This window comes from Tursiops truncatus, chromosome 20, assembly GCF_011762595.2.
Source record: "Tursiops truncatus isolate mTurTru1 chromosome 20, mTurTru1.mat.Y, whole genome shotgun sequence".
NCBI classification, from domain to species: domain Eukaryota; kingdom Metazoa; phylum Chordata; class Mammalia; order Artiodactyla; family Delphinidae; genus Tursiops; species Tursiops truncatus.
Genome location: NC_047053.1, coordinates 38,658,938 through 38,794,426, shown reverse-complemented (window position 1 = coordinate 38,794,426; position 135,489 = coordinate 38,658,938). Strand labels below are relative to the sequence as shown.

Sequence of the window (135,489 nt, the reverse complement as noted above, 5' to 3'; positions counted from 1 at the left end):
CAAGTCCCTGAAACACACCTCCTGGATATGACACGTACAGTTGTGTCCACCTGTGTGAGACACAAGCATGAACATATCTTTTTTTTTTTCCCCCTTTGGCCGTGCCACACAGCATGCAGAATCTTAGTTCCCCAACCAGGGACCCAGGCCCCAGCAATGAAAGCGCAGAGTCCTAACCACTGGACCACCAGGGTATTCCCAGGAACATGTCTTTTAACAGCAGTGTTAGAGTGGGTTCCTCTGTAACTTTGGGTCACTTCCTAGATAAACAACCCAGACATGCGCGTGCAGATCCTCAAAGATTACGTCAGACAGCACTTCCCTGCCACACCCCTGCTTGACTACGCCCTGGAAGTAGAGAAGATTACCACCTCGAAGGTAAAAAAGAAAATGTCCCTAATGCCCGAATCAGAGTTTTGGCTGAATTTCTCGGGGAAAATGAGAGCCAGGTTACATCTTGACTGTGCAGCTAAAATTGAACCTGGTTTTCTGGAAACTTTTGTTTCTGTTGTTTAACTAAGTTGAACAGGCGTACTAAGTGTCAACGAGGGGTTGGGTCCTTTGCTAGACATTGGGAATTAAGTAAGACACTGTCTCTCCTAATCAACTGGGATGTTTTGGCGGGAGCCTTTTAAATGGTGGTCAGGAATTCGTAGTAATAGTTGTCATGGTAATAGTGGAACATTACGAGGAACAAAAATGAGTAATAATGATAAATACTTGGAATTTTTTTGCCTTCCCAGAAACCAAACCTTATCCTGAATGTAGACGGTTTAATTGGAGTTGCATTTGTAGACATGCTCAGAAACTGTGGGTCCTTCACTCGGTGAGCTTGCAGCTATATTCTTCTTCCTAATGCCTACTGATTTTTCTTGTTTCCTCCCAACTCTAAAAGCAATGCATGCTCATTAGAGAGGATTTAGGAAATATGGAGAGGTATGAAGAAGAAAAACAGTGCCTCTACACCTACCATCCAGAACATCCCTTTTTTCTACTTTGAGTTCAAAGAGAGCTAGCTTCTCATTCCTGGGCAGAAATTGTCCTTTCTTTGGGGAGGAGGGCAGTCATGTGAGCCACTGTAAAACTACAAGTGGATTGTGTGTTGCAGGGAGGAAGCTGATGAATATATTGACATTGGAGCCCTCAATGGCATCTTTGTGCTGGGGAGGAGTATGGGCTTCATTGGTGAGTTGGCAGTAAGAGTTCTGTGTGTTTGTTTTTGTGTTTTTTGTTTGTGTTTCTGTTTTTGTTTGTTTTACCCCATGGTTCAGGTATACCACTTAACCTATGTGGCCAGTTTCTGGGAGAGAGATGACACATTGTCTTAATCATTGTTCCTAATCCTTCCTTTCTTAAACTTCTGCCTTATCTTTATCTTTGTTCCTTTGTTCTTGGAAATGAGTTTGATTGCTAGCCCAGGAAAACAGAATGAAGTCCAATAGTTCCCTTTTACCAAGGCTGGCATCTGCCTGGGGGATGGATCGGGATGTCCTTCCCCATTTGTTTTGTATTAGTTAAGATTTCCCTTCCTTATCTCCTCCCCCTCACCAAAATTTTAAAAACTCACCAACTCTTAACAAAAAGATGCGTTTGCTTCATGTTAGGACACTATCTTGATCAGAAGAGGCTGAAGCAGGGGCTGTATCGTCACCCATGGGATGATATCTCATACGTTCTTCCGGAGCACATGAGCATGTAATGGAGCCAGGAACCCTGCCACAGTAAAGTGAAGACGAGAACGCCTCCCCCCACCCCCGGGAAATAGCCACAGACCGCTGGCACTGGAGCTTGCTTAAAGGGTGGGCCTGGAATGTAAACAGCCACCAGTGTACAGGCACCGAAGACCAACACCCACAGGCTAACACTGTTCAGTCTACACAAAGAAGCTTAATATTTTTTTTATAAGCATAGAAATAAGAACCCAGCCAATACTTGTAACATTTGCTTTGCTACCCGCTGTATTTATTATATGGAAGCATCTAAGCACTGTCAGGATAGTGTTTTTCCTCATTGTAGGGTGTTACAATGTTGCTTTCGTTTTTCCATTAGTTAAAAAAATGTTTTCCCCTTGAAGGAAGGGAATGACACTTTTAAGACCTCAAGATACTCTCCACTTAAAGGACCCCTAATATGTTGTTTTTCCTTTTCGCCCTCCTCATATAACCTGAAGAGCATTGTATTAATCTGATTTTTTTTTTTTAGGATCTTTTCGTATGTTGTGTGTTAAGAGTTTGTTTGGTATCCCCCTGAAATGTTCCATGTTGCAGACCAATGTCAGGGGGACATTGGATCCATTGCATCCTTAGCCATTGTTACAGAATATGTGGAGCAGTAATTTAAAATGTAAAGTCATAACATACATGTGTTTAAAATGGAAGCGCCAAGCAAAAAGCTGTGAAATGTCTTGTGTCTTGACATTCTCTGTATTTATGCAACTGACTTGTCTGTTATCGACTTGTCCTCAGTTTGCATCTGTAATCCACAAAGATTCTGGGCAGCTGCCACCTCAGTCTCTCCTCTGTATTATCATAGTTTGGTTTAAATAAACTATATAGTAACAATGAAAACATACTGCTGTCTCATGTCATCCATTTCCTTTCATCTGCATTCCTTTGAAGTGTACTTTCTAATAGTTTTACTACATGTAGTTTTAAAAATGTTCGTCCATCTCTTAAAAAAAAAAAGAATCAAAATACTCTCTTCAAAAAACCCCCACTATCTTCTCCCGTGAATCTGTACCTTCCATTTCTCAGTGAATGGGAACCAAAGCTTTACTTAGATACTCAAGCCAAAAGCCTGCCTTCACTTCTCTGGTTGCCAAGTCCTGTCGATTTACCCCTCCGATCTACACATATCTGGTCTGATAACTTAGTGCCCTTAGTTCCACTTTTGTCCCCTTACGGTCCATTCTCCACACAGCCACCAGCGACATTTTAAAACAGGTATCTGATTGAGCCACTCCCTTGCTTAAAGCCCCAAAGTGGCTTTTATTTATCTTTTTAACAAGTATGTATGGAACAGTAACTGTGGACCAAGCACTATGTAAAACACCTGACAAGCATCTCATTTAATCCTCACAGCGGTCTTCCAATCTAGATAGTATCCCATTTTTTAGAAAGATAAATTAGTTCAGAGATAATAAGTAACTTGCTCACCCGCATCCACTTAACTGGGGCTCAGTCTCGAGTCTTTTTTTTCTTTTTCAATTTTTACTCCAAGGCCATTCTAAACTTTTAAATAAAAATCCAGTGTTGCCACCCAAGACAACACTGGGTGAGGGTCTAAGGGGCCTTTTGTTTTACAAAACGATCACGAAGAGCACGCTGCTCTCTAAGGGGATGGAAACAGCCATCCTCCCAAGGGCGTGTGGATGGGCGGCCCCCGGGGAGACTGTCATAACTGGGGAGCATTACGTTTGCACCTTACCTGAGGGGTACGCGTTAGGGCGGGGGGGGCGCATGCGCAGACCCAGCGGCGGCCGGCTCCGCCCCGCGCCCACTATTTATTCCCAGAATCCCTCTGTGTCGCACCAGGACTGCCGGATCCTTCGGGGACTGCGGGGTCGGGGGCGGCGGCGTCAAGATGGCGGCGGCGGCGGTGGCGGCAGCAGCAGCGGCGGCTGCGGCTGCATCTCTGCAGGTGCTAGAGATGGAGAGCATGGAGACGGCCGCCGCCGGCTCGGCAGGGCTGGCCGCCGAAGTCAGAGGCAGCGGCACGGTGGACTTCGGGCCTGGGCCTGGCTTGTCTGCAATGGAAGCGAGCGGGGGCGACCCGGGCCCGGAGGCCGAGGATTTCGAGTGCAGCTCTCACTGCTCGGAGCTGTCATGGAGGCAGAACGAGCAGCGGCGCCAGGGCCTCTTCTGCGACATTACCTTGTGCTTCGGCGGTGCGGGAGGCCGCGAGTTCCGGGCCCATCGCTCGGTGCTGGCCGCCGCCACCGAGTACTTCACGCCCCTGCTCTCGGGCCAGTTCTCCGAGTCCCGCTCGGGCCGGGTGGAGATGCGCAAGTGGAGCTCCGAGCCCGGGCCCGAACCCGACACGGTGGAAGCTGTTATCGAGTACATGTACACCGGGCGCATCCGCGTCAGCACGGGCAGTGTGCACGAGGTGCTGGAGTTGGCCGACAGGTAGGTGGCGAAGGCGGGATGTGCAGGGCGGGGGTGGGGATGCTCGCCGACCGAGGGCCGCATCCCGGGAGGGCGCAGGAGAAGGCGGGGAGGACAGTGTCCAGGGTGGGCTCGAGTGAGCCCTGACGAAGTGCATTCGTTTGATACTTATTGAGCGCCTGCTGTGTGCTGTGGGGCCGCCCCTGCGCTGGGTGCTGAGGTTGCAACCTGCCATCCGGCGAGGGCACCCTGTCAGACTCCAGGTGAAGGGACAAAGGCAATGAAGAAGAAGGTCCGCATGTAATAAGTACTGTGTTGACATTTAAAAAGGATGAAAGGGGGCTTCCCTGGTGGCGCAGTGGTTGAGAGTCCGCCTGCCGATGCAGGGGACACGGGTTCGTGCCCCGGTCTGGGAAGATCCCACATGCCGCGGAGCGGCTGGGCCCATGAGCCATGGCCGCTGAGCCTGCGCGTCCGGAGCCTGTGCCCCGCAACGGGAGAGGCCACAACAGTGAGAGGCCCGCGTACCGCAAAAAAAATAAATAAAAATAAAATAAAAAGGATGAAAGGATAGTGATTGCGTAGAGGAAAGACCTTTCTGAGGAGGTGACATTTAAACAGACCTTTAAACGGCAACGGAGTACTGGCCATGCAAACATGGGGAATGACCATTTCTGGCAGATAGCGCAAAGGCCCTCGGGCGGGATCTCACTTGGCTTAGAGAAGAAGTAAAAAAGGAAAACTCAGTGATCTAGTGGGTGAAGGGGAGAAGGGTGTGTGAAATGCGTTGGGGAAAGGAGTTTGGATTTTACTGGGTGATGGGAAGCTGGCTAAAGAAATGATCTGATTTAAATATTTTTAAAGATGATTCTGCTGCTGGGGAAGATGGATTGTAGGGGGCCCAGATGGATGTTCCAGAGACTAGGTAGGAGGCAGGTGAATGCAGTTTGGAGGTGGGGCGGAGTCTTTGGGGGCGGTATTATGTTACACATTCGTTATTTGAACAAATACCTATTGAGTACCTATTATGCATCAGTTCAGACACTGAGTTCTGAGCTGCTGGGAATTCAGCAGTGAACAAAACAGACGAAAGTCCCTTTCCACATTGCACTTACATTGGTAGATGGACAATACATAAAACAGCACGTTAGGTGATTGCTAGAGCTGTTTTGAAAAATGAAGGATGGTGGGGCATATAGAAAGTGCTGGTGTAAAGGAGCTGTTTTTAAAATTGGATGGATAGAGGAATCCTTGTGAAGAAGACATTTTGCAAAGAACCGAAGGAAGTGAGGTTAAGGGTGTTTCAGGTTGGGGACACAGGTGCTTGTCCTGAGATGGTGCTTGTCTGGGTGTTAGAGAATAGCAGGAGGCCAGTGTGGCTGAATCAAAGGGATGCAGGGTGAGAGGAGTAGGAGAGGCCTGAAGGTGGTAATGGGGATGGATCCGGATCCCACAGGGCCTTGTCAGCCTGTGGAAGGACTTGGGCTCTTACTCTGAATGACGTGGGAAGGTTTGGGCTAGAGGAATGATGCACTCTGATTTGGAGAATGCTGTTGTGTTGAGAAAAAGGATGAGGTGGTGGGGAAGGGGCTGCAAGGGCAGAAGCAGAGAGACTAGTTTAGGAGGTTGTGGCAATGGTGGTGGAGGTTTGGATTGAGGAGGGAGAAGGAAGAGTGAAGAGAAATGCTTTGATTCTAGACATATTTTGAAGGCAGAGGAGATGCATTTGCTGATGGATTTGATGTGGGGGTTAGGGAAAAGCCTGCTAATTTTTTGACCCACTGGAAAGATGGAGTTCGTTCATTATTTATTAAGATGTGAAAGACTGCAGGAAAGTGTTTGGGAGGAAAATCAGGAGTTTGGTTTTTGGTCCAGGAAATGTCTAGTAGGCAGTCGTATAGAAGAGCACTGGGAGCTACAGATTGGAAGGAAATTAGCACATAGGTGGTAATTAAAGCCTCCAGACTGGATGAAATTACTTAGGAAGAGAGTCTAGATAGAAAAGAGAAACAGCGGGACTGAGCCCTGGGGTTCTCCAGAATGGTAAAGAGGAACCAGCAGAGGAGACTGATCCCATGGAAGCCTAAAGTGTGTCCAAGGAGGGAGTAGCCAATCATGTCAGCTCTGTCAACTGTAAGTGATCATTGGATTTGGTGATAATAGAGGTCCCTGATGGCACTGACAAGAGCCATTTAAGTCTGACTGTCAAGAGGATCAGAAAAATGATACACATGGACATGTGTGGAGAGGAGTCCAGGAAGGTCTTCGCCCCCACCCCCAAGACAGGAGATAGTGGAGCGTGTTTGTGTGCTGATGGAAAATGAATCTGTGGAAGAGGAGAAATTGATGTTATAGGACCAAAGTCCTTGAAACCAAGAAGGGGATGGAATCCATATTAAAAGTGGAGAAGTTGGACTGGGAAGGCAGAGTATAGGGTACAGCTGTTAGGCAGACAGATTGGATAGTGGGAGAGAATTCCCCGGCAGTCCAGTGGTTAGGACTAGGTGCTCTCACTGCCGGGGCCCGGGTTCAATCCCCGGTCGGGGAACTAAGATCCCACAAGCTGCGAGGTGTGACCAAAAAACAAAAAAAGGTAGTGGGAAAATGAAGTTTTTGCCTGACTGCTTCTGTTTTCTCAAAGCACGAGACTGGGTCATCTATTTGAGGGTGGGGTTGGGTGGGTGGATGTAGGTCTGAGAGAAGAGAGGGAGGTTTGTTGAATGCAGATGGATAGAGAAGGGTCATTGCACTCATTCAAGCCACGTTTGCTTCTGTCATGTGAGCTTGTGTTCTTTCAGTTTTACTGCTGCTTTACTGGAGAATTGGGGTGAGGAGAGGAGAGAACACCCCAGGCAGTTGACTTAACACTTTAACTTCTCTCCATATGTCAGTTGCTGAGCAGCTGCCTTGTGTTTGGTACTAAGCGCCCTGTAACCATCACATCCAACCTCACCCATCAGCTCTGAGGCAGGATTCCTTTACTACCTCCCCACCTCCCCCCATATACTCTTTCTGTTGATCACACCTACCTTGCAGGCACCTACAGCCTGAAGGGATAATAGGAAGTGCCCAGCATGATGCCTGTCACATGGCGCGTGCCCAGTATACAGTAGCCATTGTTTTCATAGAGCGGTGTTTCCAAATACCTGTCCAAGGGGATACGTGTCGGCTTACCTGGAGTGCCTGCCGAAAATCAGAAGTAGGGGGCGGGGCAGCCCAGGAGTGAGTGACCCTGGCACCGACATGTGTGAGAGCCACTAGAGCTCTTACCACTCAACCTTGTCTCTGTTTTATGTCTGAGATGGTGTGTTCTCTGGAGAGGGTGAAGGGAGCCTGTCTTGAGATTCATCTTCATATCGCAGTCAGTTATTAAGCACAATAATCACAATAGCAAATGGTTACTGCAGTGAGAGAGGCCTGGACTGATGAAGTGATTCCTTTTTTTTTTCCTTTTTTGGCCGTGCCAAGCGGCCTGTGGGATCTTGGTTCCCCATCCAGGGGTGGAACCCGCGCCCCCTGCAGTGGAAGCACGGAGTCTTAACCACTGGACCCCAGGGAAGTCCCGATGAAGTCGTTCTTACATTATTTAATGTTCTCAGTTCTGGGGACTTACTCTTCAGCAGTGGTCTCAAAGTGGCCACCCCTGGCGCTGAATTCTGCCAGATTAACTTATGTGAGCAAACAACATCTAGTCAGCTACATGCCAAACTACTTTCTTTACTTTTGTAACGTGGACCATCCTACACGTTTTCTGTTGTTGTTTTATTTCCTGGCTTCTTCAGATGTTTTCGTTTGCCTTGCCTCACCTGCTTTAATGAGAACCCAGCTCAGGACAAAACCCCTGAGCACCACCCCTGCCCCCACCCCTGGGCTACTCAAGGAGAAAGCTCTGGTGAAGAGAGGATTAAAACCTCTGACACAAAGCCTGCACCGCCATTCCCTCTGAGAGCTGACCAGACAGCCTCCCAGGAGTCACAGTTCCTGTACCATGTAGCTGATGCTAAAGAAATTCTCTTCACTGAGACCCAGCCTCACCTAAGAAGAGGCTGGTTGCTGGCAAAGGACTAGGGCAGGATGGCAGAGACAACCTTGGATAGGGATTTGCCTTTGCCAAGGGCAAGTTAAAGTGGAAATAAAGTATGGGACTGTTGCACGTTATTGAAGGATACGTTCTGAAACACCTTACATAATCAAAAATTCTGTGTGTGTGTGTATTATACATACTTTGTGTAATATATAGTACATATAAACTATCTAATGGAAATAATTTAAAATATATAAAGATGATTTTTATATATGCTTTTAAACCTACTTTTCAGCACAATCTTTTTTAATTTGGGAGGATATGCTTTTTCAGGTGTTGTGCATGAAGTGAGATGAAGCTTACATTTCAGTTTATAATTCAGATGCTCTCAAAAGTACAGCCACATAAAATATGCACATTGGAAAATTCTTTCTCTTTTTCTTGATTTTAGGTTCCTATTAATTCGTTTAAAAGAATTTTGTGGAGAATTTCTCAAGAAAAAACTTCATCTGTCTAATTGTGTGGCCATTCATAGTTTAGCTCACATGTATACTCTAAGCCAACTTGCTCTGAAAGCTGCGGATATGATACGGAGAAACTTCCACAAAGTAATTCAGGATGAGGAATTTTATACTTTACCTTTCCACCTCATTCGAGACTGGCTGTCAGACTTGGAGATTACAGTTGATTCTGAAGAGGTTCTATTTGAAACCGTTTTGAAATGGGTTCAGAGAAATGCTGAAGAGAGAGAGAGATACTTTGAAGAACTTTTTAAATTGCTCAGATTGTCCCAGATGAAACCTACTTACCTTACTCGTCATGTCAAACCAGAGAGGCTGGTGGCCAATAATGAAGTTTGTGTCAAGTTAGTGGCCGACGCAGTGGAGAGGCATGCTCTTAGAGCCGAGAATATACAGTCTGGCACGTTCCAGCATCCTGCGTCTCATGTCTCATTATTACCTCGCTATGGGCAAAACATGGACGTGATCATGGTTATTGGAGGCGTGTCAGAAGGAGGGGACTATTTAAGTGAATGTGTGGGATATTTTGTCGATGAGGACAGATGGGTAAACCTACCCCATATTCATAATCACCTTGATGGACATGCTGTTGCAGTAACAGAATCCTACGTGTATGTTGCTGGGTCGATGGAACCAGGGTTTGCTAAAACTGTGGAAAGGTATAACCCAAACTTGAATACCTGGGAACACGTTTGTAGTCTGATGACAAGGAAGCATTCTTTTGGACTAACAGAAGTCAAAGGGAAGCTATACAGCATTGGAGGACATGGCAACTTCAGTCCTGGTTTTAAAGATGTGACTGTTTATAATCCCGAGCTTGATAAATGGCACAACTTGGAATCAGCACCAAAGATTCTTCGAGACGTTAAAGCACTAGCCATTGAAGACCGGTTTGTGTACATCGCTGCCCGCACTCCTGTGGACCGCGACACTGAAGACGGATTAAAGGCTGTCATCACTTGTTACGATACGGAGACTCGACAGTGGCAAGATGTGGAATCTTTGCCACTTATTGACAATTACTGCTCTTTCCAAATGTCTGTGGTCAATTCAAACTTTTATCAGACAGCCTCATGCTGTCCCAAGAGTTATTCTTTAGAAAATGAAGAAGCAGTAAGAAAAATTGCCAGCCAAGTTTCCGATGAGATCCTTGAAAGCTTACCTCCAGAAGTCCTAAGCATCGAAGGAGCGGCCATTTGCTATTACAAAGATGACGTTTTCATTATTGGAGGCTGGAAAAACAGTGACGATATTGACAAACAGTATCGGAAAGAAGCTTACCGATATTGTGCCGAGAGAAAGAGGTGGATGCTTCTTCCTCCCATGCCACAGCCTCGTTGTAGAGCCACTGCCTGCCATGTGAGAATCCCATACCGGTACTTGCATGGCACTCAGAGATATCCTATGCCTCAAAACTTAATGTGGCAGAAGGACCGGATCAGACAGATGCAAGAAATACATCGACACGCCCTAAACATGCGACGAGTGCCAAGCTCTCAGATAGAATGCTAGGTTCTCTGATATGTGCAGCTCAAAACCGTTATACCTGTTCATGAGGCTGAAGATACCCAGACTGTTACTTGAAAAAGTATGTCAATAACTTATTTTCTACATGAACTGATTATCGCCCCATATAAAGGAGATATAGTCAAAAACTGAAGAATGGGAAGATCAATTCAATACATGGTAATTTTTGTTAGTTTGCAGTCTTTATCCATCTTTGGTTTGCGTGTGTATTAGCTGAATAAGATCTTACTAAAGATAAGTGGAAAAACCAGGTGTAGTTACTTGACTGTTTGTCTGCCAGCAAGTTTTAACTCCTTTGTCTTAGGGTCTTATGTTTTGAACATGCTTTAAGCACCAGTTATATTTGCACATTTACTTTGATAATCTTTTTCATTTTTTTCCCGAATGGTTGGTTTTGACAAGATCAGAATTTATGCATTGAGCCGTCATCTACAGGAGGTATGTGCAATAGTGAGATTGAAATTTGAAGGGAAAAGCACAGTATTTCAGCAAGGTGATTTCAGAATGTTTGCATTGATACTTTTTTATATTTGTTTATCTACAAATGCTGTCTTGTTTATTTCTAGAAGAGATGATTGATAAGAACTTTGTGATTGGCTCATGCATTTTTTGAGTATTTTTCATTTCTTTAGCAACTGTGTTATAAACTTCAAGTCATCGCTCTGAGACAGTGGTAGTTGGCAAGAGTACTGATCTTTAGCTGACTGATTGAATATAGAGGAAGTCATATCTGTGAAATTTATTTCTCTAAGAAGAAAAGTATTATTAGTCTAGAGTAAGAAATCAAAGGCACCGAAAAATTTAAAAACACTTTTTTCGGGAGTTGCAGGCTTATTTGAAGACAAATTAATGAGTGTAAATAATGCCCATGACAATCGACACAATGCCTTCAATTTTAACTTTTGCTCTGACGCATATTGTATGGAATCCTTACCACTCCTTTCTAAAAGAAACTTTCTTCAAAATGGGAAGGAAGTAACAATTTAGAGAAATGTTGCTAAAGAGAAGCCTTATTATTTCTCAGCCTGGGTTATTACAATGTTTTATCCAGTTGCCCTAGACTTTCATTGGAACTTTGCCTGAGCCTAGAATACTACATTTGGGCGCATAATTATGGCTCTTAAAAATTTATCACTTTGGTTATCTTTTATTTATTTTTATGCATTCTTCTGATATTCTTATCTGCGCCCAGGCTTTATGCAAATTAGCACTTAGGTTGACTTTTAGCACTCAGTTAACGTAAGGGACTCCTGCTCTAACGGTTTGAAGTGTGGGTCCAGTATACTTTTCTTGTTTCTTTCAGAATGTCTCTACCTTCTTAGACATTCTGGAATACCATTCTAGAAGGTGAATTCCAAGTACAGTGATTTTTTTTTTCCCTAGGCCATTATAGTTAATCTTATTAGTTGGATCAAACATCAAAAGGAAAAAAAGCACAACCAGGAATTTTGGCTCTCAGTGTGCTGTGAGACTATTAATGTTTAGCCCTTGGACGCTATACTAAGAACTTAACTGAAATTTCTGAATTGGTATCCCTGCCTAGGACAAAGTTTTTCAATAATGTGTTGGAAATCTGCTTTAAAACCATTTAATTTAGGCCGGGGTAGGGATGGGAGACTGCAAGTCTATTTCTTTCTTTTTTTTTTTTTTTTGCATTACGCGGGCCTCTCACTGTTGTGGCCTCCCCCACTGCAGAGCACAGACTCCAGACGCGCAGGCCCAGCGGCCATGGCTCACGGGCACAGCCGCTCCGCGGCATGTGGGACCTTCCCGGACCAGGGCACGAACCCGTGTCCCCTGCATCGGCAGGCGGACTCTCAACCACTGCGCCACCAGGGAAGCCCTGCAAGTCTATTTCTATATGAGGATATATTATCCTACCCCACCTCTACTGTTTTCTTAATTTCCATTTATTTGTAGTTATTTTAATAAAAGCTATTTGGATTCTGAGAAGTGCTAAGTAGTTGTGAGAGGTCTATGCAAGTAAGACAGGAAAGCTCATTGAATGAAGTTCTCATTTCTCTCTGATAGACTGTGCTAGCAAACTGCCTTTTCTTGGTGCTGTTGAAATAATTTAGTAGCTCACTAAGGTGCCAGTTTCTCTCCAGAAGGGTGTAAGGTTTTTGATTGCCTTTTTTTTTTTGTCTCAGAGTTGTCTTCTGAGACAGTCATTACCAAGTTATTTGTAGGGTTATCTTTTTTTCACATGATGTGGCGGAAGTCATAACTCATAAGATTTAGGTAGAATCTGGTTTTGAAAACGTGATTGAAACTGTTGTTTTTTAACTCGGCAGGCAGCCGAGGCCATGGCTGGAAAGAGAGGGTAAGTCCTTCCTTCCTTGCATGACGATGTGTGCAGGGTTCCTGACTACTGAATTCCTAATTTTCATATTTGAATTCACATGTGTGATTTCACATCAGTAACTTGTGTTTCTGAAATATCCTAACTAACTTGTTAATAAGGAAAGAAACCAGATTTGCTTAAATCTGTTCAAGGCTGACATTCTGAAATTCTAAACTGGAAGTAACTTCCTGCAGTATTTGGAAAGGTTCTGATTATGATGACCAGCCTAAAGTGGCTCTTTGGGAAAGAAATTTCCTTTTTGATGAAACCTTAAAGATTGTGTTTGATAACTTAAGAAGTTAAAAATGCAGCTTTAAAAAGACAGCTTAATATGTATTCAAGCAAACCTTTTTTGCTTTTGTTTTTGTTTTGTAGAAGGAAAAGAGAGGAATTGATTATACCAAAAAGTAATGACTATATGAGTGAGGCTGCTTGTATCTTAGAATGGATATCCTTTAACTATACCTACCCCACCACGGTTTAAAAAAAAAAAAATCAGTGTATATATTGAGAATGTCAGTCATGAGCTTAGTGTTTAAGTAATACATCTCACTTGCAGTTGTTTGCATGATTAGTCTTGTGTATCTTGATACCCAACTTTGCTTTTGCTGTGCCAATTCAAAACTACTTTGCTAAAAAAAAAAAAACCCTCAAAATTCATTGACATCAGTTTTGTCTTGATTACTTGATTTTGTATTGTATTTCTGGGACCAAAAAAATTTTGAAATCTTTTTTTATGTAGGACAGAAGTGTGAAGAGATAGAAAGATAGTGTTTATGGCAGATTTCTGTTCTTCTGTACATTAAACTCCTCAGGCTGCTGGTAAGGCAGTTTCTAGGGCACACTTTTTTTCCTCTTTATGTTTCTTGCTAGTGTAGACGTGGTATGTGTAAATACTTCATTCTCTGCTTCATAATTCTAATATGAACACTATACTATTGGTAGACACGTAAGCTGAATTGTATATTTTAGTTACTTGGCCTAATCGAGCATAACCAAAGGGAGGTTTTTTTGTACTTGCCTCAAACTAAGTGTATCGGCCACATTTCACGTCTTTTCCAAATACGTAGAATTGTGAAGCAAGTTCTCTGCCTACACTAGAAACATAGGGTGTGTATAGGTTGTCATTTAAGTGTAGAATATTTGGAGAAACAATTCAGTCTCTCCTTTTTTAAACTGTTAAACATTCTGTCACAGTTCATCACTCCAGTTTGTTACTTTCTTGAGAATAGTCCATTTTTGTTTTTGTTATAATGCTTACTATTATAATATGTTTTGGTCATTGGAAACAAAACAGCTCATAGTCGTGATGTAATACAATAACAATAACAGAATCGTCATTTTGCTTCGAGGAATTTAATTAGATAGCAAATAACCACTCTTTGTTGATTACCTTTGTAGAGCTTTTGTCTTACTCTCCATGACCATTACTGGAAATGTCTGACAGTGAAGCACATACAGTAGAGCACTTGTTAACTTAATCCTCCTGCATAATGCACTCCTGAAAAGTAGTGCTTGCTACATGGTTGAAGATCTTATGATCCATGTGCTGGGGCTCTTTGAGTTATTTGTAAAATAAATATTTAGTTCCAGTTGATATAGTGAGTTTTCTGGGCTGACAGTATCAAGCCCCTATCTACTGCAAGTATAATCTTGACTGCCCCCCCCTTAAGTCAGAGGAGATATAGAATTTAGGACACTTTGAGACATTACATTGTAAAATAGCTTGTTTTATGTTCCTAAAGCTATCTTGTTCTGTGTTATAGCTACTAATCATCTCAATGTAAGTTTTAAATAAATGTATTTCTTTAGAGCTGATTTGCACTGTGATTTTTCCTTTTTAACTCTGCACCATTGAATATAATTGCTTTCTTCCTCCCCTCTTATTCCCTTCAGTCATGCAACCCTTGGCTCCCTTAAGTTGAACATTTTCCAATACTCTTACAAGTTTAAACACTGCATTTATTTAAAAGAAAATTCTTATTGCTTGCTTAGACTTTTTATTAGCTAAGTGAAGAGGCTCATACAGGTAGGGTACTTGTCGAGGCGGAATGCCTTACTTCATCGCGCAGTGCTAATCCTGTGAAGTTGCCTCGTCTAGCTGCGTATTCCTCAACGTTGGCCAGCCCTGGTACCACACAGCAGCTCAGAGCACTGCGGTATATGCTCATGTCATGAGCATCATACCACTCTTCGGTCTTTTCATCATAGCACTCAACATTAAAGGTGGTGGTAAAGCCATTAAAACCACCCACCACAAACAAGAGGTCGTCTACCACCCCAATACCAAAATTGCTACGAGGAGTAAACATAGTGGGGATGGTGCGCCAGATATTAGCCACTGGGCTGTAGACTTCTGCACTCCTAAGTCGATTAGCTCCATCAAAGCCGCCTACCTGTGGACAGCAGAGGAAACACAGCTGGCTGTTAACCATCGCTTCTGTTTGCTGAGGATGCCCTCTTTGGGGGTGGCAGGGGGGACCAGTGATTTCATACCTCCCTCTTCCACTATCTTCCATGGAAAGAAGCTTTCAGATTCTTCCCAGTGGTAGTGTAAACCTCTTTGCTAATAGGAAATGTAGGGCTATAATTTTTGTTGTACAAAAGGAACTCACCGCATATACGTGTTCTCCATAAGCAGTTACGCCTATTCCACTCCTCCTGCTTCTCATGGGTGCTATGACTGTCCACTGATTACTCTCAGCGTTGTACACTTCTGCCGTTGACAGGCATTCATTTCCGTTAAACCCGCCACATATGTAGACCTGTGTGAAGAGAGTTCCAAGATTATTAAAACTGGGGAGTAGAAAGAAAGGGTGTGTATATGGTGGTGGCTGGGGCAGGGGACACTTCTGATGCCAGTCTTCAGTCTGAGTTTCTTTTTTCCACATGTGCACGCATTGCTTTTTAATAAGTAAAATCAGAAAAGATAGTCATTTGATGAAGGAGTTAGCATTGCAAAGTGAACACTGCCACTTCTGTTTTCCATGCATTATTTCCAGGCCTGTTTGCTGTCACATCTCCTAACCCCCCCTTCCCCTGGGGTCTTACCTTTCCATGGAGTGTTGTGGCACTCGCGTCACTCCTCTGTTCATGCATGGGGGCAATGAGTGTCCATTGGTTGGTCTCTGGCTCATAACGTTCAGCAGTGTTGAGACGCACGTAGCCATCAAATCCTCCCATGGCATAAATAAAATTACCGAGGACTGTCACGCTGACATAGCAACGCTTGGAGTGCATCGGGGATACCTGGTGCCACGTTTTCTTGACTGGGTTAAAACGCTTGACACTATTGAAATAGTCTATACTATCGAACCCCCCAATGATATAAACATAGCCTTTCAAATAAGCTGTCCCGTGGTAGGCACGAGGACTCTCTTCCTCACAAGTGACATTCAGCCATCTGTCTGCCCGAGCATCATATGCCTCAATGGTATTGGTGGGGCTCCCACCACTCCAGCCACCAATTGCAAATAGGATGGCGTAGGGCAGGCGGGGCCTGGTGAGTGGGTTGGTGAAGTCAGAATTAGAAGATCCGTTCATGTTTAGGTCATACATGGCCTTCAGTGCATTAATGATGACTGGCTTGCATTCCTCGCTGTCTTTGATATAGTCATTCATCTTAACATTGGTCATGAAGTATTCAGCATGCATTAGACCCAGGCGAACCTAAGAAGGAAATAGAGAAAGTCATTCAGACTAGGTGTGGTGTCTGGAAAACCCATGTCCTTAAGCCCGCAGTTTTACAGTCTTCTCCGAATGCAGTAGGATCATGTTTTGTTTTGTTTTTGTAATTTACAGCTCACAGTTTAAATATTTGTGTTTTGGAGGTGGTATACATTGGATGCTGAGAATGAGCGAGATAGAAGCCACCTCAAGTGGTCACAGAGCTAGTCCATTCCTTGGCCCCTGGACAGGACTATTAGACCAGAAAAAGCTGTGGTCATTATTCAGTAATTGGATATCTATGTCTCTATATGTAAAATAACATGAATTAGCACCAAATGGCTACAATTGAGTGCAATGCTCATGATCTGGTTTCTTGTCCAACTCCTGTTTTGGTTGGGGAAACTCACAGAAGGAAAGGGGTGAGAGGAAGACCCTTTAGAATTCTTTTGAAGGCCTGCCCTCTCCTTCCCCCACTACCAGGGAGAATCTTGGTCAAAGAGAATATAACTGGAGCAGAAGGAACTAGCAATGTCAAGGGCAAAGAAAATTGCAAAATTCCAGAGAATAGCAGGGGATGCCTTCTGTAGAGGTACATATATAAGTATATGTAAGTATAACTACAGCCTTGGAATCTGTCAAACATCTGAGTATGGCTCTTGGGACAATCCCTCTGGGATAAATGAATCAAAAGTGAGCAATTAAGGGAATTCTCTGGCAGTCCAGTGGTTAGGACTCTGAGCTTCCACTGCAGGGGCATGGGTTCGATCCCTGGTTGTGGAATTAAGATCCCACAAACCATGTGGCCCAGGCAAAAAAAAAAAAAAAAAGCAATTAAGCATCCCACAAAAGAATAACTAAACGACCTTGGGAAGCAAGACTGAAATATGCTGCTTTCTATTTTGGGGGTCATAAGAAGTCCATTTTACAATGGCCTCAAATACAGCATCTTCTTGTTTGACGTTGAGTTCATCTTTCTCAATGATATCCTTAAGTTCAGTGACTGAGAGCTCTAAAAACTCTTCTGAGACTTTCACCATCTCCTCAAAGTTGTGCAGTATGAACGTGTAGGTCTTCCGCCTCAGCTCAGGGCAGTAGATGTAGTCTGTGAACTTGCAGATGCCGATACAATTATCCAAACACAGCTCCGACTCGAGGAACTCACAGCAAGCCCTGACAATACCCATGATGTTAAATTGGTCTGCAGCAACCAGCAGGTTCTCCATGTTGTCTGGTGTGATGGGGACAGTCCGGGTGTACGCATATTCGATAATTAGCTTCATCATGTTGGGGGTAATGCCAGGGATGTTGTATACCTTCTTTTCAATGTTGTTCCAGCCACTTGTAAACAAAGCTCTGGAAGAAAGAAAGAAACTAGCAGTCACTGAAATACTTCTCTCTAGTTTGCCATGTTCCCTCCCCCCGCCACCTTCTCTTGTTGTGGGACATTTGGACATTTTCCAAATAGTGTGCACAATAAGTAAATTGGAAAGAAATTGGCGTGAGGAAGCGGGGGGAGGAGGGTAGCTTTTATACAGTGGTCAAGAGAACCTTTCCAAGAACTTTGACTTTGGTCACTTTTATTCCTATCTTCATGATAAGTAGGCTTTTTCCCATTTTGTGGATGGAGAAACTGGTATCTGCAGCTGGGAGTAAGACCGAGGTCTTTTTCTGTCTCAGCCCATTGCCCACCAAATTCTATCTTAATTAAGGAAATTAAACTTGAGCAAATACACTTTTAAAACAAGTATTATTGGGCTTCCCTGGTGGCTCAGTGGTTGAGAGTCCGCCTGCCGACTGGGGGGACACGGGTTCGTGCCCCGGTCTGGGAAGATCCCACCTGCCGCCGAGCGGCTGGGCCCGTGAGCCATGGCCGCTGAGCCTGCGCGTCCGGAGCCTGTGCTCTGCAACGGGAGAGGCCGCAACAGTGAGAGGCCCACGTACCGCAAAAAAAACACAAAAAAAACCAAGTATTATTCAATCAACACATATCCAGAATCTGATCGCTTCTCACCTCTCTCATTGCTACCTTCTTGGTGTGAGCCACCACCAGCTCTTGCCTAGATTATTGGAAGTAAACCTCCCAACTGATCTCTCTGCTTCTGCTTTTGACACCTCCAGAGTTTATAGTCTTATCCCAGACACCAGCATGCTCCTTATGAGTTGATGCTCCTCTTCCGCTCAGAACCTTCCACTGACTTCCCTTGTTACTCAGAGTAAAATACAAAGTCCTTACCAGGGACTACAAGAGACCTCTGAGATCTGGACCATGAATACCTCTCTAACCATATTTCCTCTCACCTTCCTCCTCACCTTGCTGCGGCCCTGCTGGCCTTGCTTTCCTTGAATACACCAGAGATGCTTCCATCTGTGCACTTTGCTTCGTACTCTGCCTGGAAGGCTCCCCCCAGATCTCCGTTATTTCCCAAGACCGCAGCCCCTTGAAGTCTTTGCTCGAATGTCACTTTGTCAGCAAAGTGATAATCCTATTTAAAATTACCACTGACCCCTCTCTATCTTCCTTTTTTTCCCTAGCACTTATGACGTAATACGTATTTTATTTATTAAATGCCTGTTCCCCCTACTGGAAGGTAAACTTTACGAGAACAGGAATGTTTATACATTGTTTTATTTCCAGTACCTGTCACAAAATGGGCACTCCATAAATAATTATTGAATGAGTAAAATGACTACTATTCCACAACAACTTATTGGGTCCCTACTATGTAGCTAGGTACTTCTCTAGGTGTTGCAGAGGACAGAAGTCCCTGCTCTAATATATTTTTCCTTCCTTTTTCTAGGAAGTTTAAAGGAATGTGGGCTCAGAGATCAAATTCTCTAGAGAAGAGGTCTGAAAACCTACAGCCTCTTGGCCAAATTCAGGCCAACTCTCGTTTTTGTACTGCACGTGAGCTAAGAATATTTTTTACATTTTTAAATGGGGAAAAATTTTTTTCTTTTGTTTTGGGGGGAAAATATTTTGTGACACCTGGAAGTTAAATGCAAATTTCGGTATTCATAAATAATTTTATTGGAACAGAGCCATGCCCTTTCATTTAGTATTGTCTGTGGCTGCTTTCCTACTAAAGGCAGAGTGGAGTTGTGACAGAGACTGTATGGCCTGCAAAGCTTAAAATAGTCACTATTTGGTCTTTTTGTATACCCGGCTCTAGGTCTAGATGAATGAGAATTTTTAGCAATGGGTGGCACGCACTTATCATATCTTCATTGGAACCGAGTACTCACATATTTTCAGCTCATGAACAAAATAGGTCTTTTACTTCCTGGGTTACAATAGTTTTGGCTCAAACTCCTTTTTTCTTCTGAAAAATATTTCCTTGGTTCTTTCCCCTCATCCCCCTTCCCACCCTCTCAGTCCTTGTTAATTTGTCACCCTGTTTGAGATAGTCTCAGATAGGGGCTTAAGGGGTGGCTGGAGTGGCACTGTCATCTAGGTTTAAGTAGGAAACCCACTACAGGTGTCCAACCTTCCCAAACGTTGGTTTGGGTGAAAATCAAAGAAAAAATGCATCTGGCCCACCAATAGTTGGTTGAAATCTAGTTGAAAATGAGACAGAAGAGGCTCTGGCCCTAGCTGTGCCTCTTCAGAAGACAAAGGAGCCAGTCTACAGGAGCCCAGGGCTTTGACAGTGTCCCTAAACTTAAGATAATGGGGTGGGAAATATGAAATGAACCAAAATGTCTCAGAATGAGCCCCATTCCCCCTTTTGGCTTAGTCCAGCAACCCTGTTGTACCTAAAGTAGGAACTGCAGCTACAGAGGATGTTCTTGTGGGCATTGAACTCAAAACCATTGACCTTGATGACCACGTCGCAGAGCTTGCCCTCTAGCCTAAGCTCGTTGAAGATCTCACAGGTCATCGCACTCATCTTCCTCTCCATGTGAGGCTGGTGGAAACCTGTGGAGGCCGCCGTGCTCTCCATCTCCATGGCACCCTGGGACAAGGGGAGCCAGGCTGCTCTCCTAGGGTGTCGGGGAGGATGGTCGGGGCCCTTTAGCCAGCTGTCACTCCTTCTTCCTACTACACCTTTCACATTGGGCCCAGCAGGCAGCCCAAGTTCCAGAATCCTGGGCCCGCTGTGACATCACTCTCAGGATTGTGATGTCAGGTTCTGGAACTCTCTCCTGTCCCTGTCCTCATTCCTCCCCCCCCCCCCGCCCCCATGGCATCACTCAGGCTGAAGACCACCCCACATCTTCTGCAACCAACCAGAAGCAGGACGTGACCACTAACACCACGTAAGACTTTTGATTCACTCTAGCTCCTGCTGCCCGCTTCCGGTGCTCAGTTTGGCGTCTCTGTGGCAACCATCTACCTTCTTCCGCAGCTTGGCCCTTGGCTCCTGAGACACTGAGTTCAAGGAAACCGAGTCAGAGGAGGCAGAAGGGAGAAGTAAAGCTGATGGGTTTTCATTCTGGCCCAGATGTCCAGGGCCCTCCTGCCCTCTGGACTGAGTCACTCATCTTCTGTGATGAGGAGCGAGGCCCGTGAAGGAAGCACCTTCTGGATCTTCAACAGAACTCACTTATGGCTCCTTCACACCCCCTCCCATCTGCGCCCTTTTGCTCATGCAAACCTTAAGCCTGGAAACGTCCATTCCGGTTAGGGTTTTTGTTCTAAAAAGAGTGGCACCCACCCACGTAACCCCAGCCTCTTGGGACACTCCCCGTCCACCCCCCACCCCCCGCCCCGGACCCGTTCCCCGTCCCCGCACCTCACCCCCACCCCGCCCCGCGGAAGCGACGCCTGCGCAGTGAGGCCGCGGGGCGGTCGTTGTGCCCACGCCGCCAACAGGCCGGCGAGCGCCATGGCGGAGGAGGTGAGGCGGGAGGAGGAGACCGGCGTGGGGCGGGCCCCGAAACCCCGGGCGCTCCGAGACCCCCACCGGGCCGCCTGGGCCTCGCCGCGCCACTGCGGCCCGTAGGCGCCCAGGCCCGGCCGGAGCCCCCGCTCGTCCCCCGCGCCCCCGGCCCGGCCTCGCCGGCCTCCCCTTGAGCGCAACGCGGTGCCGGGGTCAGCGGTTCTCTCGGGTCTCGGGACAGGTGAGCACCCTGATGAAGGCCACGGTTCTGATGCGGCAGCCCGGGCGGGTGCAGGAGATCGTGGGCGCCCTCCGCAAGGGCGGGGGAGACCGCTTACAGGTACCGCGGGGGGGGGGGGCTGGGGATGTGGCCTGCCCAGTGCGCCTTCCCGCTTTGCTGCGGACACCAGCAAGCATGCCTTCAGCCCCTAGAAATGGCCAGCTGCCCGAGGGCAAGCCTGTTTTGCCTTGGGGAGAGCCCACCTGCCCAGCAACCTAGATTTCAAATTTCTCAGGTCGTGCTGTAGACAGAACGCACCCCACACCAGGCCTCCGGGTCTTGTCCTCACTAGCCGAGGTTGGTGGGCTCCCCAAGAAGACGCAGATGTGTAGATGGGCCAAAAGGTGGGGGCATCTTACGAAGGACCAGGGCATTGAGATGGGTGCTATTGAAAGAGTGGAAGGGGTCCTGATTCTGCAGTCCCCACCCCCATCCTCAGAGAGGCTGGGTCTTCTCTGGGTTAGCACAGGTATTAACTAGGATTAGTTCTTCCTTCGGCGCTTCCTGACTCCCCCAGGGCTTTGCCCGCAGACCGGCACTGAGCTGTTTGGACTTCCATAATCATCCTCCCTGGCTGGCACAGGGCCACCCTGGAAGGAGCCTGTCTAGGCTTCATCTCTCTTTTGCATTTTAGGTCATTTCTGATTTTGACATGACCTTGAGCAGGTTTGCATATAATGGAAAGCGATGCCCTTCTTCTTACAGTAAGTCACATACTAGCTTGCTTTATTGGGCTTGACAGGACGATGGCTTATAAGGGGCAAGTAAAAGGAGTTCCGTGTTTTTGCAGATATTCTGGATAACAGCAAGATCATCAGTGAGGAGTGCCGGAAAGAGGTGGGTTACTCCCTTCTTTGCTCAGAAATGGCTATCATATACGACTTCCAGTGGTTCTTGGTTAGGACCAAAGATTCCAGGGTTAAGACCTCAGAAGATTAATTTTTTAAAAAATTGTTGTTATGCTCAGGTGGACCTAGTCTTAATACACTGAAACAGCTTTTCCTTATTGGCCAAGACACGGGATGATAGATGGTTGGAATATGCTTACTCCTATCTGTAGAACTTAATAGGAGACTTCGATGTTTGCTGTTTAACCCTCCCACAACTCCGAGAGGTGGATAGAATCATTACTGTCTCCATTTAGCAGATGGGAAAACAGGCTTGGAGAGGTTTGAGCAACGTACCCGAGGTCATACAGCAAGATGCAGAGCTTGGTTTTCCCATAGATCTGATTCTGTTCCCGAACTCTTTCCTCTATATTATGCTCTTTCCTTGATAGTATAAATTTTCTTGGTAAGGCAGCAGGTACCAAGAAAGACTTCTGAATTAACATCTGTGTATGAAACTCCCGTTTCCATAAGATGCATACAGATACTGTAAAGCGATCCCTGTAGCCTTGGAGTTCATTTTACTTTGCTACGCGTTCTTCCCATCAGTGTCCTCTTTGCCAGAGCAGAGCTGTGCTAGCCCCTCGTTTCTCTGCAGGTTGCTGAGCTCTTTCTGCTAAAGAGCTATATCATTTAGTTCCACTTGATTATGAAGTTCACCAAATTGGTTACTAAGTGGTCTGTTGGTCTGCCATATTGGTCAGATCTTCTAATACTCTGTCATGATTACTGGTTATTAAGATGGACAGTGAATTATAGATAGCTCTTGTGTTTCTACACCTGTCTCTCTGGTGATGCCACTTGTAGCTTAAGGTAGATTCTGGCTCCACCACTGATTACCTTTGGCAGGTCACTTTTTTTGGTTCCTCACATCCCCGATCATAGCAGCTTCCAGAGAGCTACGTCCACAAATAAGACAATAGGTTTGGATGCCCTCTCTGGGATAAAGAAGCTAGAGAACATTAAGATTTGTGGCGTTGATGGGTTCCTGAAGAAATTAACAAAGCAAAATTTATGTAAGAAATCTTTTTTCTTTTTAAAAATTTATATTCTGGGGGTTTCCCTGGTGACGCAGTGGTTCAGAATCTGCCTGCCAATGCAGGGGACACGGGTTCGAGCCCTGGTCTGGGAGGATCCCACATGCCGCGGAGCAGCTAGGCCCGTGCGCCACAACTACTGAGCCTGCGTGTCTGGAGCCTGTGCTCCACAAGAGAGGCCACGATAGTGAGAGGCCCGTGCACTGCGATGAAGAGTGGCCCCCGCTTGCTGCAACTAGAGAAAGCCCTTGCACAGAAACGCAGACCCAACACAGCCAAAAATAAAATAAATAAATTTTTTAAAAAAAGAAATTTATATTCTGTTGAATTCTGTTATACTTTCAGAAAAATGTTCTCACACTCAAGGAAACATTGAGAATCTTAACACATTTTAGGAGCCTTCCGTCTCTGTCACTCTTTGTATTTAACCCTCTTTTGGACTGATGGTCAGGGACTCCATTTGATCTCATAATATTCCGACACCATGCACGTATTAAAATTAAAATTTTTTACTCAGTCAATTCTCATTTTTATTGGGCACTGTTACTGACTGAGCCCATGTGACACATGATCCCTGAAGCAGCCTCCCTAGATTGTGGAAGGTCCTGGCATGTGGAAGGTGACCTTAGCCAGAGGAGGTGCACAGAGATGCTCCCCGTGAGGTTGTCCACCTGACGTTGGCAGTGCGATGGAGTTATCCCCTAACATGCTGTGTCCCAAGCTCCAGTCTTCTAGTTCACTTGAATGATTTTTGCCAGATCTGTGTAAATTACCCTGCCTTTAAAGATCTGAATGCAGTTAACTTGCAAAAGAAAGGAGCAATCTTTATGAAAGCATGAGTGTGCTATTCTAGTTTTCTTTTTTCCGACATACATTAAAATGAATCCCAAACCACTAAAATGAAAAGTGTTTTTATCCATGTACGCCCCCCCCAAAAGTTATCTTGCCTACCACCTGAGAAAATGTACCACATTTTGGGAAATACAGCGTTAAATCAGTTCTTACTGATTAAGCGGGAGTGCAGAGGGATGGCCGACTCTGCAGCTCCAGTCACTCCCTTACCTGGAGTTGCATCTTCTAGGTGACTTTTTTCTCATGCTGGACTGTAGGACTCTGCTGGGGAAAACTTGATGTGGACTAAACGGCTTTTCTCTTCATTTCGATGTCACAGCTCAAAGCGCTCTTCCACCACTATTACCCAATTGAGATTGACCCACACCGGACCATCAAAGAGAAGTTACCTGACATGGTGGAATGGTAAGTGATGGTGGTGGTGAAACGCCCCTGGCCCTCACGATGCTTGGTCTGGACGGGGGCGTATTTTTCCTGAGCTTTGGTCAGATGCAGGCTCCTTTACATTACTGAATGCTTAACTGAAGGCCACAAGCGCAGCTGCTAGAACAAATTGTCCAGATAAAGCCAGGCTACGTGTGGCTACTGCTAGAGTAGAGGGCTCACCAAGTATCCTTGGAATGAGTTAGAAGCCCCTTAGTTTGGGGCAATAAGTGCTTTGGGGCAATAACCCTCCTAAGGAAACCAGTATCACTGGGCAAAGCCCCAGTTCTCCATAGAGTGGGGTCACAGAGGAAGGGATTCAGAAGAGCTTTGACATCAGCAGCAACTTGCCCAGCTCTTGTGTTGCTGCTGTGTTGCTGTCTCACCCTCTTCCTTTAGGGACAAGCAGGGTCCTTCAGGAAATGGCTCTGGGGGAAAGGATGAGGCCTCCGCTGTCAGTACTTCCAGAGGAGACTCGGCCCTGAGGTGGGAAAGGTCACTTTACTTAGTGGTGTGAATTTGGGGTTTCGTGGGGTGTCTGTTTCCAGGTGGACCAAAGCGCATGAGCTCCTGTGCCAGCAGAAGGTTCAGAAGTTTCAGATAGCCCAGGCGGTGAGAGAGTCCAACGCAATGCTTAGGTGAGCTGCCTGCCCTGGAAAATGTTTCTGCCAGACTGTTTGCGATGGGTTTGCTCACGAAAGAGAGGCTGGGAAGAATCAAAGAGGAGTCGGTTGCTGGGAGAGTCAGAAGCGATCTAGCACCATGAGTAGATGACGTGGAGAAGGTCTTGCTTGTCCTCTCTGGACACAGCCAGAGAATTTTCTATCCTTGGGTGTGTCCCAGGATGCAGTCTGCTGGTAGTGGATGTGGTGTGAATATGACCAGGGCTCCATCTCCTAGAACAAACAGCGTCTAGCTCATTCTTCCCAATGATAAACAGACTTTTGGGGTCCCCACAGCGACTGGCGTTCTTTATCCAGACATGGGAGTTGGCTGACCTAGGGCCCTTGATCTTCCGTGGCCTTCACAGTGCAGCTGTCTGCTGGAGCGTTCTTTACTGGAGGAGGGATGAGGGCACGTAGAGGAAGGAGTCCACACGGGTGCCTTCCCTCAAGGATTGTGTGTCCTGATTGGGGAGAGAGGCTAGCTCGTGGAAAGCCAGGAGAGTAGACACGTGCAAACCCAGTAAGTGCCTGGGTGGGTTGGAGGTGTTCCCCAGTGAAGCTGCCTCAGGATAGCTGCCTGGTTGTATTTTGCTCAGGCAAGATAATACAGAAACAAACAAACAAACAAACAAACAAAAAATGTGGTTGTATGGTGTATATGAAGTTCAGGGGCAGGGAGAGCAAATCAATGGTGATGTGAAGTCAAAATGGGGGCGATGGCATCGACTGGGAAGGAACATGAGGGAATCTTGACCTGATTAGTAAGTACATGTGTGTGAACATGTGTAAATATTAACTGAGCTGAACACTTAAGATTAGTGCACTTTAATAACTTACTGTATGTATTTTATACCACAATTTAAAATGTTTTTTAAAAATGTTAAAGATGTAACCCAAATAGAAAATAAAGAACAGTCGCAGAGGCAGTGCCATTTCAGAACCGCTCATGTCACTTCAGGGATGGATACAAGACGTTCTTCAACACCCTCTCCCAGAACAGCGTTCCCCTTTTCATCTTCTCCGCGGGCGTTGGGGATATCCTGGAAGAAATCATGCGGCAGAGGAAAGTGTTCCACCCGAACATCCACATCGTCTCTAACTACATGGAGTTTGATGAAGATGTGAGCTGGGGCTGGAAGAGGGGTGGGGACCGCCAGCCAGGGTGCTTCACCCTAAATGTTAACCCTGATGGGGGAGGGGGGAGGGAAGGCATGCCAGCTTCTTTGCCCTCGGCAGTTATTTATTTATTAGTGCCAGCTAAAGACAGTCGCTTTTGAAGGACCCACTCTTGGGTGTTTGGCTGACAGTCGACTCTGCCAGGGACGACTGAGTTCAGGGCTCGGCCAGGCCCCGTGTCACTGTCATGGCTCGTGTGCCATCCTAGGTACTCAAGGGCTGGGACTTGGACTTGTTTTTCTTGAGCCAGAGGTGGGCTGCTCTGACTCACCCGTGTTCTGACTTCTTCCCCTTAAAACCAAGGCTGGAATTTTCATCCCTTTGACCTGTGGTTAGGGTGTGGCCCACAGCTGAGGTTAGCGCACATGTAGCCAGGCAGCGCTTGTATCACGGGCTTCACGCTTTCACCAGAGTAGGCGATCAACAATATTTGATGGTTCCTGTTAATTTAAACCAGGGGTTGTAAACTTTTTCTGTAAATGACCAGGTAGTAAGTATCTCGGGCTTTGCGGGCAATATGATCTCTGTCACAGCTACTCTGTCACACAAAAAAGCACCCGTAGACAAGATGTAAACAAATGGACCTGGCTGTGTTCCAGCAAATCAATTTCCAAAAACAGGCCAAATCTAGTCCACGGGCCCTAGCTTGCTGACCCCTAGTTGGATCACAATGAAGTTCTGGCATTATCTGTGCCTTTCAGGATTCCCTTTCCTCTGTGGCAGAGACAGTGGAACACTGGTCCCGAATGGGTCCTTGTAGTCCTTCTGTCTGTCTCTTGCCTTGATTATTTAGGGCTTCCTAAAGGGATTCAAGGGCCAGCTCATACACACCTACAACAAGAACAGCTCCGTGTGTGAGAACTCTGGTTACTTCGAGCAGCTTCAGGGCAAAACCAACATCCTCCTGCTGGGAGACTCCATGGGGGACCTCACCATGGCTGATGGGGTTCCTGGCGTGGAGAACATTCTCAAGATTGGCTTCCTAAATGACAAGGTAGGTAGGAGACCCGGGTTCTTCATGGCCGGCTTCTCCTTCATTCCTGTTAACGAGTGCTTATTGAACACCTTCTGTGGGCCGGACCCTGTGTGAAGTACGAGAGGCACAGAGGTCAGACACAAGCCATAGTCTCATAGGAAACAGAAGAAATACCCAGTGGTTACAGCTGTGCACGAAGCACACGGCGTGACCCAGAGGTCAGAGCACGTCATCAGCCCACACGTACCGGGTGCCGCGCACGTTAACCCAGTTCATCTGTGCAGTCATACTCTGAGGTAGTGACTGTTATACCCAGTTTACAAATGAGGAAACTGAGGCAAGGGGGTTCAGTAACTTGCCCAAGGTGACATAGTTTAGAAAGTGGTTGGGCTGATTACCAGTCCTCCTAAATCATACCAGTAAGGCATGATTGAGATGGGAGATGTTGGTATTCAGGATGTGGGTTTATAATTTAGAGAAGGAAAGCATAGGAACAGACCAGAGGTTGACAGGGGTGAAAACATGAGGTCACAGAGGGGCACAGTGTGGCATCAGGCTAGAAGGGCTCCAGTTCTCACCCTCAGCCGGCAGGTGCTGAAGCCTCATGAAGATTCGATCCAGATAGATTAGAGGTAACGTCTGATAGTTTTTGTTTCTAATCGTTGTGATGGTCCTTTTGGCACTGACCCAAGGGTTAATTGTGGCAGCCTGCATCCATGGCCATCTGTGTCTCCAAAGGGCAGGTCCCGGTAACCTTGAACTCCTCCTGGGGAGTCGCAGCTTGAATGCCCTCTTCCCCAGCCCCAGGTGGGCAACAGCGGGCAACGCGGAGGGCAGGGCACTGGAGGACTCTCGGTCTCTGCTCCCCCGGCAGGTGGAGGAGCAGCGGGAGCGCTACATGGACTCGTATGACATCGTGCTGGAGAAGGATGAGACGCTGGACGTGGTCAACGGGCTGCTGCAGCACATCCTGCAGCAGAGGGACTGGACAGAGATGCAGGGCTCTTGAGGGCGGGCCGGGGTCAGGCCCCGCGGGCTGTGATGCGGACGGGCTTCACCGGAAGGCTACTCTGCACTGAGCACTGCTCCTGCCTGTGCTGCAGAGAAGAGTCCGGGGGGCCGGGAGCTGCTGGCCCACGCCCCTCCCTCCCCCTTTCCCTGGCTTCGTGGTTTGTGTTCTGCAGAGCCTTGAGGGAGCCCTGCCAGCCCGGAGGGCAGCAAAAGCCATTCCAGATGAACTGTGGACCTACACAATGTTAGCACTTTAGGAATCATTTGGTCCAGGGAATCTTTTTTCCAGTATTTTTTAACATGGGAAGCTGCTCTTCAAACAAATCTAATATGTGAAACAGATCAAAATAAAAAAAGGAAAACACAGAGCTGTTCCGATTGGGGTGGGGGTGGGGCAGAGCCTGTACCTCCTGGTTCTGGAGGCGCAGGAACCTCCGAGAAGCTGCTAGAGCTCCACGGAACACAGTTTGAAAACCCCTGGATTAGCCCAGGAGACTCTGAGCACAGCGAGCACAGCCTAGTGTGTCCGTGGGCATCACGGTGGGCAGGCAGGGTCGGAAGGGTGTGTTTCTGACCTGGAATGGTTTGACTTGATTCTCATGCAGCCGTTAAACGTGAAATTCAGCTGGGATCAGCTGAGTTTGGCCGGCCCTGTATGCAGAGCCCCCTCTTTATGGGTCCCTAAAGTGATGCATATGAGTGTGGATTTTCACTGGGGCCCTTGGCTCCTGTCCTTCCTCCTCCTCCACGGCCGCTAAAGTGCACGACTTAAGGGTGGTTGAGTCGGGACCTGAAGGGAGCCGGTTCCCTCATCCGCCTGCCTGGTGGCTGGTCAGTTGTGTTTGTCTGCAGCTCAGCAGAGAAAGTGATGGGAGTGCTGACTGAGGGCCAGCCGTGTGCACCCAGGTGCTGCAGGTGCCGTTTCATCCTCACAGGGGTCCTGCATGAGGTACGGGTCCACTTAGAAAGGACCAGTCCTTTCTAACACTGGGGTTGCAGTGTTTCCGACAGAGCCAGCCTTCTCTTCTGCATCACGCTGCCTCCACACGGACTTAGTTCAGGCTGTCCTGTTAGGCTTGGGGGAGGGTGGTCATCATCTGAGGCCGTCACCTCTGTCGACCCCGAGGTGCTTTCTGTGCTTTGGGACCAGGGAGTATCAGTCGCTGGCGACCGTGGGGAGCAGCTCCGTCTCTCGGGGGATCTTGGGCAAGAGCTCGGTGCTTGTGGGGGCAGTTTGGGGTGTGAATCCAGTCATTTTCTCTCCCAAGCATCCCCCCCACCCCACCCCCTTGGATGGCTTGGGTCACCTCTGTCGCACTGGCCAGAGTCCAGCCAGGCAGGTGAGGGCAGATGGCCTGATGAGTGGCTGAAGCAACTCCTTCCTCAGGACACCAGAGGTTTGAACTCCATTACCTTTCTCTCTGGCAGGAGGGAGAAGCACCAGGCAGGTGGTAACAGCTGGCGGCCAGGAGCAGGGAGAGGTGGGAACGTCGCCATATTAGAAACGGTCTGTGTGAAAGGGGAATCTGACCTGTGTGGTTTAATTTAACCCCTGAGCTTTGCATGCTGTGTTTGAGTTCAGGGAACTTGTTTTTCCATTCAGCTGGGACCCTTAGGAGATCAGGATCATGTCTCCAGGCCTCCCCTGCAGGCCCCTCTCTGTGGACACGTACCCCCCAGCCTCCCTCCATGGTGAGGGCCCCAGCTGGGCCTCAGGGAGGCAGGAGGCTGAGACCTAGGGACACAGGGTCTTGAGCTGAAGGGCCATGGAGATGGCCTGCCTTGCTCCCCTTCCTCCCAACACTTGGGTCTAAGCTTCCCGCCACCAATCAAGAAAGACTGCATCCCGAGGACTTTGGTTTCGGACGTGTTTTATTTGGCACAAAGGAGAAGGGGGTCTGACACCAGTTTAGCCTTTTGAGTGTGCAGAGTTCTGCCCACCCCCCCCCCACCCCTCAATAATGAGCCCCTTTTCCACATTTATCTCAGCCCCGAACCAAGGATTTCATAGCCCTAAGATCCATCCAAGTAGGTTTCCTCATACCACCCCCCTTCATTTTTCTCTTGTTCTTTGGTCCCTAGAGAAGGCAGCCGCCTTTAGGGATAAAAGGAGACACAAAGCCCAGCCCTGAAGTGCAGCACCCCAGGGGCTCTTCAGCCACCACTGGTCGGCAGCGAGGGGGCGTGGGACAGGTGAAGGGAACCGGACAGGTAAGGTAGGGCTGCCCCCCCGGAACCGTCCCCTTCCCTAGGAACCAGCCAGAGCCAAGGGAGGAAAGCTGGGGGTTCATGTTCCTGGGGAGCTGCCAGGACAGAGGAATGGGGACCGTGGGTGGGGGCGGGGGTGTGCGGGTTGAGGATGGTGAGGAAAAGTACAGGTAAAGGGGAAGTTTGGGGAGAGAAGGAAATGATGAGCTTGGCCTTCCTCAGTGTCTGGTGACACAGAGGGGAGGTCTGAGCAAGGGGCCAGCAATGACCCCAGCCAACCCCCAAACTCCACCAATCCCCAGATTGGCTTTGTAATTCCAAAACTTTTAAGGAAGGGGTTTGGGGCTGGGAGAGAAAAACCAAATAGAGATCTGTGCTGTGGATTTTACTCTCGGGCAGTGGGAAAACCAGAGTTGTCCCCTCTGACCACTTTCTAGAAACTTCCAGACCTCATGCCAGCAGGGAGGGTGACTGTTGGGAAGTCGGCCCCACTGCCCGCTGTCCCCCTAGACGACCTTTGCAGTTGGGCCCAGGCCCCGGCCCTTCAGAGCTCCTCGTGGACCCGCTCCTGGTCTTCGTCCGACTTCAGCTTGAGCTCCTCAGCGGTGATGTTCCCATCCTGGTTGCGATCCTGGTTCTGGAACATGTCTCCTATGGTTTTCTCAGGGTCCTGGCCAGGCAGGAGGCGTCCCTTGCCCTCACTGACTTGAGCCTTGATGAAGGTGGAGAACTGCAGCGAGGAGAGCCAAGGGGAGGGGAGAGAGCGTCCTGCCTGAGCAGCTGTGCTCATCTTGGGACGGGTCCCCAGGTGGAGGCCTTCCAGCGAGGACTGAGGAGAGGAGCTGGTTGGTGCTGCGTCCTGAGGGGGGCGGGGGCGGAGGGCGTGCCCAGGGCCGGGCAGCCACGGGGCGATGGGCTGCATGTGCCAGAGGTGAAGGCGGGAGGAGGGGCTTAAGGCACACTGACCCGCAGAAGGGCAGCAAGACGGGTGCAGACAGGATGGTGGACACACACCGTGTTCTCGTTAGATGCCACCGTGCAAGGTGGCTCCTGCGAGGTGACAGCGTGGGCGGGATTACTAGGGGTGAACTCCTCACCCACCTCCTCCGGGGGCACCTCGCCATCCTTGTTGAGGTCCATGTCTTCAAACAGGTTGGCAGGAGGGTCTTCGTGCCACACAAACAGGTAGCCTGTGGGCAGCCCATCCTCCCGGGACACCAGCTCCACCTCAAACAGGAGCACAGCACTTCCAGGAACCCCCCGGGCTGGAGGGAGGGGAGGAGTAGAGAGAGGGAAGGGTCTGGGCCCGGCTTCACTGCCTGCCCAGTGCGCTCCCAGCCTACAGGCCTCAGCTCCTGCCTTGGCGGCTGGAGAGTGGGGCATGGAATGGGAAGCATTGGGAAGGCCTCACTCACTCCTGCCCGCAGCCATCCAGGCTCCAGGGGGCGGGGGCAGAGGGGAGGAGGAAAGCCATCAGGCCGGTCTCTGCTCACCTCCGCTCTCTCCATGGGCCAGGTGCGGAGGGACCACCAGCTGCCGCCTCTCTCCCACACACATGCCCTGCAGGCCTGTGTCCAGACCTTCGATCACCTTGTGGGCGCCCAGAGTCGCCTCCTGAGGGGCCCCGTAGTCGTGGCTGGGGGGAGAGCAGATTCCCAGGTCAGTGCTCATCCTGGTCCCTGGCAGGCCCAGGGCAGGGTGCGGGGACCCAGCAGTGCAGAGATAGGATCAATCCCCTTATCTCGTAACTGCCCTGCAGTGTGGCCGGGGGCTCATCTCTCCCTGCTCATTTCCCTCCACTGAGTGGAACTAGCAGCTCCCCTACTGCTTACTTCACCCTCCCTCTGCCTGTGGACTTAAGAATTTCAGCTTAGATGGGAACTTAGGGAGGAAGGGTCAGGGGTGCTGCTAGGCCCACCCGCCTGCCCAGCCCTGGCCCTGCCCCGGACCCACGAGGAGAAGAGCTTGGTGCCGTCCAGCAGAGAGCAGTTGTAGTGGTAGCGAACGAAGTCCCCAAGCCTGGCCGTCTCGTTACAGGCCTCCAGGGGCCGGGACAGTGTCTTGATTTCCACTGGATCTGCAGGGTTGTGGAAGTCGATGATGTGGACGTCGAAGATCAGCACAGCAGAGCCAGGGATCTTGTCTCCTGGGGCCAGAATGGGGGCGTGGATCAGCTGGAGTCTAGGAGGGGCTGCTCTAGGTCTCCATGGAGGCCCCAGACCTTCCCCATCCTGGGGTTTTAAACAAGGATGGGATGGGATGTTTGTCTACATAGTCAACTCTTGTAATGTACTCTGTGGTGGTGAGGAGGCAGGGGAGGGGAGGGGCACGCCAGCTGGAAAGCCTTTTCCATATGTATCTTGCAACCTCCCAATAACTCACCCTGCTGATCGATGTGATTAGGTCCATTTTACAGGTGAGCAAACAAAGGCTTCCAGCAAAGCTGGGACTCAAATCCAGGTCTCTTTGCTTCCCAGGGCTATGCTGTTTCTGTTCTTCCATAACCACCCTCCCTCCCCAAGCTCAGGAGTCTGCTGCCTTTCTCCAGTGTGGAAGGGGAGAAGTGGGGGACTGCCCCCTGGAGAAAAGGATGGAGTCCTTGTGGCAGGAGTTGGGTGGGGGACCAGTTTTTTCGATGAGAGGGGCAGAGCAATGGCTGGAATCCGCCCCCTTTGCCCCTGCCCATCAGGGGGAAGGTCAGGAGGAACTGCGGTGTTGGCTTGGGGAACAGGGAGCATGCCTACCAGTCCCGTTCTCCCCATAGGCAAGGTGGGGGGGGATGGTGATTCTCCGGCGCTCCCCCATGCACGAGCCCTGCAGCCCCCGGTCCATCCCTGGGATGACATAGCCCTGCCCCACATAGGTATTGTAGGTGCGGTTTCGGGAGTAGCTGCAATACATACAAGGCAGGGAGGCGGGCAAGAGAGTCACAGCGGCCCCGCCCTTCCTGCAGCACAGAGCCGCCCCCAGCCCCCACCGTCGTCCTCAGGACCCCCCGGACCTGGAGTCAAAGAGGGTACCATCCATCAGGGAGCCGTTGTAGTGGTAACGCATGAAGTCCCCAGCCACGGCTCTCCGGACGCAGCCAGGTGGCAGCTCCAGTGTCTCCAGCTGAACCGCGTCCTTTGGGTTGTGGACGTCAATCAGTAGGACTTGGAAGACCAGCGAGGCCTGCGGGGGGATCACAGTCCCTGGGGAAGGGATAGGCTTGAACCATACACGTGGAGAGCAAAGCAGGGCTCTTCCACTCAGGAAGGCCTATGTGAGCACCGTGCAAAGGTGCTAACCCTGCTTTCCAGAGCCTTTGACGCCCATCAGCAGCCCCGGTTCTGCCCCTGTGAGGCCTGAGCTGAGCTCTCCCCAGGGCCACCACCAGCCCGTATGAGGCTTTGTGTGAATCGGAATAAAGCACCTTTTGTTTTTTGGCTGTGCTTCGAGGCTTCCGGAATCCCAGTTCCCCAACCAGGGATTGAACCCGGACCCCAGCAGTGATAGTGCCGAGTCCTAACCACCCAAGCACCCCTTCTTAGTGAGGTGACCACCAAGGGCTAGATTGCATCACTACTTGCCTCCCTGGCTGGGTGTCCTTGTGCAGTACTCAACCTGAACAACTATATGTGGCAGCCCAAGTCCCTGCTTGCCCTCACCATAGCCTTTCTCGCCATAGGCCAGGAATGGAGGGATGACGATCTTCCTTCTCTCTCCAGGACACATGCCCAGCAGCCCCTGGTCCATGCCCTTGATCAGCCAGCCAGAGCCCACGTAGGTGTCGTAAGTGCCACCTCTACTGTAGCTGCAGAGGATGAGGTAGGGGTGAGGCTGCTGTTGGTGGGAGAGGCAGGAAGGCCCCCGACTCTCCGCTGCGTGCCACAGTCCCTGGCGCCCCAGGGCTCCTTCCAGCCCTTACCTGGTGTCGAAGGCAGTGCCATCCAGCAGCGTGCCGTTGTAGTGGTAGCGGACAAAGTCGCTGTCCTGGACCATGCGGGGGCAGTGGGGCGGGCGCAGCAAGGTGCTCACCTGCACAGTGTCCGCCTTGTTCCACACATCCAGCAGGACCACATCAAAGTAGAGGGTGGCATCCGGGGGAATAAGCCCCGCTGCGTTTGGTGCAGCCCCCAGAGTGGGGGGTGGAGTGGAGGTCTGAGCATCCTGCTTGGCCTCCCACTCCACCATCCTTAGTTCCCCTTCTCCCAGGTCAAGCTAGGATCCTACCCAGGGCCCTATTATTGCCCTTCCTCCCGCCCCAGGGGCAAGAGACGGAAAAGTCTAGTCCCAGACCTGCCGCGCTATTCATTCTGCGGCGCATGCGGCGTGACCTTGGAAAGCCGCTCTCCCTCTCTGAGCTTCAGTTTTCCGGCCCTGAGCCCTTGCTTCTGCCTCCTGGTCTCCTCCCCCGCCCATGCCTGGGCCCCGGCTCTCCTCACCCACGCCGATGCTGCCATAGCCGAGGTGCGGAGGCACGATGAGGCGTCGCCGCTCATTGACGCACATGCCCATGAGGCCTCGGTCCATGCCGGTGATGAGGCGTCCCACGCCCACCACGATGGCCACCAGGGCGTGGCGGTCATAGCTGGGGAGGGAGGGGACAGGTGGGATACAGTGGCCTCTGCCCATGGTCACATACATGCACAGGTGCACAAGTGCGCGCGCACGCGCGCGCGCACACACACACCCTATCCCCCTCCCTACACAAAGGTGCAGGTCCACAGGCTCCTCAACTCTTCAAGCCTCCCTCCTAGATGCGCGTGACTCCCGCCTTAATAGGATGGGCTGTTATGAAAGGAAGTCCTCCAGGAGGCCAGGGGCTTTTATCTACCCTGGGGTGGGGGGATGGTGCCAGCAGTCCCATCTGCTGCTGCTATCTGCTGACAGAAAAGGAGTGGGAAGTGCAGACCCAGGGCGGGGTGGGGGTGTGTGTGTGGGGGGAGACCAGTTATCCAGCACTTAAATGATAAGGCCGAAGAAATGCTTGGCATTTTGCATTCATTATCTTTTTAAAAATATTTATTTATTTGGCTGTGCCGCATCTTTAGCTGTGGCACTTGGGATCTTCGTTGCGGCATGCGGGATCTTTTAGTTGCGGCATGTGGGCTCTTAGTTGTGGCATGCGGAATCTAGTTCCCTGACCAGGGATCGAACCCGGGCCCCCTGCATTGGGAGCGCGGAGCCTTAACCGTTGGACCACCAGGGAAGTCCCTGCATGCATTATCTTATTTAATTCTCTCCCTGTGAGGTGGGCATTATTATTATTATTATTATTTGCCGCACCATGCAGCTTGTGAGATCTTAGTTCCCCCACCAGGGATCAAAGCCGGGCCAAGCCGGGCCACAGCAGTGAAAGCGCCGAGTCCTAACCACTGGACCACCAGGGAATTCCCGAAACGGGCATTATTGATTTCATTTTTCTTACGAGAAAAATTGAGACTTGAGAGACCAAATGATTTGCCCAAGGTCACACAGCTAATGTTTGGTCTGTTGAACTCCAAAGCCCACGTTTGGGCCACTGCACCATCAATTCACAGAAGAAAGAAGGGAAAAGCAGAGCTGGCTGGAGATAGGGATTGGTTTTCAATTTTGAAAAAGGCTACTCTAAAATCGCCATGGCTTTTACTTGATTTAGTTAGGTTTAAGTTTTAAGAAGTTAAGGAAAGATGGGAGATTATTATTTTGATGGAAGGTGTCATGGGTTGTGAAAGTTTTCCAAGCTCAGCACTGCTTGGATGCAACCTGGGTCCAAGAGTCCCTATCAGAATCCCCGATAGGGAGGCCATTCTCCAACTCCCAACCCCCCCTCCACTCCTGGGTGGCCACAGGCTCACAGCTGTACTCCTGTCTACTGCCTATGCCTCATTTTGCCCACCGAGCTGGTTGTACGGCCTGCTTCCTCCACAGTGCCGTTGTGAGAGCCCAAGCATGGCAAGAAGCTTCTACCAGTTAAACACTACCAAAGTTCTCCCCAGAGTCAAGGCTAATCAATGGGTACTGAACCCGCTTGCAGACCGTAAGGTAGTGTGTGAAGTTCAGGTTCATTCATCGTCTTGAGTCCTAACATCAGCCTTAGGAAGGAGGGATGCAGTTTTCCAGACTGTTTTTTAATCTCCTTGTTTTCAGATGAGGAAAGTAAAGCTGAAAGAGGCAAAACTCCTCGTCCATGATCGCAGCCTGGGTTTGAGTCCAGGGTCTTGGTCTCAGGAGTTCGTGTTCTTACCCAATAAACTGCTCGCCTCCAAAGCCACTAATCTCTATAGGCCGAGTTGTGTGTGCGACCTGGACCCAAGGTTTAACTGAGGCTGGCCTGGCGTACGGCCCTGCCCCCACCGAGAAAAATGGACTTGCCAGAGCAGACGGAAAGCCTGGACACAGACCAGAAACCCATCTCTCAAACCCCAAGGCTGGCAAGATGGGCGACAGCACTGACCTGGTCGAGCTAAGATGGAGGGAGATGAGGGTGCGGGATCACGGGGAGAGGGAGGCATGAAAACCCTCGGAGGAGTCCAGGGTGGCATGTGTGACCGTGTGACATGTAGGCAGACAGGGTCCTTACACCAAGCTATGCCCTGCACTCCCTGATCCATCCTGCTGTCTTAGAGTGCCCACCTGCTTTACCCCACTGGCTGCTAAACCCCCTCCCCCTCCCCCCAAAACTCTACTTACTTCTTCTTCTCTAAACACAAAGGCACTGAAACCTGTGGCTGGAACCAGAAAGGGAGTCAGGGTGGATGGAAAGGTAGAGGGTGCTGTGCTGAGACCACCGGAGGATTCACATGCAGCAGGGACCATGCCCTTCCCCCCAACTCTGTGGACCAGAAAACCCCCTCTATGTCTTTAAATAGAGCACTGGTAAGTAAATAGAGCAGTTCACCGTGATTCTCAAGCACTCTGAGAGACAGAGAGAGTTTGTGTGAAAGAAACAAGGGTCTTCTGAGAGGCGAAGGTTTGAAATTGAGGGCAGGGATGTCTGGGGAGATGGACGTCTAGGAGTCCCCCCACCCAGGGTGCTGTGTTTGAGGTTAGGGGATCACGGTGTGAGTAGGGAGCATGCAGACACAGCTTAAAAGCAGCAACGGGGGAACCCCAGGACTGAGAGAGCTTGGTCCCGGGCTCCGGGAAGGGAAATGGTGAGTCTGGGGGCACCCAAGCCGTTACCTCGAGTCAAACTTCTTGCCGTCCTCGAAAGTACCGTTGTAGTGGTAGCGCACAAAGTCCCCCATCTGCACTTCCCGGGGACAGGCCCTGGGGATGTGGTACCTCTCGATAACCACATCTTCAAGGGGGCTCCCGGCCGGGCTGGCGCGGCCCAGCCCCCTCCCCACGGCCTGCAGCAGTAGCAGCAGCAGCGACTGCAGCAGGGGGAGCCGGAGGACGGTGTGGCTGGGGCGCCCCGCGCGGAACATGGTGCCTGGAGCTGGGACGGCCGGCAGTGAGGGCGAGCGAGAGAGCCGCCGCCGCCGCCAGACTCCTTCGCCCCCCTCCTCCCAGAGCTGGCTCCCCCTCTTCCTGTCCTCCATCCTCACCCCCGCCCTGGCTGGTCCACGTGGAATGGGGGCTGGGGAGGCTGAGCTGGCGGGGTGGGAGTGGGGGGAAGGGGTGTGGAATTGGAGGAGGAGGGCCAGGCTGATAGCTTTAGAGTACGAGGAAAGCACCACAAAGCCCTCCAGATTTCCCCCCACCCGTACCCTGGGGCTGAGAGACCTGGGAGGGATAGGGAAGTTCCGGAAAGTTGGGAAAGTCGGAGCGGACTTAAAAAAAAAAGTTCAGTCTTTTTTCTGGAGCCCCCCGGGTCCTAAAGCCGGACTGAAGCATCCCTTGTTTCTTTGGCTGGCAACCCCAAATCTAGGTCTCTCCAGGTGGCTGGTGAGGCTCCGGAATCGGAGGGGTATCTCAGTGCTCCCTCCCACCCCTTCTGCCCCAGGGACGGCCTCTCCAGGGACGGGCTGCTTTGTCCTGCAAAAGCTGGACTGCCAGAGGACTTTCTGACGTGGGGATGGAGATCGAGTGGGAGGTGGTGAGAGTGGAGGACGTGCAGGGTAAAACCGGGGGTGTGCCTCCCCGTCGCGGGCTGGGGGGACACTTGGAGGAACGTCTTCGGGGCTGGGAGTGGGGAGTGAGCAGAAGGACCGCTCTGATGGAAGAGCAGATTCCAGGGCTTGGGTAAAGTAGAGTGAGGTGGCACTTCCCTCAGTTTCTCTATATTAAGGTCTGGGGGTGGGGGGACTGTCTTTGTGTGGGAGGGGCTTTCTGGGCTCCGCATCCCTGCGGGAATTGTTCCTCCACCCTCTCACCATCTGCCAAGGGGAGGACCCCCAAGGGCAGGAGATCGGAGACGCAGGATAGTGTTGGCTTTCTTAAAAGAGTGGAGACACAGCCCTCGGGCCCTCGGGGGGTCTGACTCAAGCCACGACCCCGCCTCGCTGCCCCCGGTACCAGGCGCTAAGACCCAGCGGCCGCGCCGGCCAGTCCCGGGCCCCTGAGCCCGCCAGCCTGCCCGGCAGCTGGGCCGGGACGCCAGCTCGCGGAGGGAAGAGACAGCGGCGCGGAGGGGGCTATGGGTCGGGCGGCGTGGGGGCTGCTGTGGCTGCTGCTGGGCAGCGCCGGGGCGCAGTACGAGAAGTACAGCTTCCGGGGCTTCCCGCCCGAGGACCTGATGCCCCTGGCCGCGGCCTACGGGCACGCGCTGGAGCAGTACGAGGGCGAGAGCTGGCGCGAGAGCGCTCGCTACCTCGAGGCCGCGCTGCGGCTGCACCGGCTGCTGCGGGACAGCGAGGCCTTCTGCCACGCCAACTGCAGCGGCCCCGCGCCGCCCGCCGCCGCGCCCCCCGGGCCTGCGACCCCCGGCCCCGACGGCGGCCGCGGCGACGAGTGGGCCCGCGAGCTGCGGCTCTTCGGCCACGTCCTGGAGCGCGCCGCCTGCTTGCGGCGCTGCAAGCGTTCGTTGCCCGCCTTCCAGGTGCCCTACCCGCCGCGCCAGCTGCTGCGCGACTTCCAGAGCCGCCTGCCCTACCAGTACCTGCACTACGCGCAGTTCAAGGTGTGCGTCCAGCCGGCGGCGCCTCCTAGTCGGGTCGGGGGGAGCGCGGCTCCTCGCGTGTGCTTGGGGCTGCGGGCTCTGGCCCTGCTGACCGGCCCTGTCCCCACGCCGCAGGCGAACCGGCTGGAGAAAGCGGTGGCCGCGGCCTACACCTTCCTTCAGAGGAACCCGAAGCACGAGCTCACCGCCAAGTATCTCAACTACTATCGCGGGCTGCTGGACGCCGCCGACGAGCCCCTCACGGACTTGGAGGCCCAGCCCTATGAGGTGGGGTGCCAGGGTAGGGCCAGCCCTGACGCAATTCCCTGAGTCCCCCATAGGGCCCGTGGGGGAGGGGAGGTGTGGGGGTCCCCTTGACCCCTGTGCCGCGTCCCCTCCCCCTAGGCCGTGTTCCTCCGGGCTGTGAAGCTCTACAACAGCGGAGATTTCCGTAGCAGCACCGAGGACATGGAGCGGGCCCTGGCCGAGTACATGGCCGTCTTTGCCCGGTGTCTGGCTGGCTGCGAGGGGGCCCACGAGCAGGTGGACTTCAAGGACTTCTATCCAGCCATAGCAGGTATCCACCCCGGTGGGCATCCCTTTCATCGCAGGGCCCTGCTTCCCAGAACTTCTAGGCACCTTAACACAAATGTTCCTTTCATACACATTTATCGAGCGCCTACTAAATGCCTGGGAGGCGGACAGGCATAAGGCGTTATCCCTACCCTCAGACCCTTCAGTCGGCATTGGCTGAGAGGGACCAACAACACCTGCCACTGGGTGCAGAGGGCTGCAGTAGGGAGTGTCCAAGGTGCTGGGCATCGGTGCAGAGAGGAGGTGACATCCCAAAAGGGTCTGGGGAGGTTGGGTTCATGGGCCTTCCAGGCAGAGGGCAACGCAGGTGCAAGGTTGCTGAGGTGGGAAACGACCCAGCAGGTGTGTGCAGAAAGCAGTTTGTGGCCAGAAATCACACCTAGTCTGGGGATCCCTAAGGGCAGAGTCCCTCAGCAGGGGCAGAAGGGACTGTCCTGAGCTTCTCTCTTTGGGCTTCAGTCCCACCTGCAGGCCTCACCTGCCAACCTCCCAGTGTGCCCTGGCTTCCTCTGGCTTTGGGGCGGTGGGTGAGCTGTGGGGGTGATAAGTCAGCCCAGGCCACTGTAGGCTTCCGCCGCATCCCTTGTCCCTCGACTGTCTCGTGGGATCAGCAGGCAGAGCTGGGACTGGAAGCCATCGGCCGTCCTCCCCATCAGCGGGATGGAGCGCTTCAGTACACCAGCTCCTCACCGCTGCCACCCCCACCCCCAGATCTCTTTGCAGAATCCCTGCAGTGCAAGGTGGACTGTGAGGCCAACTTGACCCCCAACGTGGGCGGCTTCTTCGTGGAGAAGTTCGTGGCCACCATGTATCACTACCTGCAGTTTGCCTACTACAAGTGTGAGCGTCCTGGGGGGCTTGGGGTGGGGGAGAGCACTGCGCTGGGAATGAAGCCGAGCCAGAATTGAGGACCCTTGGTGATGGGAGGGAAGGCTGGCGGTGGTGAGGCAGGTGAGAAGCTTGTGGCGGGGAACAGAGAGCAGCCTCAGGGGAGAATGCCAGGGCCTCTTGGGTAAATGACTGGATAGTCAACAACTGCACAGCACTTGATAGTTTACAAAGCCCTGCCACATCTGTTTATCTCACTTGATCCCCTTACAAGCAACCGGTAGCTGGCGTTACTGGACCCATTTTTCAGATGAGGAAGCCGAGGCTCACAGAGGGTCAGGGGCCATTAGTTAACATGGCTAATAAAAAGTAGCACCAGCACTTAAGGCCGTCCTCACTTACGGGGGATTCTGGCATCAGCCGGGGCTAAGATGGTCAATCTCCAGGGTTTCTGCAATGCAGAGATGCCAAGATTCAGACAGGCTGGAGCTGGAGAGGAGGAGCTGAAGACCAAGGGCCAGGAGACCCTTTGTGTTCTAGTTGGCAAACAGGTCGAGGGCTGGGCCACCGGCTTCTGATTCCCCAGTGCCATCATTCTCCAGCTGTGTGAGCTCAAGCAGTTTACCTGACCTCTCTGTGCCTCAGATTTCTTATCTGTAAAATGGGGATGACAGTAACAGTGAGGTTTAAATGAGTTACATGGGGCATAAGGTAAGTGCCCAATACATTCTAGCTTGTATTATTACTGGGTGGGATGAGGCGCCCAACAGGTATTCTGGGAGGCAGCTGGGGAGCCAGGGGCACTGGACTAGATTGGGAGATAGGGGTGGGTTAGTTGAGGGTTATCCCTGAAGGTGGGGAAGTGCCAGGGCCACTACTCACTCCTGTCCTGCCTGCAGTGAACGACGTGCACCAGGCCGCCCGCAGTGCCGCCAGCTACATGCTCTTTGACCACGAAGACAATGTCATGCAGCAAAACCTGGTGTATTATCGCTTCCACAGGGCCCGCTGGGGCCTGGAGGAGGAGGACTTCCAGCCCAGGGAGGTGGGCATCGCCGAGGCATTCTCAGGATATACGATTTGATTAAAAAAACAAAAACAAAAAACAAAAAAACATGGCTTCTTCCAAAGGCAGGGTGAGAAATAAAAAGAAAGAATTTGGGTTGTAGTTGGAGTCCTAGGTTCAAACCCACCAGCTGTGTGGTCCTGGGAACACTACTGGCCTTTTCTGAATCTATTGCCTCACCTGCAAAATGGGGGTGGAACAGCCTACGTCTCCAGCACAGTGCCTGGCATGTGGGAGGTAAAAAATATCTGTGCCTGCCTGCTCCCTTCCCCACTCTCACCATGCTCACTGCTGGCCTTTGCCCTCCTTCCCCAGGGACCCCATAACCTGGACCAACTGAGGAACCCCTTGGAATTCTAGGGCAAGACTGGCAAATATGGGGCACGTGGTGCCACTCCCCGCTTCCTTGTCAGTGGCAGACTTTGCAAATCGATTTAGGCACTCTTTCTCACTGAGCCCTCAGAATCCTTCTTAACCCGGCGCTTCAAGCAGCTGTGATTTTTCGACCAGCATGTGAACTGATACCTGTTCCCTGCTCCTCGAGCTGTGAAAGGGCCAGAGGGCCCAGATCCTAGGAGCTCTGGCCCCTCCACCATCTGGCAGCAGGGCCTGGCTCACCTCACTTTTCTTCCCTCCTCCCAGGAGGCCATGCTCTACCACAACCAGACAGCTGAGCTTCGGGAGCTGCTGGAGTTTGCGCACATGTACCTGCAGTCAGATGACGAGGTAAGTGGCCCCTTGCCCTCCTGGCTTGGGTGGCGACGGACACCCCTTGATCCTCTTCCTGGGGCCGCTGTGCCGAATCTCAGCCTCAGCTCGTGGCAGTCAGCCATTGTGAAGCAGAGGGATTTCACCTGTCCCTTGTTTACACCTGCCCTCCTCTCCCCACTCCGTGTCCTCACACCCCCGTTCTCTACATGTCTGAATCTCGCTTCTCCTGGGCCCAGCTCTGGTGGCGCCTCTTCCAGAAGCCCTTGCTGTACGTCCTGGCTCTGTCTTCTGGGCTTGCAGTGCCTACTCTGACCGTCTGTGCCTCCCTGGACCGGAGTTACTTACAGCCCTGTCTGTCTCACCCCGCCCTTTTCTCCAGCCAGTCTCCTAGAGGACTGGGCTCCAGGACAGGGACCAGGTTATTCCCAGCTCTCCCATAGCACCTGGCACAGAGCTGGCCCTCAGAAACTGGGCTTGAATGAACCAGTGAGTGAATGAATGAACACAGGACGCCAGGAAGGAAGGACCACGGTGTGTTATTACGTTGATTCTAAATGAGGGTTTGAGAGCCTGAATTCTCTGAGGTGTGGCCGCCCAGTGCTTATTTATCTATCCCCTCCATTGTTCATGCACCCATGCCCCCCCTCATCAAACAGGGGGCCAGGTCTGCACAGTGAGCCCCCAGGCTTTGGTGCTTACCAGACTTGGCTCCACCATTTCCCAGGCAAGTGTTAGGTAACCCTCTAACTTCCAGTTCTTCATCCATGGAATGGAGAGAATAATGGCCATCTTACACTGCTGTGGTGGGAATTCAATGAGATCTAGGATGTGAATCACTTAGTGTAGAGCTGGCGCATAGTAGGTTCTCAGGGGGTGGTAGCCATTTTGATCACTGTTATTTGTCGCTTGCTGTTTGCCAGACACCGTGCTTGGGGCTGTGGTAAATTGATGAAAGGCACAGTCCCTCGCCCAATCAGATCACCGTTCAGTGCAGTGGGAGAAGTCAGCACGGGGTGCTGGACGAGGCCTCCAGACCCAGCCAGGGTCATCAGCAAGGGCCGCATCCTGGAGCTGATGCCTGGTGTTGGAGGGATAAACAAAAGCTATCTAAGCACAGGGGAGTAAAGGTGTTCCTGGCCGGGAAGCAGCATGAGCAGACAGTATTCGTGGACTAGCAGTGTTGCCTGGGTATTTACGCTTAAAAGGTGGGCTGTGGAGAGGAAGAAGGTTACACCAACCCTGAAGCTCTGCTGGTGGAGCCCCATGCATCAGTTCATTGAGGGGGCAGTTTGGGAAGAGGACTTAGGGAGAAACCCTCTAGTTATTCCTGTGTGAGGTCTTGAGTGTGACTGGGAAGGAGGGGTTTGGGACCAAGATGGGATGGGAGGGCCCCTTGGCCAGGAAGGGAGCCGATCCGGGTTTGTGCCTGCTATGACCTGGTTTATCCTCCCATCCTGGCGCTGCTCTAGATGGAGCTGAAGGAGACAGAACCGCCCGTGGAGCCTGAGGAGCCCCCGTCTGATGCCGAGTTTGAAGGGGAGGGCGACTACGAGGAAAGCATCTATGCCGACTGGTGGCAGGAGCCAGATGCCAAGGGCGACGAGGCTGAGGCCGGTCAGCGACTTGTGTCCCGGTGGAGGGGCGGGGATGCAGCCTGGGCTAGACGTTAGGGACAGGAGGATCCAAGCACTGGCCTGCAGAGGCTGTGGGGTAGCTGTGCTGGGTGCTGGCACCCCTCTTCTGGGGGCTTCCGGCCTGTTAGCAGCCCCTGTCCCACCTGGTAGAGGGGTGGGGGTGACATCCTTCCTGGAGGAGGGACCAGCTGAGACCTGTTCCTGGGGACCCTCACTCCTGCCTGCACCACCTCCCCGAGGACAGCACCCAGAAACCTGTTGGGGATGGGAAGCTAACCCCAATGCTCTCTCCTTTCATTTTTCAGAGCCGGAGCCTGAACTAGCATAAGAAGAGGGCCCCCGGCACCCCTCAAGAGCTTTGGGAATCCCGGGCCCAGTGGTACCACCCCCACCAGCCTGGGCAGCAACAACAACTATTTATTAAACATGTAAATGGACATAGCTGACCAGGCCCCATCCTGTCCCAACTGTGAGCACTGCTCCCCAGACCCCTCTTGCCTCCTCTCTGGGTCTCTGGACCACCGTATGATGGTGCTGCAGCGGCTGCCGGCCTGTCCTCCTCCCAGTGTCCTCCCCACCCGGTGGGGCAGTCTCCTGGAGGAGAAGATGCTAGCTCTTCCTAGTCGGGGTCTCAAGCTGAATTGCAGACACAGCAGAGGGGCAGCTGGCATCCCGAAGAGCACTGGACCAGGAGTCCAGCGGTTCCTGGCACATTGGCCATCAGTGCTCAATAAACATTTCTTGTTGAATGAATCACAGCATTGGGGTCCCGACTCCCCTGGGCAAGTCCTTCCCTCCTTCCCTCTGCACCCATCTCCCCTCATCAGTAAATGTGGAGACAGGTGAGGGGCCACAGTTTGGCCTCTGTGGATGGACCCTGGGTGTTTGCAACCACGAGGAGCATCAGCCTGCCATTGCAATCTGCCACTAGGGGGCGTGAGGATGCAGTTCTGCCTGAGTCCTGGCAAGATGGGGGTTTCAGATTTCTAAGGTGGTATGTCCTGTATTTTCCTAGTTCAGCATCGCTTCCCTCAGGGAATGTGGGGGGGGGGGGGCAAGGACACTTACTTCCGGTTTTTGCTTTCCAAGCGTTTACTGAGAGCAAGCATGCCCTGCGCTGCCCTCTCTGCCCACTCTCCCATTCATTCCACGGCAGGGAACAGACCCTCTTAGTGGCCAGAGGAACCCTAGGGATACGGCTTGATAACATGAGACTTTGTGGTGGCAGTGGGACTGCCAGACCATCTTGCCCAATCTTGCATTGGCTCTGGGGGGGCAGAGAATTTGGAGGTGGTTACCACCCAGCCTGTGATTTCCCCCCCACTTCATGATCCCGAGCAGGGAAGTAGGGGCAAAAGGGGTCTCTCTGCGGAGGGACACCGGGCTAGGGCCAGCCAGGTGACAGTTCTGGCCCACTGCCCACATTTCTGTTCTCCCAGCGGTAGGGTGGTGGAGGACCTTTCTCCTCTTACTGGAAGGTGGAGCGGAAGCTGGTAAGCCCAGTTCTCACCGTCCACACCCCTGCCCAGATGTGCCAGCTGACGTGGCCTGAGCCCTGCCCATCACTGTGTCCAGGAGGACTCCCTGCCTCACCCCATGCCCTTCTCCTGGGCCTTTGGCGAAGATGAAGAAAGGAAGGACAGAGGCGGAGTGTGGAGCACGGGCGGGGTCAAAGCTGGGGGCGCCGGTGACCTCACTGCTCCCTCCCTCCCGTAGGTGGGTCTGCAGTGGCAGCGTCTCCAAAGAGCTCCCAGGTACCAGGGCGGCCTTGCCCCACCCCACCCCTCTCAAGCTGCTGTGCTGTCAGCTTCCACTGAGGCCCCGCCCCCTGTTTCTGGGAGGGGCTGCCCTCCGGAGGGTGGGGAGTGGGGACGCGCTCCAGCATGCCTGCGTGAGTAGGAGCTCTGGAATCTGGACCGCTGGGTTTGAGTCTGAAAGCGCCTGTGTGCGGGAGCGAGAAGGCCTGTGTGCTTGTGTGTTGGTGTGGATGTGAGCGAGTGCCTGCGTGCACGTGTCTGAGAATGTCCGTGGCAGCGTCGTGGGCGACAGTGCGGGTTTGCGCATGCGTCCCTGAGGGTGCGCGCATTCGTGACCCTAACCCTAGAATATGTGATTGTACTCAACGCTTATGTATTGGGCACCTACGAGCCGGGTACGTCGCAGGTGCTGGGCATACAATAGTGGGCAAAGCAAGCCAAGCACCCCCTGCCTTCCTGGAGCTTGCATTCCAGCGGGGAGACAGGCAATAAACAATAAATGTTACAATGAATGAGTTATCTGGCTATGTTAACATAAGTGCGTTGGAAAAATAGAGCAGGGTGAGAGGATCGGGAGAACAGGGCGGGAATGGGGGTACGGTTTAAGAAGTGTGTTAGGGCTTCCCTGGTGGCGCAGTGGTTGAGAGTCCGCCTGCCGATGCAGGGGACACGGGTTCGTGCCCCAGTCCGGGAAGATCCCACATGCCGCGGAGCGGCTGGGCCCCTGGGGCCTGTGCTCCGCAACGGGAGAGACCACAATAGTGAGAGGCCCGCGTACCAAAAAAATTTTTAAAAAGTGTGTTAAAAAAAAAAAGAAGTGTGTTGATGTGTGTGTCCAAGTGTGCATCTGAGGGTGAGGGTGTGTGTGTGTATGTGTGCGCGTGCGGGCGTGTGTCCTGGGAACAGAAGGCCGCCCCTCTCTAGGTACTCACCCCGGCGTTACCTCCCCTTCCAGTGGGCCTTACTCAGCTTCTCCATCCCTGGCAGCCACCAGCCACCAGCCACTCCCACCTCTCTCTGATGTCAGTGTCTCCCCATTGCCCGGCCAGCTCCCCAGACCGGTGAGATCGAGTTCTAGTGAGTCCCAGCGAGTCCCAGCGAGTCCCAGCGTGGGCCCTCTGGGGCCCTCCAGCCCATTCTCCCAAGCCCACCCAGCCCAGACGCCTTCACCTCCTCCACGTCTCTGTCTCACTCGGTCCTCTCCTTACCCCGCTCCCAACTACCCACCCAGCATCTCAGCAGCCCTAGCATCTGTAGCAAAATGGCTAGAAGGTTAGAGACAGCCAAAAGGGCGCTGGGGATGATGACCTCACACAATAGAGCCAGACTCAGATGTCTCAGAGGTGTCCTGGATCCAGAAAGGCCCCGTCCCAAGCAAAGCATCGCTGCTACAATGTATTGAATACCTACTGTGTGCCGGGCACTTGGCAGGTTCTTTACAGCCTTCAAAACAGTCTTCCGGTTCCTGGACTTCCCTGGCGGTCCAGTGGTTAACACTCCTTGCTTCCACTGCAGGGGGCAAGGGTTCGATCCCTGGTCCGGGAACTAAGGTCCCGCATGCCACGCGGCCAAAACAAACAAAAAACAGTCTTGCAACATAGATATCAATTCCCTTCTGCCACAGGTGAGGCTGAGGAATGAGAGCAACCTGTCCAAGGTTCCTCAAGGTGGGGGGTGCCTGAGCTGGGTTTGAAACATTTCTCCCTAAATCCATGATACTCAGAGAAGGGAGAGAGCAGAGAACACCGTGGTCTCCTCTCTCTGGTCCCCGGAGCTGGCTTTGTCCCTTTAGGCTGTCAGCTGGGGCTGGGGAGAGGAAGGTGAGGACCAGATGTGGAGACAAAGCCCACATATTGCCACAGCTCACCGAGGGAGGCAGAGAATTCCAGAAGGGAGAGAGGGAAGGAGGAAGGGTAGAGAGGAAGGGAGGAAAGCAGGAAGGGGAGGAAGGGCAGGCAGTCAAGCCTCACTCTCAGGCCTGATTCCATAGCCCAGTCCCACTTCCCGCTGTTGGCTCCCTGGGATTGGACCAGATGTTAGAGGGCCTGGGGACAGACTCGCTGGGGTCATTTAGACCAGCCTTGTCTTGAATCCTGAGAGGTGATGGCCAATGGAGGCAGGGGAGGGAGGGTCCTATGGGATTCCCCCAAATTCTTGTAAATTCCAGAGGAAGAAATTCCCTGCCTAGGTTTGAGAACTAGTTCTTGAAGTCTCACCCTAGTGTTCTCCTCCTCAGGGAGAGTACGGTCTCCTGTGTCAGAAAGCTGTGTCCAGTTGGCACTGGGGCCAACCTCATAAGCTTACTGGGGGAGTCCTGACCCGCTCCTGTGTCAGAAAGCTGTGTCCAGTTGGCACTGGGGCCAACCTCATAAGCTTACTGGGGGAGTCCTGGCAGCCGCAGGGCCCAAGCCCTCTGCAGCTTCCCCACTCAGGGGCCTTCATCCAGCCCTCCTCTTGCAGCTTCTCTCCAAGGATGGCTCCAGCAGATGGCCCCAAATTCATGGATGGGGAAACTGAGGCCCAGAGAGACTAGATTGGGCTCCCAGGGCTGCATGATAAAACTCCAAGATGACTTGGGGATTATATGGGAGTATGCTGAGTGCTGGGGCTGCCCACTGGAGCCAGCCCCAGCCCACACTGGGGACACATCACCCCATAATCACCACCTGCCTGGGGGCCAGCTGGCGCCGGGGTGCCTGAATAGCATCTCTTCTGACCCCCAAAAAGCCCTTGCGGTGGGAGCACCTTTCATGCCCATAACTCAGGTGGAGAAACTGAGGTAAAAGGCTTGTTTACCCCCCTCCCCCGCCCCATATACTTGATCCTCTGAATCTGTGGAAGAACGCACTAAGGTATGTCCCTTGGTAAAGAAGAGGCCAAAAAAAAAAAAAAAAAAAAAGAAGAGGCCAAGAGAACTTGACATTTTCTATTTGGGGTCATCTTTTCAGCTTTCCTTTAACGAGAAGAGTGCTGTGTTATGTTCCTGGAGCAAAGTAAGTGGTGGCCATTTGAGATTCTTTTCTTTTGAGCATTTCGCTAAATCCTGGTGGCTTTCCTGGAGGAGGAGGCTAGAAAGGAGTGAGGTTCAGACAGTCTAACTGGGGAGTCTGGCCTCTTTCCCTGGCCCTGGGTGGGTGTGGGAAGCAGGGGGTCTTTCTGGAGGTTTCACAGCCATGAAGGAGATAACATAAATTTTTTGTTATCTCCAAGTGAGGTTATGCACACAGTTACAGAGACACAGGAATGAAGTCAGAAAATGCTTGTCATGTAACTTTAACCTTTAGCATAATTATTTTGATAACCGTTTTTTTTTTGGTAATACCTTGATATCCTCAAAAATGGAAATGTCCCTGGCCTTGGAGCTCCTCCCCGGCCCCCAGCACATACTTCGGATGGAGCTGGCTTCACAGCCGGGTCCAGGCTTCACCCGCCCCCACTCTCCCTGCCCCTCCCCCTCACTACTTCCAGGTTCTCTGCTGGGGCCATAAATTATCCATGAGCTGTAAGTTGGCTGCTTCTTCAACTGCAGGCTGAAGTGCTGATGAAATATTCAAGGATCTCAACTCTCAAATTCCCTGGTGGCCGCAGGATGGGACTAGGGAAGCTGGGATTAATGTACAAGGCTAGGGGCCTCCAAACCTTGGCCCTAGTTCCCACCGAGGTGGAGTCCAGGTCAGGGAGACCGGGAAGGCCAGTGCGCGGGAGGAGGTGGGGGAAGGGTCTCTTTGCATAATCGATGGCAGTGGGTCTGTGTAGGGCCCTCGCCGGCTTAGAGGGTTTAGAGGAAGTGAGGGAAGGTACTTATTTAGTCCCTGAGGAGGGCCTGCCGGCCCCTGGCTGCCCCACCCCTCCCCCAGCCTTGGCTCTCTAATCCGGAGGTTTGCCTGAAGTCACACCTCCAGCTGACTTCTCCCAAGGTTGGTTCTCATCTGCCCCCCTCCCCCCAACTGCCAGGAGTTTGCTTGTGTGACCTTGGGGAAGTTCCTCTCCTAGCTCCAAATTCAGTGTCCCCAAATATACAAGGAAGGGGCCTCTTATTAATGAGTACTCCTCCCTCTTCCCAAGGATTCTCAACAGGTGGGAGAGAAACTCCTGCCGTGTGTGCGTGTGAGCGCGCGCGCTGACACGCACGCACGCACGCATGCGGGCCGGGGAGGGGTGGCCTCTCGGTGGGAAGGGTGCCTGTCGGGGCAGGCGTCGCCCCTGGCTTGTTGGGGGAGGGAGGGGCAGGCAGGCAGGCTGGCAAGGCGGGTGGGGCCCCAGCTGTGTCAGCCTGTGAGTGGAGTCGCCCAGGCCAGGAACTGGAAGCGGGGTGACTCAAGCGGCAAGGCCTCGTCCCTTCCCTTCCCCCAACCCACTCAGGACGGGGAGAGACCCAGGGAGACCCAGCTCCAGAATAGAATCCTGATGCTTGGGGCCCTGCCTTTTGGGCTCCTGAAATCGTACTTTGGGACGGTTGAGGTGGGTGAGGGGGGAGGAGGGGGCCGCTCGGAGGTGGACATTCTCTGGACAGGTCCTGACCCTCCTCCAGCCTTTCCGTCCACCACCACTGGCCCCTGGTATCTCGCCCTGGCCCGTGCTATTTCTGGCCCATCCTATCTCTGTTTTCTTGTCTCCCTGTTTTCCCTTTGACATTCCATCCCCGCCCACACACCTCGCCTCGCTGGGAAGTGTGGCTGGAGCTACCTCTGCTATTGAGAGCCCTCCCCAGGCCGGCTGGGCACACACCCACCGGGCCAGGCCGTGGGCAGCCTCTGGCCTCGAGGTTCCTCCCCTTGGACAAACGGGAGCAAAAATGGCAGGAGCACACCCACGCTCACCTCTGGGGCCTTGCACCGTCCTGCCCTATTCCCACTCCTGGCGATGCTTGGGCCCACTCCAGCCAGAGCATTTGGGAGACCCTTCTGTAGCCAGTGTCCTCTCCCCAGGCCTGAAGGGGTCACCCTGAGCAAGTCCCCTCACCCAAACGCCAGGGGCAGTGGACAGGGGCAGCGGTGCAAACGGAGTTGCACAGACATAGATCTACCTACATAAGTTACAAGTCAAGCTAACTGTTCAAAGGTACACCTTATTACTAACAAGGACCTACCGTATAGCACAGGGAACTCTACTAATTTTGTGATAACCTAGATGAGAAAAGAATCTGAAGAAGAATGAATATATGTATATGTATAACTGAATCACATTACTATACGCCTGAACCTAACACAACATTGTGAATCGACTATAATCCAAAAAAAAGAAAAAATGGATACGTGAAAATGCTTAGAGAAAATGCTGGAAATATACACAACAAAGTATGAACAGCGATTATTTAACTATGATGGGAACATAGCTGATTCTTTTTCATTTTTTATACTTAACATGTTTTGTAATAAGGAAGAGAAGAATAAATGCTCTTTTGTTCCAAAAAAAAAAAAAAAATACACCTTGCCAAGTATACCTCCACCGTGACCTGAAAGCCAGGCTGCAATTCGGACTTCTGACTCCTTCTCAGAACATGGAAGCCTGCAGAAAACTTCTCCCTGACCCCCAGCCCCGGGCCATCTCCCCTCCCCTTCGCAGCCCTGGCTTCCCCCACACCACAAACGGCCTCCAGCATGTGGGTGCAGGGAACGCAGCTTGCATGTCCCCGCTGTGTGCATCCCTTTCCCGTAACTGCCCCTTGTAGCCCCTTGGCCTACTGTGCTCACACCATGCACGGTGCTGCTATCTGAACAGGAGAAAGAGCCTGAGTAAGAGACCCACAGGCCCTAGAAGCAGGGTCAGAGCTGGGCACGTGCCCGTAGTGTGATCTCCAAGGGCCAAGGCATCAATCTGTGTACGTTCATCCCCTTGGCTCTGTGTGGAGGGACGCGACCGCAGAAGGACCAGAGCAGGGGCCTAGGTGTACGGATGGCTCTGCCCCTTTGCCTGGGACTTTGCCACTCGGGAATGACTTCCACTTATCCGTGCTCCTTTCCCGCTGCTGTAACGCCAGGGGAGAGCTGCTGGGTGGTGGCAAGGGACCGTCATCAGCCTGAAGTTTAGCATCCTGTCTGTTTACCTGGTCTTCCTTTATGGAGGCGGCCATCCCTGAGGCCAGGCAGAAGAGGAGGGAAGAAGGCCGTGTGTATTTGAGTGTACTGGGGAGAGAGTGCTGACTCAGCTGGGGTTTGTGTGTATGAATCTGTGCCTGTGAGTGTATATCCCTGAGGTGTGAGCATGGAAGGGTGTGTGTGCGTGTGTAACGTGTGCAGATCTAAATGTCTACTTGCTTCTGTCTGGGGAAGGGGCCTCCACAGAGAAAGGACTGATTGTGAACAGATAACAGAGACTCATGCCCCTCCTTATATGGCCCAGAGGCCTCGTGGAGGTTGAGAAGAAGGGAGAGGAGCTGAGGAGGGTGGCCGGGCTGCCTCGGTCGCCTTTCTCCAGGGAAACGCCTCCCATCCTCCACCGGCTCCCCTCATCAGACGGGCCCCTCTTTGCCAGTAACTCCTGTCTCTGGGGGGACTTGGGAGGGGCCACTTGATGCCCTTTCCTCCTCTCCTCTGAGGCCCCACAAATCTGCAAGGTTGAATTAACTATATGTGTTCTTGGTGGCCCAAAGACTCCGCTTCCACTGAGCTCTGGGCAAGAGAAATTAGTTTAAACTGCAGGGATATGAATGAGGGCTAGACACCAGAAGGAATTTACCAGTGTTAGAATAAGGAGACAAGGGTATTCATATAAGGGAGGCTGGAGAATCTCCTTTCCTGGAGGTTTGTCAAACAGAGAAGTCCCTGCCTTTAAAGGCTTGGAGGCAGGGGACTGGGTAAGATGGTCTTGTGGCCTTTCCTTCAAGTTCAAGCTACAGAGGAGACTGTGGCCACAGGGACTCTCATCCCTATCCCTAGGCACCTCCTTGCCCCATGAGACCAAATCCCCTATACAGACAGCTGATTCTAGTAAACCTCATTTTCTGATTCTTTTCTGTATCCTACAGATGAATCCTCAGTGCCTAGGAGGCAACAGTAGGTGCTTAATAAATGTGCAGAAACTCCCTTGATGTGGGAGATGCAGCTCTTAGCCCAGTCTTTCCTGCTGCTGTGGTGATGCCTCCACCCAGTCTCAGGCTGAGTTTTGGGGCCAGCTTGTTGCAGCATGTTCTAGGCTGACATGCAGGGAGAATTCTGGGGACACACGCACAAACACACAGGCTTTATTCTGAAGCCTTATTTCTGTCTCTCCACCCCACCCAGGCTTCTCCACCCCTTTGCAGTCAAACAACCTACTGAAGTCAGGAGAAAGGAAGGGGTTAAGCCAGGCTTAGGTCTGGACGTGTGTGTGTCTGTGTGTCGCCTTGTGTGGGTGCGTGAAGTGGGCAGGGGAAGATGGGAGGTGGGAGAGGAATGAAGGGAAACGCTGGAGGGGGCAGCAGCCTAGGATTGGGAGCTCTTTTCCTCCCAAGCTGGGGGCTGGCTGCTGCATGGCGCGGCAGGGTGGCAAGCAGGTGGATGGGGCACAGGGAAGGTAGGGAGAAAGAAGTTGGGGAGTAGGGGAAACAAAGAGCAGGGCAGTGGCCAGGGCATGTGGATGGTAACTGGCTGGGGATGTTGATGTCTCCCTGGCCCCTTCCAGGAAGACTTGGATGGCGCAAGCCTCAGAAGTGAGACTGTTTTGCCATCATTCCTTTCTCTGGTGGAGAAAGTGGTCAAGGATGGACATGCCTCCATCCAGCCCATCCTGAGGGCTAGCTTTGGGGATGTAAAGGTTTTTTGAGCGGGGTACCCTTTCCTGAACAATCACCCCTCCAACACCGACACACGTGGAGTGGCTAAGATGACCTGTTTACACTTGGTCCTCTGGAAGCCCTTTGAGGGTTGGGGTCATTTTGATTTTCCCTGTCACCAGGGTCTAACCCAGTGTCTAGTATACAGTTGGTGCTCAATACTTGTGTGTTTTTTTAAAAAATAAATTTATTTATTTATTTTTGGCTGTGTTGGGTCTTCGTTGCTGCTCACGGGCTTTCTCTAGTTGCAGCGAGCGGGGTCTACGCTTCATTGTGGTGCGCAGGCTACTCATTTCGGTGGCTTCTTTTGTTGTGGAGCACGGGCTCTAGGAGTGAGGGCTTCAGTAGTTGCGGCACGCAGGCTCAGCAGCTGTGGCTCATGGGCTCTAGAGCGCAGGCTCAGTAGTTGTGGTTCATGGGCTTAGTTGCTCCGCAGCATGTGGGTTTCTCCAGACCAGGGCTCAAACCCGTGTCCCCTGCATTGGCAGGCGGATTCTTAACCACTGCGCCACCAGGGAAGCCCAATACTTGTGTTAATAAATGAATGTCTGTAAGACCCTTGGCACACTGTACAGCAGGCTTTCACTTCATCAACCACAGAAAGACCCTTGTCTTCTCAACCCGCCTACTGGGAAGTTCTTTTTTTTTTTTTTGCGGTACGCGGGCGTCTCACTGTTGTGGCCTCTCCCGCTGCGGAGCACAGGCTCCGGACGCGCAGGCTCAGCGGCCATGGCTCACGGACCCAGCCGCTCTGCGGCATGTGGGATTTTCCCGGACCGGGGCAGGAACCCTTGTCCCCTGCATCGGCAGGCGGACTCTCAACCACTGCGCCACCAGGGAAGCCCTCTTTTTTTTAAAAAAATTTATTTATTTTACTTATTTATTTTTGGCTGTGTTGGGTCTTCGTTGCCGCACGTGGGCTTTCTCTAGTTGTGGCGAGTGGGAGCTACTCTTCGTTGTGGTGCGCGGGCTTCTCATTGCGGTGGCTTCCCTTGTTGCGGAGCATGGACTCTAGGCATGTGGGCTTCATTTGTGGCTCGCGGGCTCTAGAGCGCAGGCTCAGTAGTTGTGGTGCACGGGCTTAGTTGCTCCGTGGCACGTGGGATCCTCCAGACCAGGGCTCGAACCCGTGTCCCCTGCATTGGCAGGCGGATTCTTAACCACTGCGCCACCAGAGAAGCCCTGGGAAGTTCTTTCTGATAACTAACCCAGACTTCCACTACTGAGGGGCCTGCTGCCCCATTTCTTTTATGCCAGTGTTGATGTCCTTTAGATCTGCTGCCTGACTTTTTCCAAACCCACCAATACTTTCTCTTTGACACACATCGTGGCTCTTCTGCCTCTCCCCAGAATATTCATTTTTGCCTTTTCCCCAGCCCCTCCCCACTGCTTTGACATTTTATGTCTATGCTATTATTCCACCAGGAGAGCATGTGGTTTGGTGGACCTTGAAGTTAGAAAAGGGGTCTAGTTTAGGATGTGCCATTTTCTAGTTTTGTCATCTCTCTGAAGCAGTTTCCTCATCTTTGAAATGAGGACCATTTTGTTGCCCTAACAATTTTTCAGAATTGTCATGAGAATTTTTTTTTTAAAAACCCATCATTAAAAAAAAAAAAAACCCATCATTAATTTAACTTTAAGTTTTAGCAGTTGTCCAAGTGACTTCACAAAACTTCCTTCACCCCCATGAGAGAGATGTAGCTCATAAACCCATTTTACAGGTGTGGAGAAACAGGGTGAAAGACAAGTAATTTGCCTAAGATCACACAGCTACTAAGTAGCAGAACCCGAATCCAGGACTTCTAATTGTAAAGCTCATGAGCACTCCATCTTTTGGGAAAAAAAATCCCAGCCCAGAAAAAAAAGCCTATGAAATGCTATACTAATACGTTATTACCACTTTGAGGCAAGGGTGAATAAGCCCAAAGAAGCATCATGCCTGACGCTGAGTTGGCTGGCCAGTGAAGTCATCTGTCCTTTCCCATGGCCCCTCCGGACTCACCTGTTGGACAGGTAGGGGGAAGGGGAGAGTAATCATTCTTACCTGCTCGGGGGTAGGGTGGGACAAGACACACCCCATCCCTTCCATTGGTTCTTTCCTTAGTCTTACTGACAGTTCCTTGCCCAATCAGGAGGAAGTAACCCTCAATCTGCCAATAGGTGAGGAGTTAGGATGGAACCTCAAGTTGGAAAACGTCTCTAGGGCCGAGTGGCAGTCCCTGGGGCCAATGGCCAGCGGATAAACAGAGGCGGCGGTGAAAGGGGACTGGGCGCGAGGCTCCGCCTCTCCATAGGACAGTCAGGCCAGGCAGCCAGTAAGCCCACATCAGCGGGTGGGCGTCTCCCTCAGGGGCGGAGCTTCGAGGGGGCGAGAGGCGTGGCTTGGCTGTCAGGTCCTTTCGCCTTTTGTTCGGTTACTGAGTTGCTGCCTTGGCCAGAGTCCGGAGCAGCCACCGCCCGAGTGCGCTAAGCTCAGTTCGCAGCCCGCGCCGGCTCCCATCCCGGCCCGACCCCTACCCAGCCCGGCCAGGCTCCAAACGCAGGTGCGGACGATCGGGGCAGGTATCGCTGAGGCGAGGGAAGCGGGGCGAGCGGACGAGAGGCCGATCCCCGCCGTCCCCGGGCAGGTGAGGGCGGGAGCCAGGGAGAGCCACCCTGCACGGGCGGCAGGGGGCGCGCTGGGGTCCTGGGCGCGGTGACTAAGTGGGCGCGAGGTTCGCGCGGAGCGCGACTGGGGGCTCCGAGAGCCGGTGTCTGAGAAAGGTGGGGAGGGATCAGGGCAGGTGCCTCCGGGTCGCGCCTCCCCCGGGACCCGCGGAGCTCGCTGGGCGCCGCGTCCCTGACTCTGGCCCTGCTTCCTGCGGGGGAGACTTTAACCTGCTCGGCCTGCGTCCCAGCGCTCACTCTGTAATCAGGAATTTACTGTTTGCGAAACTTGCTGCCGCTGGTCTCTTTGGGGCCACCGTCACCCCACCCCACGCGTTATCCTCGCTTTCCCTCCCTCTCTACTCCCCCAGGCCTGGGTGGGGCCCTATTGTCTACGCCCGGCTTGCCCAACTGTGAGGGCTGAGCGCACATTTTCCTAGAGACGCGGGCCCCACCTGCCGAGCAGGTGAGCACACAGAGTCCGGAGGCCCTGCCCTCCAGCTCTGCGAGCCTGGTCGGGACTGTACCTGCGGCGCCTCTCTCCGCTCTGTTCGGGTGGGTGCCGGGCTCTGGCTCCGCCAGCGGAGGCGGGATGGGATGGCAGGGGGATTGGTGCTGGGCCCGGCTCCGCGCCCAGCCGGTGTCTGGCACCCGAGGCTCCAGATAGGGGTCTGGGCGGAGGGGTCGTGCACGGGTGGAGAATTCACCGGCCCAGTTTCCAGTAGCTGCGGCTTCCAGAGTGTTGATATGGGAACAGGACTACCCTTCCTTTCTACCCTCTTCTTGGCGGAAAAATCACGCCGAACAAACTTTCCAGGAAGGAGTATTCACGGCGGCTTTCTCTGGGGGTTTTCCTGCCTCCTTGCCCGGGGCTTCCCGCAGGCTTTAGGGGTCCTTCTCGGAGCAAAGCTCCCTCCCCCAGCCGGCCAGGCTGAACCTGGGCAGTGCCTGCGCTGTGACCCCGTCCTCCCAGCCCCCACCTCCATCCTGTTTGCTGGGCCCCTTGGGGCCTGAGGGGGGGCCGGGGTGGGGGGCCGGGCCAAAGGGGAAGCAGCTTCTTCCTTGTCTTCCTGTCTCCGGGGACCACCACACCCCCTCGCAGGAGGTCTGCCCTACAGGCTCTCCCGAGCTCTGCCCCCCTCCCCAGGAATGGGGGTGGGGCCGGGCCGGGCCAAACTGACTGAGGGTGGGGGGAGCGATTGTTCTGGTGTTTTCTTCCCCTCTATCCCATCCCCCACGTTATTTAGCTGGCTGGGGATTGAGTCCGAAGAGCGCGGAGCAATGGGGCTGGATTTCCATTTGATTTCTGGGTTTTGAAGGTGCATTCCTTCTGGAGGCTTTTGAAGTCCTTTTCCCACCCACCCCCTTTCCGGAGAGACTTCGATGGGGAAGGTGGGACTGGAGGAAGGCTTCAGTGGGGAAGGTTTCAGGCAGAGCTGCGTTAGCTGCTGCCCTCCCTACTCCCCCCCAGCAATTTCCTGAGAGTCCCTTCCCTGGCCTCCTTGGGGAACAGAAAGGGGGGATGTAACAGCCAGGTTCTCCATTCCTGAGATGAAGGGAAGACTGGGGGGATCAGGGTTGCTTGCCCTGACTCACTTGGGAAGACCCTTACCACCCTACAACTCCACCGTGGGGGGTAGATGGGAGAGTGAGGGCGGAGGTCAGACCCACCCCATGGAGTGCCCTGGGTCAGGGGGAGTCCCATACCTCTTCTGCTCCAGTGGGTGTCACAAGGGCAAGGAGTTTGGGCAAAATAACCTGTTTTCCCTCTTCTCTGTGCCAAAGTGGAGGAGGGGAAGGCATTGTTAATTACACTGGTTAAATGATTAGGTTAGCTAATCTGTTTCCTGGCTTCCATGAAAAGATAATACTGAGGAAGTATTGTTAGGAGGTGCAAACTGGCTACTTACTGGACTGGAGGGAGAGGGGAAAAAAAGGTAGGATCCAAGTGGTCATTTCTTGCTAGATCAAGCCTCAGCTTGGGTGACATGAGCCCTCTCCATGCCTCCACCCGGTCCCACCCCACCCCAGTTACAACCCCATTTCCTCTGGAATCTCTGTTTGGGCTGCCAGAGATGAGGCTTTGAGAGTGCATTGCATGGGAAGGAAGGGGTACTGACTGGGCAGGTACAGGTGACGGGGGTCTCTCCCTGGCCTGGGAGGGCTTGTGGAAAAGAGCCACCTTAGAATGAGATGGGGCAGTTGACTTCTCTACAGAAGGGCTATTATTTGGACAGATGTTATAGTGGGGCAGTTCTGAGCATAGGGATTTAGGCTTGGACTGAGCTAGGTTTGATTCCCAGCTCTGTCGCTCGTTACCTGCGTGGCCTTGGTCAAGTCACTTCACCTCTCTGAGCTTCAGTGACCTCCTGGGCAAAATGGAAATAATAGTACCAACTACCGAATAAGTACTTGATAAATGGTCACTTAAAAGGTAAGGGGCTACTTATAGATTCCAAGCACTGTCATTAACTGTTCTCACTTAATCTTTATGACCATCCCTCTAGGCAAGTATCATTACCCCATTCTACAGGTGAGGAAGGGGAGTTAAGTAACTTGCCCAAGGTTGCACAGTGAGACCCAAGCAGGGCCAAGGCTGGCATTTGGGTCCTTTGGTGCCAAGCCCAGGGCCCATCTTGCTGTATCACCCCACCATGGCTCTGGGAAGAATTTTTCTGCCATCCCTTTTTTGAGAGTCTCTGCTTAGGAGTTTGGGGAGAAGAGAATTCCAAAGGCTCCAGGGTGGTGTGTGTGGTTGGTGAAGGCGGGGGCAGGTTTGCCAGGTAGGGGTGACTCACGTCCCAGCCTCCTGCCCTCTGAAACCCCTGACCCTCCCGTGGGTTGGTTTTTGGTTCCCGGTGGAGGGGGCTGTCTCCCCAAGGCCAGGGGCTGTGGCGGATATGTGGAGGAGGTTTCGGCAGGGAGAGGAGGGCAGGGGTCAAAGCTGCTGCCGCCTCCTGGCTTGAGCTGGGCCGAGCCATGGACTGTTCTGGACTTCTCCCTGTATAGGAAGTGGGAGTTGTATGCTTTGCTGGGGGCTGGAGCTGGGCCAGGATAAAGGGGGGCCTGTCCCCTGGGGAGTGGAGAGAAACGAGAGTCAGATTTAGGACCGGACCAGTGTCCTGCTGGACTCTACCAGTCAGCACTGCCAGGCTGGTCTAGGGCGGGGAGCTGGCTGTCCTCTGGAGCTGGGAGCCCTGGGGGCTGGGAGTAGGTTTTCTGCTGCTGAGGAGGCCTTTCTGGTGATTGGGGTGGGGTCAGCAGGGCCTGGGTCCTGGAGGGAGGGGCTGGTGTCACTGTCCTCAGACCTGCTGGCACGTCTACCTACTGGGCACCTGACACCGGAACGGGCCTGGGAAATGGGGCCTCTATCTGTGTCAGTACAGCCTGGGTACTGAGCCTATCGACACGGGGCTTCCAGATCCCTTGAGGTCAGGAGGGGACCCTAGGCATGGGGAGTTAGTGATCCTGGAGAAGAGAAGGCTGAGGGGACTTGATGTGACAAAGAAAGAAAGAGAATGAACTTAGTCCCGGGTGATTGCTGTGAAAAGGGTGACAGGCTTGCAGTTTTCCAACAGCCCTGAGGACACAAGAGCGATTGGGACTCTTATGGAAGGAATGGAGGCTAGACAGGAGGAAGGACTTCCTGCCTGTTAGAGATGAGATCTTGAGTTGATGAGTAAGAGGGAGATCCTGGTGGAGGCTCAGGGTTGACTCTTCTCGGAAGAGGAGGAAGCAGGGTCCCATCCGTGTGAGCTGGGGGAGAGCCAGGCTGCCCCAGGAGAGAGGGCAGGTAGGAATCACTACCCTTTGGGGCGAGTCTGAGGTCTGTTGGGGTCCCTGGGGAAACTCTTAGTCTTGTGTCTTTTGGGAGGAGAGACCTGGCCATGTGAGAGGCAGGTGGCCGTGAGCCGCTGGCCCAGTGACCCCTATGAAGAGAAGCAGCAGTGTGACTGGGGCAGGTCATCAGGGTTTGTGTCTCTGCAAGCGACACCTTGAGGCCTGCCTCCTGGGACGTGGTTGAATCTGGGGGAGGTCTGGGGGGCGTGGACTGTCCTGATTTCCAGCAGCTTCCTTGGCTAGGCTGAAGAGAAAGCTCACCGACCACTCCCCCTTTGCTCAGCCTCCTGGCCCCTCAGGCTTTGGGGGCCCTCAGGGCAGGAAGCTCAGCTTTCTAAGACCTGCAGAGTGTGGGTTACAGGTCGACTGTCTTTCCTCCCTGTGGGGACAGAGGATTCTTGTCTCTGGTGAGTGGCAGGGACAGGGGAGAATTGGGACGGGGCTGGGCAATCAATACACTGCTTATTTTGGGGTGAGCGGAGGTTGCACTCACTACACAACTCCCGCTCCCACTTGATTGAAAAAGTAATATCTGATCATTTTATAAAACAGTTGGAAAGTTTAGGAAAGTTTCCAAGAGAAGAAAAAAAGTCACCCGTAATCCTGTTGAGGCATCTAACCATGAACATTTCCTTCCCTTCTCTTTTCTTAGCATCCTCCTATTATCTCAGCCTCGCTCTCGGATGATCTTATGCTCTGTAGACAATAACAAATTTTAACCAAATCTTTATTCGAACCCTAGTTTTCTCCAGCAAATGCTGAACAGGGAAGTAAGAGTTGGGTCTTCCCTGCTTTTCCAGGAGAGGGCTAGGCAGCGATCCTTGCAGAATGAAACCCTGGGGAATCACACCCTGAGGAGTGGACATGAGCTGGGGACGGGCTCCCCAAGCCCCCCGGGTGGCGGTGGTCAGGTGGGGACAGCAGGCACTTGGGTATTGAGATACGTCACCGACCCAAGTGAGTCCTTAGCTGTTGTTTCCTGAGGCTGGTAAAGTGTTTTTCCATTCCCAGGAGTCCCGGTTTAGGGTCATCTGCCGGTTTGGGATTTTTGCCCACCCAGGGTCCCCAGCAGGGAATGGCGCTCCAGCTGGAGCCCTCTCCAGGGGGGCCCGGAGGTTCCCAGGGTCCAGCCACCTGGCTAGGCATTTCCCTCTCGTCCAAGTCCCCTTCATTTTCCCACCCTGGTTTGTTTGCTTTGGGCAGGAGCCCAGAAGGAAGAAAATAAACAGCAGCTGGGTCGGCCTGACCTGAACCTCCACCGGCAGCCAGTGCTGGGCCACAGCTCAGGCTGTCCTCCAGCCTGGAAGTGAGGGGTTTCCTCCGGAAGCTCAGGATGGGCTTCTGTATCTTCTCCCGTCCCCAGGACCCTGGCCACACATGGTACCCGCTTCAGTCCCTGCCCGTTTGGAATGACCAGTCTGATGGCGGAGACCACAGTCTCTGCCAGGGAACATCTAGTGTGCGGGTGGTGGACATTTCTCCTGGAGCCACCCGTCTGAGGGGAGAGGCCTAGATGGGAAGCCCCAGCCTGATGGGGGAGACAGGGCTCTCAAGGGATGCAGTCCTGTCTGTCTCTGTACTTTTGTAGAGTCTGTTTCCGTCTGTGCTTGGGACCGCTCGCCAGATCTCTTCTGGAGCCAGAGACAGAGTGGGGAAGGGTGGTGGCTGGCGACACTGTGGAGCCCAGCCTCTCCCCTGGGGCTGCTATGTGGGGAATGTCCAGGCCTGACTGGCCTGCAGGCCCCCAGCTGCAGAAGGCGGCACGTGTGACCGGGGAGAGGGGCAGCGCCATGTCTCCACCTGGCCTCCCCTCCCAGGACCTGGACATAACTCATCCTCCCTGGCCACACCTCCCCCGACCCCAGGGACTCTGGCCCAGGGCCGGGAGGCAGCTCCCCTCCTAGCCTTCATCTGAGGGGTCAGGGAAAGGAAGCCTGGGTCTTGCCCTGAGTACTGGGTCCCACAAAGCAGGCTGGCTACCGGCTACCTTGCCAGGCCCATCTCTGCTGTCTTCCTCCTCTGCCATGTCTGTGCTTCCCTAGTAGAAGGACGCTTGCCTGGGCCTTTCCTACCAACAGAGGCCTTGCACAGTCATGTGCAAGGCTTCGGGAAGTTGCGTGATTTGCCCAAGGGCATGCGGCCAGTGAGCGCGGGGGGGGGGGGGGGGGGGGGCTGGATGGAGCCTTCCCCTGACCCCCATGCCCTCCCGCCCTGCCCATGGCCCCCTTCGTCTGTCATTTTCTGAGCCCGTGATCCGTGTCTGCACAGGGTGCTGGCCTCTGGCCCAAGGAACTTCTGGGGGGCCCTGACTGCTCTGATGCAGTGTTTCTGAGCCGGGTCCCAGCTCACCTCTCAGGCAGCCCATTTCCTGTCCTGGTCTCCCCGTGTCTTATTGACACTTGGCGTCCTGCAGCCCGGCCCAGCCCGTCACTGCGGCAGGTACTGGCAGGGCGAAGAAGCCTGATGCAGCTCTGGTGGGGGTTCCTTTTATTTCTCTTTAATTTTTTTTTGGCCGTGACGCATGGCATGCAGGACCTTCGTTCCCCGACCAGGGATCGAACCCGTGCCCCCTGCAGTGGAAGCACGGAGTCCTAACCACTGGACTGCCTGGGAATTCCTGGGAGTTCTTTTTAATGTCAGAGCTGGGCCACACTCTGCCAGGACAGTCTTCGATTTAGGGTGCTTGCTGCCAGCCCCCTGGGTCGGCCACGCGGAGGAGGAAGCAGGAGCGACAGGCAGGGCAGGCCCCAAAGCAGTCCCCTTGCTTGCAGACTCCTGGCCAGTGTGGACCAGTGGGGGAAGGGTCTTTCGCACACCCTCTTCAGGGCCCCTGTCTTCTCTCTTCCTGTCCCTTGCCAGGTCCCCCACCCCACCCAGTGATCTCTGAGCTGGCTTCTTCCTCCTGCAATAGAGACTGCTTGCTAAACAAAGTGCGCCCATTCAACTCAGGGCCCCGCCCTGTGTCTGGCTCTGCCCGGCTCCCGCCAGGGTGCAGGGGCAGGGCCCGCGTCTGTCTCGCCTCCTTCCACCCTGGCTCTGTCCAGGGGCATTGTGGCGGGTGTCACTCCAGGTCCAGGGCGGAGAGGGACAAGACCAAACCGGGTGCGGCCTCCTCCACCCTGGGAGCTGCAAAAACAGCACTTTTGTTTCTTGTGAAAGAATTCCCCTGGGGCTTCCCTGGTGGCGCAGTGGTTAAGAATCTGCCTGCTAGTGCAGGGGACACAGGTTCGAGCCCTGGTCCGGGAAGATCCCACACGCCACGGAGCAACTAAGCCTATGTGCCACAACTACTGAAGCCTGTGTGCCTAGAGCCCGTGCTCTGCAACAAAGAGTAGCCCCCGCTGGCCGCAACTAGAGAAAGCCCGTGTGCGTCAACGAAGACCCAACACAGCCAAAAATAAATAAATAAATATATTAAAAAAGAAAAAAAGAATTCCCCTGGTTCTCCTGGGGAGTAGGTGGGGAGAAAGGTGGGGCTGCTTGACAGCCCTGCCTGAGGTCTGACTTATATCTTTCCTGTGGCGGGAGTGGCTTCCCACCAGCATCCTTTCTTCAAGAAGAGTTCTGGTGCATGTCCTTTCTGGACTGCTTTCCACCTCTGACCCTGCCCACCCTCAGCCTTTTCTGGTCTGTCATGGGAATTCTGACTCTTTATTCCTAGAATCTTAGATATCAACTTTCCTCTGAGATCACCTGGGCTACCCTTTCTGAAGATGAAGCACAGAGAGGGAAAGCTGTTGCCCAAGGACACACAGCAAGTTTGCAGCAGAGGTGGGACTAGAACCTGGGACTCCTGATTGCCAAGCAGCAGGTGCTCGGCTCCACCTGTGCCCCTCCTGCCCCCTGCCCCTCACTCTCTTCTGCAGCAGGGTGTCTGGCATTCTCTCCTTGGTGGGCTGGAGGCTGGTTGGCAGTGAGGCAGATCTGGATTTGAGCAGAGCGCCACTGTTTTTCAGCCTGGAGCTTGTTTCCTCACCTAGAAACTGGGAATAATAAAATGCCGGCCAGGGTTGCTTCTAGGGAAGCATGAGATTCATTTGCTAGTTAAGGCTTTCCCCCCACCCCCGCCTCCCCTCCGCCATGGATCCTGTGACCTCTGAGGGCTCTGTCTCGCCCTGGGCAGCTGTCCAGCCCTCAACTTCTTTTGGCTCCAGGCCTGGGCTGGCGGGGGTTGGTGAGGGGCCTGCTGAGGAAATGCCCCTCCTATGGCCAGCCTTGACCTCGGTGGTCCCTTTGGATATGGGGCTGGTGAGGGGATTGTCCCTGAGGTTCCGGCCAAGGCCTGTATCCCTCTTACTTGGCTCAGAAGCATCAGGGTAGGCGGCGGTCTCTACTGGGGAGCAGCTTTTTCTGGCTCGGGTTGCGTGTTTTTACTGATAGGGCTGGAGATGTCCAGTTTGTCCTAAGCGAATCTGACTGAGGCTCGGCGTCCAGATGTCGGCTCAGCCCTCTGCCCGGCAAAGTGGCCTTTTACAGGGTTAATGCAACTGTATTTACTGATGCAGTTTCATCTTCCTTCTCCAGTGCTTGGATGTCCAAGGCCTCCTGCCTGAATTTTCTCCCTGGGGCTTCTGCGACAGGCTTTCTCCTCCCAAACTCTCCTGTATTCTCTGTGTCCAGGGAAGGCAGGAGTGCCGGGCAGTGTGTGGTTAGGGTGGGGGCGGGGGGGAAGGGCTTCCCCTGAAATAGCCACACTGGGCCGGTGCCTGGAAAGCAGCTGGGCACGTCTGGAGGCACCGAGCCCGCTTCTGTTTATCAGCCTGAAACTCTGAGTCACTCGGGGTGATGGGAGGAGAGGAAGGAGTCCGCGGGGAGCTGGTCTGGCTCCTGCCTCTGCCGGTTCCAGGTGTGCTCACAAGCAGACGGGGAGCTGGGGTCGCCATAAAAGGCAGGGTGACATGAAGGATCTTTGTCATCCTCCTGGAGGGTGGCACTGGGGCCATCCCAGAAGACATATCCTTGGTGATCTTTGTTCCTGGGGTGGGACCAGGCTCACCAGCCACTCCAGCCTCGTCCTTAACTGGTCTCCCAACACAATGGGACAGTGGGTTTGAGGTGCTGGGTACTGCTGCCCAGCCTCACGGGTGGACCAGCCTGGGGTCTACTTGCCATCTGAGGCCACACTGGGTGTGCACAGGCCACAGACTCGGGTGTCACTCACACCTGGGCCTGGCTCTGTCATTTCTCTGCTATGCCTCCTTACTGGGTGGAGCCTCAGTTTCCCCATCTGTAAATGCGGGAGCAGAGCATGTGCTTCGAAACCCACTTGTGAGGATGGTGACCTTTTAAAATTTATTTATTTTATTTGTTTTTTAAATTTTTGGCTATGTTGGGTCTTCGTTGCTGTGCGCAGGCTTTCTCTAGTTACGGTGAGGGGGGGCTACTCTTTGTTGTGGTGCGCGGGCTTCTCATTGCAGTGGCTTCTCTTGTTGTGGAGCACGGGCCCTAGGTGCGCGGGCTTCAGTAGTTGAGGCACGCGGGCTCAGTAGCTGTGGCTTGGGGGCTCTAGAGCGCAGGCTCAGTAGTTGTGGCGCATGGCCCTTGTTGCTCCGCGGCATGTGGGATCTTCCTGGACCAGGGCTCGAACCCGTGGTCCCTGCATGGGCAGGCGGATTCTTAACCACTGCGCCACCAGGGAAGCCTTCTTGAAGGACACCAGGAAGGCCCTCACTGGGGCACAGCCTCCCTTGCCCGTCCTCCCAGCTGCTGGACTCTGGAGGTCAGCACCGAGACGGGAGCTGGACAGACCAAGTGGGAGTCACCACCTCCCTGGTAGAGTCAGGCCCAGCTATTCATGAGCCTCAAGTGGCCCCAAGTCTCTGAATAGTAGTCTGCCCCACCCTGAGGGAGAAGCAATACTGATATCTGGCCATGGTCACCAACATTGAACACCTACTGTGTGCCAGGCACCAGGCTGGGTCCTTTACGAATCTGGTCCTCACAACAGCCTACGAGGGAAGTGGTGCTACCCCATTTTACAAATGAGGACTGAGGTTCAGCAGAGCAGTGAGTTGCCCAGTAGTATGTGGCTGAGATTTGAACTGGTTGGTGGGATTCAGAATTCTGGGAAAGGCTTCTAGAAGCTGGAGTGCTGGAGAGATGGGGTCCTTAGGGCCTGAGCCTCTGGGGTCACTCGTGATCCTGCCCCATCTGCAGGAAAGTGAGATCTTGGAGTCTGAGGCTTCCCAGAGAAACCTGTCTGGCTGCTTCCCTGCCCCACCCGGTTTCCTGCCCAGTGCCTGGGGTGTAGCTGCCTCACCTCTACAGTGCTTCCCAGGGGGCCCCAGTGGATGGGGGTGGGTCTGCGGGACCCTAGAAGCTGTTGAAGGTCCTGAATGCCTTCTCCTGTTCTGGGGGTTTGGGGCTGGGACAGCAAGGTGAGTGAGCTGAGGGCTGGGTTGGGGCATCTGGCCCTTTATACCCCTCCCGCCATTGGGTTCATCCCACCCTGGGCTGGAGGTCAGAGATGCAAGCCCAGGACTCACAGACAGGTGTCCCATCCTGGCAGTCCCCCCCTGGGCTTGGTCTCTCCTGTCTCCCACCCTCCTCCACAGCCTGCTGACGGTCTTGCAGCTGTGGTGTGGGTTAGGGGTGATGGGCAGGGCCTGGGGAGAGGCTGAAGGTGGGGACTGGGCCTGTTGATGGGATGCCTCACTGCGGCCAGCTAATTTCCTGCCCCTCCTTTGTGTCCCCAGCAGCCACCATGGACGTGATGAACCTGATCGAACAACCCATCAAGGTGACGGAGTGGCAACAGACGTACACCTACGACTCGGGCATCCACTCGGGGGTCAATACCTGCGTGCCCTCGGTCAGCAGCAAAGGCGTCACGGAGGATGACGAGGCCTGTGAGCGCCAGTACATGCTGAAGAAGACCACCACCTACACCCAGGCGGTGCCCCAGAGCCAAGGTCAGGATCCCTGGGGACTCTTCCATGGGAATATTCCAGCCGAAAGCCAGGCTGGGCACTGGAGGGAGGTCAGGGTCAGAGGAGGCAGACTTCAGGGGACTCCCGGTCTGAGGAGGGAGGCACAGCTACGGCTGTTTTTTTTTTTTTTTAATATATAAATTTATTTATCTATTTATTTTTGGCTGCACTGGGTCTTCGTTGCTGCGCACGGGCTTTCTCTAGTTGCGGTGCATGGGCTTCTCATTGTGGTGGCTTCTCTAGTTGCGGAGCACGGGCTCTAGGTGTGCAGGCTTCAGTAGTTGTGGCACGTGGGCTCAGTAGTTGTGGCACACGGGCTTAGTTGCTCCGACGCATGTGGGATCTTCCCAGACTAAGGCTTGAACCCATGTTCCCTGCACCGGCTGGTGGATTCTCAACCACTGCGCCACCAGGGAAGCCCCACAGCTCCTGTTCTTAGACTTACCAGTCTGAGGAAGGAGGCACAGCGACTTCAGAGAGCCCCCATCTGGGAGGGAGGCAGATTCCTCTTCCATGAACCTCTGGTACGGAGCGGAAGCGTAGACCCTGCCCACCAGTCTGAAGGAAGAGGCACAGTCTTTGCCTTCCGTGAAATTACAGTGTGATGAGGAGGCATCACTGCTGCCTTCAGGGAATTCAGGGACTGTGGGGAAGACACAGTCCTCTTGCTCCAGGAGCCTCAAATATGCCGGGAAGGCAGAGCCTTCCCCACCAGCCCAGGGTGCCCTGCCTGTCTGGGGGAGAGGAGTATCCAGTCCTGTCTGTAGTCCACAGATACCTCCAGGGCCCTGAGTGTTGCAGCCCGGAGAGCTATGGGAGCTGGGGAGGGTGCTGGGTAGGCTTTGGCAGCCTGGGCCACGGCAGAGCTCAGCCTCTGCACCCTGGGGAGCTCCTCCCACACGGCAGGCAGAGGCCTCTCAGCCTGGCAGGGCCAGGCATTGTGTTGGTAGCTGAGGTACAGCATCCGGACGGGAAAGTCACGTGGATGGTCTCTCCTTCCCGACTGGTTGGAGGGTGGAACCTCTGCCTCCCTCTCTTCGGGGCTTTGGGACACTTGCCAGGGCAGGGCTGCCTGCCAGGGCAGGGCTGCCTGGGAAGCCGGGGCACCTGTTTGTGGGACTCCCAGACCCGCCAGGGGGTGGAGCCTGGACTCTGAGCTGAGAGCCCCCCTCTTGCTTGCTGAAACCCACAGTCTGGACTTTCCCTCTGATCTGCTGTATTCTACTGGGTGGCCCTCTGGGCCTCTATTTGCCTGCCCGTATAATGGGAGAGTTGTCTCCTTTGGGGAGGATGAGGGTATAATTAGAACCGTGAAATTTCAGGGTTGAAAATAGACCGAGGTTGTCTCATCCTACCTCTACCTGGTGGTTAAGGGAGGGGCATAGAGTCGGGGTTGGATTCTGGAGTCAGGCTGTCTGAGTTCAGATCCCAGCTTGGGTTCTTATAACCTCTCTGTGTCTCAGTTTTCCCATCTATAAAGCGGAGATAATAATAGTCCTTACGTTCTAGGATTGTTGTAAGATTAGATGAGAAAAGTATAAGGAAAGCACTTAATTCACTGCTAAGCACATAATAAGTACAGGCACACCTCGTTTTATTGCACTTCACTTTATTACACTTCGCAGATACTGCGTTTTTTACAAATTGAAGTTTTGTGGTAACTCTGCATGGAGCAAGTCAGTCGGTGTCATTTCTGCAACAGCGTTTGCTCACTTCATGTCTCTGTGTCACATTTTAGTAATTCTTGCAATATTTCAAACATTTTCATGACTATTTTATTTGTCATAGTGATGTATGATCAGTGATCTTTGATATTACTATGACTTGCTGAAGACGCAGATGACGGTTAGCATTTTTGGGCAGTATTTTAAAATTGAGATATGTACATTTTTTAGACATAATGCTATTGCACACTTAATACACTACATACAGTGTAAACATAACTTTTATATGCACTGGGAAACCAAAAAATTCATGACTCACTTTATTGCAATATTCACTTCATTGCAGTGGTCTGGAAATGAAACCGCAGTATCTCCAAGGTGTGCCTGTACTCAAAAGATGTTAGCTATTCCTTTTAATAATAATAATCTCTGAACTTTTTTTTAGCAATATGTGCCAGGCACATGCATCCTTTCTTTTTTTTAATTAATTAATTAATTTATTTTTGGCTGTGTTGGGTCTTCGTTTCTGTGCGAGGACTTCCTCTAGTTGCAGCGAGCGGGGGCCACTCTTCATCACGGTTCACGGACCTCTCACTGTTGCGGAGCACAAGCTCCAGACACGCAGGGTCAGTAGTTGTGGCCCACAGGCCCAGCCGCTCCGTGGCATGTGGGATCCTCCCGGACCGGGGCACGAACCCGTGTCCCCTGTCTCGGCAGGCGGACTCTCAACCACTGTGCCACCAGGGAAGCACCTCGTCATCCTTTCTTTTAAGAGCAATTCACAACTTTTTTTTTAAAGATTTATTTATTATTTATTTTATTTGTTTTTAGCTGCGTCGGGTCTTAGCTGCGGCGCGTGGGCTCTCCATTGTGGTGCACAGCCTTCTCTCTAGTTGTGGCATGTGGATTTTCTGTTTTCTAGTTGTGGTGCGCAGGCTCCAGGACGTGTGGGCATTGTAGTGGCACGTGGGTTCCAGAGCGCGAGGGCTCTGTGGTTTGTGGCACGTGGGCTCTAGTTGTGGCACGTGAGCTTCGTTGCCCCGCGGCATGTGAGATCTTAGTTCCCTGACCAGGGATCAAACCCGCATCCCCTGCATTGTAAGGAGGATTCTTTACCACTGGACCACCAGGGAGGTCCCAATTCACAACTATTATCTCATTTAATTCTTGTAAGAATTCCCTGCGACGGACAGGACAGGTGGTGCCCCATTTTACAGATGATGTAACTGAGGCGATGATGCCCTCCTCAAGGTCACTGGTTAAAGGTAGAACTATGAGTGGTGGTCTGGGAGGCGGTCCAGAGGACGCAGATGGGATGCCTGCTCCCCAGTGTCCCCCTGCCCGCATCCTGCAGCTCAGTCCCTGCCTGTTGGCCCCCAGGTGACCTGGATTACCAGATGTCCACGACAGGCAGAGCCCAGCGGGTGCGGGAGGCCATATGTCCTGGTGTGACAAGAGAGGACAGCTGCCTGCTGGCCACCCAGGTGGAAGGACAGACCACCAACCTGCAGCGGCTGGCCGAGCCATCCCAGCTCCTGAAGTCGGCCATCGTGCATCTCATCAACTACCAGGACGACGCTGAGCTGGCCACCCGGGCCCTTCCTGAGCTCACCAAGCTGCTCAACGATGAGGACCCGGTCTGTGAGGGGTCTGGCTGGGGTGGAGGCGGGGCAGGGAAGGGAGAGGTCAGGTGTCTGCAGGAGAGGGCCCTACCTGGGGTGGAGGGAGGTCATTGACCCAAAGCCCCATCAGTGGGAAGAGTCTGACCCGGGTCTGTCTGAGCTTTGTGGAGGGGTCTCCTGGCCCTTCCTTCTCACAGTGGCAACCAGCCTGGCCCATCTGCTCAGATCCTCCTATCCTCCCCCTCCCCCCAGGTGGTGGTGACCAAGGCGGCCATGATCGTGAACCAGCTGTCCAAGAAGGAGGCATCTCGGCGGGCGCTGATGGGCTCGCCCCAGCTGGTAGCAGCCGTCGTGCGCGCCATGCAGAACACCAGCGACCTGGACACAGCCCGCTGTACCACCAGCATCCTTCACAACCTCTCCCACCACCGCGAGGGGCTGCTTGCCATCTTCAAGTCGGGTGGCATCCCTGCCCTGGTCCGCATGCTCAGGTACCGACCCCTACCCACCGCGGGAGCCTGGGGCTTCCCCTCCCTTGGACTCCCCAACCTGCCCACGTCCCTGGGCTTCCATACATTTACTGAGCACCTACTATGTGCCAGGTGCAGAATCACATCCAGTCTTGGTGCTCAGCTGCTCACAGCATAGCAGGGGAGACAGGCATGTAACTCGCAGGTTAGTTATCAGGATACAGTATAGATGAGAGCAAAGGTGTGTCCAAGATTGGTCAGCGGAGCTCCAAGAAGCTGTTCACTCTAATGGCAGGGGGTTGACGGATGAGTGGAGTTTGGCTGGTGTAGATGAAGGGAAGAGTATTACAGGCAGAGGGAACAGCATGTGCGAAGTCCTTTGCCACCTTTACCTTTCCCAGCCTTGCAGTGTTGATTGGCCTTTTTCCTTACATCATATTAGGCTGCGAGTTACCTAACGGTGGAGATACTGATCTTATTCCCCTGAGTCCCTTGCAGGGCCTCTCTAGTATGAGGCCTTCCACATGGCAGTTACTCAGTAGGGACAGGTGTCAAGGGGACCAACCGTACGTTTAGCACCCAGCCGGGAGCACAAAGCAGGAGGAGTCCTGGTCCCAGTGGAGAGAGGAGAGGTGCTGTGTGCTTTGTGCATAAAAATGGGGCTGGGGGGGGGGGCTTCCCTGGTGGCGCAGTGGTTGAGAGTCCGCCTGCCAATGCAGGGCACATGGGTTCGTGCCCCAGTCCGGGAAGACCCCACATGCCGCGGAGCGGCTGGGCCCGTGAGCCATGGCCGCTGAGCCTGCGCGTCCGGAGCCTGTGCTCCGCAGCGGGAGAGGCCACAACAGTGAGAGGCCCGCGTACCGCAAAAAAAAAAAAAAAAAAAAAAAAAAAATGGGGCTGGGGGACTCCCCTGGCGGTCCAGTGGTTAAGACTCCGCGCTTCCACTGCAGGGGGCGTGGGTTTGATCCCTGGTCAGGGAACTAAGATCCTGCATGCCGCACGGTGTGGCCCAAAAAAAAAAAGTGGGGCTGGACTCAAGGGACACCATTGGGGTGTCAGTACTGAGAGGTGGCCCACATTCACCTGGGACCTGACTCACGTGACCCCCCTGCCCCTCTCCCAGCTCCCCCGTGGAGTCGGTCCTTTTCTACGCCATCACCACGCTGCACAACCTGCTGCTGTACCAGGAGGGCGCCAAGATGGCGGTGCGCCTGGCAGACGGGCTGCAGAAGATGGTGCCTCTGCTCAACAAGAACAACCCCAAGTTCCTGGCCATCACCACCGACTGCCTGCAGCTCCTGGCCTACGGCAACCAGGAGAGCAAGGTGGGCCGCACCCCACCCCCAACCAAGACCTGCAGCCCCCGTGGCATCACCCTCCGTCCAACGGCAGCTTCAGGACACTGCCTTCTTACCCTATTTAGGTTAAATATATATGTATATACAGATGTACATGTTTCACCATATTACTGGATAGTTTGAGGACAAGGGAAAGAAAAAATTCATTATCCTCATACAACCATGTGCTTCTCCAGTGCTTTCCTGTGGGCATATTTGTACACAGTTGTACTTATAGCAATTTACAACTTTGCATCTGTTTTCTGCATGATATTAAATTTTTTTTTTTTGGCTAGACTGTCCGCAAAACCACCCTCTATAACAGCAAATAGCATTTCACTTAAGTGGAGGCCCCAGACTTTATTCTGAGGGAGGGCATCTAGGTTGCTCCCGATTTTCCACCTTGATGAACGAACGATGCTGTAATGAACATATTCAAGTACACAGCCTTTCCCAGAGGGTAGGAAAAGTTTTTCATCAGTGTGGCTGAGGATTTTTAATATCTCTAAGCTTTTACTCAGAGTTCCAGGTACTTTCCAAAAGGATTGCATTATTTGCAATGCCATCAGTGGCAATGTACGTTAGTAATTTCACCTCATCCTTTCCATCATTGTGTATTACCTTTTTTTGTAACTTTTTGGCTTATTTAATAGTCACAAAAGCTGTTCAGGTTTTAGATGAAGCACAGTAGTAACAGCTCTGTCACCCCCCTTCCTTCTTTGTTCCCTGTCCTAGTCCCTATCTGTCTCACACGCATTTTCCCCCTCCCTCCACAGCTCATCATCCTGGCCAATGGAGGGCCCCAGGCTCTCGTGCACATCATGCGGAACTACAGTTACGAGAAGCTGCTCTGGACCACCAGCCGTGTGCTCAAGGTGCTGTCCGTGTGTCCCAGCAATAAGCCCGCTATCGTGGAGGCTGGTGAGTACTGTGGCCGGGCAGGCGGGGGTAGGGGCTCTGACCAGTGACCAGGCTCAGTCAGCGGTGCTCCCCTGTGGCTGAGGTGCCCCTGTCTCCCACCCCAGGTGGGATGCAGGCCCTGGGCAAACACCTGACGAGCAACAGCCCCCGCCTCGTGCAGAACTGCCTCTGGACCCTGCGCAACCTCTCGGACGTGGCCACCAAGCAGGTGAGGGAGGTCGTGGAGCCTGGGTCTGCCTCTTCAGCCACCTCGTCCTTCCATCTTACCATGTCCAACCTCCTGTCTGGGAGTCTGACCTTAGGAGCTGGGGAAGGGCTGAGACCTCTGTATCTTGCTCCACCGTGGCTGGGGATGGAAGTGCCCTGTAACCCCTCATCCCTTTAGGCTCAAGGCTCTAATCCCTGTTAGGGATTCAGAAAGGGGACTAGATGAAGGAGGCTGATGTTTCTTGGCTGGGGTTCAGGTGGTATCAGAGGGACAGTTCTGACCTAGACCCTGGGCGGGGGGGAGCAGTAGTGTGCAGGAGACGGCTTGGGGGTCGCCGGTGCCTAAAAACAGCTTAAGGAAAAATGCAGTTTCAGGACAAGTCTTCTGGTCCCTCTTCCAACCTGACTGTCACTGCTAAGAATTGCATCGATCGGCTGCTTGTTGAGCACCTGCCACGTGCTGGGCTCCACTAGGCACCGGGGACATTGGCTCCTTTACCCCTTTCAGTACTGGGAGGTAGAGTGTGGGGCCTAGATGAAGAAACAGAGGCTCAGGTGGTCCAGATACACAGTGGAATATTACTTAGCCATTAAAAAGAATGAAATAATGCCATTGGCAGCAACACAAATGGACCTGGAGATTATCATACCAAGTGAAGTAAGTCATTCAGAGAAAGACAAATATCACACGATGTCGCTTATATGCGGAAGCTAAAAAAAAAATGATACAAATGAACTTACTTATAAAACAGAAGCAGACTCACAGACATAAAGAACAAATTTATGGTTACCGGGGGGAAGGGACAAACTGGGAATTTGGTATTAACATGTACACACTGCTATATTTAAAATAGATAATCAACAGGGCCTACTGTATAGCACAGGGAACTCTACTCAGTATTCTGTAATAACCTAAATGGGAAAAGAATCTGAAAAAGAATAGATACATGTATATGTATAACTGACTTTGCTGTACACCTGAAACTAACACAACACTGTAAATCAACTATACTCCAATATAAAATAAAAAATTTAAAGAAAAAGAAAGTTTTCACAGAAAAATAGAAAAAAAAAAAAGAAACAGAGGCTCAGGGAGTTAAGGAACGGCCCTTGGTCACAGCTAGCAGACAGCAGAGCTGGGATTTGAACTCAGGACTGTCTGTCCCCAGATCCTGGGCTCTTCCTGTTCCATCACAGGGCCCACATGGCTCCCCTTGGGAGAATGAGGCTCCTGGGTTAGGGGTGTTTCCTGAAAGCAGATTTGGCCTGGGGACCACAGAATGGGCAGCAGCTAAGGCCCAGAGAGGGGAGAAGCGTGTAAAAGTGGGTCAGCTGGGCCATGGAAGCATGGACCTCCTCAACAATTTCTTTCTGGCCTAGGGGCCTCCCTCGGCCTGAGTAGAGCTCTGTTGGGTCTGAGGACAGGAGCGGGTGGAAGGAAAGAGCGTGGAGCTTACAGACAGGCCTGAGTTCAGATCCGGCTCACTAGCTGTGGGTCTGTGGGCAAGGCCCTCAACCTCTCTGGACCTCAGCTGCCCCGTGACTACCTTCTCACAGGTTTTGGCAGAATCACGGGGATGAACACACACAGGCAGGGCCCATCGAGTATGAGCTGAGTGGGCTGGAGACCTCCGTAGGCCATCTGTTCTCCCGGGTACACTTGGGAAGACCCTGTGTTTGGGAATCTCCCTCACTCTGCCTCCCCCGACCCCAGGAGGGCCTGGAGAGTGTGCTGAAGATTCTGGTGAACCAGCTGAGCGTGGACGACGTCAATGTCCTCACCTGTGCCACGGGCACTCTGTCCAACCTGACCTGCAACAACAGCAAGAACAAGACGCTGGTGACGCAGAACAGCGGCGTGGAGGCGCTCATCCACGCCATCCTGTGTGCCGGTGACAAGGATGACATCACAGAGCCCGCCATCTGTGCCCTGCGCCACCTCACCAGCCGCCACCCCGAGGCCGAGATGGCTCAGAACTCCGTGCGCCTCAACTACGGCATCCCGGCCATCGTCAAGCTGCTCAACCAGCCCAACCAGTGGCCGCTGGTCAAGGTACCGCCCCCTGCACGGTGGGGTCCAGCGAGGGGAGGAGCTCTGAAGACCAGATTAGGCGCTGTATGGGTTCAGGCAAAGCTGCGGTAACAAAGAAGCCTGAAATACAGTGGCTCCGATAAGACAAAAGTTTACTCCTCTCTCATGTTCCGGTTTAGACCTCCACAGTGGCTCTGCTCCTGAGACCCAGACTCCTTCTATCTCGTAGCTCAACCATCTCCTAGAATAGAGCTTCAAAGTTTAATATGCACAGGAACGCCCTGGGCAGTCTCATTCAACTGCAGGCTCTGATTCGGTGGGCCTGGGGTGGGCCTGAGAGTCTGCATTTCTAACAAGCCCCCAGGTGATATTGGTGGTCCATGGAGCACATTCCTCATGCCAGAGGGTCTGGTCATGAGGGTGGGCTGTCCTCACACGAACAGTTGGACTATATCATCCCCATAGGTGCCTTTTAGCCCTGGAGAAGTAGGGAGGGCTAGCAGCGACCAGAAAGCAGGACACATCACTTCAGCCCATACTCTGCAACTTGGTCATTTGGCCACATCTGGATGCAAGGATGTTAGCACTGTGTTATGTGTCCTGCTCAAACTCAGGAGGGTTGCGAAAAAGATAAAGGGTAGAGAGGATTCTGGGGACACTGGGTGTCTGCTACTGGGAGCCAGGGTGGAGCCTTCTTCTCGGGGGGCCGCCTGGGTAGAGGAGAGATGTGTATCTGTTCCCTGTCACAGGCAGGGGAGGTGAGGGTGAGCCAGGGCAGAGCTACCGGTGTGTGTGACATCTGGTGCCAGAGAGGAGGGAAGCCGCCGTAGACTGGGGTCTTGTCAAAGGGCGCAGCAGCCAGCTGGCAGGGGCTCCTGTTGCCTACATTTTCAACAATAGAACAGTCCAGATAAGAATGACTCTTAAGTGATTATATATATCGTATTTTAAAGAAAGGGCAGCACGCGGTCCCTCCCCTCCTCGGTCTTGGTCTGCAGCACAAGCTCGAGGTGGGTGGAGGGTTTGCACCCTGACCCAGCAGCTAAGTTGACAAGTGACCTTGGCAGGTCATCCACCCTGTCCTCATCTCCCCCGTGATTTTCATCCCTGCCCTCCTGGTTTCTTGTTTTGAGGATCAAATAAGATGATAAATTGCTCCCCAAGGAGCCCTGGGAGGCCAGAATGGCTCCTGGGAGTTGGAGGACCCTGGGGCAGAGACCTCTTCCCAGAGCCGCCTGCTGGGGGTTGATTACAGTGTGAGCGTCACCAAAGCAGGAGGCTTCGGGGTCACCCCTAGTGAGAACCCCCTCTCCCTGATAATCAGGGTTTGGGAACTATCAGAAAAGCAAGACTATGTTGTCTGTGAGTGGGAGGTAAGAGAGAGGGGACAGGGGGCAGTGTCAGGGCCTGGGGGCTGATGGAATATTCTGGAATGGGGTATCATTTTAGCAGGGGCTCTAAGAGTTAGACATGAGGACCCACAGATTGTATGGAATAAGGGGCATGGGCTGGGGGTGATCTCATTCTCTGGAGATCTTCCAGCATGTCTGTGGCTGGCCTGGGGGACAGAAGAGATGAGAGGGGAAGGAGGAGATGATGCTGGAGAAGTGATGCCCAGGAAATGCCCTTGGTGAGTGTCCCTTTTCTTGCCAGGCAACCATCGGCCTGATCAGGAACCTGGCCCTGTGCCCAGCCAACCATGCCCCACTGCAGGAGGCAGCGGTCATCCCCCGCCTCGTCCAGCTGCTGGTCAAGGCCCACCAGGATGCCCAGCGCCACATGGCTGCAGGCACACAGCAGCCCTACACGGTAAGTGAGCTGCAGGGGCCTGTGACCCTCCACCCGGGGAGTCAGAGTGTCCTCTGTATGAACGTGTGCGCACGCGAGTGTGTAAATAGGGAGGCGAGTTGCAGTTGATGCCAACTCCAAGGACCAGTGAGGTTTGCCAGCGTCCTGGGGGTGTGTGACCACTCCCAAGGGCTACCTGTGGCTATGCCCCAACGGCTCTCTCTTGTACAGGACGGCGTGAGGATGGAGGAGATCGTGGAAGGCTGCACCGGAGCCCTGCACATCCTCGCCCGGGATCCCATGAACCGCATGGAGATCTTCCGACTCAACACCATCCCCCTGTTTGTGCAGGTGAGTCTGGGGCAGGTGGGCAGGAGAGGTTCCCCCAACCCCTGCTTCTGCCCACTGCTGAAAGGGGAAGGTTGCCAGCCATGGGTTTGAGGGGGTCTGGGCCAGGCATCAAGAGGCCTTTGGAGGAGTTTGGAGAGAAGTGGTCGTACCAGGAGTGACCACTTAGCAAACGCCAGCAAATGAAAATAAAAACTATGTTTTAATGTCCGACAAAACCTAAAAGCATTGAAAAGTAAACAGCAAACTGAGAACATATTTGCAAGCATTACAACAGGCAAGAGTTTAATATCTTTCATATAAAAAGAGCTCGTTAATACTAGACCCCAGTGCTAGACCCCAGTAGTTATATAAGAAGAGGCACATGCAGTTCCCAGGTGGCTCATAAACAAACAATGCTCGGGACTTCCCTAGTGGTCCAATGGCTAAGACTCCACACTCCAAATGCAGGGGACCCGGATTCAATCCCACACCTAAGAGTTCACATGCCACAACTAAAGACCCCGCGTACCGCAACTAAGACCCAGCGCACCAAATAAATAAAGAAATATTAAAAAAACCAAAAAACAAAAAGCAATGCTCAACCCCAGGAGTTTAAAGAAATGAAGATTACCCTGCAGTGAGAGCCCATTTTCCACGATCAAATTGGCAAAGAAAAAAATGAGTGCTTGGGCTTCCCTGGTGGCGCAGTGGTTGAGAGTCCGCCTGCCGATGCAGGGGACATGGGTTCGTGCCCCGGTCCGGGAAGATCCCACATGCCGCAGAGCGGCTGGGCCCGTGAGCCATGGCCACTGAGCCTGCGCGTCTGGAGCCTGTGCTCTGCAACGGGAGAGGCCACAGCAGTGAGAGGCCCGCGTACCGCAAAAAAAAAAAAAAAAAAAAAATGGAGTGCTTTGTGCTGATGAAGATGTGATCAAATGGGCAGTCTTAGACCCTGCTGGTGGGAAGATAAGGTGGTAGAACCTTTCTAGAAAGCAGTTTTGAAATATGTATAGACAGCCAAGTAGTACAGGTCTGGGACTCTGTCTTTATGAAATAGCATAATGTAATTGAAAACATGGCATAGGTGTATGCACAGAGCTGACAATTGCAGTGTTACTACTAATAATTGAAAATTAACCGACTGTCCAATGATAAGAGAATGGTTAAAAAAAGAATGGTCCATTATATCATGTGGTCATAGACAATGGTGTCGAAGAAGAACTTTTAGTTTTTGAAATTTCTTTCCTTTAATTATTAACGTTCAGAGTAAGGAATTGGTGCCGGTAGCTACCTCCACTTGCGATTGATGAGGTTTTTTTACTTTTTGTTGTTGTTTTGCTTTGTAGCATTCTCTTTCTCTCTCTCTCTTTTTTAAAATTTAATTTAATTTTTTATACAGCAGGTTCTTTTTTAAAAAATTAATTTATGTATTATTTTTGGCTGAGTTGGGTCTTTGTTGCCGCGCGCAGGCTTTCTCTGGTTGCGACGAGCAGGGGCTGCTCTTCGTTGCGGTGCCCCTGCTTCTCATTGCAGTGGCTTCTCTTGTTGTGGAGCACGGGCTCTAGGTGCTTGGGCTTCAGTAGTTGTGGCTCACGGGCTCTAGAGCGCAGGCTCAGTAGTTTCGGCACATGGGCTTAGTTGCTCCGCGGCATGTAGGATCTTCCTGGCCCAGGACTCGAACCCGTGTCCCCTGCATTGACAGGAGGATTCTTAACTACTGGCACCGCCAGGGAAACCCCTATACAGCAGGTTCTTGTTAGTTATCTACTTTATACACATAAGTGTATACATGTCAATCCCAATCTCCCAGTTCATCCCACCACCACCACCCCCACTCCCCCTGCTTTCCCCCCTTGGTGTCCTTACTTTTGTTCTCTATATCTGTGTCTCTATTTCTGCCTTGCAAACTGATTCATCTGTACCATTTGTCGAGATTCCACAAATATTAATAGTTAATATACGATATTTGTTTTTCTCTTTCTGACTTACTTCACTCCGTATGACAGTCTCTAGGTCCATCCACGTCTCTGTCTCTTTCTCTCTTGAGTATCAATATGTGCGCATAGATGTGCTGCTTCTGATTTGTTCTCTGACCAGGGATTGAACTCGCGCCCTCGGTAGTGAAAGTGCAGAGTCCTATCCACTGGACCGCCAGGGAATTCCCGTGAACTCATAGATTTTTAAAGAAAAGTTATTGAATAATGTGGGAAAATGCTTTATGCTACAATGTTTGATAAAAAAAACAGGAATCAGGGGCTTCCCTGGTGGCGCAGTGGTTGAGAGTCCGCCTGCCGATGCAGGGGACACGGGTTCGTGCCCCGGTCCGGTAGGATCCCACGTGCCGCGGAGCGGCTGGGCCCGTGCGCCATGGCCGCTGGGCCTGCGCGTCTGGAGCCTGTGCTCCGCAACGGGAGAGGCCACAACAGTGAGAGGCCCGCATACCGCAAAAAAAAAAAAAAAAAAACAGGAATCAAATATATGTATATGACTGTGATAAAAATCCAATGGAAAGAAGCTGTGTCTGGGTGGCGGATTGTGTCCAGCGTGTTTTTCCATTTCTTTTTACTTTTCTTAGACTTTTCATGCTTTCTACTATGGGCTTGGGTTAAATCCAAAAAACGGAGGCAGAGATGGGCAGGGCGGTGAGGTGCCTCATGCCCGCCTGCCTCACGCCCACCCCACGCCCCCTCTCCCCAGCTCCTGTACTCCTCAGTGGAGAACATCCAGCGTGTGGCCACTGGGGTGCTGTGCGAGCTGGCCCAGGACAAGGAGGCGGCCGACGTCATTGATGCTGAGGGGGCCTCAGCCCCACTCATGGAGCTACTGCACTCCCACAATGAGGGCACCGGTGAGGGGCTGGGCTGGGGGCGAGGGGACGAGGGGGGAAGCTGGGCCTTGTTCCTCCGGCCTGGGTGGAGGCAGGCACCTGACGTGGCCCGTCCTTTTCTCTGCTCAGCCACCTACGCTGCTGCTGTCTTGTTCCGCATCTCCGAGGACAAGAACCCAGATTACCGAAAGCGTGTGTCTGTGGAGCTCACCAACTCCCTCTTCAAGCACGACCCTGCAGCCTGGGAGGCTGTGAGTATCCCGGGTTGGGCTGCAGTGTCTGGTTGTGCAAGTTGTGCACTGCACAAGGATTGCACTTAGGGAGGCCTCTACCATCCTGTCAACTTCATAGATTTTTATTTTATAATTGGATCATTTATGACAATCCCCAGCAGATGGAAGTAGTGGGTTGAACCATCTACTGTTTTTGACCTACAAAATGGCACTTTTATTTTGTCCAAACTAATCTGAAGTGTTGGGGCAGGGGTGCCTTTCTCTAACTTGCACAAAGGTGCCGTATAGGCTGGAGGCTGCCCTGATCCTGGGTGGGGCAGCTCCTGGCACCCATTCTCTAGTCCTCTCCCCTCTACTCCCCTCCCTGCTCTAGTTCTGAGGGTGCCTCCTAGCATGAATGGTGGGACCCTCCACCCTGGGGAGGTGCCTGAGGAGAGGAGTTCATCAGAGCTCTGTGTAACCCTATCTCATCCTCTGTTCCTTCAAGGGGTCTTTGCCCCCAGCCTGGAGCCTACATTTTCCACCCTTCCCCTCCCACAATGTTTCTCTTTGCCTCCATCCTCAGGCCCAGAGCATGATCCCCATTAATGAACCCTACGCAGATGGTAAGTGTGTGCAGAGCCCAGGGCAGAGGGGGTGCGTGTGTGGGTGTGAGCAAGGGGGCAACTTTGTGACCCCAGGGCCAAAGGACCAGTGACAGCCACTGTCGTGTCCACATGCACTTCTGTCCGGGTCCCTGATGTGAGAGTCTGGGGAAGGGGGCGGACCCACTGGGGGCGGGCAGAGGTAGAAAGTGTGTGGCTGAGGGCTGTCCAGACCCCCCCGCAGGGTAACCTGAGACCCTGGACGGAGCTCCCTTCTCCTCCCCAGACATGGATGCCACCTACCGCCCCATGTACTCGAGTGACGTGCCCCTGGACCCCCTGGAGATGCACATGGACATGGATGGGGACTATCCCATTGACACCTACAGCGACGGCCTCAGGCCCCCCTACCCCACTGCGGACCACATGCTGGCCTAGCTGCCTGGACCCTAGTATGGCGACCCCTCCCCGCCCTGCTTTGCGGCTCTCCCTTCCCACTATGGGCTGCTGAGGCTCGGGCTTTCCCTTCCCTTCAGAACCTCCTTCTCATGGAGGCCCTCTCAGGTTTCCCCTGACACCGTGGCTCCTTTCTGGGGGGAACAAGTGTGGGGTCTCTCGGGGCTGAGCTCCCCCAGGGAAGGTGTGCCTCGCCTGCCTCATTCTGTTATCTTTGCTTGAGGCGAGGAGTCCTGCCCCTTCTACCATGGTGGCCGGGTTATGCACGAACTCCTACGGGCCACAGGGCTGGCCTGACCCCTCTGTGTCTGCCCCTCCCTCCAGGTGCGGTTCCCCATCTGAGAGGCTCTCCTCGCGGGCGTTGGGGCGAGATAGCCAAGTGCCTGAGCCTGGGCAGGAGGGCTGCAACTTCCTGCTGAACCCTGCGCCTTCAGAGGTCCTCTGTAGGGTCTTTCTCGGGATGGCGATCTGCTCTTGCTTTCCTGTTCTGGGCTGTGGGTCCAGGGCCCGACACCCCCTCCCACCCCCGAGGCCCTGGCACTAAAGCTTTAGACTTGAGGCCCCCACTCTGTCCCCCCTCCTCCTGGGCTTCCCGTCTCCATAGGGCCGTGGTTCCTTCTCCGGCTGGCTCCGATTTGGTCACTGAACTCCACCAACTGTACTGAGCCCCTGGGGTCTCCAGGCCCCAGGTTCAAGGCCCAAAGGCCCAGAATCCAAAGCTTATCTTGAAAAGTTCAGGGATCCTCTGACCAGGGGGATGGGGCGGAGATGCGGAGAATGCCTCCCCTGCGCCAGGACATGGCCTGCTCCCTCCCCAGGATGCGCAGTTGGCTTTGGCCCCTCCCAGGGTTAGCAGCTCCCTTGCACCTGTCCCGCCCACACAACTGCCCTAGCTGACCCCCTGAAAAGTGCTCTTGGCTGACCCCTCTGGTGTGCGGTGAGGGGCTTTCTCTTCCCCTTCCTGTTTCAGACTCCCCCCACCACCTCCTGCACACGGGTGTGGGGGGCTGGGGAAGGTCCCAGTAGAAAATTTTATTATTATCGCTTTATGTTTTTGGTTATTGGTTTTTTTGTATAGACCAAAGCAAAGAAAATAAAACTAAGGCACAGATCTGGTGGAGACTGTCTGGGGGAGAGGGGTGGGGGGGGCGGGGCTCCGTTAGCAGCCTGATGCCTCCTCCACGGCTGCCTTGTGTGTGGAGAAGGCAAGGTGCGGGGGAGCGGGGAGAAAGGAGCCGTCCAGGAGCTGGAGTTGATTTAATTTAATACACACAACTTGGAACCTTGGGAGGCTAGGAGGGGTGAAGAGATGACTGGGGGTGAGTCCCCCCTTTTGGGCACACAAGGCCGTATTTATCTCTTCAGCGGTCAGCCTCCTTGCGGGCCTCTCAACTTCCAGCCTGCTCTGCCCCCGTCCAGCCTTGATGAACATTTGCCCATCTCTCCAGGGCAGAACACTACCCCACCCCCCCCCCACCCCCCCCCACCCCCCCCCGCCCCCCCCCCGCCGTGGCCTGTAGCTTGGAGTCCAGGCCCCTTATTGGTCGGTGTGTGATGGGCCCGCCCCCGCCCCTGCACCCCTCCCCTCCGTCCCTTCAGCCAACGTCCTCCGCGCTGTTTCTTGCCTCCTGATCATCGTCCATGCTGTTCCCTCTGCTCTCATTTCACCCATCACGGTGCCACTGTCAGCTTATGTCACGGTCCCCCACCCACGTCCCCAAATTCTCCTTCCTGGGGAGGGCTGAGTATAACACACATGCCAAGCCTGGAACATGTGGCCCCTGTGGGCCTGCTCTCACCAGATCCGTTGCCTCATCTCTATACCTGCCTGGAGCTCGGGCCGTGGAGGGAGGTCATGGCCTTGTTCTTGGAGGAGCAGTGGCACAGGTCTGGTGTTGGGGGCAGGGCAGGGAGCCCAGTTAGGCGGCAGCTGAAAGGTGCAGGGGAGAGGTGATGAGATGCTGAGGAGAGCTCTGCTGAGAGGGGCTGTGGAATGGGAGGGGAGAACAGAATTTTCAGAGATCATGAGAAGGTCTTTTTTTTTTTTGGCCAGTTCTCGTGGCTTGTGGGACCTTAGTTCCCTGACCAGGGATTGAACCCGGGCCCTTGGCAGTGAAAGTGCACAGTCTTAACCACTGCACTGCCAGGGAATTCCCACGAGAAGGTCTCTTAACAATGCGCTTTCTGTACTCTGTGTTCAGGGCCTGCCTTAGTCTGCTCGGGTTGCTATAACAAAATACCATAGACTGGTGGCTTAAACCCCATTTACTTCTCACAGTTCTGGAGGCAGGAAGTCCAAGATCAAGGTGCCAGTAGATTCCATGTCTGGTGAGAGCCTACTTCTTGGCTTGCAGACAACACCTCCTTGCTGTGTGCTCACATGACCTTTCCTTGGTGCTGGCTCAGAGAGAGAGAGATTTCTCTCCCTCTTCTTATAAGGGCACGAATCCCATCATGAGAGTCCCACCCTTGTGACCTCATCTAAACCAAATTATCTCCCAAAGGCCCTATCTCCAAATACCATCGCACTAGGGGGCTAGAACTTCAACATATGAATTCAGAGGGACACAGACATTCAGCCCATAAGAGAGTCCTGTTAGGAAACGATCAATTTGGGTAATTTGAGAATTCGCTAAAGGGACAGTTTTACAAAGGTGTGGGCAGGTATAGGAAGCAGGAAGGGAGAGGGTAGTACTCTGGACTAATTATGGGGGCCTCGCCTTCTCTACCCTCAGGCAGGAAGGGAAGGAGTGCTTCTTGGGGACAGAGCCCTGTGGATGAGGTTCCTGACAAGGGAAGGCTGTGACCTCACTCCCTACTGGTGCTCCCTGTTGTCCAAACCCAAGCAGAAACCAGAGAGCCCATCAATGTGGTCTATCCATGTTGTATCCTGCTGCCCAGAGCAGAGTGGGGAGTAGATCTGGGGAAGCCAGTGGAATATAACTCTCTCCCACCCACCATCTTTCCAAAAGAGAATTGGAGATGGCTTACAAGAAAGGATTGCTCTTTCAAGTCTCAAAACAGGCAATGAGGACAAGGGAAAGCAAGGGACAGCAAAGCACCCATGTTAAGGGTTCATACTAGCCATGATTGAGCTTCCTCATTGACGCTGAGCTTCCTGGCAGCCTGGTCAAAAGGGGAAACAATGCAAGTTAAACTCAATGGAGTGAGTTGACTGCTGCTTCAGTTTTCATGCAGGAGCTGTCTGAGCCCCACAACCTTGAGAAAGTCAGTTCACTTCTCTGAACTTCAATATCCTCATCTGTAAAAAGGGGGTAATGCCTGCTCCGCCTACCGAACATGAGGATGAAATGAGAAAGCACAGCGATTCCAGCAAGAAGAAGGAGAAAGGGCAAGAGGCTTTTTTCTAGAGAGACACCTAGGTGAGGTGGGCAGACCTGATTGACCCACATCCAAGGAATAGGAACCTGGCCCTGTCTGTCTAGAGGGTCTGGAGGAAGGTCTCTGCCACCCACATGATCAACATCTCTACCTTGGTATCAACAGTACCAATGCAGACAGACACCCACCTATGACAAGGGAGGGTCACTTGCTAGATGGCCGAACCAAGCCCCCACCCGCCCAGAAATGGCGATGGGCCGGAATGAGGGGCAGAATCCAACAAGGTGGGATTAATATCAAGTTATTAAAATAGGTCTTTAAAGGACTTCCCTGGCGGTCTGGTTAAGCTTCCGCGCTTCCAGTGCAGGGGCCATGGGTTTGATCCCTGCTCGGGGAACTAAGATCCCACATGCTGCATGGCGTGGCCAAAAAAAAAAAAAAAAAAGTCTTAAAAATAAGTTCTCATCTGTGGACCTAAAATGGCTCTTAAAATAACATCTGTCAATTAAAAAAATAAGTTACTAAAAATAAGTTATTAAAGGGAGTCTTACACTAAACATTTAAAAAACATTTCTGCATGACCTCATCTCCAAAGCATATAAGTTGGCTTAAAAGGTACAATCGATAAGATAAAATAACTAGGTAGGAAATAATTTGATGGAATCCTAAATCCTATACTTTAAAAACATCTATGCACATATAGGAAATATGGGGAAATTCAGCTACACCCAGAACGTGTGGGAAAGATTAGTTGCCCCGCGGCATGTGGGATCTTTGTTCCCCAAGGAAAGAACTGTTTCTGGAGGAATGCAGTAGCACTGCGTTGGCTCGATTTGTGGATTGTTCATTCATTCATTCATTCATTCATTCATTCATCAACTGCTTCCTAAGGGCCTGCTGTTTGCCAGGCTTTGTTCAAGGCACCGTGAGTAGAGACGCCCATGTTCTTGTCTTCCAGGGGGAAGGTGGATGGACAGTAAACCAAGACCAGCAGGACGGCATGGATGGGAGCATGTGCTTAGGAGTCTGGGTGGGTCCAGGAAGTCCGAGAGGGAGTGGGGGACAATTGAGCCTCATTGTGAATAAGGAGGAGGTATTTGCTGGCCATCACTGGGAGGCACCAGCATTCCTGGCAGTGGGAACAGCAAAGACATGGACATGGGGATCTGGGTGGGGAGTTCAAGAAATAACAGTGGGTTGGTGTGCCCAGCCCTTAAAGAGGAGGGGGCGGTACAGGAGAAACAGGCTGGAAAATGGGGCAAAAGTCAGATGGCGGAAGGCCTTGTGCATCTGGCCAAAGCGTGTGAACTTGATCCTGGATAAGCTGGGGTGTGTGTGTGGGGAAACCACTGAGGTTTTAACCAGAAGGCAGCAGTGACCCCACGTGGAGGGTGAGGTTCTGTCTTGAGGTCATTCTTGGAGGGCCGGTCGTACTAACAGTCAGTGATCATGCCCATCATCACTCATTTACCTTTTTCTTAGTACCAGACCCTATGCTAAGTGATTTCCTCACAACTTTGAGGGTGAGGACTACTTCCTCTCATTTCACTTTTCAGGCTAAAGACGTTCCAGTGACCTGCCTATAACTCTATAGTTTTAACTCATACTAACAACAGCAGTTATGAGCCCTCAGGTGCAAAGTACTTTACTGAATAATCTCAGTCCCCACATCCCTGTGAGGTGTATAAAATGAAGGTAAATTATATGAGGTGCAGCCCCCGAGGCTCAGAGAGGTTAGAAAACGTGCCGAAGGCAGAACAGCTGTGTGAGCACCTGGGCTGAGATCTGAATCCAGGACACCTGACTCTCTCTTTCTTTAATTTTGTTCTATTTCTTTCCCTTTTCTTAAATATATATTTATTTATTTTTTGGCTGCGTCGGGTCTTCGTTGCGTCATACAAGATCTTTCTTTGTGGTGCGCGGTTCTTCGCTGCGGTGCGCGGGCTTCTCTCTAGTTGTGGTGCGCAGGCTTAGTTGCCCCGCGGCATGTGGGATCTTAGTTCCCCAAGGAAGGAACTGGCGTCCCCCGCATTGCAAGATGGATCCTCAACCACTGGACCACCAGGGAAGTCCCCAGGACACCTGACTCTTAATCCCAAGGCACTTTACCCACACCCCGTCCCCAAGGTTGGGACCCTGAGCCTAGGTCTGCGTTGATGCCATGGCCCCACTGGCAACCCCTGGCTGGTCTGGGGCGCCCCGATGAGATCAGGAGGGATGGGGTTCATGCCCGACCAAAGGATGCGGGGCCTGGAGAAGAGCACATTGGCAAAAGACCTGTCAGATGTGCCAGAGCACTGGGGGGTGCAGCCTCATTCTGGGGGTCCCCAGAGGGCCTAACTGGAACAAGAAGTGGGATTGCGTGTGGGAGTGGGATTACAAAGATCTTTGCTCTAAGCAGAAGTCTTGAGGAAGACTTTTCGAGAATGAGGGCTGTCTGGAAGTGCACAGACTACTTTACTGAGCTCCGCATTACTGGAGATATCCAGGCAGAGGCTGGAGGATGACCTGGTGGGGCGGTGATGGGAGGGGTTCTGCAGCAACTGACAAAGGTCTCCACGGAGGGGCGGGAGTGGCAATGGGGTTGCCTGATAAGGGGACCTCAGGGCATGTTCCTCCACCGGGAATCCTCACTCCTTGGTCAGAGGTGCTAAGCCCCCCTCCTCTGGGGCCAGAACACAGCCCTCTCTCTCCTCCCCACCCCAGCAGCACTGCCCCTCCCCTCTCCCTCCTTCCCTGCCCTCCAGCCCCACAAATTCCCCTGGAAGGGCACAGAGCCTGGACACAGACCCAAGGATCAGAGGGGGACAAGTCAAGGAGCAAAGGGCTCTTTGGTATCCTCCCTGGGGCTGGGGGGAGCTCAGAGAGGCCCGAGAGCAGCAGAACATCCTCCCAGGCTCGCCAGCGCTGCCTGCCCGGCAGGCTAGACCCGGCTGACGGCACTGCCCTCCTCACAGTGGGTGCTGTGGCTTCCCTCACCCCTCTCCCAGCTGTTCCCCACAGAGCCTCCCAGGGCAGGGCCAGCCCTGTGACCTGCCAGCTCCTTATCCCACTTAGGCCCACAGCTCTGGTCCCTGGAGGAAGTGAGTGGGGGCCAGGCTGAGGGGCTCTAAGTGAGAGTTCGGGGGAGGTGACTGAGCTGGGGGTCCCCCACGGAGGGTCTGTGGCTCCCATCCTTGAATCCCCTTGCTCCCAACAGGCGCTGCCTGGAAGCTTTCCCAGTGGGGCTCACCTCTGCTGGGGATTGGGGAGCACTGGTCTGGGAGTCCAGAGCCCTGGGCTCTCACCTTGCCTGGGCAAGTCAGCCCTCTCTGAAGCCTTTGGGGGTCACTCCCCCCCACCCCTGCAACAGACAGACTCACCCAGAGAATCCATCGTGTGTTCATTCAACAAATACAGAGTGCCTACTCTAATTAGAGTCCTGAGGCTACAGAAGTGAGCAAAGCAGACACTGCCCTCATTGTTTCTATTTTAATTAATTAATTAATTAACTTAGGCTGCTCCACGCGGCATGCAGGATCTTAGTTCCCTGACCAGGGATCGAAGCTGTGCCCCCTGCATTGGAAGCGAGAAGTCCTAACCACTGGACCACCAGGGACGTCCCTCATTGTTTTTATTTTATTATTGTTTTTCAATAGACAGCAAACATGGTCTCCTGTACCCTGAGCTGTATTCTCCTCTTCACTCATTCTTTTTTTTTTTTTTTTTTGCGGTACGCGGGCCTCTCACTGTTGTGGCCTCTCCCGTTGCGGAGCACAGGCTCTGGACGCGCAGGCTCAGCGGCCATGGCTCACGGGCCCAGCCGCTCGGCGGCATGTGGGATCTTCCCAGACCAGGGCACAAACCTGTGTCCCCTGCATCGGCAGGCGGACTCTCAACCACTGTGCCACCAGGGAAGCCCTTTTTTTTTTTTTAACATCTTTATTGGAGTATAACTGCTTTACAATGGTGTGTTAGTTTCTGCTTTATAACAAAGTGAATCAGTTCCTCATTGTTTTTAAAATAATCAGCTCATGGGTAACAATCTTACCGGGTGAACAGTGAGGCAGGCGAGGATGCCAGGAGAGGGCAGATCAAGGAGACACCCTGGTCTTGGAGCAGGGAGGGCTTCTCAGAGGAGGAGGGCAACCTCAGAAGGACAGATGAGCAGGAGTGAGCCTGCAGGCTGTATGGGTGGCAGGGGTTCTACGGAACAAGAGCCCTGTGGGAGAGAGCTTGGTGGGGCTTGGAGAGGAGGAAATGGCACTCTGCCCAAGGTCCTGGCCATCCTCCCTGGAGCCCCTGCGTCCCACCCTGACCATCGCCCCAGGTACTTCCCCTCTGTCCTCTCTCCTTGCTTCTCTCTCTTCACTGTCCTGGCCAACAGCAGGGCCTAGAAACCAGAAGACAGTGGGCTGAGGTGCTCAGGACCCCAGTGCATCCCCACGTCCTCACCCCGGCTCAGGGGAGGTCTTGGAAGGCTCAGTGCCCCAGCAGTCTCGCTGGGATCCTGGGAAGCGGAGTAAGGGAAAGGGGGCGCTGAGGGGTGGAGGGACCCGGGGGATCGGGGGTTACACTGTCGTGGCCATTGCCTGGTTCTGCTGGGGAAGTGGGACCAGGAGAGGGAGGAGGGCTCCCCGGAGGCCTGCGGGAGACGAGCAGGAGTGGGGGTGGGGGTGAGAGGTCTGTGCTGTCCCACGTCCAGGGCACCCCTCCGTCCTGCCCCCCAGTCTGATGCAGAAGGTAGGCCTGGTGCCTGGCCCTGCCCGGGTCCCTGCATTCAACCTCAGGGGCTCTTTCCACAGGGAACCCTGTCCCAGGTGGCTTTTTCCAGGTTCAGGCCAGGGGAGGTGGCCCGAGCTTGGTGTGTGTCGCCCAAGGCTGGGGATCAGAGTGTCTGTGCCCCAAGTTCATGGCTGCGGTGAGGAGTATGCCTGGCAGACCTGGGCAGAAAGCGGCAGAAACCCAACAGCCAGACCGAAATGCTTATTGCGGACGAACTGGGGGTCTGAGCCCTGGTTTTTCCATCTGAAAAATGGAGTCACCATCCCTGCACTGCCTCTTCTGTGGGGTGATGACCCTGCAGGCGAGGGAGCTGGGGTGGGGTGGGGTGTGGGTGGGGGCATGTGGACTGGCACTGCCCTCTGGTGGCTACAGTGAGAGTTGCCAGGCACTAGTGCCTGGTCCTAGAGGGTGCTGTTACCTGGGAGCCTCATGAGTCCCCTTCAACTCTGTCTTCTCCATCCCACTTCCTTCTTCTTTACCCCACACTTCCCAGGGGTCTCAGGGTTACTTTCTCAAGGACTGGGATAATTCAGTTCAGCAAACATCTATTCAGCAAAAATTAAATGGGCCCCTACTCTATGTCCTGTTCTGTGCTTGGTGTTGGAGCTACAGAGATGTCTCTAGTAAGATTGTCCAGGAAACTAGTGGCTAGTGGGGGAACCACTCGACAGAGCTGCAGCCTCATGTAGTCCGGGCTGTGCTGATGCCAGGTCATGGCCACCTCCTGGTATTCTCCACCCTCCCTGTCCACAGCAAGCCCTTGGGGTCGGGTTGTGTCTTCTTAAAACTGCTTGTTGACAGACAGAGAAAGACAGATATCAAATGATATCACTTATATGTACAGTCTTATATGTAAATAAGTCCACGAATGGACTTATTTACAAAACAAACAGACTCGCTGACATAAAAAACAAACTTATGGTTACCAAAGGAGGGGCGGAGGGATAAATTAGGAGTTTGGGATTAGCAGACACCAACTACTATACATAAAACAGATAAACAACAAGGTCCTACTGTATAGCACAGGGAAATATATTCAATATCTTGTAATAACATAATGAAAAAGAATATATATATGTATAACTGAACCACTTTGCTGTACACCAGAATCTAACGCAACATTGTAAATCAACTATACTTCAATAAAAAAATAATAAAAAACTTTTTGCTGACAAATAAACTGTAGGAAAGACGTGCACACTTTATGCACCTCTATGTTCACAGCAGCATTATTTACAATAGCCAAGATATGGAAGCAAAGTGTCCACCAACAGATGAATGTATAAAGAAGATGTGATATACACACACACACGCACGTATATATACATATGTATAAAATGAAATATTACTCAGCCATAAAAGAGAACGAAATCTTGCCATTTTCAACAACATGGATGGACCTAGAGGGTATTATGCTAAGTGAAATAAGTCGGACAGAAAGGCAAATACCTATGATTTCACCCATATGTGGAATCTAAAAAAAAAAAAAAATGAACAAACATAACAAAACAGAAACAAGGTTATAGATAAGAGATACAAACAGGTGGTTGTCAGAGGGGAGGAAACAAAAAGTTGAGGGAGATTAAGAGGTACAAATTTTCAGTTGCAAAATAAATGAGTCATGGGTATGAAATGCACAGTGAGGGATCTAGTCAATAACTATGTAATATCTTTGTATGGTGACAGATGGTGACTAGACTTATCATGGTGAGATATATATATATTTTGGGGGGGGTGCCGCATTGCGGGACTTGCGGGATCTCAGTTCCCCGACGAGGGACTGAACCTGGGCCACGGCAGTGAAAACCTGGAATCCTAACCACTATGCCACCAGGGAACTCCCATGGTGATCATTTTGAAATGCATAGAAATATTGAATCACTGTATTGTGCAACAGGAATTAACACAGTGTCGTAGGTCGATTATACTTTAAAAACAAACACAGAAAAAGAAATCAGATTTGTGGTTAACAGAGATAGGGGGTAGGGGAAGGGGGAAGTAGGGGAAGTCAGTCAAAAGGTACCGACTTCCAGTTACAAGATAAAGAAGTTCCTGGGATGTGATGTCTAACATGATAAATAGAAGTAACACTGTTTTATGCTATCTGTGAAAGTCGTTAAGCGAGTAAAGCCTAAGAGTTCTCATCACAAGAAAGAAATTTTTTTTGTTTTTTTAAAAAAGATCAGTGGGGGACTTCCCTGGTGATGCAGTAGTTGAGACTCCGCCTGCCAATGCAGAGGACACGGGTTCGAGCCCTGGTCTGGGAAGATCCCACGTGCCACAGGGCAACTAAACCCGTGCACCACAACTACTGGGCCTGGGCTCTAGAGCCCACGAGCCACAACTAATGAGCCTGTGTGCTGCAACTACTGAAGCCCGTGCGCCTAGAGCTCGTGCTCCGCAACAAGAGAAGCTACCGCGATGAGAAGCCCGTGCACCTCAACGAAGACCCAACGCATTCAAATATAATAAAAAAATAAAATAAATAAATGTATTAAAAATAATAAAATAAAATGCAGCTGCTATAAAAAAATACAGCTGCTAGAACATTTAAAATCACATGTGTGGCAAAACAAAAACAGATGGACATAGAGAACAGACTTGTGGTTGCCAAGGAGAAGGGGGTGGGGGAGGGATGGATTGGGAGTTTGGGATTAGCAAATGCAGACTATTACATATAGAATGGATAAACAACAAGGTGCTACTGTATAGCACTGTGTTCAATATCCTGTGATAAACCACAGTGGAAAAGAATATGAAAAAAATTACATCTGTGACTTGTGTTTGTGACTCCCATTCTATTCTTATTGGACAGCGTTGCTCCAGAATTCATTCTTTACCCAGGAGCCAAAGTGATCTTCTCATAAATGTAGGTTAGACCATGTTGTTCTCCTGCTGGAAAATCCTCGAGGGTGTCCCATCCCACGAGCATCCAAGCAGGCACGGGTCTCCAGGTCTTTGTACTTGCTTTTCCTCTGCCTGAACAGCTCTTCCCTCATACAGGCAGGGATCACTTGCTTAATTCACTTTGGTCTGTGCCCAAATGTCACCTCCTCAGGGAAGCCTTCCCAGAACACGCTTTCTGAAACAGTAACATCTGTTCCTCCTCCTCCTTACTTGGCTCTCTTTCTCTCCCACAGTGCTTATCACCATAGGATATTATACATGGTGTCACTATGTGACATTATAGGTGGTGTTACCGTGTCTACTTCCCTAGAGTGGAAGCTCCCGACGGTAGGGACTTGTCTTGTTCATTGCTGTATCCCCAGTTCCTAGAAGAGTACCAGGCTCTTGGAGGGGCTCAATGAAGACTTGTTGAGTGAATGAATGCAAGTGTGAGAAGTTCCAAGGGTTGGGAGAAGTCCTGCATGGCTGGAGCGGGGGGATGTCAGTGGATGGCAGAGGTGCAGGTGGGTGAGATGGGAGCCCCAAACAGGAATGAATGTGCTGCCCAAAAGTTGGACTCTTGTTGGCCTTGATGACAATAAAACTATGTAAGATTGGAATGTTCTGGGCGACAAAGCAGGAGAGATGCTTACAACTGATTTTCAGCCCTCTTTGTAGAGGATAGGGAGTTATCAGGGGTAATGTGTGTCTGTGTGTTACTACTTTAAAAGTAAGATTTTATTTATTTATTTATTTATTGGCTGTGCCGCGAGGCTTGTGGGATATCAGTTCCCTGACCTGGGATTGAACCCCGGCCCTGGCAGTGAAGGTGCCGAGTCCTAACCACTGGACCACAAGGGAATTTCCTAAAAGTAAGATTTTATTAAGACACACCCCCCCCAATGTTCATAGCAGCGCTATTTACAATAGCCAAGACATGGAAAGAGCCTAAATGTTCATTGATGGATGAATGGATGAAGAAGATGTGGTCCATACATACAGAAAGGAATACTACTCAGCCATAAAAAAGTATGAAACAATGCCATTTGGAGCAACATGGATGGACCTAGAGATTATCCTACTAAATGAAGTAAGTCAGAAAGAGAAAGACAAATACCATATGATATCACTTATATGTGGAATCTAAAAAAATGATAGAAATGAACTTATTTACAAAACAGAAATAGACTCACAGACATAGAAAACAAATTTATATTTACCAAAGGGGGGAGGGATAAATTAGTTTGGGATTAGCAGATACAAACTACTATATATGAAATAGATAAACAACAATGTCCTACTGTATAGCACAGGGAACTATATTCACTATCCTGGGATAAACCATGATGGAAAAGAATATGAAGAAGAATATGTATATATATGTATAACTGAATCAATTTTCTGTACACCAGAAACTAACACATCGTATATCAACTATACTTCAATTAAAATGTAAGATTTTATTATGGAAAACAAAAAACACACGAGAGAGAGAGAGAACATTATTATGATCCGCCTGTGTTTATCCCATGATGACGACACTAGTTACCAACTCATGGCCGACCTTGTTTCATCTATGTCCCCATCGGCTTCCCCCTCCTGTGTTATTTTGAAGCAAATCCTAGACATTGTTTCATATACAAAAAGTTCGGTATCTATCTTTAAAAAATAAAGGCTCAGCCTTCCCTGGTGGCGCAGTGGTTGAGAGTCCGCCTGCCGATTCAGGGGACACGGGTTCGTGCCCCGGTCCGGGAAGATCCCACATGCCGCGGAGCGGCTGGGCCCGTGAGCCATGGCCGCTGAGCCTGCGATTCCGGAGACTGTGCTCCGCAACGGGAGAGACCACAACAGTGAGAGGCCCGCGTACCGCAAAAAAAAAAAAAAAAAAAGGCTCTTTTCAAAAACATAAGGGGACTTCCCTGGTGGTCAGGTGGGTAAGACTCCGCGCTCCCAATGCAGGGGACCCGGGTTTGATCCCTGGTTGTGAAACTAGATCCTGCATGCATTCCTGCAACTAAGAAGCCCACATGCCCCAACTAAGAAGTCCACATGCCTCAACTAAATATACTGCATGCCGCAACGAAGATCCTGTGTGCTGCAACTAAGATCTGATGCGGCCAAAATACATAAATAAATAAAACAAAAATGAAAGGACATCAGTAGGTGAATAGATTAATAAACCATGGTACATCCAGATGATAAAATATTATTCAGTGCAAAAAAAGAATGAGATCTGGAAGAACCTTAAATACATATTAGTAAGTGAAAGAAGCCAATCCCAAAAGGCTAGGTATTGTGTGATTCCAACTATATGACATTCTGGAAAAGGCCAAACTATGAGATTGTGAAAATATCTATGGTTGCCAGGGTTGAGGTAGAGGGAGGGATTTTTTTTAAATTGAAGCATATTTGATTTATAATGTGTTGATTATTGCTGTACAGCAAAGTGATTCAGTTATACGTATATGTATACATTCTTTTGTATATTCTTTTCCATTATGGTTTATCACAGGATTTGAATGTAATTCCCTGTGCTATACAGTAGGATCTTGTTAAACAACAAGGTTATCCAAGGTTGTTATCCATTTTATATATAATAGTTTGCGCCATCTAATCCCAAACTCTTAGTCCATCCCTCCCCCATCCTTCCTCCCCCTCGTCAGCCACAAATCTGTTCTCTACGTCTGTGAGTCTACTTCTGTTTCGTAAATAAGTTCATGCGTGTCGTATTTTAGATTCCACATATAAGTGATATCCTATGGTATTTGTCTTTTTCTGTCTGACTTACTTCACTCAGTATGATAATCTCTGAGCCTATCCATGTTGCAGAGGATTCTTAGGGCAATGAAAATGTTCTGTATGATACCATAATGATGGCTACGTGTCATACATTTGTCCAGATCCATAGAATGTAAAACACCAAGAGTGACCCCTAATGTAAACTATGGACTTTGGGTGATGATGATGTGTCAGTTTAGGCTCATCAGTTGTAACAAATGTCCCACTCTGGGGGGAGATGCTGATAATGAGGAAAGCTATGCGTGTGTTGTGGGAGGGGATATATAGGGAACTCTTTGTACTTTCTAAGCTCAATTTTGCTGTGAACCTAAAACTGCTCTAAAATATAAACTTTATTTTTTTTGAAAGATAAAATATGGAGTGATGGATATGTTCGTTATCTTGATTGTGAGGATGGCTTCATGAGTATTATAAGTCTATCAAAACTTACCCTATTTAAGTATGTTCCACTTTAAGTATGTTCAGTTAGAATTGTCAATTATACCTCAATAAGTCTGGTTACAAAAAAAGGAATGAAGTATTGATATATCCTACACCTTAGATGAACCTTAAAAACATGATGCTAAGTGAAAAAAGCCAGACACAGAGGCCACATATTATATGATTCCATTAATATGAAGTGTCCGGAATAGGCAATCCATAGAGCTGGGGCTTGTGGGGGAGGGGAATGGGGAATGACTACCAATGGGTATGGGGTTTCATTCTGGTTTGATGAAAATGTTCTGAAATTAGGTAGTGGTGTTGGTTGTACAATTCTGTGAATATACTAAAACCAGAGATTAAACATTTTTTCTTTTTTTTGTTTTATCTTTTAATTTTTAAAATTATTTATTTTTAATTTATTTTTATTTATTTATTTATTTATTTAAAAATTTTATTTATTTACTTTGGCTGTGTTGGGTCTTCATTGTTGCGTGCGGGCTTTCTCTAGTTGTGTCGAGCGGGGGCTGCTCTTCGGTCTGGTGTGCAGGCTTCTCACTGCGATGGCTTCTCTTGTTGCGGAGCACGGGCTCCAGGCGTGCAGGCTTCAGTAGTTGTGGCTCGTGGGCTCCAGGCGTGCAGGCTCAGTAGCTGTGGCGCACAGGCTTAGTTGCTCCGCGGCATGTGGTATCTTCCCGGACCAGGGCTTGAACCTGTGTCCCCTGCACTGGCAGCAGATTCTTAACCACTGTGCCACCAGGGAAGTCCAGATTGGACACTTTTTTTTTTTTTTTTTTGCGGTACGCGGGCCTCTCACTATTGTGGCCTCTCCCGTTGCGGAGCACAGGCTCCGGACGCGCAGGCTCAGCGGCCATGGCTCACGGGCCCAGCCGCTCCGCGGCATGTGGGACCTTCCCGGACCGGGGCACGAACCCGTGTCCCCTGCATCGGCAGGCGGACTCTCAACCATTGCGCCACCAGGGAAGCCCCTGGACCCTTTTAAATGGTGAATTTTATGGCACGTGAGTTATATCTCAAAAAAGCTTTTATTTTTTTTTTAAAAGAGCGATAGGGTTGTTACAGACTGTTTTGTCCTCCACCTCCCTCTGCAATTCGTAGGCTGAAACTTCAGCCCCAATGTGATAGTATTAAGAGGAGGAGGCTTTGAGGAAGTGATTATGCCATGAGGGTGGAGCCCTCCTGAATGGGAACTGCAGCCTTATGAAAGAGACCCCAGAGAGCTCCCTTACCAGGTGAGGACACAGTGAGAAGGGAAGAGCGCTGTCTATGAACAAGAAATTGGACCTCTCACCAGACACGGAACATGCCGGCATCTGGATCTTGGACTTCCAGCCTCCAGAACTCTGAGGAGTAAATTTCTGTTGTTTGTAAGCCATCCAGTCTATGGTATTTTGTTAGAGCAATCTGAACGGACTAAGACACCCCCTGCTGGCTGTCTATTCTCAGCCAAACAGCCAGCGCCTTCCTGTTAAAGCTTAAGCCAGGTGACATCACTCCTCTGATGTAAAGTTCTCCACTGACTCAACTTAGGTCTAGCCCATCGGGCCCTGCTGTTACCTCTCCACCTCCCTCATCTATAGTCCCCTTTGTTCATGTCATTTTAGCAACTGTGGCTCCTTCTCTGGCCTCGAGTCTTTGCATTTGCTGTTGCTGCTTCGAACCCTCTGTTGGTGAATATTCTCCCCAGCTCCCTCCCTCCTTCAGCTTTGGACTTAAGTGACTCTTCAGTGAGAGCTTCCCTGACCACCCAAATATTTAAACTTGCAACCCGCAGCCCACCCACCCCTCCCAGGTCCTCCTCCTGCTTTCTTTTCTTCTCCCAGCACTTTTCACATCATTTATGCTATGTGCTCTAGTTCTTTGTTTATTATTTGTAGCTCTGCATTGCATGTGGGCCCTAGGAGGGCAAAGATCTTTTTGTCTCACTGATGTGTCCCCAACACCTGTCACAATGCCTGGCACCAGGTGCTTGATAAATGTTTGTTGAATTCACACCTATGTTCACAGCAGCACTATTCACAATAGCCAAGACATGGAAACAACCTAAATGTCCATCAACAGATGAATGGATAAAGAAGATGTGGTACATATATACAGTGGAATATTACTCAGCCATAAAAAAGAACAAAACAATGCCATTTGCAGCAACATGGATGCAACTAGAGATTATCATACTAAGTGAAGTAAGTCAGAAAGAGAAAGACAAATACCATATGATTTCACTTATATGTGGAATCTAAAATATGGCACAAATTAATCTATCCACAAAACAGAAACAGACTCACAGACAGAGAACAGACTGGTGGTTGCCAAGGGGGAGGGGGAATGGGGGAGGGATGGAGTGGGAGTTTGGGGTTAGTAGGTGCAAACTATTTCATATAGAATGGATAAACAGCAAGGTCCCACTGTACAGCACAGGGAACTACATCCAATATCTTGGGATAAATCATAATGGAAAAGAATGTAAAAAAGAATGTATATATGTGTATAACTGAGTTACTTTGCTGTACAGCAGAAATTAACACAACATTGTCAATCAACTATACTTTAATAAATAAATAAATAAATACATATTTGTTGAATGAATAAGGAGTAGAAGGTAAGTTAGGGGGACGAGAAGAGCTGAGATGAAAGAAGAAATGAAGCCAACAAATATTAAGGTTGTTAAAGATTATGACCATAAAAAATGGCCGTGGAGCTTAGATGCCCCATCTTTTTATCCAAAGCCTCTGGCCTGAGCCACCTTTAACAACTTGGCAGAAGTGCCCTGGAGTCTGGATGGGAGGAGAGGAGAGGAAGAGGGAGCAGGGGCCAGGTGGGCAAGGGTTGGGAGGGGTCTGGTTCCACAGGGGAACCACTTCTTACTTCCCAGCCAATGAGGGGACTGCATTTGAGCCACTGTTTCAGAAACAATGTAACTAGTGCAGACTGCTCCTTTGATAAACTGGCAGATGAATCCCCATGTGGGTATGCAGGATTTGGGGAAGGGGAGGTGAACTGGCTCCAGGGTTCACTCACCAATCAGGAATAAGAAACACAGGCTTCTGGGGAGAGAGGCTGCCACTGGAGGGGGGTGGGTATGAATGGGCTGTGAAGGTGGAGGTGTGGGTTGAGACGCAAAATACTACGCAGTTAATGATTTCTCCTCTGCCACGGCCCAGACCACCCTGTCAGTAGCACTTTCCATTTTTCTCAGTCATAGCTCCGTTTGTTTCTTTCAGAGAACTCCCCACACTCTGTAACTACCTTACTTGTTCTCTTGTTTATCTGCCTCCCCTTCTAGACTCTAAACTCCAGGAGAGCAGGGATCTAGTTTCCCTTGTTCCCTGGTCTAGCCTGAGAGTCTAGCATGGTGCCTAGTATATATAGTAGGTGCTCAAGAAATATTTGTCAAAGGAATGAATGAACCCAGACAGAAGGAAATACTCTAATCACACTGCTTCTCCACTGGACGGCTGGGGATGGGGCACTCTGATCCTCCTTCCTGGGTTATGCTTCTTGTTCCAGGCTGTGTCATGGACACCTGGCCCCCAAAGCACGCTGTCAGCACGAAGAGCCTCTGTCCCAGGGGCACACCTTGGGCACAGCCTCTGTCCTGGGCTCCGGCTTTGAGTGGTGGCGGTAGGAAAAGGGCTCCTGGAATTCCTTAGCTAGGATAGGGGTATGAGTGAGAGAGATGGGTTAGAGATGGAGTCATGTGGATGGGGGTCGGGTGGGTGGGAGGATAGACTCACAACAATCTAGAAGAGAGAATGAGGCCTCAAGAGCAGAAGGGCTGAAAAGGAGGTGGCACATGTGAGAACTATTTAGGAGGTAAATTAAGCAGGATTTGGTGACTGACGGTATTGAAGAGAAGGGAATTGGGGCACCAAGAATAATCCCAAGGCTTTAAAAGAATCAGTGCCGCAGCCATTTCTTTTTGGCCTGTAGGTTCCTCCGGTCCAAAGGCACAGAAATGGCCACTGGACTCCTCTGCCGCTCCACAGTTCATTCAGGACTTACGGCGACCCTCACAGGTATCCCGTCACGTGCTGCGCTCTGAGGAACACGCTCCCTGTGTTGAAGGGGCGCACGTCTGGTCTCGGAGACAGACACAGTGTGACCACTGCGGCCATCGCATAAAGGATGCTCTGGGGCCGAGAAGGACGGGGTCGGATGAGTCTTTACGCGGAGACATCTAAGTGGGGTCTCCCGGAAGAACAGGTGTTTGCTACCGTGGTATGAGGTGGGCAAAGTGAATAAGGGCGGAGGTAAAGCACTAGGAAAGGCAATAAAACGACTTAAGAAATAAGAAAGAGGTCTGTCAAGCGGCTGGAACACCGTGGGTGTGAGCGCCGGGATCATGATGTCCCAGACTGGGCAGCGCGTGGAGGCCGTACTGGAGTTTGGATTTATCTCCCAGCCCACGCGGGAGAGACACAATACGGCCCCAACTTACAGGTCAGATCCAGGGAAGGCAGCCGAAAAGCCTCTGGCTGGAGCGGAGCGAGGGGGTTCCCCCAGCTAGGGACTTCCAAGTCCCGGTAACCGAAACCCCGGGAAGCGGCGGCTTTGGGCAAAACCATTCTCCGGAGGTGGAGAGAGGAGAGAAGGCCAGCACTCGGAGCCCAAGTCCGCTGAACCAGCTGGAACTCCACTCGCCTCTTCTCCTCGCTCTTCTCTTACTTTTGCGCTCTGTTTCGCCTCATTGGCTCGCCTCCTGAGCGCCCGCCAGTGCCGGGCACCACCAGTTGCTCCTCGGCCGCCCCCTCCCGCGCGTGGTACGGCCCGGCGGGCGCGCATCCAGGCACAGGTTATAAAGGCCCTGCTGCGGCAGCCGACTGCGGACTCAACATGATCCCGCAAGAGTTGGGGCAGGGTTCAGCCGGCGACTGGCCGGGACCCGGCGATCCGGCAGCAGTCACCCCAGCTCCTCTGCCCGCAGCCAATCCCGCTCCAGAGCCCTCCGGCGAGCCTGAGCCCGCCCCTGTGCAGGTACCGGCGGCAGGACAGGCAGCAGGATCCGGATCCGCAACCGTCTCAGGACCCTCAGCGGGAGCTCGCCCGGCCTCCAAGGCTGGATCGGAGGCAGGAGTCCAGCGCGCGTCCGCATTCTCGGCAGTCCAGGGGAATGCCCAGTCCGTGCCCGACAACTCGGACGCGCCGCGGATTCGCTTCATATTCCAAGGTCCATTTGGCCCCCGGGCCGCTGGCTTGGGGACTGGAAAGGCAGCGGGCATCTGGAAGACGCCGGCTGCCTACATCGGCCGGCGGCCTGGGGTGTCGGGCCCCGAGCGCGCCTCCTTTATTCGGGAGCTGGAGGAAGGTAAACTGGGTCCCCGGACCCCCGGAGCAGGTGGGACTAGGGCAGCAGCGGGGAGGAGGGGGCCCCGTCGGGTCCGGGCGCCCGGTACCCTCTGGCCCTCAGTCCCACCCCTCCGCCCACCCTTGCGAAGTCATGGTCTGCGGCGCCTCTCCGGTCCCCTTTTCCCCACCTCCTTCTCCCCTTCTCTCGTTCCCTATTTCCGTCGGTGGGTAAGATCCCCGGGGCTCGCGCTCCCCTGCCCCCCTCTTCACGCCTGTTGCTGCAGCAGATCTGCGCACTCTCAGTGCCCCCCTCCCGAGGCTACCGCAGTGCCAGGAGAGGGCCGGGGGGCTGCGGGAGGGCTCTGCCCGGTGCGCTCTGAGCCTGCGCTGGCCCGCCGCGCCAGCGACGGGGAGGTGGGTGGGCAGAGAGGAGGTTTTGCCAACCTCCTGGCTGCTGGGGTCAAGATCGGGCTTCCCCCCCTACCCCCAAACAATCTTGGGGGTGGGCGGAGCCTCAGACAGAAGCTGCCTTTCCTCTTCCCTCCGAGCTGTAGGACTGGGATCTCCTTAGCCCTCCCAGGCCCCTCCAGAAAAAACAAACAATCAATCAATCAAACAAACAGGAGTCCAGCTGGCCCTGGGAGCAGGGAAGGGAGTGCTGATTACTGGGGGTATGGAGAGGATATTGGGGGCAGAAAGGGAACTCAGTCTTCTCCCTTGTTGCTGATCCTTGCTGTTGAGGGCAGGAAACAGTAAGGTGGCAGGTAGCATGGGCCCCCTTTTCCCTGATGTGGCTTCCCGCTTTCTCTTGCAGCGCTGTGTCCTGACCTACACCCACCAGTCAAGAAAATCACCCAAGAAGATGTCAAAGTGATGTTGAGTTTGCTAGAGGAGGTGTGTGCTGCCTTCCCCGCCCGGGACAGCCCCAGCTTTAGCCAGGCTCCCGTTTTAATTATGTCTGTAGGGGTAGGAGTGTTCCTGCCTGGCTACCTCTCTGGGGGCCAAGCTGGAGGTCCCTCTTACGGAAGACAGGTAGATGTGGGATGTCCAGGCTGCAAGAGCTCTTAGCACCTTCCGGTCTGATCTCTTTTTCCATAGGGGGAAACTGAGTCAGGTCCCACAGTGGGTTCATGGCAGGCTCTTGTCTAGTACCTTGGAGAACTAGGGGATGGAGAGGGTCTCCAGCAGTGGCCTAGCTTTCCTCTGGACGCTAGCTCCTCCCATCTGTCTGGGAGATCCCACAAACCAGGAACATATTCCCCATGGATGGGGGTCCCTCTGCAGAGAGAGCGGGACTTGAACACGGCAGCTCGCATTGGCCAGTCCCTGGTGAAACAGAACAGTGTTCTGACGGAGGAGAACAGCAAGCTGGAAGCCATGCTGGGCTCGGCCAGGGAGGAGGTACCTGGGTGGGGAGGGCAGCGGGAGGCGTATCTCAGGCTGGCCTCCATCCCACTGTGCTGGGCTGTGTGCCTGCCCCTGCCCATACCCCGCCCCAGGGCTTCTCTTCCTCCTGCCAGATTTTACATCTCAGACACCAGGTGAGCCTGTGGGATGACCTCCTTCAGCTTTACTCAGACTCTGATGATGAAGAGGAGGAGGACGAGGAGGATGAAGAAGAAGAGCGGGGGCATGGTCATCCCTACGAAGCCTCAGATCCGTCAGTGTCCTGCCTTTTTTTTTTTTTTTTTTTTAATTTTTCGCTGCGCCACGCGGCTTGCGAGATCTCAGTTCCCCAACCAGGGATTGAACCTGGGCCACGGCAGTGAAAGTGCCAATCCTAACCACTGGACCACCAGGGAACTCCCCGCAAGTGTCCTGCCTTTGCACCTGGGCGGCCCCTTCTCCGAGTCTCAGTTTCCTTGTTCGCAAACAGGGACACCATGTACCTGCCACTGGGGTTGCTGGAGCTAACTGAGACCACCGCAGTCAGCCTGGGGTGGGGGAGCGCTGGGTGGGCTGGGAACTGGGTCCCCCGAGCCCCTGTACCCCGACTCCCATCACTCCCTCCCCTAGGACTCCTCTGACAGAGTCAGAGGCACACCACTGCCCACAGCTGGAGGCCCTGCAGGAGCGGGTGCGGCTGCTGGAGGAGAACGAGCAGCTGCGAGAGGAGGTGAGGATGGGGGAGGAGGGTGTGCCCGTGGGCAGGGGGTGTTGACGCCCCTGCCCCTTCCTCTCTCCCGCTCTCCAGGTCTCTCAACTCGATGACCTTGAGGAGGAGGGACAGATGTTCATCCTGGGTTGTGTGGAGCAGTTTTGTACGTGAACTTGTAACTGGGGGTAGGGGACGCTGTCCAGAGGAGCAGAGACAAGAACCTGGGATTTAGAGTTTGGAGACGTGAATTCATGTCGCAGCTCTGACACCTCCTAGCTGTGTTACCTTGGACAAGTTCCTTAACCTCTCTGAAACTTCATCTTTAGAATGGGGGTTCATAAAATTGGCCCTGCTGACCTCTCCAGGGGTTACAGCTGAGGAAGTGCTTTGTGCAAACTGTAAAGAGCTGTGCGGATGCTATGGGGCTCCTCTAAGCTTGTCTCCTTTTGTTATTTGAGAAGGGGGAGGGAGGGGGCTGGGAGCGAGGAATGGAGGGAGCCATGAACCGCCAGAGACCAGGGCCCCCCTCCCTCCTCAGGCACTGCATTATCAGGCAGAGGCTGTGCCTGGCGCTGTGTGGTCCTGAAGATGAGTGAGGCACAGCGTTTGTCCCTGAGGAGCTCAGGCCTAGCTGGGGAGATGCATACTCAAGGTGGCAACAGATGAACTCGTGCTGTTCCGCTCACCCCAAATCTGGCCTTCCTTCCCCCTGGGTTCCCTGAATGGCGCCCCCCCTGGTCCCAGGCCCCCCGAGTAGGAGCCAGTCCCCACATTCTGTTGCTTCTACAACAGGAAAGGCTAGGAAAGGCTCACGTCTCTTTCCTTTTCCCACCCCAGCTGCCTCTAGCCCAGGCCAACTCTTAACTGGTCTCTCTGCCTCCACTCCTACCCTTCCAGGCCCTTCTGCACACAGCGCAAAGGAGTTTTCTAAAACCAGATCTATGTCACTCCCCTGCCTAAAACACCCAAATAACTCCCCATTGGCCAAAGGATAAACCCCACCCTCCCTACCCCAGCCCTAGTGATCTGGGCCCTGCCCACCGCCCCAGCCACTCCCTCCTGGTGTCCTCTGGGCCTCTCCACACCCTGCCTGGGCCCTGTCTTCCCTTCTGCTGGGCGAGCCCCATTTCCCCCGGGAGGTCCTAGCATCTCAGGCCTTGCCAGGCTGGCCTGGGTGCGGCAGCTGTGACCCCGATGCACCCTTTACGCTTGCCGCATCCTAGTCCATAACGTGCACTATTGCGATTTCTTTTTCCCTCAGTCTCCACACTAGTCTTGAGCTCAGTGTGGGCTGGGGCCAGGTCTTGCTGACTGCTTGTCCAACACCCTGCTCTGTGTCAGTCAGTAAATGTTTATTGAAAAGAAGACCCGAGTGAGGGATGCTAAGCCCTGTGGAACCTCGGGTACTTGGCGCGAGCTGAGGGGTGCAGGTGGACGGAGGCATCTGGGAGACTGAGGACCCAGGGAGCCAGAGCTGACCTCTCCTCACTCCTCCCCAGCGGAGGCCAGCCAGCAGATGGCCGAGCTGTCGGAGGTGCTGGCGCTCAGGATGCAGAACTCTGAACAGCAGCAGAGGGAGGCTGCCCAGCTGCGGGCCCAGGTCATGAAGCTGCAGCAGTGCTGCCAGGCGGTGCGTCGGGGTGTGTGCGGGGCTCCTTGCTCCTGTCGTGGCCCCATGGGACCCCCAACCCATGGAGCTCAGAGGCCCAAGGCCCCTCTCTGTGTCAGAGTCAGTGTTGGAGGAGACATCAGAGAGCGCCTCATCCTGTCCCCTCGTCCCAAGTTGGGGACCGAGCCCAAAGAGAGACACAGGGTGTTCCAGGAAACAGGTCACGTGACTCCCCACGTTCTTTGGCCTTATTCCACGTGACTTCTTTTTGGAAGAGTTGCCAGAGACTCACTGATGAGCCTGGGAAGACTTGCCAGAGCAGGGTGTGCGCGGGAGCGGGGAGGTCTGGGGTGAACTTCACTGGTCTTGGGTCCTTCCAGTATGGAGCTGAGGCTGAGAAGTTGCAGCAGCAGCTGGCTTCGGAGAAAGAAATCCAGATGCAGCTCCAGGACGAGGTGAGGCTACCCTGGGCTCCTGGGGGACCTGGGACCCTTGGGCAGCTGCCTGACTCTCCTGAGAGGACAAGCTCCTCGCAGCAGGGACTGGGTCTGTCCTTTCCATACCCTCAGCCTCTGGCACAGGGCCTGGCAGGTGGCAGTTCATTTGGGGTCTGAGTGGAGTGGAGTCCGGGGATCACCCTGCATATCATTATGGGGGTCTAGAGTCTGGGCCTCTTGCCTCTTTGCCCAGGCTTCCCCGCCCCCTGGGGAGAGAGTGGGCAAGGCGTCTGGGCTGGGTGTGCCTGCGTCCCAGCAGAGCCTGTGGGCGGGTTCCCAGCTGCAGGACCTACGGGAGAAGTACTCTGAGCGTGGGAGCATGCTGACTGAGGCCCAGGAGGAGGTGAAGCCCCTCCGCCAGCAAGCCCCGGCGTCCACTGGCTCTGTCACCCACTACACGGAGACTGTACCTCTGGTGAGGCCCCCTGGCTGCCTGCCTTTTTACCTCTGTGCGATCTGTGTCTATCTGCAGTCCTTTCCTGTGCCTGGGGGTATGGGTGGGGGGTTCTGTGGGGATCTTCTGGTGATGTCCCCCCTCTCCACCGTAGGAAGCACTTCCTGATTTCCAGGAGACCCTGGCTGAGGAGCTCAGAACGTCTATAAGGAGGATTATCTCAGACCCTGTGTTTTTTATGGAAAGGTGCACTCTGGGCCCCAGACCTTTGCCTGCCCTGCACTCACGTTTGCCTACCTGGTAGGCAGCAGCCTTTCTGGTAGTGGGAGGGGGTTCACCTCCCTCCCCCGCTCCTCCCCCCCCGGGTGCCCCTCCTCCTGCCTCATTGGTCCTTGGCCCCTTCCACTCAACACCTTTCCTCTGTGCACACGTTCTGGGTGTATCATTTCTCCCTGGGATTTTTCTGCATGATGGGGTCCCAGGGATTTCACACTTACAGCTTCCCGTTGCCTCGGGACAGTGAAGGCCCTTTTCTATGTTGAAGGAATTATGAAGTGACTCCAGAGGAGACCTCAGATCTGGGGTACGCCGACCAGGGGCTCCCCCTTCACCTGCCCTCACCTTTTTTTAAAGAATATTATTATGTTTTTGGCTGCGTTGGGTCTTTGTTGCTGCACAGGCTTTCTCTCCTTGCGGCGAGTGGGGGCTACTCTTCGTTGTGGTGCGTGGGCTTCTCGTTGCGGTAGCTTCTCTTGTTGAGGAGCACGGGCTCTAGGTGCATGGGCTTCAGTAGTTGTGGTGCACGGGCTCAGTAGTTGTGGCTCGTGGGCTCTAGAGTGCAGGCTCAGTAGTTGTGGCACATGGCCTTAGTTGCTCTGCGGCATGTGGGATCTTAGTTCCCCGACCAGGGCTTGAACCCACGTCCCGTGAATTGGCAAGCGGATTCTTAACCACCGCGCCACCAGGGAAGTCCCCACCTGCCCTCACCTTTCAGCAGCCAGACAACCCCCTGCAGCTGGTTCTGTGGCCCTACAACCCTGGAGAAGCCCCTGCTCTCGGGCCGGCTGGGCTAAGAGTTGTTCTGGGAAGGAACTGCCCGCTTTGCCTTCAAAGTTTGCCCCATGGGTGGCCATCTGATTTGAGGCTTCTCCAAGTGGGAGCTGAAGCCTTCCCTTCACCTGACCAGGGACTGAGAGGCGAATGGGCACTGGCCTAGGAGCTGGAAACAACTGGGACTGAGTCCCAGCTTGATCCCTTTAGTGGCTGTGTGTCCTTGGGCAAGTCACTTGACCTGTCTGGGCCTTACTAAAATGGATTTGTTACTATGGCAACTAGAAGTGGGATGGGTTGTGAATGTTAAATAATGAAGGAGGGGGGCAGAGGGGATGTTATTCCTGCTGGTCTGTTCCGTGCAGCAGGGTGGGGTTACTGGGGGAAGGCGGGGCCTAGGCAGTGTTGGTGACCATTCTTCTTTCTACCAGGGTCATGGGCTGGGTGTTTGAAGCCTTGAGGCTGGTACCTAGCTGCCCTCACCCCTGGCTGGGACAGAACTGGGGAGTAACCATCAGGGTCTGTGTGCAGGCCGGGGCGGAGAGCAGGAGCCCCAGTGGCTGGAGGTGCCCTGGGGCAGTGAAGAGGGGTGGCTCTGGCTTTCAGGGGTTAGGGAAGGACTCTCCTGTCTCCCTGCCCAGCTATGAGCTGCACTACAGTGAAGATCGAGAGCGGGAGCAGGGGCTCGAGGCAGAGGAGGGGCTGATGTCGGCCGAGGATTTTGCGCCTGCGGAGGAGCTGGTGCCTGAGGAGGAGCTGGGGGCCACCGGAGAGGTGCTGCCAGCTGACGAGGGGGTGACGGAAGAGGCAGAGCTGGTGTCTGAGGAGGCGGAGGCCTGGGAAGGGGCGGAACCCGAGCTGGATGAGGCAACGCGGATGAACGTGGTCACGTCAGCCCTGGATGCCAGCGGCTTGGGCCCCTCATGCCTGGACATGAAGTATGTCCTCCAGCAACTGGCCAACTGGCAGGACGCCCATTACAGGCAGCAGCTGCGGCAGAAGATGCTCCAGAAAGGTGAGTGCTCCCGTGGGGGCCTCCCTCCTGCCAGCCGGACAAGCTGCAGATCGTGAAGCCGATGAAAGGTGAGGGTAGGTGAGCCCCCCAGACGCTCACTTACCCCAGCCCGGCCCCACCCAGCGTGCTGATTTGCATGGACTTTGCATATCATTTACATAGGCACCTCAGGTCCCCCTCAGTGGGAACTGTGGCCCCAATGCTTATTTACGTGGAGTGTGCATAGGATTCCAGATCTTCACCCTTTTTGCTCCTGGGGCTGGGCTGGGGGTCAGGGCGCGGACTGTAGCCCCTCACTGCGTCTCAGCTTCCTGTCTCGGCCCGCCCCCTTCCCGCGTCCCCCCCACCCCCACCTCCCCCATCCCCAAGGCTCCTCAACCCTGCAGCAGGGGCAGCAGCCAAAACAAACATGGGGGGCGGGGTCGTGGAGCAGCAGCTGGGGGGCCGACCCAGGACTTTCGGAGGCTGGAGGAGGAAAGGGCCAATCACCCTCCCAGGGCCTGGAAGGACATTCCCAGGCCATTAGGACAAAAGCCTCTGCCAGCAAGGGCCACAGTTGGACCAGTCCCCTGGGTGAGTCTGAAGGTGGGCTAGGGGCTCCTACAGGGTGATGGGGGGCGGTTAAGGTCTCCTCTCCCCAGCTGGAAGCCCCAAAGGTTGGGGAGTAACACCTGCTGAGTACAGGCCTTGTGCTAGGCCGTGAGAGCCCTGCCTTGAGGAGTTCATGGAGATATCAAAGATGATTTAGTGATGCGAATTATCTTCTCTAATCCTCACAGCCCTGTAGGTATGTATTATCCCCATTTGGAGAGGAAACGGAGGTTCAGAGAGCAAAATAATTTGTTCAAGGCCACTGAACCCGTTTTTGTCACTGCTATGCCGTAACGACTTCCCTGACCCCTCCCTCCCCTCTAACCCTGTCCTGGTGCCTTCTTGGCCTCCTGGGTGAGCTGTGATGTTTATAACCTGTTGGCAGCCTCACCATTATATCTGATCTGCACTGACTCTGATGGCCGTTTGGTCACTGCTGGGTGGCCTCATCGGGGTCGCCATGTAAGGTTGTGCAGGTTGTAAACTGAATGGTGACCTCTATGGCTAGACAACCTGCATAACTCAATGGTGGCTGTCTCTTTCTGATACAGCTGACGAGGCGTAGCCCCTGCCTGCTGCCCAGGCCAGACCTGTGGTCCTCAGGCCCCCAGTTCACGTCCACCCACTTCTTTTCCAGGCTTTGCTGTTTCCCAGCAGCCTGCTGAGGCCCCATAGACAGCCTGAGGCCCCTCCTTCCGCTGCCTGGCCAAGCCCCACCCTCCCCAGACCTCCCTTCCCTTGCTCAGAGACCGGACCCCCAATCTGTCACCAGCCCACCCGCTGTCCTGATGAACCTGGGCTGGAACTTGAGGGCCCAAGCCTTGACCCTCTTCTGGGACAGGCTGAAGGAACCCCGGCCCTCGTTCTGCAGCTGGTGCAAAAGCTGTGGCTGCTGGGCCTGGATCACTTGGTGGCCCCAGGGGCGTAAGAAGCCCAGGGGGAGGCCCACCAGCTGCCAGACTCGGCTCTGAGCTGGGGCAGGGCTCAGGCCTGGGGCGTAGGAAGTTGTTTTCAGCACCTTGCTCACTACATGCCCCTCACCCCTTGACCCCCAATCAAAGGTGGCTTCCCAGTCCTTGGTGACTTTTAGGGACCTGGTCGTCTTTCCCGGTTCTTAGCTCTTTCTTCTCAGTCCCTAATTGCTGTGTGTAAACAGAAGCACCTGTCTGTGCGGGCGAGGACTCCCTCTGCCCGGGATGGGGGTGCAGGGCTCCCTCCCCTCCCCTGCCCTCCCCACCTCCCCACCTGTGGCCTGTGAGTGTCCAGGCTCCCTCCCAAGGCCCTGTCACTCCCCACCACGTCCTCTCCTCAGTGCCCCTTGTTTCCTTGTTCTAGATGTTTCGCCCTTTCCCACCCTTTACTCATAAACACCTGGAGTCGAGGGCTCAGGCCCCCGTCGGTATCTGCCCACCTCCCCACAGTGCTTCTCATGCTTCTGTTGCTTGTCAGACCGTGTACGTGCCGGTGAAGGAAATAAAGGACCTGTGCGCTACCTGGCCCAGCCTCTGCTGTCTTTCTCAGGGAGTGCACGTGTGTGTGTGTGTGTGTGTGTGTGTGCAATGGGTGCGTGTGCATGTGCACTTTGGTGCGGCAAAGCTGTGGCGAGAGGATGGGCTCCAGTAGTGAATTACGTGCCAGGGGCTTTGATTAAACACATAATCATTTCAACAACCCCTGGGGGGTGGTGGGTGATCTGATAAATGGTCGTCAGGTGATGAAACTGACACCTAGGCAGGTGAAGTGACCCTCCCAAGAGTGGAACAGCTGGTTGTGGAGCTGGGATTTGAACCCAAGCCCTCAGGCCTCCAGAGCCCATGCTTGGGCAGGCCCCCTTCCCCGATCCTTTCTGTTCCTGGGATCCTGACTCGGTGCCTAGCTGCAAAGGGTAAAGCAGGAATGAAGTCACCACTGTCTTAGGCAGAGGTCCCCCAGAACAACATGTGAAAACACGTCGTTTATTCCGTTAAATGAGGCTGTTGGACTGACTCTTGCCAAGGGAGGGTTCTCAAACATGCAGGCAGAGAGGGACAGAAAACAGTATGAGATCAGAGGGTCCCAGAACTTTTGTTATGAGTCTGGCTTGATATGTTCAATTTCCAGTTTAGAGTTTATCATTTTAGAAAATAAGAGCTCAATTCTCAGAGCGGTTTAGTCACCTTCTAATTCTTGGTGTTTCCAGAGCATTGCTAATAAAGATTTCAATCATGAAAAAAAAAAAAAAACCCAAGTAGTTTATTTAGAAGATGATCTCAGGAAGCCCTCCTGGTGGGGGAGTGGGGAATTGAGGACAGAAGGAAGCTAACGAAAGGGAGTTTCAGGCAACAGAGGCTCAGTCCTACCGGGGAACCCTGGGAGGGGGTGTAGCCCGTTGCAACTCAAAGTGTGGTCGGTGGACCAGCATCATTAACATCTCCTGGGAGTTTATCAGAAATGCAGAATCTCAGGTCTCACCCAACACCTATATTGTCGGAATCTGCATGTTGACAAGGTCCCCAAGACCTTGACCTTCAATGCATATTGAAGTCAGAGATGCACCAATCTAGAACCCATTTCAGTTACCCCATCCAAGGGGCGAGGAAGCTGGGGCAGGCATCCTCCAAGTTTCGTTTGTCATTGGCTGAGGTCTGCTCCCGGGTTATTAACTCACTGGTGCTCTGGCCTCTCCACACATACGCTGGGGAAAAGCCCCCTGGCAGAGACTAACTGCTTGTCATGGACCATTGTCAGCGTGTGCTAGCATGGTGAGTGCCGAGGAGGCGGGCAGGTCACTGACAGTCTGCTACAGTCCACCCTTTGTGCCACTCAGATGCACTCAAGCCCCATGTGGAGTTCACTCTGGCCTGGCATTGCTTCTTTAAGATGGCGGCTGGTCACAGTGTCTTAGGAAGAAGAATTACACCTGGAGGATGAATGGTATAAGCTGTGGTCCTCAGCTGCAATTGCTCCTGAATCCCTAGATGGTACTTCTCATCTCCTTCCTCTACCACCCATCCTATATTCCCCTCTTCCTTGGTCAGCACTTCAGCTGGTCCAGGTTGCTTTCCTGGTGAAGTAACCTAGATCGTAATTCCTGAGAGGTCTGAACACTTGGTCATCGGCCCTGGTCAGGCTATTGTTACTGCAACTGCCTGTTTATGGTTATTGCCAGGCAGGAAGTCCCAAGACGCACCTCAGTGAATCCTCCTGAGTTCCAGACCCTGAATACTCCTTCCTGTCCCCACTATGAGGCAGTGATCCTAACCCCTCATGTTAATCAGAATCAGTAACCCCTGCTAATAATTGACTTTTCTTTGCCTGATGGTCTAATGACATGAACCAAAAATGGCCAGGTAGCCCCTATAACTTTATTTTTTTCTTTTTCTTTCTTTTTTTTGTTTTTTTGTTTTTGGCCACACTGTGTGACTTGCAAGATCTTGGTTCCCTGACTAGGGATCGAAACTGGGCCCCCTGTAGTGGGAGCACAGGGTGCTAACCACTGGACCACCAGGGAATTCGCAAGCCCCTATAACTTTAGATTCAGGAGAACTTTTACTGTTCTCCCTGGTGGAAGCATCTTTCCCCGGGAACCAGGATTTCTAGTCCAGGAGTGTCTAGAATCGTGGGGACGGGAAGTACAAATTTCTGAGGTGGGCCACTGGCAATGGTGGTCATAGGGACCACTTCCACTCTCCCCCTAGGTTCCCTATCCCATGTGTTCTGGCTGTCAGGGACAAAGCATTGTTTGAGAACCTCTGGCTCAAAGTATATCCTGCACCCCACCCTCCAGGGTGCATCCCCAAATTAGTGCCTTAGCTGCGCCTTTAATTCCGACATTCTTTTAGGCCTGCGGTCTCTGGGTCACATGGTGTCTGGTAGGACAAGTGGATCCCATGGTCATGTGCTCATTGCCGCACCTCCTTCACTATAAAGCAGGTCCCTTGTCTGAGGTCCTGTTTTTTTATTTTTTAATTTTTTTTTAACTTAACATCTTTATTGGAGTATAATTGCTTTATAATGTTGTGTTAGTTTCTGCTGTATAACAGTGAATCAGCTATATATATGCATATATCCCCATATCCCCTCCATCTTGCATCTCCCTCCCACCCTCCCTATCTCACCCCTCTAGGTGGACACAAAGCACCGGGCTGATCTCCCTGTGCTGTGCGGCTGCTTCCCACTAGCTATCTATTTTACACTTGGTAGTGTATATATGTCAATGCTACTCTCTCACTTCGTCCCAGCTTACCCTTCCCCCTCCCCATGTCCTCAAGTCCATTCTCTACATCTGCGTCTTTATTCCTGTCCTGCCCCTAGGTTCATCAGAACCTTTTTTTTTTTTTAGATTCCATATATATGTGTTAGCATATGGTATTTGTTTTTCTCTTTCTGACTTACTTTGCTCTGTATGACAGACTCTAGGTCCATCCACCTCACTACAAATAACTCAGTTTCATTTCTTTTTATGGCTGAGTAATAGTCCATTGTATATATGTGCCACATCTTCTTTATCCATTCCTCTGTCGATGGACACTTAGGTTGCTTCCATGACCTGGCTATTGTAAATAGTGCTGCAATGAACATTGTGGTACATGACTCTTTTTGAATTATGGTTTTCACAGGGTATATGCCCAGTAGTGGGATTGCTGGGTCGTATGGTAGTTCTATTTTTAGTTTTTTAAGGAATCTCCATACTGTTCTCCATAGTGGCTGTACCAATTTACATTCCCACCAACAGTGCAAGAGGGTTCCCTCTTCTCCTCACCCTCTCCAGCATTTCTTGTTTGTAGAGTTTTGGATGACGGCCATTCTGACCCGTGTGAGGTGATATGAGGTCATGTTTTAGGGGATCCTGTGATGGCATGTCACACGCTGTAAGTCCTTAGATGCTCTGTCGTCCTGTAGTGCTGGGGGAGGCACTGCGGGCAGAAGGGAAAGCCTACATTCAGAACGTGAACCACTCCCCACCAGGATGGTTCAATGCCCCTTCTAGGGTGGAAGGTGTCTGATGGAATCAATTTACCAAGTGGCTTGTTGGTCCCCTAAGGGCGTGGTCCCACAGCCAGGGCTCAGAAATGGCCTCTGCTGCTCACAAGTCAGATGTGCAGCAGAGGTAGTAGCTGGATTGACGATCGGTTCCATGCCTGACCTCTGTCTCTGGCACCATGGTCACTTTATTCATGGGCCCATAGTGCAAGTAGGGAGTGGCCAAAGACTGCACCTAGCTGACCTCCATTGGGTGAGACATCCTGAGCACCTGGTCGTTTCAGTGGATGCTCTTGGGTGGGCACTGGTGTGAGACACGGAAGTCCACAGGCCCTGTGCCGCCCTCCATGGATCTATCTACTTGCCTCTTTCCCAGATGGCTTCGTCTTGGAATTTCTAGTCTTTCTCTTGCATGTCCCCTGACCGATCTGCTGCTGCCCGGAGGTCTGTGTGTGTTCTTCCCCCAAACCGCTTCTCCCTCCGCGCCAAGTGGATGCCCAGGTCCAGAACGTGAAGCTCTACCCACCTGGAAGACTGCCCTTCACCACCGTCTTCCAGGGCCACCCAGAGTGAGCCGTGGTTCAGCAGCAGTTCATTTTCAGTTTTTACCGGCTTATCAAGTCTACCCCCTCGTGAACCAGGCCTGAATTTTTCCTCCTGTATGAGCTGGCCATAGGGAAACTCCAGTGAGGCTATAGGGGTAAGCCGAGGAAGAGGCACTGGTGCAGTAGACGTAGGTGGCCTGGGGGTGTGGGTGACTGACTAACTTGTTTGTGCCCTCTGGCCTTCCTCAGGCCCAATCTCAAGTGTACCATTTCATCCTAAACTGAATCACTGCTTGGCCCATCCAACCTTGTGACGTGGTGAGTCTGAAAACACCCAGCTCATGGTGGGCAACTCTGATTGCATAGTAACTTAATGTCCAGTGGTCAAGTGCTCATTCCCTACTAGGGCCCAGTAGCATGCTGGGAGTGGCTTTTTTAACAGTAAATAATTCTCTTCTGTAGATAGCATGCCCTTGACTCTAGAACAGGGGTCAGCAAACTATGACCCATGGGCCAAATCTGGCCTGTCACCTGTTTTTGTTTGGCCTGCAAGCTAAGAATGTTTTTTATAGTTTAAATGGGTACACTTTGAATGGTTATTTGAGTACCTATGCAATGTCCTTGACTTTGCCTCTTGGCCTGCAAAGCCTAAAATATTTTCCATCTGGCCCTTTAAAAGAAGTTCGCCAGCCCTAGGGGTCTGCACTGCAGTTCTCTTATTGGGACTTCCCAGAGACTTCACATGAAATTCTTGCCCAACACAGATATTTCTAGCACTGTGGGATCTGTAGCAACATAATTACTGAGATTCCTTTAAAAAAATTTTTATTTTATATTGGAGTATATTTGATTAACAATGTTGTGTTAGTTTTAGGTGTACAGCAAAGTAATTCAGTTGTACATGTATCTATTGTTTTTCAAATTCTTTTCCCATTTATTGCAGAGTATTGAGCAGAGTTCCTTGTGCTATACAGTAGGTCCTTCACAATTACTGAGATTCTTATCTGTAGTGAATTAGGATGGGATCCCGGTGGATGAGGGTCCATTGGCTTATCAATTGCTTCAGCGCTTGAGAGATAAGAGCAATGATTATTATGACTGTGGAGTGGCTTGGCTATTGTTAATCACCAGAGAATCTCTAAAGGAGGAAAATGTTAGGCTCAGGTCAGCCAACCATTCACTCAGGATATGGTATGAAAGTCAAATGGCCTCCATTGCAACAAAGGGAAGACTGCATTGGAAATCAGGACCAAGACCTGATGGTAAGAGTGCAGAGTAACAAAGGAGGCTGAAAGCAGCACCCCAAAAGTCTCCTCTGCTGAAGTCCTAGAATGAAAGGAATGGGACCATGACACCCATGGGTGGAACATTTGAGGAGATGCCCTTAAAAATCTTTTTATTTTTTTTTGGCAGTACCCCGTTATGGAGCACAGGCTCCAGACGTGCAGGCTCAGCGGCCATGGCTCACAGGCCCAGCCGCTCTGCGGCATGTGGGATCTTCCCGGACCAGGGCACGAACCCGTGTCCCCTGCATCGGCAGGCGGACTCTCAACCACTGCGCCACCAGGGAAGCCCTACCCTTAAGCATCTTGAACTCCCAACCCTCCTACCCTGTTGGTGGGAATGTAAATTGGTACAGCCACTATGGAAAGCAGTATGGAGGTTCCTTAAAAAGCTAAAAATAGAGTTGCCGTATGACCCAGCAATCCCACTCCTGGGCATATATGTGGGCAAAACTCTAATTTGAAAAGATATATGCACCCCTATGTTCATACCAGAACTATTTACAATAGCCAAGACATGGAAGCAACCTAAATGTCCATCGACAGATGAATGGATAAAGAAGATGTGGTACATATATACAATGGAATACTACCCAGCCATAGAAAGAATGAAATAATGCCATTTGTAGCAACATGGATGGACCTAGAGATTATCATACTAAGTGAAGGATGTCAGAGAAAGACAAGTACCAAAAGATATCACTTACATGTGGAATCTAAAATATGACACAGGGACTTCCCTGGTGGTGCAGTGGTTAAGAATCTGCCTGCCAATGTAGGAGACATGGGTTCGAGCCCTGGTCCAGGAAGATCCCACATGCCACGGAGCAACTAAGCCTGTGAGCCACAACTACTGAGCCTGCACTCTAGAGCCCGCAAGCCACAACTACTGAAGCCTGTGCGCCTAGAGCCCGTGCTCCGCAACAAGAGAAGCCACCGCAATGAGAAGCCCACCCACCGCAACGAAGAGTAGCCCCCGGTCACTGCAACTAGAGAAAGCCTGCGCGCAGCAATGAAGACCCAACGCAGCCAAAAATAAATTAATTAATTAAGAAAAAAATGACAGGAACCTGTCTACAAAACAGAAACAGACTCACAGACATAGAAAACAAATTTATGGGGAATTCCCAATGGTTAAGACTCGGCACTTTCACTGCCGTGACCCGGGTTTGATCTCTGGCCGGGGAATTAGGATCCTGCAAGCCTTGCGTCCCAAGGCCAAAACAAACAAACAAACAAACAAATAAATCCCCTCCCCCATTTAAAAAAGAAAAGAAGGGCTTCCCTGGTGGCGCAGTGGTTGAGAGTCCGCCTGCCGAGGCAGGGGACACGGGTTCGTGCCCCGGTCCGGGAAGATCCCACATGAGAGGCCCGCGTACCGCAAAAAACAAAACAAAACAAAAAACAAAAAACAAAACTTATGGTTATCAAAGGGGAAAGGGGGTGGGATAAATTAGGAGTTTGGGATTAGCAGATACACACTATTACATATAAAATAGATAAACAACAAGGACCTACTGTAAAGAACAGGGAACTCTATTCAATATCCTGTAATAAACCATAATGGAAAAGAATATGAAAAAGAATATGTATACATATGTATAACTGAATCACTTTGCTATACACCAGAAGCTAACACAACGTTGTCAATCAACTATACTTCAATTAAAAAAAAAAAAGTAAAAGAATCTTGAACTCCCGGTTTCCGGGAATCCTCTGGGCTGGAAGAAGGACCTCTACTTTGCCAGAGGGAAGCAGCTTCCCTTTACCTGGAGGCTGCAAAGACCTCCTTGAGGCAGATGCCTCCTGAAATGATGCTTCTCAAGATTTGCCCCTGCCACCCTTAGGCGTTTCTAAACCACAAGCTGACGTCCAGGTCTTAGCATGTGGAGAAGTACTGTTCCAGATAAGAGAATAGAGGGATTACTCTCCGCCAAATGCTGCAGGAGCTGAATGACCTGATAATATGTACCAGCAGGGACCAGGACAGCAAATATAGGAGTGGATTTTTGAGGTTGGTAGACCCAGGAGGGTGAGCTGGAGAATGACTGGCTAGGGGAGAGTTTATTTTATTTTATTTTATTTTGGCCACACCGCCCGGCTTGCAGGATCTTAGCTCCCCGACCAGGGATTGAACCCAGGCTCTCGGCAGTGAAAATGTGGAGTCCTAACCACTGGACGGCCAGGGAATTCCCAGGGGAGAGTTTATTTATATAGGAGACAAGGATGCCTACTCTCCTATGACTCAGGATCTAACTTCCTGGCAAAGACACCTGAAGCCAGATGACTCGCTGGTAATGACTCCTTGACAGACAAAACAACAGCATACAGCAACTGAATGGAAGATGTCTGAATTGCCTCAGCAGAGTATTGAGGAAGGAGACAACAGGCTCAGAGAGGCAGCAATGAAGACCCATTCCATTGCTAGAATGGAATTGTGATGTAAGATGAGAGAATCCACAGGGGACTGTGATGCTGCAGGTGTTATCAACACCCCTCTTAGCACAGCAATGGGGTCTGGCCGGTGCAGGACCAAATCTCGGAATCCCATCATGGGGGTCTTACTTCCTATAACTGCTTCTAGTACCCACTGTCTTAGGATGCGTTCCCCCAGGTGCAGACTTGGAGATAGGGATTTGAATGCAAGTAGTTTATCTGGGCGGTGATCACAAGAAATATCTGTAGCAGCCTAAGGATGTGAGACAGGGAAGGGAAGGGAGCCAATAAAGGAGATCGTTGAGCAGGTTACTGTTGTGGGTAACTAGGGCTCAGTGCTACTGGGGACCTCTGGGAGACAGAGTAGCATATACCTCAGTGTTACCCCGCCCCAGGTGAGGGAGCTGGGGTAATTGTTCTCCAACTCTAATCTGTCATTGACTGACAGATGCTTCTGGAGGCACTAACTCCCCAGAATTTCTAGCCTGCCTTGCGTTCTGAAAGCCCTCAGGTGGCGAGTAGCAGGTGCCTGGGGTAGGATGCTGTGACAGGCACAGGAACAGTAAAGGAATACGAGCAAAACGCCAAGTGTGTGTGCTGGCCACGCGCCTATCCATTTGATAAAGATTTTTTAAATTATTTATTTATTTAATTCATTTTTGGCTGCGTTGGGTCTTAGTTGCAGCACACGGGACCCCTCGTTGCGGCACTCGGGCCTCTCTCTTGTTGTGGCGTGTGGATTTTCTCTTCTCTAGTTGTGGTGCGTGGATTTTTCTCTTCTCTAGTTGTGGCGCGGGTTCCAGAGCGCGTAGGCTCTGTAGTTTGCGACACGCAGGCTCTCTCGTTGAGACACACGAGCTCAGTAGTTGAGGCATGCGGGCTTAGTTGCCCCGCGGCGTGTGGGATCCTAGTTTCCTGACCAGGGATCAAACCTGCATCCCCTGCATTATAAGGCAGATTCTTTACCACTGGACCACCAGGGAAGTCCCCTATTTGATAACTATGTATGGGGTATCTCCTGTTCTTGGCACTAGGGATACAGCAGGGAAGAAGGACGCGTAGTCCCCACCCATAGAGTTTCCCTTCTACCTGGGGCGGCAGACAATAAACTGGCAAACAAAACAACTCCAGGTGAAGTGCGCTCTGCAGACGGTGCTGTGCTGTGATGAAAGACTATTGGGGGCTGCGTGCGAGGAGCAGAAAGGGCAGGTCTCTCAGGAAGAGGCCTTTCAACCAAGACCCAAGAGGAAAAGAGGAGCCGGCCACGTTTGTGCCCAGGAAATGCATTCCACGCACAGGGAACAGAGAGGACAAAGGTTCAGGGCAGGAAAGAGCATGGTGCGCTTGAGTAGCAGGAAGGAAGAGGAAGGAGGAAGGAATTTGGCACCCATGAGGTGGAAGAGGACAGCAGGGCTAGGTCTTCGGGCTATGGCAAGGAGCCCACGTTGGTTTTTTTGTTTGTTTTTGTTTTGTTTTTCTGGCTGGGCCATGCGGCATGCGGGGATCTTAGTTCCCCAATCAGTGATCCAACCCGTGCTCCCTGCAGTGGAAGCGTGGAGTCTTAACCACTGGACCACCAGGGAAGTCCCCAGGAGCTTAGGTTTTATTCTAAGTGCAACGGAGAGCACTGGGGGGTTCACTCTGGAGTGGCATGATTGATTTCTCTTTTAGAAGCCTCACTCTGGTTGCAATAACACTGTCTATTCTCCCATCCACACTATAGAGTCTTGTTCAATGTTAAGCTCTGGGGACGCCCAGGAGACTTAGCCAGTATCCCTGCCCCTAGGGGCACGCTCAACCCTCCTCCCTGTCTCACCTCTGCCGCAGCCACCCCCATTCCCTGCCCCGTGACACTTGACACAATGTGATCCATTGGAAGCTAGTTTATTTCGATTTATGTTTCATGGGGCTGGGCTAGGCTGGGCTGGGAGGTGGCTGGGCTCTCAAGCTTGGCTCTAGGGACCTAGGTCCCCTTCCTCGGCACTGCGGCGGCCGAAGTCCATCCAGCCATATGCTTCTTCTTCTTCTTCCACCCATGGTCCTTGCTTCTTGGACAGGTCTGAGGGTCAGAGGTGGGAGAGGAGGTGAGGATGGGGGAAGGATGCCTAGCCTCTGGAGACTGAGGCCAGGGCCAGCCTGGGGGGACCTTGGCTAAACCAGGTTGGGCGAGGCAAGTAGGGACTGTTGTCAGCAGCTCCTACCTGCTACCAAGTGTGAGGGATCCTGGAGCCCCAGCTGCCTTCGGTGGTGAGAGGCTGGGCCCAACTGGTCCAGCCCATGTGGCTCCTGGCCCCTACTGGCCCCGGGACCCAAGGGTGCATCCTGCAGGTGGGAGCGGGGCTTCCAAGAAGCTTCAGAGAAGGTGGCCAGAGCCAGCACCAAGATCAGCACATACGCACACAGTCGCTGCATCTTGTCTGCAAAGGAGAGAGGGGTTGAGCTTAAAGGTGGGGCTGTCCAGGCACCCAGAGGCAGGGCCAGGACCCTCCCTGCTGACGGATCTGCAATTCTGCGTGGGGTTGTGGTCTGTTCCTCCAGGTCCTGCCATATCCTCCCCTAACTCCCAACCTCAAGCCTTGCCCCTTTGCTCCTTACCTACCCTAGTTACAGCGACTGTTTCTCTCGGAGGAATTTAAAACCCAGAACAATGGTTTCTAAACTGTTCTGAAGAATTTGAGGCCATGTGAGCAGTTCCGTAATGCTTAAGTCTTGCAACTGAAAGTGAACTTTAAATAGTAATAGGAATGGGATACACACACTCAGCTGCTTAAGTCTTGGAACTGAAAGTGAACTTTTTTTTTTTTTTTGCGGTACGCGGGCCTCTCACTGTTGTGGCCCCTCCCGTTGCGGAGCACAGGCTCCGGACATGCAGGCCCAGCGGCCATGGCCCACGGGCCCAGCCACTCCGAGGCATGTGGGATCCTCCCGGACCAGGGCACGAACCCGTGTCCCCTGCAGTGGCAGGCAGACTCTCAACAACTGCACCACCAGGGAAGCCCTGAAGGTGAACTTTTAAATAGTAATAGGAATGGGATACGCACACTCAGCTGCTCACGCCTCTCTATGCAGCCAACCAGCACATTCACTGTGTAGTGGGGTCACCCTGTTTTTGTGCAGCCTTCGGAGGAAAGGTTCTCCTGCCATTTTCACTTACCTGAGGACTATCCTCTGATGATAATCTAGCAATTAAAAAACAAACAAACAAACTGAAACTGTCACCATTTGCAGCTGTGTGTCAAGGTGAACCAAGTTTGGGGAAACCAGAATACAGAAATAAACCGGACCCTCAAACAAATCTAAAATTTATCGGAAGTAAATAATAAACATGTTGCCTTCGAAGAACACATTTGTATTAATAAATTACTGGTTTCATCTGTTTTCTCTGTTAGATTTCTTTTGGAAGAGAAAGGGTTCTGCTGCTAAAGAAACAAACCTGAAAAACCAGTGATCTAGAGTGATGCTGTCCAATATGGTGGCCACCAGCCACATGTGGCTGTTTACATTTAAATTAATAAAAGTTAAAAATTCCTGGGACTTCCCTGGCGGCCCAGTGGTTAAGACTCTGTGCTTCCTCTGCAGGGGGCATGGGTTCAATCCCTGGTCGGGGAGCAAAGATCCCACATGCTGGGTGCCCCCCCCACCCCCACACACACAAATTCCTCTCTTGCACAAGCCACATTTTTAGTGCACATGTGGCTGGCAGATACCGTATTGGACAGTGAGGCTGTGGAATGTTACCACCAACATGGAAAGTTCCATGAGACAGTGCTGGTCTAGGAAAGAGCTTGAGATGGGTCTAGGAGCTGTAGGTTCCAGTTCCAACCCTGCCCAATTTGTGTGACTTTGGGCAAGTCGCATCTCTCTCTGGGCCTCAGTTTTCTCCCCCGAGAGATGGGAGAATAGTCTTCATCCTCACCCCGCAGGGCTGGGGTGAACATGGAGTCAGGGGGTCAGGGAAGGGCCCTGGTTGAGGCAGCAGGGCAGCTCGAAGGCAAGGGCTGGGATGCCAGGGTGGGTCCTAGAGCTGAGACCTAACCCAGCTAAGGGCTAAGGGAAGGCTCCCAGCCCTGGAGACACTGAAGTGTGAGGCTGCTAACTGGATGAGGGCAGGGGTCCCATTAACCCTCCTCCCAGCTTCTCCCCTCCCTTCCTGGGTGCTCTCACCTGCAGAGTTGGGAGATGCGTGGAGATGCTGCTGTTGGCCTGGCGCCTCAGTTCTCTGCTCTGCTGGGCGCTCCAGCCTGACTTATAAACCCTCAAGGGCCCTCCCAAGCCCTCCTCCCCCAGGAGGCCAGGCTCCCCACTGCAGAGGAATAAGGATGGGCACAGGTACCTCAGCCCCGCCCCGTCCTGTCATTTAGTCAGCTGTCCAGATGTGGGGGAAGGGAAGGCGAGTTGAACTTCACAGAGAGGGGCAGGAGCAGAGTGGGGGCAATTCTTCAGCTGGGCATATCAGGCGGGAGACAGGCTCCCTGGGCTCAGGACAGAGCCCCCTGCCATGTCCTTGGGGTCAGCAGCCTGGTGGTCATTCCTTGGACCACATCCCAGTTGGATGGACCGAGTGACCTTAGATTCAGGGGAAGCATATTTCCCGACACGTTCATGTTTGAAGAGCAGGGAGTGTGTGAATGTGGCGTGATGTATTGATCCCCTGTCCCCTCTGTTGGGCTCTGCAAACAGGACGTGTCATAGCTATCAGGAGCAATGGGCCGTGGGCTGATGGCCCTGCTCTCTCTGCCTAGTGGCTGCATCCTGGTTGCCTCTGAAGCCCCTTTACCTCCCTTACCTGGAAAAACCTGAGCGTCCCCCTTCTGATGCCTTTGACGCCCTCTGTGCTGGGCTGGGTTTAGCTTGGTGTTCCCCATCATCTCTTGGGTCTGTCCCTCCTCCCCCACCCCTTGCATCCCCCATCAAAGCCAGCTCCCTGAGGTTCCTGGACTTCCAGGCTCCCTCATTTTGTTTGCAAAGCAAGACAGTAATCTGCACTTTTCAATATTGAAATACATCTTTAAATGGTTAGCAAAGAGACTAAAGCGTTTGCCCGAATGTACCAGAAAACCAAAGGGTGCGTTTGGTCAACTTATTTGATAAACTGCTGCATCGACCTGGTTTGGGTGGATATAACTAGCTCTAGGCTGTGTTTGATTTTTCCACGGTTGGGGCTAGAGATTTAGCTCTTGTTCATGTGTCATCAGGGCCCCTCCTTGTCTGGGGGAGTTTTGATGCCCCTGGGTATCATAAGGGGCCGTGGTACCCACGCTCACAGCCAGACTTGCTGAAAATGAACAGGTGATGAAAGAAGCAGGCTGTGAAGTGTCCATGGCAACCAGCGGCCAAACGTTCTGGTAAATAACCACTCACAACCGGAGCAGGACTCAGTGACTCAGCAGATGAAATAAATGAAGATGACAAAAACGGGGCAGGCATTTTGATAACTAATCGAATCACAGAATCTTAGAGATGGAAGGGACTTTGAGGGGGCTTGGGAGAAAAGGTGTGGTGGGGAGCAGCTCTGCTCACGTGCTAGGGGAATAGAGGCGTTTGCGTTGCTGTGGTAACAGGAAATTATAAGCCTACAGCAGAGCCCTGGTTGTATAGGGCCCAGGACTGGATTTCTGCTGAGGAGGGGGTTATGCTCCTTTGGCTGTTCTTCTGCAGGCTGGTTGCTGGAGGGGCGGCCACTGCACAAAACAGAAGCAGGTACTCCCATGCAATAGGTGATGGCGGAAGACGGCTGCTGCTGGTGGGCGTTGGCGGGCCTGCGGGTGGTGGTGGTGGGGCTCACAGTCACAGAAACTGCATGTTCTCCTCACAAGAGGAGCTAGTCCGATGGCAAAGGGAAGGGTTTCCTGGCTCTGTCCTTTTCCAGTTTGGGGCAGATGGTTGTTTTATCCCCCCAGGGAACGAAGGAAGTAACTTGGAGAGGAGTCTTGAAGATGACGTACATAAAGCAAGCTGCCCAGAATATCGTGGGCACCTAATTTGTTTGCATCTTCTCCCCTTAGCCTCTCTGGGTCTCAGTTAGCCTCATCTGCGAAATGGGAATCACTCATTCCTACCTCACAGGGCTGTGGTGAAGGGGGAATGTGACAAGATCTATGCACACGTTTTACATACACGGTCCTGAGTTGACATGACTGACCAAGGAGAGCTGGGCCGGAAACTCTGGGACCTGTGAAGATATGACAGTGCATGGCAAAAGAGATGTTGCACATGCGATTAAGGTTACAAACTTCAAAATAGGAAGTTTACTCTGGATGGTCGGAGTGAGCCCAATTTAATCAGATGAGTCCTTAAAAACAGAGAGCGCTCCTCGGCCAGAGGCAGAAGTGATGTGGCTGAAGGATGAAACAGAGATTTGAAGAATGAGAAGGACCAGCCCTTGCTGGGCTGAAGGCGGGTGAGGGGCAGCGAGATGAGGGATGCAGGTGACCTTAAGGAATGAAGTGGTTCCCCCTGACCACCAGCAAGGAACAGGGATTTCAGCCCCATGACCGCAAAGAACTGAATTTAGCCAACAACCTGGATGAACTTGAACTTGGATTTGTCCCTGGCACCTCCAGAAAGGAATGCAGCCCTGGCAGCACCTTGATTTCGGCCCAGTGGGCCACGCTATACCTGACTCCTGACCTACAGAACTGTGAGGGAATGAACTTGCGTTGTTTTAAGCTTCTAAGTTTGTGGTAATTTATCATGGCAACACTAGAAAATGAATCCAAGGAGTTCCAGCCTTTTGAAGGCTTCTGTCAGTGAGAACGGACCCTGAGTGAGTTCGCGGGTGATTTTTCCAGTGCAATTAAGGGAGATGTTTGTCAGGGCATCTGACTGTCCATCTAGTCCATTTTTGTTCCAGTTATCGAGCATGTGCTGTAAACCATGGTCTGGATGAGGCCCTGGGGATAAGAGGTGACTGTGACCAGCCCTCTCGTTGCTTTGGTGGAGTTTAGATTCTTGAGGAGGGGGGACACATAAAATAGACAAAAGCGATGGTTCCCTGTCAAGGGGAAAAGCTTCCCTGGACTCCGCTGCCACCACGTCCCCCGCCCCTCGCCCCAGCTACACTCCCTGCTGTCAGGACTGGCCTTGGGAAACCTCTGATGAGCTGCTGTCAGGAAGGCAGTGCCTTGGCTTCCTAATCAGTTATTGATATGGAAAAAGGGAGAGGTTGACGGTGACTCAGTCACCCCGCCCCAGGCAACGGGGCCTTGGAGGGTGTGAAGGTGCTGGGACAAACAGTGACACCTGGGTCATATCCACATGGGCATCCACGGTTCCTCCCAGGGCTGGGGCTGGGGAGAGGGAGGTGGGTTCACGACTTCTAGCCTCACCTGCTGTCCGAAGGTCATAAGGTAGCAGGACCAAGAGGACAGCCCCTATGATGCCCTCAGGCTGAACTGGAGAGGCCACCCGCCAACCTCAAGGGCAGGTGACAGGCCCAGCGGAGAGGAGAGAGAGCAGAGGTGCTCCCATCCCAGCCTTCTCTCCCTGGCCCTGCCTCTCACCTTCTTTCTCTCTCTCTCTTTTTTTTTTTTTGGCTGTGCTGAGCGGCTTACGGGATCTTAGTTCCCCAACCAGGGATCGAACCCGCGCCCCCTGCACCAGGAGTGTGGAGTCTTAACCACTGGACCACCAGGGAAGTCCCACCGATAGTGTTTTTAAATGGGAAAATAATTCTAAAAGTACTAATGTGAGAGGACTCTTTCCTCAGGTACATTTTAGGGGTGGTTGGCCAGGTTGCGTCGCTTACCCCAGACCCCACGGGTAGGAGGCGAGGCGGCTGAGCTGTGAACCTGGTCCATCTTCTTGGTCTCCGGCTACTGCAGCCTCTCCTCGCCCACAGCCTCCTGTTCTACCCTTTCTTCTGAAGCCCAGCGCCTGCTGAATCTGCCTTTGCTGGGACCTCCGGTTCCCCAACCCCGTCTGGGTCCTCACAACCCACCTAGCCTTCCCGGTCTCACTTTCCTCCCCAGCCTGGGTCACAGGGTTTGTCATTTCAGTCGTGTGTGGTGCCCCTGGATTACTGCCCTTGTCCTGTTTCAGAACCTGCCAGGCTGGTCCCCAGTTCCTGCCAGAGGACGCCACTACCCCTTAGTTTCTGTCCTCCTCTCCCTGCAAACAGGAAAGTTCCTGAAAGTGGCCAGTTGATTCGATTACAGATTAATACTCTGCAGCTGGGCTGTTGCCTGGCAACCTTGTGACTCATCTCTCCCTTCGCTCTCAAAGTCATCTGACATCGGCCCCCATCTCTCCACCATGAACAAGGTTGTCCAAGTCTGCCTTCCATCCTTTTTTTAAATTTGTTTTAGGCCCCTTGGTATCTTAGTTCCCCAACCAGGGATCGAACCTGTGCCCCTGCAGTGGAAGTGTGGAGTCTTAACCACTGGACCACCAGGGAAATCCCTGCCTTCCATCCTTTTCTCCTTTCTGCCGTTACTAGAGGGGCCATAGCCCCGTTCAAGATCAACCCCCCTCCCAGGGTCCTTCATCCCAGACCCTCCTGCCTGGTTAGAGACCTTGTGCCTTCACTTTTTCATTCATTCATTCATTCATGCATTCATCTGTTTCTTCAACAAAAATTCTCTAAGTTCTCACCGAGGGCCAGGCACTGTGCTGACCCTGGGGACACAGTGTTGATCGAGAGGGTCTTCATGCCTTTTCTCTTGACGGAGAGACAGTATGATGGGAACTTAAGGTACCACAGGTGGTTGGGGGTGATGTAAGCAGGGGAACCTTGTCTATTTCCCTGGATCTTGAAGCTCTCCTCCATGAAACCCTCCTGACATCTATAACACGTTTCCCCTCCCTCTTCCCAGAATGACGGTGATTAAAATTTAGGGAGCATTTCTATGGCCAGACCTCCATGGTAAGCACTTTACATGCATTATGTCTTCTAATCCCTACCACAACCCCACAAGGAGGGTAACACTCTTGTCCCTAGTTTATAGATGAAGAAACGAACGCACAGAAAGAGCTGGTGATTGTTGGGAGAAGCAATGAAGCCATGAAGGTCCACTATGGACCTTAAGCACCGCTGAATGTTCTTGCTGAGGAGGCCAAGAATGCAAGGTTATGACCACTCTTCACCTGGGCCATGTCTCGGAGATGTCTTTGGAGTGAGTAACCTTGAAGGATGAAGTTCTTGATCTCCTGATGGGAGTAGGGAGATTCCCCAAGCTCAGCGTTCCTCAGCTGCAACTACTGCCCACAAAGCATCCATCTGGGTCCATATTGTGTCACCAACTGTGGAGTTTGAGGGGCGAGGGGAATTGATGCAAATCATGCTGTTAGCTGGGTTGTAAGTAATAAGGTTATTTGTCTCTGACCCAGGAGTCTTTTGTCTTCTGTCGGCATTGATCAAAGAATAACTTATCAGCTCCTAAGTAGGATAAAATCAAATCAATCAAATCAATCCCAGAGTCACACAGTGATTTGCCCAGGACACAGGGCTCATCCACTGAGATCTGAACTTAGGCAGTTTGATTTCACAAGCATTAAATAAAAGTCTTTCCTTGCTGCTTTCCTGCTCCCTGTACGGCAGTCTTTGAGTGGGGTTGGTTGGAGGGACAGTGGGGCTAAGGAGAAATGGGAGGAGGTTTTGATGGCTGGTTTTACCTGCGACCTCACTTGGCTATTGTGAAAAGCTATTTCAGGGAAGGGAGAGGGGGCAGTGTATTTCTCCAGGCTTTACTGAAGTTCTCCTGCATTTATAAACCCACCTCATTCTACACTATCCCTGGCAGAGGGTAGAGGACATTTGTGTTCACCAGCCAAAGGGGTACCATGTGGCAAGAGCAAAAATTCCTGCTCATAATTTGCTCACCCAGCCAGCTTTGAAAGGATGCAATTAAAAAAATACATATAACCTATTTCTTGAGATATATTTCACATATCACACCATTCACTCTTTTAAAGTATACAGTCCAGGGGCTTTCAGGATATTCACAAAGTTACCCAAATATTACCATTATTTAATACCATTTTCATCACCCCAAGAGGAAACCCTGTTCCCCTTTGCTGTCCCTCCTCATTCCTCCTTTCCCCTGGCAACCACTCATCAACTTTCTGTCTCTGGATATGTCTGGACATTTCATATAAATGGAATCATACAAACCGTGGCCTTCTGCGTCTGGCTTCTTTCACTTAGCATTGTTTTCAAGATTTACTCATTTACAGCATGTATCAGTACTTCGTTCCTTTTTTTGCCAAATTATATCGCATTGCATGGATACACTACATTTTATTTATTCATTCATCAATTAACGTGATCAGATGGACATTTGGGTTGTTTCCACTTTTTGGCTATTATGAACAATGCTTGCTAGGAACATTTATGTACAAGGTATTATGTGAACATATGTCTTCAGCTCTCTTGGGTATATACCTAGGAGTGGAAGGGCTGGATCACAGAGTAAGTCTATGTTCAACTTTTTGAGGAACTGACAGACTGTTTTCTTCAGAGGCTGTACCATTTTACATTCCCACCAACAATGTACGAGGGTTCCCATTTCTCCACATCCTCCACCAAAAATGGTTATTTTTTGTCTTTTGACTATAGCCATCCTACTGAGTAAAGTGTCATCTCACTGGGTTTTTGGTTTTGTTTTTGCGGTACGCGGTCCTCTCACTGCTGTGGCCTCTCCCGTTGTGGACCACAGGTTCCGGACGCGCAGGCTCAGCGGCCATGGCTCACGGGCCCCACCGCTCCGCAGCATGTGGGATCTTCCCGGACCGGGGCACGAACCCGTGTCCCCTGCATTGGCAGGCGGACTCTCAACCACTGCGCCACCAGGGAAGCCCGATAATGGTGTTTTTGAAGAACAGTTAAGGACACAGGGAAATTTTCACATAGTAGATTACATAGATTTCTGTTTTCTTTTTTCCTACTTTTTGCTGTTTTCCAATTTTTCAGTGAATGCATATTGTTTTCACAGTCAAATAAAATATATGTTTTTAAGGAAGAGTAGTATGTATCCAATGCACTCACCTCTTCACCACCCCCCTACACTGCTCCTTGAAAAGGGGCTTCTGACCCTTCTCAAGGTCACCAACTCATTGGCCTTGGGTGTCTCCTAGTTGCCTACAATTGTTTCCTGCAGCATTTGGCATTGTAGTCCAGCCCTCTGGGCCTCTTTAAGGTCTTCTGCTAGGCACCATTCAACCTCTCTACCTACCTGAACCTTCCTTTCCTTCCAAATATAGGAGTTCCACAGGGATCGTATGGACGCTTCTTCTCTCTCCCTCGATGGTCTCACCCTGTCATGACTTCAGCGTTCATGATCTTAAAGCTGTTTCCAGACACACCTTCTCTTCCATGTCCAGACCCCATTGCCAACTCTTGGCTGTGTTCGTTCATTCATTCGCTCATTCATTCACATTTACGGAGTACTTACTTGGTGCAGGTGCTCTACCATGCGGGGGTTCAGCAACGAACAAGTCAAACCACACCTTTTTCTCATGGAGTTTCTATTCTAGTTGGGGAGTCAGACGCTAAGCCAACCACTGTACAAATAGCTAAATTATTTCCTCTGTGTTTAGGCAAGGGGTTGCATTCAGTGTGTGACAGGGAGAGGCACTGTTTTCCTGCTCTCTTTTTCTCCATAGCACTTATCACCTTCTGGACAAGGATCTAATTCATTTGTTTGATTTTGTTCATCTTCCCCCACTGGAGTGTAAACTCCACATGGGCAGGGATCTTTGTTTAGTGCTATATCCCCAGTGCCTCAAAGACTATCTGGCACATATTAGGTGCTAAATAAACGCTTATTGAATGCATGAATGGCTCATGCTACGAGAAGCTTAAAATGAGCAGGGTTAGCCTATCTGGTAGAGCAGGAGGGAAAGGATGGGAGAAAACAGTGGGTCTCAAAAGGGAGGTATGATTTTGCCCCCAGGGGCATTTGGCAATGTCTAGAGACAGTTCTGGTTGTCTGGGGAGGTGGGGAGGGGAAGGAGTGCTATTGGCATCTAATTCGTAGAGGTCAGAGATACTGCTAAACGTTCTATGATACGCGGGACAGACCACCTCCTCTCCCTCCCCGCAATAACTACCTGGCACTAAATATCAATACTGCTGAGGCTGAGAAACCCTGGGTTACATGAGCCCACTGGGCACTGTCATAAACCTGGGAAGGCTTTTCAGAGTCACCCACACCGTGTCTTCTGTCCCGCCTCCAGCAGCAAAGCATCTGAGATCTCTCTCAGTGAGTCTCAATTTTTTGTATCGATGATCCTTCTTACTCTCATACGAAAAATCTAGAGGGACTTTCCTGGTGGTCCAGTGGTAAAGAATCTGCCTTACAATGCAGGGGATGTGCGTTTGATCCCTGGTCGGGGAACTAAGATCCCACATGCTGTGGGGCAACTAAGCCCACGTGCCACAACTACTGAGCTCCCATGCCTCAACTAGAGAGAGAAAACCCACAGGACACAACTAGAGAGAAGCCCTCGCGCCACAATAAAAGATCCCACATGCCTCGACTAAGACCCAATGCAGCCAAAAATAAATAAATAATAAATTAATTTTAAAAAAAAGAATCTAGAGAGGAATTCCCTGGCGGTCCACTGGTTAGGACTCCCCACTTCCACTGCTGAATGTGTGGGGAACTAAGATTCCATAAGCCACCACAAGCTACCACAAGAACCTAGAGAACCAGCTTGGGAATTTTAGATCATTTTCATCATATGCCAGGTATACGCCAGGCATTTTAAGTAAAAGATAATTTATTTGAGGTTGGTAATGACAGGTTCTCCTTTAAAGCTTAATTTAAAATATAATCTGTAACTCACAGACATAGAGAACAGATTGTGGTTGCCAAGGGGGATGGGGGATGGGGGAGGGATGGAGTGGGAGTTGGGGGTTATCAGTTGCAAAGTATTACTTATAGAATAGATAAACAACAAGGTCCTACTGTATAGCACAGGGAACTATATTCAATATCCTGTGATAAACCATAATGGAAAAGAATATAAAGAAGAATGTATTTATATATGTAAAACTGAATCACTTTGCCGTACAGCAGAAATTTACACAACGATGAAGAACAACTATACTTCAATAAAAAATAAAAATAAAAATGAAATAAAATATCTGTAATAATCATACCATTTAAAGATAAAATTTGACTTTCCCATTTAAAAGTGACAAAACATTGTTTATATTTAATTAGAAGAAAAAGCACGATTTTAGACAAATTAAAAAGTGATATTGCATCATGCTTGGTTATGAGAACAAATATATGTTAAAATGCAGATTTAAAGTTCATTATGTATTTTTTTTAAAGCTGTAGTCCATACGGATCACCTGATATTTTTTAATAAACTTTGCATTATTTTTCCTGGAGGGTGATATGAGAGAGTTTCAGGCTACTTACACAAGCACATTACAGATAGCACATGAGAGATGGGCGCTGTCTTTGGTCCCAGTAAATGAAAAGCCACATTTGATATAGCCATCCTTGTATTTTCTCCTCCAACATTGTTTTTGACATCCTTGATCCGATGAACAGGACCTGCAGATCTGGTAGGGTTCGGTAGTGGTGAATGGAGAGATCACTCATGGGCCACTCCAGGGGTTCTGGCCTGAGGATCTGAGGGCTGAGCTCAGGCTTGGTACCAGTAAAAAGCACCCCAGCTGACTGCTGTGACAGCCAGGTTTCTGCACCTCTCAGCCGCTGCCATGTTATTTATTTTTTGCATTTCAATAGAATCAGCTTCATTATTATTATTTTTAAACAAAAGAAATGGTCTAAAAGCAAATAGAGATATGTACCAAGGGATGGATGTGACCTGGTACTTACAAAGGAGCTGCTGTGTCATAAATGAAAACAGCATGTTAGGAGAAAAATAATTTTCAGGTGCTGTCTGCTTGAATAACCTGGAGATGCATGGTACTAATCAGTGTACCATGGTACTAACCAGTTCATATTTAGCTCATAACTGTTGCTTTCCATTCTTCAACGGTCTGTTTTTGTGCATTTCAATGCATATCTGAAACTGTAATGGGAAATGCATTTATAAAAAATTTAAACTCATAACGTTACCGTCTTTCTTTAACCAGCTTGCAGATCACTCTATGAGGTCTGCTAATTTTATGGTCCAAGCTGGTGCTTCTTAAACTTTGTTAATGAAGATTGTTAAAGTGAAGATTGAGGGACTTTCCTGGTGGCGCAGTGGTTAAGAATCCGCCTGCCAATGCTAGGGGACACGGGTTCGATCCCTGGTCCAGCAAGACCCCACATGTCCTGGAACAACTAAGCCCGTGCGCCACAACTACTGAGCCTGCGCTCTAGAGCCCACGAGCCACAACTACTGAGCCCACGCGTCGCAACTACTGAAGCCTGCACGCCTAGAGCCGGGGCTCTGCAACAAGAGAAGCGGCTGCACTGAGAAGCCCGTGCACTGAAACAAAGAGTAGCCCCCACTCGCCGCAACTAGAGAAAGCCTGCGCGCAGCAATGAAAGCCCAGTGCGGCCAAAAAAAAAAAAAGATTGATTTACTAAGTCTACTGTGGGGCTTGAAATTCTGCACATCTAACAAGCTCCCAGGTGCTGCTGAGCAGCAGGTCTTTAGCTCTGTTTCCATGATGGGACAATGGAACCTAAGTCGCAATCTCCCTGCACCTGATTTGGTCCTGTGTTTGTTTTCTACTGTTTCATAGAAATGGAGTGAGAATCAATGACCTGACACACGCACAGAATGACTGTCATGTTTATGCTTCCACATTAACATTTTCCAACCTCTGCGTTCCCTATGCTTCCTGTTTTCAACCAGTTGTCCATTCTGGGTATAAATTAACCATCAAGGTCTAAGATTAAAGATAATTTGAACCTCGCAACGATCTGGATGGCTGCAGCTGGATGACGGCTGGCGATAGTGGCTGTGCAGCGAGTGAGTCGTGTGCGGGCTTCTGAGCGCCTTGGAGTCTGGCCGCTGTGTGCGTCTTCTGCTCAACACACTCGTTTCAGAGTTATTTTTAAACATTTTAAATAGTTATTAATTTAAAAAATCGACATTGAAATAGGCACTTTTACTGCTTGTAGTGATGTGCCTGGAAAGCCTTTGATAATCCCTGGGGCTTCGCAAGTCTTGGGAGGAAATCATGGGCCAGAGATTCTTAACTGTTTTGGGTAGTGGCTTCCTTTAAGAATCTGATTAAAGCTATGGAAGGTCTGGAAGAAGACGCACACACATACGTTATATATGAACTCTCACAGTCTCAGGGGTTGGTTTCTCAGATGCTGGTAACTCTCGGTTGCCCCTTTTTCTACCATCTTAAATAAATAAAATACTCTTTTTTAAAAGTTTTTTTTGATGTGGACCATTTTTAAAGTCTTTACTGAACTTGTTACAATATTGCTTCTGTTTTTTGTTTTTCGGCTGCAAGGAATGTGGGACCTTAGGTCCCCGACCAGGGATTGAACCCGCACCCCCTAACTTGGGAGGCAAAGTCTTAACCACTGGACCACCAGGGAAGTCCCTTAGATAAAATACTCTTGATTACCTGCCCTGAAGTTTAGCTCTGCTGATGTTTCTCTCCTGCTCAAGTTTCTTCAATATCTCCCCATTAGCCACAGCAGTGTTTTCCCACATGGGGTTTGTGGCCCTCCCATAGGAACTGGCTGATGCTGGTTAAAGGGCAGGTTCCTGGGCCCCATTTCAGAGCTTCTGGATCAGAATCTCTGGCCCTAAAGGCAGGGCCATTTCCTGGAGTTTGTAGGCCTCTGTAATATCCTCCGAGGCTACGTCACACCTCACACCAAATGAATAAAATGTACTCACAGGCCATATAGACATACATTTTCTGTAACTTTTTTTTTTTGAGGAGGGAGGAAGCAATTCTGTAACATTTTTGAAAACATATTGATAAATTTTACAAATCTGAGTTTTGTTAAAAATAATATTCTTTCTCTAGAACCTTTATTACGTTTACATATAGTTATATAAGAATTATATTGCAGCTACGGACAATGTTAGCTTTTGTAGTGTTGAACAATTATGCTGATTTTGCAGTGTTTGAGTCAGATTTTGGAAATGATGCATTTTTCTTCAGTCCTTAGACATTTTTGTAGGCCCTTGAAAAGTAGCTGGGACCCGGGCACTGGTTAGCTAATACCCAGTACAGCCAAACTGTCCTGGGGGAGGCCTAGAATCTGAATTTTTAACAGGTTCCCCCAAGAACAGTGCATTTTATGAATATTTTAATTGGAGTTGAGTGCAAGAGAAGAAATTACCAAAGCCTCAGATTAGGAGCTAATTTTGAAATAATGTCTTATCTCCTTAAAAGTTAAAAATCAGTCAAGGAGCTCTTAATTTCAAAGTAATTGTGACAGTGAATAGTTTTTTGTTTTGTTTTGTTTTTTTAATTCTTTTTAAAAAATTTTATTGGAGTAGAGTTGATTTACAATGTTGCGTTAGTTTCAGGTGTACAGCATAGTGATTCAGTTATACATATACATATATTCAACCTTTTTTAGATTCTTTTCCCATATACATTTTATTTTTTATTAAAAAAAATATTTATTCATTTGTTTTGGCTGCTCCGGGTGTTAGTTGTGGCATGTGGGCTCTTAGTTGCGGCAGGTGAACTCTTAGTTGTGGCATGCATGTGAGATCTAGTTCCCTGACCAGGGATCGAACCCAGGCCCTCTGCACTGGGAGCGCAGAGTCTTACCCACCGGACTACCAGGGAAGTCCCTCCCATATAGATTTTAAAATTTAATTCTCTTTTAAAAAACTTTATTGGAGTATAGTTGATTTACAATGTTGTGTTAAGTTTCTGGTGTACAGCATAGTGATTCAGTTATACATACATATATTCATTCCTTTTCAGATTTATAGTAAAGTGTTTTGACACTCATGCCACATACCTCCCAGGCTGGTAAATGAGGAAGGGAGTCAATTCTAGAGCCTCCTGGTACAATGCTTGTTCACGAATATACTGGGTTTCTTTGACCTATTTATAGATTAAAAATTGAGTATCTGTTTTAAAGTAGTTTTAGCTCACCAGTCTGCATTTTGCCTTCATTTTGTCTTTGGTCCTGCTTGTCCCCGTTGCCGAGGGTGAGCATTGGGCTGGGTAGGGAGACTGAAGGAAGAGAGGGGAAGGATAAGGCAGAGAGAACAAACTGGGGGTGGGAGAAAGGAACTAAGGAGCAGAGAGCTGGGAGACCTTTTTTTTGGCCGTAAATTTTATTAATCATCTTCCTAATCAGTCTTTATTTTTTTGGCCGAGCTGCACGGCATGCAGGATCTTAGTTCCCCAACCAGGGATCGAATCTGTGCCCCCTGCAGTGGGAACGGGGACCCTTAACCACTGGACCACCAGGGAAGTCCCTGGGAGACATTCTTTACTGTGACTCTTTTGCATATTAACATCAAAACGTCTTAGCTCATGGCTCAGCCCACTCTGACCTCACACCAATCTTCCCCCAGCCCTTATTCTCCTCCACCCCCTCCTCCCCACCTACTTGCTGGTTAAGTTATATTCCCTCTGAATCTGTCTACCATGGGACTGAGTCCGTACTGTGAAATGAGTCGTTTAGCACCGGGCTGGCATATAGTGAGAGGCAGTACTGAATTATTTCTGCTCCAGGCAGAGCCTTTGTTCCAGCCATGGCTTCCTCACACACACTAGGTGCTTCCACCCCTGGGTCTTGATTCCTTCTCTTTGCCTGGAATGCCCTGCTTCTGACGGCACCTCCTTTATGAAGCCTTCCCTGGTCCTATGGGAG

General features: G+C 51.9%; 9 protein-coding genes and 2 long non-coding RNA genes across 37 annotated transcripts in view; 7 read left to right on the top strand and 4 right to left on the bottom strand.

Moving 5' to 3' along the window:
• LOC141277350 (uncharacterized) overlaps nt 1–1,685 on the bottom strand; it is a 15,519-nt gene extending 13,834 nt beyond the window's left edge. The window contains exons 1-2 of the long non-coding RNA XR_012328597.1: nt 1,568–1,685; nt 1–888 (exon numbers count right to left, since the gene is read on the bottom strand). The exon at nt 1–888 is cut by the window's left edge and continues 5,501 nt beyond it. This is a non-coding gene — a long non-coding RNA (uncharacterized lncRNA). The remainder of the gene's footprint in view (nt 889–1,567) is intronic.
• Nucleotides 1–2,571, top strand: part of ACLY (ATP citrate lyase) — a 42,415-nt gene extending 39,844 nt beyond the window's left edge. For all 3 annotated transcript variants that reach the window (XM_033846951.2, XM_033846954.1, XM_073797641.1), the window contains 4 exons: nt 265–378; nt 744–826; nt 1,109–1,185; nt 1,605–2,571. In XM_033846951.2, coding sequence (XP_033702842.1) covers nt 265–378; nt 744–826; nt 1,109–1,185; nt 1,605–1,699 — 369 coding nt within the window. In that variant the 3' untranslated portion in view covers nt 1,700–2,571. The remainder of the gene's footprint in view (nt 1–264; nt 379–743; nt 827–1,108; nt 1,186–1,604) is intronic.
• A 958-nt stretch (nt 2,572–3,529) lies between these two features.
• Nucleotides 3,530–14,335, top strand: KLHL11 (kelch like family member 11). 4 transcript variants are annotated; one of them, XR_002177167.3, is made up of 3 exons: nt 3,530–4,127; nt 8,582–10,337; nt 12,473–14,335. XR_002177167.3 is itself a non-coding variant. In XM_019939389.3 (2 exons), the coding sequence occupies exons 1-2, from the start codon at nt 3,583–3,585 to the stop codon at nt 12,600–12,602; spliced, it is 675 nt and encodes a 224-aa protein (XP_019794948.2). In that variant the 5' UTR covers nt 3,530–3,582; the 3' UTR covers nt 12,603–14,335. The 4 variants fall into 4 exon arrangements, 2 of the variants coding, with proteins under 2 accessions (XP_019794948.2, XP_004324409.3); XR_004523685.2 differs by having other exon boundaries at nt 11,874–14,335; XM_019939389.3 differs by lacking the exon at nt 8,582–10,337.
• A 134-nt stretch (nt 14,336–14,469) lies between these two features.
• Nucleotides 14,470–20,642, bottom strand: KLHL10 (kelch like family member 10). Of its 4 annotated transcripts, none has more exons than XM_073797644.1 (5): nt 20,526–20,642; nt 17,055–17,544; nt 15,574–16,191; nt 15,138–15,287; nt 14,470–14,918 (listed from the first exon to the last, which is right to left on the bottom strand). In XM_073797644.1, the coding sequence occupies exons 2-5, from the start codon at nt 17,472–17,474 to the stop codon at nt 14,544–14,546; spliced, it is 1,563 nt and encodes a 520-aa protein (XP_073653745.1). In that variant the 5' UTR covers nt 17,475–17,544; nt 20,526–20,642; the 3' UTR covers nt 14,470–14,543. The 4 variants fall into 4 exon arrangements, with proteins under 4 accessions (XP_073653745.1, XP_004323823.3, XP_073653746.1 ...); XM_004323775.4 differs by lacking the exon at nt 20,526–20,642 and adding an exon at nt 19,945–20,301; XM_073797645.1 differs by lacking the exon at nt 20,526–20,642 and adding an exon at nt 19,435–19,469.
• Nucleotides 20,643–20,727: 85 nt separating this feature from the next.
• Nucleotides 20,728–28,684, top strand: NT5C3B (5'-nucleotidase, cytosolic IIIB). 5 transcript variants are annotated; one of them, XM_073797649.1, is made up of 9 exons: nt 20,728–20,811; nt 21,253–21,351; nt 21,926–21,995; nt 22,082–22,128; nt 24,387–24,472; nt 25,039–25,128; nt 26,114–26,276; nt 27,125–27,325; nt 28,182–28,684. In XM_073797649.1, exons 1-9 carry the CDS (start codon nt 20,779–20,781, stop codon nt 28,314–28,316), a joined length of 924 nt encoding a protein of 307 aa, XP_073653750.1. In that variant the 5' UTR covers nt 20,728–20,778; the 3' UTR covers nt 28,317–28,684. The 5 variants fall into 5 exon arrangements, with proteins under 5 accessions (XP_073653750.1, XP_073653751.1, XP_073653752.1 ...); XM_073797650.1 differs by lacking the exon at nt 20,728–20,811 and adding an exon at nt 20,898–21,029; XM_073797651.1 differs by lacking the exons at nt 20,728–20,811; nt 21,253–21,351 and adding an exon at nt 20,899–21,252 and having other exon boundaries at nt 22,063–22,128.
• On the top strand, nt 22,135–23,531 carry LOC141277352 (uncharacterized). The gene is made up of 2 exons (XR_012328599.1): nt 22,135–23,194; nt 23,281–23,531. It is a non-coding gene; the product is annotated as an uncharacterized lncRNA (long non-coding RNA).
• A 1,926-nt stretch (nt 28,685–30,610) lies between the features above and the next one.
• On the bottom strand, nt 30,611–38,015 carry FKBP10 (FKBP prolyl isomerase 10). The gene is made up of 10 exons (XM_033846955.2): nt 37,673–38,015; nt 34,951–35,096; nt 34,434–34,623; nt 34,174–34,319; nt 33,528–33,717; nt 33,271–33,416; nt 32,480–32,672; nt 32,020–32,162; nt 31,628–31,791; nt 30,611–31,256 (listed from the first exon to the last, which is right to left on the bottom strand). Exons 1-10 carry the CDS (start codon nt 37,918–37,920, stop codon nt 31,071–31,073), a joined length of 1,752 nt encoding a protein of 583 aa, XP_033702846.2. The 5' UTR covers nt 37,921–38,015; the 3' UTR covers nt 30,611–31,070.
• P3H4 (prolyl 3-hydroxylase family member 4 (inactive)) lies at nt 36,944–45,119 on the top strand. Of its 3 annotated transcripts, XM_073797648.1 has the most exons (10): nt 36,944–36,974; nt 37,203–37,366; nt 39,474–39,554; nt 39,669–39,821; nt 39,939–40,110; nt 40,839–40,967; nt 41,855–42,000; nt 42,664–42,747; nt 44,202–44,346; nt 44,672–45,119. In XM_073797648.1, exons 1-10 carry the CDS (start codon nt 36,959–36,961, stop codon nt 44,692–44,694), a joined length of 1,113 nt encoding a protein of 370 aa, XP_073653749.1. In that variant the 5' UTR covers nt 36,944–36,958; the 3' UTR covers nt 44,695–45,119. The 3 variants fall into 3 exon arrangements, with proteins under 3 accessions (XP_073653749.1, XP_073653748.1, XP_033702847.1); XM_033846956.2 differs by lacking the exons at nt 36,944–36,974; nt 37,203–37,366 and having other exon boundaries at nt 38,801–39,554; XM_073797647.1 differs by lacking the exons at nt 36,944–36,974; nt 37,203–37,366; nt 44,202–44,346; nt 44,672–45,119 and adding an exon at nt 43,112–43,268 and having other exon boundaries at nt 38,785–39,554.
• Nucleotides 45,120–56,261: 11,142 nt separating this feature from the next.
• JUP (junction plakoglobin) lies at nt 56,262–82,873 on the top strand. Of its 4 annotated transcripts, none has more exons than XM_033847281.2 (15): nt 56,262–56,419; nt 67,058–67,273; nt 70,336–70,592; nt 70,830–71,068; nt 72,171–72,372; nt 73,161–73,305; nt 73,410–73,513; nt 75,227–75,565; nt 77,198–77,353; nt 77,564–77,683; nt 80,360–80,510; nt 80,619–80,740; nt 81,288–81,327; nt 81,593–81,758; nt 82,087–82,873. In XM_033847281.2, the coding sequence occupies exons 2-14, from the start codon at nt 67,066–67,068 to the stop codon at nt 81,742–81,744; spliced, it is 2,235 nt and encodes a 744-aa protein (XP_033703172.1). In that variant the 5' UTR covers nt 56,262–56,419; nt 67,058–67,065; the 3' UTR covers nt 81,745–81,758; nt 82,087–82,873. The 4 variants fall into 4 exon arrangements, with proteins under 4 accessions (XP_033703172.1, XP_033703175.1, XP_033703174.1 ...); XM_033847284.2 differs by having other exon boundaries at nt 56,279–56,419; nt 67,061–67,273; XM_033847283.2 differs by having other exon boundaries at nt 56,347–56,503.
• Nucleotides 82,874–100,803: 17,930 nt separating this feature from the next.
• Nucleotides 100,804–110,030, top strand: HAP1 (huntingtin associated protein 1). 10 transcript variants are annotated; one of them, XR_004523681.2, is made up of 15 exons: nt 100,804–101,299; nt 102,095–102,174; nt 102,565–102,681; nt 102,801–102,940; nt 103,297–103,396; nt 103,475–103,541; nt 103,917–104,030; nt 104,878–105,008; nt 105,368–105,442; nt 105,678–105,899; nt 106,033–106,178; nt 106,423–106,461; nt 107,570–108,516; nt 108,640–108,730; nt 109,172–110,030. XR_004523681.2 is itself a non-coding variant. In XM_033846881.2 (13 exons), the coding sequence occupies exons 1-13, from the start codon at nt 100,828–100,830 to the stop codon at nt 107,997–107,999; spliced, it is 2,046 nt and encodes a 681-aa protein (XP_033702772.1). In that variant the 5' UTR covers nt 100,804–100,827; the 3' UTR covers nt 108,000–110,030. The 10 variants fall into 10 exon arrangements, 7 of the variants coding, with proteins under 7 accessions (XP_033702772.1, XP_033702771.1, XP_033702769.1 ...); XR_004523680.2 differs by having other exon boundaries at nt 108,640–110,030; XR_004523679.2 differs by having other exon boundaries at nt 107,570–108,730.
• Nucleotides 110,031–119,456: 9,426 nt separating this feature from the next.
• On the bottom strand, nt 119,457–120,172 carry GAST (gastrin). The gene is made up of 2 exons (XM_004331651.4): nt 119,962–120,172; nt 119,457–119,819 (listed from the first exon to the last, which is right to left on the bottom strand). Exons 1-2 carry the CDS (start codon nt 120,170–120,172, stop codon nt 119,716–119,718), a joined length of 315 nt encoding a protein of 104 aa, XP_004331699.1. The 3' UTR covers nt 119,457–119,715.
• Between the last annotated feature and the right edge of the window lie 15,317 nt (nt 120,173–135,489).

Bases quoted from the DNA above. Each gene is read 5' to 3' on its own strand.
- KLHL11 (XM_004324361.4), top strand. From the start codon at position 3,583: ATGGCGGCGGCGGCGGTGGCGGCAGCAGCAGCGGCGGCTGCGGCTGCA. The intron at 4,128-8,581 runs GTAGGTGGCGAA...TCTTGATTTTAG, and splicing joins GTGCTGGAGTTGGCCGACAG to GTTCCTATTAATTCGTTTAA.
- KLHL10 (XM_004323775.4), bottom strand. From the start codon at position 20,138: ATGGAGATGGAGAGCACGGCGGCCTCCACAGGTTTCCACCAGCCTCAC. The intron at 17,545-19,944 runs GTACAACAGGGT...TCTTTCTTCCAG, and splicing joins AGCTGCAGTTCCTACTTTAG to AGCTTTGTTTACAAGTGGCT. The intron at 16,192-17,054 runs GTCGTTTAGTTA...TTTCCTTCTTAG, and splicing joins TTTCAGTCTTGCTTCCCAAG to GTTCGCCTGGGTCTAATGCA.
- NT5C3B (XM_073797649.1), top strand. From the start codon at position 20,779: ATGCAAACCTTAAGCCTGGAAACGTCCATTCCG. The intron at 20,812-21,252 runs GTTAGGGTTTTT...GTCTCGGGACAG, and splicing joins GCCTGGAAACGTCCATTCCG to GTGAGCACCCTGATGAAGGC. The intron at 26,277-27,124 runs GTGAGCTGGGGC...TTGATTATTTAG, and splicing joins ACATGGAGTTTGATGAAGAT to GGCTTCCTAAAGGGATTCAA.
- FKBP10 (XM_033846955.2), bottom strand. From the start codon at position 37,920: ATGTTCCGCGCGGGGCGCCCCAGCCACACCGTCCTCCGGCTCCCCCTG. The intron at 33,718-34,173 runs GTGAGGGCAAGC...TCCCTTCCCCAG, and splicing joins CTATGGCGAGAAAGGCTATG to GGACTGTGATCCCCCCGCAG. The intron at 32,673-33,270 runs GTAGGCATGCTC...TTCTGGCCCCAG, and splicing joins CTATGGGGAGAACGGGACTG to GAGACAAGATCCCTGGCTCT.
- P3H4 (XM_033846956.2), top strand. From the start codon at position 39,072: ATGGGTCGGGCGGCGTGGGGGCTGCTGTGGCTGCTGCTGGGCAGCGCC. The intron at 40,111-40,838 runs GTATCCACCCCG...CCCCACCCCCAG, and splicing joins CTTCTATCCAGCCATAGCAG to ATCTCTTTGCAGAATCCCTG. The intron at 40,968-41,854 runs GTGAGCGTCCTG...TCCTGCCTGCAG, and splicing joins GCAGTTTGCCTACTACAAGT to TGAACGACGTGCACCAGGCC.
- JUP (XM_033847281.2), top strand. From the start codon at position 67,066: ATGGACGTGATGAACCTGATCGAACAACCCATCAAGGTGACGGAGTGG. The intron at 72,373-73,160 runs GTGGGCCGCACC...CTCCCTCCACAG, and splicing joins ACGGCAACCAGGAGAGCAAG to CTCATCATCCTGGCCAATGG. The intron at 75,566-77,197 runs GTACCGCCCCCT...TTTTCTTGCCAG, and splicing joins ACCAGTGGCCGCTGGTCAAG to GCAACCATCGGCCTGATCAG.
- HAP1 (XM_033846878.2), top strand. From the start codon at position 100,828: ATGATCCCGCAAGAGTTGGGGCAGGGTTCAGCCGGCGACTGGCCGGGA. The intron at 105,443-105,677 runs GTGAGGCTACCC...CTCTTTGCCCAG, and splicing joins AGATGCAGCTCCAGGACGAG to GCTTCCCCGCCCCCTGGGGA. The intron at 105,900-106,032 runs GTGAGGCCCCCT...TCTCCACCGTAG, and splicing joins ACACGGAGACTGTACCTCTG to GAAGCACTTCCTGATTTCCA.
- GAST (XM_004331651.4), bottom strand. From the start codon at position 120,172: ATGCAGCGACTGTGTGCGTATGTGCTGATCTTGGTGCTGGCTCTGGCC. The intron at 119,820-119,961 runs GTAGGAGCTGCT...TCTGACCCTCAG, and splicing joins TCCCTCACACTTGGTAGCAG to ACCTGTCCAAGAAGCAAGGA.